We start from the raw sequence: 121,896 nt of genomic DNA, 5'->3' as shown, positions 1-121,896 counted from the left end.
AAAAATAATAACAGTTTCTAACAAAGAGACATGCACAACGTTTCAAAATACTTGCTTCTTAAAAAGAAATTTGATGCGGGTTGAATAATGTTTTGAGAGAAATGTATATATTTTATATTCACAAGCAATAAGTAATTTCATTACATTGTATAAAAAAACTAACTCCGACAAATGAAAAGTCGCAAAAACTGCATTGGATGAGGGATACGCGACGTAATAGCATGCAGTTGTGCGCATATAGAGTAAAATAACGTTTGATTTGCGTATTAAAACGTATAAAAACTGACAATAAAAATGTTTTTGTATTTTCGAAAACAATTTTTTTATTTTGCAAAAACCTGCAAAACCTCTTCCTATCTTTTGATTGACAATAAGGTGCATTTAGTGTCAGGTGACAGAAATTACACAAGCAGTAAGTGCCTACTAACACACACCCACACCCACACCCACCCACACACACACACACACACAAAATAAATATATGGGAGCGTTGTGATTCAGTTGCGTCGCGTCGCGCTCTGACCAGACACGTTGCATGAGCTGAAAGGGACTGCCTCTGGAAAACGATTTAACTTACAAGCTACATATTGCTCATTTGCTGGAATATCTAACCAAAATAATGGTTTAAAATGATTCTTCTGTTGAATATGAAGTTTACGACGCTAATTCTGTTCCGTGAATTGGGAATCGCCTGTCTAGTGCTGATAAGCGCTGTGTGGTGCTCCACTTCTGAGAGGAAAGGTGAGTGAAGTTACCTTACTGTCAAAAATCGCATATACGTCTTGAACAGTGGTATTTTTGTCTATCCACGTAAAATGTATTTTAAAACAGTGCCAAATAAGAAGTTTGGGAATAGGAGAAGGAAATAAATGAGGTAAATTACCTTATGTGTCCACACCTTTGACAGTGTAAACAAACAAACAAACAAACAAACAGATAAAGCCTATAGATTGAAAAACATGGTGTAGAATTCACTTTGAATCAATTTTCACAAGGAAAATGCTAGTAAATTTAACAGATAATTACAAATAAATGGCAAGCAACATGGAATTAAACATTAAATTTCTAAGTACAAATACTGAAATAGAATCTTCTAGTAAAATATACCACAATAATCCATTTTATTTACATTTTACAGTATGCATATGATTAAAATATTAATGATATTCCTTATTAAATGTATAATAACTAATGATCTAAAAGCATTAGGTAGAAGAGATTATAGAACTGACGTGATATTATTAATCATATCATCAGCTGCAGGTTTGTCTTTAACCCCAGCAAGTGACCCCAAGACCAGGAGTCTCTCATGTTACTAAAAATGTAAAGAACATAATTCAATCTGAAACATAAAAATACTTGATGAAGTTTTGAGACTGGTGACCACCACAGGATGAGGGCCAAGAGTTCAACAGGAGCAGATGGTACCGCTAGACAGCTGCCCCACTGAGTGGGGTCTGGGCCCTCTGCGTCAGTCTGCGGTCCAGTCTCTGGTCTACCTGGACAGACTGTGTTTAACATGCTGTTTGAGGTTTCTTGCCAGTTTAGAAATTAACAGCAGATGGTGGCTCCTAACACTGTCCCAGAACAAACCAGGCAGAAATGGGTTAAATACATTTTGATTCTGTAGTGACGACTGGAATCAAAATCAAAAGAACAAAACAAAATGGTTTGTAAATCTTAAATGATCTGTAGGCTAATTGTAACATTAAAATAATGCAGCATCATTAATATAACAAGTAAATGCATATTATCAAATATAAAGCAGTCTAAAATGAAGAGATCCACCTCTAAATGGCTTATCGCTTTATAAAAAATAAAATTTTATGTACACCTATAGTATGACTGCTGGCTAAGAGTGTCAGATTTTGATCTGATAAACAGCACACTTTTTAAACAGAAAAGTAACAATGCGTGCTGTCCTGACATTCTGATCATACTTTCAGCACAGAAACCAATGACGCAGACGGCACAACTCGATTAGTAGATTTCATCTGCATTTTTTTTAACAGTTTACTGACAGTTGGTTAATTATTTATATTATATGACGTAAAATGATGAGTAAAAACAATACATTTTGAATTATATTGTGCCTGAAAATGGTAATGCAGACTTGCACTGTTAGGTGAGGAAAAGCAGTGTTTGTGGATTTATATTTTTTTTTTCTTCTTCCTGTTATTTCTTGCATTTCAGTATTGCAGATAAATATTAATAATTAACTTAATCTATTTAAGTTAAAAGATCTATTTAACCTTCATCCCTTTGATTTTTTCCAGGAGTTTCAATCAGTAAAAATTTTAAATTAATTACAAGATTTTATGAATAATTGATCCACTGAGAAAGCAGTTTAATTAATATACTTCAGTGCCAATACATTATTGTTGCTTCATCACTTTTGCAACCAAAATGCATTCATGCACATTATATAATTAATCATACCAAATGAATGCCACAGCCCAATACTTTCAAGAAAAAGCAGACAGTGAATGATTATTCACAACTGTAGGTTTTAAATGTGAAGTGTTTAACTTAAAAAAAAATACTCTCTCCTGTCCACGCACAAGACTTCTCCTGAGAAGTGCAAACATTGCCATGCTATCAAAACATTGTTCAGTTTGTTTAATCATCCCAGTCAGCCCAGCACAGCAACACTGGCTCCACCAATGGTGCGAGTGTGAGATGGGAGTATCGGTTTTGTGACCAATGGAAGAGTTGTTATTTCTTGCAAGTCTTTTTTGGTTAAATTACACACCTTTAATGACCTGTCAGTTTAAGTGTGGAAAGCCTTGCAGTGATGGGCCAGTGGTATGAGTGTGTCAGCATAACCTGTCAGTCAGTATTGTCTCCGGGGCATCTCATACTTGGTTTCATTCCCATAGCCTGTGGCAGAAAAAAAAAGAGAGAGAAGGTTGGAATAAAGGTTATTAGAAAGCAGATACTTTAGTTTAAACTACTTTGTCTTGATGACATCAAGTGTCAATAAAGTAATATTTCACCCAAGAATGAAAATTTGCTGAAAATCTACTCACCCTCAGGTCATCCAAGATGAGTTTAAATAGCTAATAAAAGCATCATAATAATCCACAAATAATCCAAACGACTCCAGTCCATCAATTAACATCTTGCGAAGTGAAAAGCTGCATGTTTGTAATAAACAAATCGAAATAAACAAGTCACTTTTGGCCAGAATACTATAATCCATAATATTGTTGCTCCAGTGAAAAAGTCTTCAGTCTCCTGGTATTGTCTCACATCAAAATCCACCAACATATTTGTTAAGAACTGCTTTGGACTGTTTTGACTTGTAAACGGTGCTTAATCTGTGCATACTTCTCTCCTGATTTGGACGAGACATCTTTTTTTACTGGAGAATGTAAAATTATCAATAGAGGATTTATAGTTTAGCTGGAAAAAATGGATTAATACAAGAAAACTAAAAAAATTTATGCTAAATTTATTTATTACAAACATGCAGCTTTTTACTTCAATGATGGACTGGAGGTATGTGAACTATTTTCAAGTGAACTATACCTTTAACTGGAAAGGAAATGACACCCATTCATGTGAATCCTGAATGTGGGTAGACAAGCGGTTGACGTAGATGAAGATTAATGTCATATGATAAATCGAAAGACAAGCTGCATATCGTGGTAAGGTAACACGGCGCCACTATCAGATCTTGCATTTGTACATACATTTCATCATTCACAATCGGCGACGTGCAGAGTCAGGCCCAGAGTTTGACAAATTATGTCACAACATGTATTTGGCATTGTTTTTTACAGACCATTAGGTCAGAAACATACTCCGCACAAGATATCAGATATCTGTGGTCAAACACAAAGATACATATTTCATACTGAACGTGTTGTGTTGAATAACATTGGTTGAATTGAGAAACAAAAAGCAAATCTATGCATCAACACTTATAATAATCAAGATTATAAGAATTTTAAAAGAATGACAACAAAACAACAACTCAGCTACATTCAGAAATATCCAGTCATTATGCATCAGTCACATTTAATATGAGCTGGTATAAATACATTGTATCTGAAAAACATCCTTTCTCTTAGTCCACATTCCAGCACTAATCACTAAAGATATTATTGTCCTTGTTCTACCCAGTGTTCTGTTGTAATTTGGTCAAGACATCACCATTTGATCTAAATCGAATAGTCTTTAAAACTCTTTGCAGGCTTATAAATATGCAGAGTCTCTATGGCTGCTGTTGCTATACTAAAGACTAGAAAAGCTCTCCTGTTTACATGCATCACACTCTCTGACCACCAGCTACAAGGGTAAATTGATGGAAAGTAATGCAGTCAATGCAAATGAATACATAACCGCAATCTATTATTGTTAAAAATGTCAAAATAGTTCTTGTCACCCATCTAAGCCTCAAATTAAATTGATCTGCTAAGTGGTATGAAACGTTTTATAGATTTGAATTTAAAACATGTGAGCAAAATCTATTTTAGTCTGTGAGATGTCAGTATATTTTGTCAATAAGTCTTACATATAGGTAACTTGGAGGTTATCGCTGGCCATTAATAATGGACTTGTTTCAGAGGTGAGAGTTCATAAAAAACATTTCCAACATGGGCAATAATAAGAAATGTTTCTTGAACAGCAAACCAGCATATTAGAAAGATTTCTGAAGGATCATGTGACACTGAAGATTGGTGTAATGCTGACAATTCAGCCTTGCATCAAATAAATTAAAATAAAAAATATTAAAACAAGAAGTTGCTGTTATAAATTGTAATATATTTTCACAATATTACCATTTTATTTCAGCCTTGGTGAGCAGAAGAGGCTTCTTTCAAAAACATAAAAAAATCTTACCAACCCCAAACTTTTGAATGGTAGTGTATGCCTTTTTATTCTTATTTTAAGGATTTGTTACAGATTTTCGGATTAACAGACCATAATAATCCAAGGCCATAGCCTTGAGGTTTTACATTAGTGTGTTTATTTTGAAAACAGCAGCCACAGAAGACACCTCAAATTATGAGGATTCTTCAAAGGTGTGCTGTTATTTTCTAATCATTCAAATAAGTATATTTGCATGGTGGAAAAGAAAACTGTAGAATAAACTCTCCGGTAACCAACCAAAACACCCTGGCAAAGGCATAGCAACTCCCTACCATTTAAAACCGATTTTTGTCTTCTTCAACAAAATATATGAATTTACTAAAATGCATGTCTTATGTTGTTTACCAAATGCAGGGATCATGCCACCCTTTTACTTCTGCAGTCAGCAAATCATCCCATAGACAAAGAGCTGAATTCATACAATGGTTGAATTTTGATGGAGAGGTCACAAATAGACAATATGTTGCTTATTTGATTAGACAGACCCTGTTGAAAAAGCACATAGTCATGGAGCGAGATGTCTCTGTCTCACGCTGTAAATTGTATTTACTACAATTCAGTTAGACGGTATTTTATCCACATGTCTCTCATTTAGGGTGACAACAGTGAACTTATAGATACTCTATTGCAGGCTAAAGAGAAACAGAAGATGTAAGAAGCACAATCATGTGGAACTTCTGCTCGCAAATTGATAACCATTTATTTTGCTATTGAAGAATATTTAAACAGACACTTTTAAAAATAAAGGTGCTTCATGGTGCCATAGAAGAACATTTTTGTGTAAATGTTTCCATAAAGAACCTTCCGACAAACCTTTCTGTTTCACAAGAGGTTCTTTGTGGCGATAGAAGGTTCTTCAGAATATAAGAAAAATGGAAGAAAGAGATGGTTCTTTAAAGAACTTTTGACTGAATGGTTCTTTGTGGAACCAAAAATGGTTCTTCTATGGCATTGATGTGAAGAACCTTTTGAAGCATCTTTATTTTTAAGTGTGTATACCATTTAAATCTTTTTTTGTGCTTTTTTGGACATTAAATACAACAAGAGTGTCATTGCATTATATCCTGTACAATAAAATCAGTATATCACATGTGTGAAACATATAGTAGCCTCAACCTTGGAAAATAGGTTTTTCTAATAAGTTCAAAATCAACGTTAATGGACAAATCAGACATTTAAGATGAAAATTTGGTTTCTCAGGCAAAACACATTTACATATTTCCAGTAAAGGCATAGCACATGCACCAACCCATTTGGCTTCCCTTTAGGTGTATTCCAGGAAAGTCGTTCAGATGGAAAACAGGATGCGTTATGACAAATGCTGTTGACTTTTTCTGCTCATGTGGATCAATACTTTTTGCAATAGTGCAAACTTACTCTACAAACAGAGTCAACCCTGTTGTCTGTCCACAGTCAAACTTAGTCACCAACATCCATATATAGTCATCTCCTGGAAAACAAGGTTATAGTGCATTTGGGTTATAGCCCAAAATGTAAACTATAGATATACTGTAACACTGTGCAATTATGTCATTATATCATGAAATTACAGTAGACTCCTAAATGCAAAGATGTTTTCTAAAAAATTAATATTACTTATAGCCATATAATAAGCAAAAGCATCACTGAACAGATTTCAAAAGCCACATTCATTTATGTTGCTTCATTAAAAAAAAGGTAATAAAGTTACAGGAAGATATACTCTTAATATTTTACCTTTATTGTTATAGTCATCCAAAAAATATCTAAAAAATGATGCATTAGAAAAAAAAGAGCCAAGGAAACTGTGAAAAAACAAGCATGGGAACAAATGCATGGCCTGTTAAAAAAAGGTTATATTCATAGACAGCCTTGAAAAGATGATCCCAGAATATCTCCTAATTAATCGATCATTTTTATTTTTCACATCCTTGTGCATCCTTGTACTTAAGAAGAAAAGCCATACCTGAAAGATGTTTCTTAGAAAGCATACACCTCTTTTTTTATTTATCTTTTTTAAAAGCATCTTATGCTCACCAAGGATGCATTTATTTGATCAAAAATACAGTTAAAACAGTAGAATTTTGAAATATTATTTTCTGTTTGACTAAAATTGTTATTTATTCCTGTAATGCAAAGTTGAATTTCAGCATGATTACTCCAGTCTTCAGTGTCACAGATCCTTCAGGAAACATTTTGCATTATTGTTTAAGAAACATTTCAAGAAACAGATTGAAAACAATTGAGTTACTTTTTTTTTTTTTGATAACTTTAATTAGATAAATAAGTTAGTTTATTTGAAATTGATATCTTTTGTAACCTTGTAAATATCTTTACTGTCACTTTTGAAATAAATGCATCCTTGCTGAATAAAAGTATTAATTTCTTCCTGACCCCAAACTATTTTGGGGCTACAAATGAGGAAGGTGGTTTTGTTTTCGTCACATGCTGCTGGTACTGTCACTAAGGCAGTGACAGGTTGATTTATTTCATTGCATTGTCCTTCTCAAGTCTTGTGTTTCTTTGCATTGATAAGATCCTGATAACCCTTGTGCATGGTTTGCATCAGTTGCAAAAGATAAAACACTCAAGTTTTACATAGTCAGAATGCTGTTCCACAGTTCCTCATAGTAAGACTGATGTGAGTTAAGATATTCCTCCATAAATATTTTTTCAAGGAGCAACCTGTTCAGTCACATCCCATGGTTCAGGCTCATGCCTCAGGCAGTGCTGCTGAACATCCGCCTGTAAAAAACAGCTCACATTTTAAGGACTTGCGAAGTGAACGTTAAGGGTTAAAACTTAAATCTACTTCATGTTCCTAATCTATATTTGAAATCTGCCCTAGAGCAGAGATCTGAAAAAGCCAGTAACGCTTGATTATTTCTTCCGTTTTTGACATCTATTAATATTTTTCTTGTCATAACCCTGATGACTTTAGACATGCTGGATTTTCAGAAGGTAATTTATGCAAGAGCTGCATGTCTTGACAGTGTTTGTTCTTCCTGACCCTCTCACGTCACAGGATCAGAGGTAGAACTATAATGCCAAAGATTTAAAAATGCAACTCTAGCAAAAATGGAAGAACCTTTCATGTGCGCTGCCCAGGGGTGCTGCGCTTCAAAACAAAGCAGTTTGTGATATCCGGTTCACGAACGAATCATTCGATGTAACCGGATCTTTTTGAACCAGTTCACCAAATCGAACTGAATTATTTTAAACGCATTAGAAAAAAGAGAAGATGCTGAATAAAGTCGTAGTTTTTGCTATTTTTGGGGCCAAAATTTATTTTCGAGGCTTCAAAATATTCTAACTGACCCTCTGATGTCACATGGGCTACTTTGATGATGTTTTTCTTACCTTTCTGGACATGGACAGTATACCGTACACACAGCTTCAATGGAGGGACTGAGAGCTCTCGGACTAAATCTAAAATATCTTAAACTGTGTTCCAAAGATAAACGGAGGTCTCACGGGTTTGGAACGACATGAGGGTGAGTCATTAATGACATAATTTTGATTATTGGGTGAACTAACCCTTTAAGACAGAATAAACATGCAGCCAAATATTCAACCCCATATCAATGTTGTGGAATATTTGAGTTTTTACAACAAAACATGGTTCCAAAGACTAGTGAGCTGACTGTCTGTTTGCTGTCTACATAGGCAGCTGTCTTCTAATGCATTGCTGAAATAGGGACTCTAGGAGACTAAATTGGAACACACTATTGGCAACAACTCACAAATAGCACCCCTTATTAAATAAAGTCAAGTCAGTTATTAAGTGAATAACAAGTTATTACAGCAGAATACAGGAAATATCTTGGGGGCCTTTAAATATTGTCTTTGAAAATGGTGGGTCTTTGAGTAAAAAAAAAAAAAAAGTTGTGAATCTCTGCACTAGTAATCATAAAATACTGTACCTGACACAAAAATATATGGCAAAATAATCTTTTGTAATTATATTGAAGTATAATTTACAAACAAAGTTCAGTTTGTTAACATTAGCTAAATGCATTGGGTATCATTTTACAACATTTCTTGGTTGATATTAATTACTGCATGTGCTAAAACATTTCTTATGTTAAACAATTTGTACATAATAATTTTGAAAATAATTAAATTCCATCTTGTAATTAGACAAGCAGTAAAGACGTGAGTGGAAACACATAATTGTGTCACGATGTAAGTGCATTACAGAACACAATCATGTGGCTACTTTTTGCCTTAAATGATTTTAAGTGCTGTATAGGCAGAAAGCATAACAGGAACACAGTCACAAAAAAAATACAAGTTCCCTGGCCTCACACTTTATTGATCCATGCGGGGGAATAGATGAATTGTTACCAGCACTATTTGGAAACACAAACTGCATGTCTTGCACGTGGCAGGCAAGAATTCTAGATTTCTCAAGTTGAGCAACAATTGTGTGCAATACTTGTATCTCACCCTCAGTTCACCACATTCTTGATCGCGGTGTTCCCGCCCCTAGAATTCGCTCTTCTGCAGGAGACGATACACATAACGATGACTGCAGGAATTCAACACCTGCATGACAGCAGAGAGACTGCAGAGATGAAACAAGTGCTTGTTTTCCACTGTAGCTTTCACATTCACAATGAGTTCTGGAAAGTACCCGGTTTTCATGAATAGAAGAGCAAACTATGTAAAATATGCAGGCACGTGCACACATAGACATGAAAGGGGGCTTGGGCCCCTGCCCTTTTTATTCCTGGAGAGAAAGTGCCCTTTTTTCTGGGATGCTTTTTTTTTTATTTTTGAAAAATAATATATATTTCTGTTTGCACACAGCTTCCCTGTCAAACAAATATATTTATTGTAATATAGTATCTAAATATCAGGTCAGGAGTTCTGAAGCGCTCCCTCTCCCCCGATTGTATTGCTTCCGCTAAAGAAAATAGTCCGCTCCGTCTCTACCGTAGACATCATATAGGTAGACGCCCCATCGAACGCTACTGCCTATTGGCACGAACGAGCCGTGGAGCCGCCATCTTTATGGAGGTAAATCAGTAGCTAAACTTGAGAGGTTGAAGATCTGAATGTGAGAACTTGTCATATTAATATTTGTATTTGTAAGTTAAAATTTACACTCACAGCTCTGATGTGAAGAGTTGAATCTTTCAATTTGCACACACAGACAATGATCAAAACACCCGTGTTTTGAATTGGAAGTTGTAGATTAATAGATACAAATGTGTAGAATGACATTCACACAAAGAAAATGACATATACACACGTTTACGACATATTTACTTTTGCACTTTACTTCAGTTTCGCTGCACAACGTCAAGTCGGCACTTACAACCTCTCAGATCTGGAAGTACAAGTTCAAATCCTAGCGCTCTGACTTTTGCTACTCTTTTTGCGGTATTCTGTTGCAAAACTCACTTGTGCACTTGTATATGCAGATGTGAGAGAGCAGAGCTGGGGGCGGGGCTTTGGTGCGAATGAGAACATTTTATTGGTCGATGCCCGACCAATGAACAACGCCAATTGTTTTCACTGACTATCCTTAGCTTTGACAGGATTTTAAGACATTGCATTCATTTTGCCATTCAGGTATTATCTGGTAGACAAATAATGCAACATATTTTATATGTATATCCCACTGCATATTGCAGAGTAAACTCGCTGTACCAAAGCATGCTTTGATCTCACCGCCACGCGGTCACGTGGTTCATGGAGCTATCAATAGTACTAAACAAAACGTTTTGTCAATACGCTTGAAATGTATTAATTGGGACAGACAGCAGTTTTATTATATTTGCAGCGATTTCTAGTAATTTGTAACACAAAAAGTGCATTGATTATGCATGGATAACTGCGTTGACTGATGACTATGCGTTATAATAGCAATTTATACTGGAAAATGGAACAGCATTATGTTCTCATACTCCTCCTTGGCAGTTAAATGTGACTAAACAATTAAGTGTAACTTTTAACCAATAAAATAACTGTACTGAATGTTAACTCAGTCATGTTTAGTTAATTTGAAGAGATCATGGTACTAAATAATATGCGCAATAATTATGATTCATGAATGACCATTTGAAATATAACATTTTCTAATATGGTTATTATTTAAACTACAATAACTGTAGTATTTAGGTTTAAATTCCAGTGCAAAGAGGCACGCTTTAAATTAGAGGCATTTGGTGGCCAGAAAGATAATATTCATATGCAATTCCATTGCTTAAACACTAGATGGCCTTGTTGATGTTTAATAAATACATGTATTTAGCTCTACTAGTTGCTCAAAACAGTATTTCTGGTCATAAGTGCTTATTTTTTTAGGTTTTACTGTTTAATGTACATTTAGACACTCGATTTTATAAAAAAAAAAAAAATAATAATAATAATGTTGCATTTAAAAAGGTTCACTACTGACAAGCAAATTAGGAATTTAACCCAATGAAGATGTTAAAATTATTTTTACAAAACATAAAAATAATAAAAACAGCATTATATTGCAACTCTGGTAGAGTGATATGCAGTGGGATATACATATAAAATATGTTGCATTATTTGTCTACTAGATAATACCTGAATGGCAAAATGAATGCAGTGTCTTAAAATCCTGTCAAAGCTAAGGATATTCAGTGAAAACAATTGGCGTTGTTCATTGGTCGGGCATCGACCAATAAAATGTTCTCATTCGCACCAAAGCCCCGCCCCCAGCTCTGCTCTCTCACATCTGCATATACAAGTGCACAAGTGAGTTTTGCAACAGAATACCGCAAAAAGAGTAGCAAAAGTCAGAGCGCTAGGATTTGAACTTGTACTTCCAGATCTGAGAGGTTGTAAGTGCCGACTTGACGTTGTGCAGCGAAACTGAAGTAAAGTGCAAAAGTAAATATGTCGTAAACATGTGTATATGTCATTTTCTTTGTGTGAATGTAATTCTACACATTTGTAACTATTAATCTACAACTTCCAATTCAAAACACGGGTGTTTTGATCATTGTCTGTGTGTGCAAATTGAAAGATTCAACTCTTCACATCAGAGCCATGAATGTAAATTTTAACTTACAAATACAAATATTAATATGACAAGTTCTCACATTCAGATCTTCAACCTCTCGAGTTTTGCTACTGATTTACCTTTATAAAGCCGCCATCTTGGACCGGTCGCCAGCTCCACTCAGTGTAACTTGTTTGCCAGGTGCAATGAGCTGTCAGCGTATTAAATTAATCATATCTCAATATCATATCTGAATACCTTACTGATTTTGACGCGGGTTCTTTTGCTGTAAAGTTCATTCATGCAGCTATGATACAGGACACATTCAGTGTATTTTAATATTCATAATAGGCTTTACAGTTACATATTATATTCTGATATCTGACCAGACGCCCAAAATCTAAATATGTGAGGTAGAATATTTATAAATCACACACTATAAATATGATAAAGAAGCAGAAACAGATAGTTGCAGTAAAATAAGATATTTTAATAAGTTGAAGAAACAATTAATTATAATTTGTGACACTCTCTCTGGTTCTCTCTCTCTCTCTCACACACACACACACACACACACACACACACACTCTTCTCCCTCCCTCCATCTCACACACACACACACACACACACACACACACACTCTCTCTTCAGTGACTGTTGACACCTTAGGAGCTTGTATTGCTGAAGCCTGGCGGATCAACCTCTCTGCAGTTCTCAGCACCTTATAATAAGAATACAAATAATACATATTTATATAGCGCTTTACACAGTACTCAAATACACTTTACAGAACAGAGAAAATATGAACAAAGCAACCTTAATATACATTACTTTCTGATATCACGTGCCCAAACACAAATAACAGTTATTATGTTCTGTCGAACAATGTATGTATTAACTTCAGATTGGATTGTGTTGGTAATAGGCACTTAACGTTACCTAACGCTAAAAGTGAGTTTCGTGCGTCTAACAAGTGCTTTTTCGAACGTCTTTCTGATCTGAATAGTAATAGTAAGTTATGTGGGAAACACTTGAGTTGAGGGAGGTAACGTTACATAGTCTAACTAACGTTAGCTAGCTACGATTTCAGTACAGTACTATCAAAGATCCTTGCTCCTTCTCAATTATCTGGATTTAAGGACAAACTACAACCAATAGTACAATAGTAATGTTAAATCTTACTTGTGAAAAGTAATCCCGAGCCGTACTTGCGATGGTCCGCCGATTAGAACAGGAAAATGCTGCACAGTGCTCTGGTATCTTAACTGCTGCTACGCAACGAAACTAGGAGTACGACCGGTTCAAGATGACGGCCGCAAATCTCATCGCCCAGCGGCCAATAGGGCGTCTACCTATATGATGTCTATGGTCTCTACGGTTAGAATCCTGTGAGTCCATAGCAATGCTCTGTTTTTCATGGCAACGGTCTGTTATACTCCGCACAGTCTACATTGGAATTCAACCAAGCCATGTAATAAAATAAGTTAATAAAATAAGCATATATCAACACCAGGTGATATGCTTTAGTTATTTTGTTTATCCTATTTACCTGCATTTCCCTGTCAATTAGATGCAAATGTGCGCATTTTAACTAGTTGACGCCTAATTTGCATACAGAACGTCCCCAGTTATTGACTTACATCAAGAGTCTTTCCCCCTGAAATTTAGAAATCTAAATTGGTGAATTTAGAAGAAATCTACAGATGCAAACAGATGGATACACTCTAAAAATGTAGTAAATCTGAGTAACTGCATCTGGTACATTAATAAATAAAACTGAGTAGAAATAAGTTAACATTAAACTTTAAAAATAACAATATTTATAAATTAACTATTTAAGTAATTTAACTTTTTTTATTTCCTCGAAACCTTTATAAAATAGTATTCCATACCACCACAAATACATACATGACATTGGCTTTTATTGAATTTTTACTCAATTATTTTGGTAAGTTTAATTTTAAAGTGTTATGTATTCTGATAACACCAAAATAATTAAAACCATGTAGTGCCTTGTGCAAAAATAAACAAATTATTAGTAAAACACGCCCCTCTGTTTGATGCAGTTATTTAGGTTATTCTAAATATGAAGAGTTCAGATGAAAAATCCTCTAAGTGCCATCTGAAATTTCCTTCAATAATGAAAAAAAAAGCTCATAAGAAAATTTCAGATGGCACTTCGAGGCTTTTGCATCTGAACTCTTCATATATACTTGAAACTAGTAGCATAGAAAATGTTTTCAAAACATGCACATTGTGGAATGTTTCCTTTGCTGCTCTATAAACCTAGTGAATACTAAGGAGACCATGGTTTCTGTGAACTGATTATTTTTTAGACATCTTTTGAAAATGAAACAATTGCGTGAGTTTGAGGAAGATAAAATTAATTTACTTTTTAATTTTTTTTTTAAAGGAAGTCAGAGTTGCGTTAATATATATATATATACTTTTTATATATATATAAAAAGTCGTGGCCTAATGGTTAGAGAGTCGGACTCTCAATCGAAAGGTTGTGAGTTCGAGTCCCGGGCCGGCAGGAATTGTGGGTGGGGGGAGTGCATGTACAGTTCTGTCTCCACCTTCAATACCATGACTTAGGTGCCCTTGAGCAAGGCATTGAACCCCCAACTGCTCCCCGGGCGCCGCAGCATAAATGGCTGCCCACTGCTCCGGGTGTGTGCTCACAGTGTGTGTGTGTGTGTTCACTGCTCTGTGTGTGTGCATTTTGGATGGGTTAAATGCAGAGCACAAATTCTGAGTATGGGTCACCATACTTGGCTGAATGTCACTTCACTTTCACTTTTTTTTTTTGTTTAAAAAAAAAAAAAAAAACTAATTAGGAGAAGTGCCCTTTATTTCACTTGAACCCCTGCCCCTCAAAATGTCTGTGCACGTCCCTGAAAATATGTAATAATAAGTATAATGAAGACTTACTGAATCTCAGTGTTTAGAAAGTAGAACTCTGTTGAAATAGTTATGTAGTTAATAGAATTGATGGCTATAAGTAGAATATTATCTGTTCAGTGCATGAGATGAGCTCATGTTACTGTGAGCAATGAAATGTATGAGCAAAGAATGGAGAATGCTGGAGTTTGCTTGCATGAGGAATTGCTGTAAGCCATGTCTTAAGGGGATAATCCACCCAAAAATGGAAAATCTCTCATCATTTACTCACCCTCATATAATTTCAAACTTGAGTGACTTTTCTTTCTTGTGGAACACAAAATAAGATATTTTGACCTGTGGAATAGCCAGATATTACTGTTAGTTTAGTTCAGAGGTCCATGGTGTTGTTTGGTAGTTATTTGGGTAAGTGCATGCTAATGTGACTAAAAACACTTCTACTCATTTTTCCAAATTAACTGATACTCCCTATTCATTTTAATTTTTACAGTCATATCATATTGCCGAATGATGGATCAGTTGACAAGCTGATAATAATGTTCGTGTTATGGCAGATAACCAAATAAATGGAAGATATTAAAACATTTTTATTTTGTGTAAACAAATAAAAAATAAATACTAAAAAGTAGTTAATTTAAGCATGATAACATTAAAATGTACAGTATGAAAAAGGGATTTTTATTCTGAAACAAAATATTACATTAACAGAGAAAATACATAATTCATTTTTGAAAAATAAAGCGAGGATTAAAGTGAGTGTTAGATGACTGCAAATGTATACTAAATGTGAAATAAACATACAATCAGGCTAATTAAAGACTAATAAAAGTAAATACAGTTAAATAAAATGTTGATTACAGAGAAATTTAAAAATCTAATAATAATAGGATTGACTGATAACCAATGTGATCCCTTCCAAAGAGACTGATATACTGTACGCTATACCTGTCCAAAGTTTGGACACACTTGAATGAGGTTTATTCAAGTTTTTCAATTTCAGCTAATTCAAAACATTATTTTTATAAATTATCTAGATTTCCTATGAAATATAGCACCTTATTAGAAATGATTTAGTCACAAAACTGATACATGCCTAAACGGACAAAAGCATTTAATTTCCAAGACTATAATTAACAGCTTGAGATGAAAATGAATATCTGGAGTATTACAAAAATCCGTCCCTAGTCCCAAGTTTTGTAATAATGTTTTTATTTATTTATTTATTTTTTTATGTTTTTGAAAGAAGCATCTGCTCACCAAGGCTGCATTTACTGTATTTGATGAAAAATACAGTAAAAACAGTAATATAATAAGTTTGTAATTAAATACAGCATTAGGGTGCAGAATAGACTTCTTACTGACTTCTCCTTGATTATTCCAGACTTTTGGGCATGCTTATTTTGTGCATGTTCTATCATATAAATATATATATAAAGTGATAAACCTTAACTACCGAATATTGATTTCACCTCTGCTTTATTCTCCAGTATGTCAGGGAACCAATAATAAGCTGACTTTGCTGGCACAGCCAGACGATCACTATAGATCCATGGTGCGGATGTACAGTAACTGCACGGTCGTGCTGGAGAACCTGGAGATAACCAACGTTCAGGAGTACCACAACCTCTCCTTTCTCAGAGTAAGTGACACAACACACCAGTATAATAAATATAGCAATTATGACACTAGATCATTAGTTATATACAACTGATTGGTTAAACCTTTAACCAACTGATAATTATTGTTTGAAGTCTGAAGACCTGACTAAAATATTCTTTCTTTCATAGAGCATTGAAGAAGTTGGTGGCTACGTGCTAATAGGAATAAACTATGTGGATGTAATACCCCTGGAAAACCTGCGCCTCATTCGAGGACATTCTCTCTTCGATGGCAAGTACGGCCTTGCTGTGGTGGCAAACTTCCACAGGAATGAGTCTGTCGAGAACTACAGCATCATCAGCGGCCTCCGGCAGCTGCATCTGAGAAGCCTCACAGGTAAAGCATTTATATTTATTCATTTAGCAGATGCTATTATTCAACGCGACTTACAGTACAAATGAAGAATTATGCATCCACAGGCACTAAAGTGTGTTGAATACAGCATGCAATATGTATATAAAGTCACATTTTCTATTAATTATAGTGGCAGATAATATTTTTTCCCTCTTCATCTGGCAGAAATTCTTAAAGGTGGAGTTAAAATAGCCCACAATCCTTTGCTTTGCAATGTGGAGACCATACAGTGGTTGGACATTGTGCAGAATAACAGTGACGTGAATGTGTCAGGAGGAACTGACCCTCAGTGTAAGTATACAGTAAATCATGCAATATACACAACCATTCAAAAGTTTGAGGTTAGTATGATTTTTTTTTTTAAGGATGCATGAAATTTATAAAAAGTGATACTCAAGACATTTATAAATTCATATATAATATATATAATAATATAATTTCAATTTTAAATGTACAAAAATGTACTGTATATTCATGACCAAATTCTGAAAAAAGTAGCATGGTTTCCACAAAAATATGGAGCAGCTCAACTGGTTTCTAAACTGATAATAATAATAAATGTTTCTCGAGCAACAAACCAGCATATCATAATGATTTCTGAAGGATCATGTGACACGGAAAACTGGAGTAATGATGCTAAAAATCACAGGAATTAATTATATTTTAAAATGTATTAAGATAGATAACAGTTTTTTACTGTAATAATTTCTCACAATAATTCTGTTGTTTAAATGTTTTGAATGGTAGTGTATTTTAGGTGGTAGTGTAACTATATATGTCTATAAATTCTTAAATTATGTATTAATTAATTTCTTTTATAATAAAACAAACAATTTCTTTCATACCTCAGGCAGACGATGTGACTCAGGGTGCTTTAATGGATCGTGTTGGGCTCCAGGACCAGAGAACTGCCAGACCTGTAAATTCAGTTGTATATATAATCCTCCAAAGCAATATATATGTGTGAACTACAGTACGTCCTAACAAATGTTCTTTCACCTTCACTGTCAGTTACTCGGCTGAACTGTGCAGAGCAGTGCTCACGGAGGTGCAAGGGTCCCAAACCCATCGACTGCTGCAGTGACCATTGCGCTGCAGGCTGCACCGGACCCCGACCAACAGACTGTCTGGTGAGTGGAGCGCTTTCCAAAACTTTTTTAGGAAAATACCTAAAACACATGCTAAGTCGTGCTGACATAAAGATCTAACGTTTTAAATGAAGTATTGATGCTTATCTACTGATCGTGTTCAACCTACAAAGAAAATGTGTTTTAGGATTTATACTCTTAACATTTAAAATGTCAGAATTTATTTGAATTAATATTAATATATATTTTATTAGATATTTTAATTTACAATATTTTCATAAAGCCAAATTCAAATTTTGATCATTTTTTATGATTTTTTTTTTTTAATTTACATTTTAATCATCAGTAGGGAGCAAATGTTTTGTAAGCTGACAGTGTAGGGCCTCTTTTTCTGCAGTCCTGCAGAGACTTCCAGGATAATGGGACGTGCAAGGATGCGTGTCCACGTCTTATGCTGTACGACCCCAACACTCACCAACTCGTTCCCAACCCTGAAGGGAAGTATAACTTTGGAGCCACCTGTGTGAAGAAATGCCCATGTAAGTTTGGTTTTCATGCATCTGAAAATACTAAAATAAACTAAGTTATTAGTTCACTAATTATTTTCATTATAAACTTTTAGTATGTACAATATAAGAGCCCCAAAAGTCATGGAGACATACTGGCTCGTTGCTATTGTGCATAACAACCACCAAAATTTTCTAGAGACAAAGATAACATTGGTCTTTAGCCAATTATGAAAACAAATACACACCCAAAGGTTATGCACTGTGTAAACAAAGAGCTACTGTACGTTCTCTGAGGTTTATTTTAGGTAAACTCAAAAAAATACTGCTTTAGACCTAAAATAAATTGTGTAACTATTCATAAATATAATATATGAACATCAGTTATCTCACACGTGTCTCCTCTAGAGTCACAGAAGAGATGTCAACAAGGTCTCAAACAGATGTTAAGAAACAAGTCTGCAGTCAAAATTCAGAGATCTCTTTTTTTTCTCAAATTCTCTCAAGACCAGATCATCTGAGCTATATATAATGTTAATTTCACAGATCTATACTATATGTCAATAACTCGTTTGTGCTTTTTTGATTTAAGGAGAAACATGTAGGAGATAAAGCATCTATACTTATCTGAAAGATAACTGCAAACGCCTCTATCTGCTGCAGATAACTTTGTGGTAACCGATCATGGTGCCTGTGTTCGAACCTGCAGCAGTAACATGCATGAAGTGGAGGAGAACGGAATAAGGAAGTGCAAACAATGTGATGGCTTGTGCCCGAAAGGTCTGCAATGTCATTAATTAATTAAGAGTGTTGTTTCTGACACATGTACAGACACAGATATCTAATAAATGTTAAATCATTTGAATGTGTTTTATTTCAGTCTGTAATGGTCTTGGAACGGGAACCCTTGTTAACACCATCGCAGTCAACGCAACCAACATTGATTCATTTATCAACTGCACCAAAATAAATGGCCACATTACAATAATGCAGATGACTTTTCAAGGGTGAGATTCTATGGTCTACTTTCAGACTAAATCATTCAACCTTGTTTTTTTTAAGCTATACGTTTAATCTAATGTTATAAATATTTACTTTTTAACACTTTTCAAGGGATATTTTTACAAATACTCCAAGCATGGACCCTGCAAAACTTGACTATTTCAAAACAGTGAAGGAAATTTCAGGTAAACTATATGTCTGTCTGTCTGTCCGTCTGTCTGTGTGAGCCTGGACCACAAAACCTTTTTTTTTTAAAGTGTCAATTTCTCAATATAATGATTTAATAAGCTTTCCACTGATGTATGTTTTGTTAGGATCGGACAATACTTGGCGGAGATACAACTATTTGAAAATCTTGAATCTGAGGGTACAAATACTGAGAAAATTGCCTTTAAAGTTCTGCAAATTAAGTTCTTAGCAATGCATATTACTAATAAACAATTTAATTTTAATATTTTTACAGTAGAAAATGTACAAAATTGTCATGGAACATAATCTTTACTTAATATCGTAATGATTTTTGCATAAGAAAAATAAATTATTTTCACCTATACAATGTATTTTTGGCTATTGCTATGAATATACCCCAGCAACTTAAGACTGGTTTTGTGCTCCAGGGAGACACACACACACACACACACACACACGTTTGTTTTTGTGAAAAGTGTGTTCATTCCATAGGCGTAACGGTTTTTATACTGTACAAACTGTATATTCTATTGCCCTACACCAACCCTACACCTAACCCTAACCCTCACAGGAAACTTTGTGCATTTTTACTTTCTCAAAAAAACTCTTTCTGTATGATTTATAAGCGTTTTGAAAAATGGGGACATGGGTTATGTCCTCATAAGTCACCCTCTCCTTGTAATACCTGTGTCATACCCATGTCATTATACAGAGTTGTGTCCTGATATGTCACAAAAACAAGAGCACACACACTTATTAGGTATATATAAATACACACACACTATATATTTCGAAAATGTTTACATGTGCTTTTATGTTTACATATGTTTACATATGCATTTATATATTTATATTCTTATATTTCATACATAAATATATGAATGTGTTTGTCTATGTGTTTGTATTTATATATACATAATAAATACACACAGTATACTTATATTATGTAAACAAAAACTATTATTTTTCATGCGATTAATCACTTGACGGTATATATATATATATATATATATATATATATTGTTTTAGTTGTATAAATATACATTATTTACATATACTTAAATATACATTATCTTGGCATATGAATGGCATTTGTCTTTGTCTAAAGCCTTATTTAGCATACTGAGCAATTTTTTTCTCAGGGTTTCTGTTAATCCAAGACTGGCCTGAACACCTCAGTTCCCTCAGTCCCTTTGAAAACCTGGAGATCATCAGAGGAAGAACTAAACAACAGTGAGTTTCATCATGTCAACTAACAAATAACTAGTTTTCTTTGCATATTATGTTTTTATCATGGAAAAAAGATACTTTTCACCTTTAAACAGTGTTTCTGTCTTTACCTCTCTTATAAATGGAGGGGAAGTCGTGGCCTAATGGTTAGAGAGTCGGACTCCCAATCGAAAGGTTGTGAGTTCGAGTCCCGGGCCGGCAGGAATTGAACACTTCACTTTTTTCACTTTTAAATGCAGTGGCACCGTCAGTTTTGCAGCTTTGAACATACCACACCTGGATCATCTCGGCCTCCGTTCACTGAAGGAGATCAGTGATGGTGACGTGGTGATCAAGAACAATCCCAGCCTCTGTTACGTTGAAGGCAGCTATTGGCTGAAGCTGTTCAGATCAGTGAACCAGCACATACGAACTGGAAACAATGCAGCAATGCACAGATGTGGTATGGGACTGGATTCAAATATTTTTTGTCTTTATCTTTACGCAATTTATAAGTTGGCCAGCAGTTTAGATCATGTGAGGTCACAGAGTTCGTATAATCAAAAAAAAGCTCTTGTGTGCTCTTCAGAGCAGCAGAACAGTACCTGTGATAGTATGTGTGGAGAGGAAGGCTGCTGGGGTCCAGGGCCGTCCATGTGCGTCTCCTGCCAGCATGTCAGCCGTAGGGGGCGCTGTGTCAGCCACTGCAACTTGTTGGATGGGTGAGTGTCCAACAGAGAGTCAACGGAACAAGGTTATTTGCTGCTCATTTTCTAGTGCAACATTGACAGATGATACTGAATCAAAAATAACAGAAAGTCTATTAATGGTTAAAGTAATGCATTTAATGTGAATCTTTTAGATATTATCAGATGCATGGGTTTACATATGGCTACTTCTCTTAATAGAGTGCATTAGTGCAGCCCATTTTCCCATAGGGATTAAAAGAAAAAAAAAGACATTATTCAAGGGATAGTTCATCCAAAAATTAAAATTCTGTCATTAATTACTAACCCTCATGTCGTTCCAACCCCATAAGACCTTAATTCATCTTCGGAACACAAATTGAGATATTTCTGTTGAAATCCAACAGCTTTCTTGCCCTGCATAGACAGCAGGGGAACCTTGTTCACAAAACGTATTCTCGTAGCTTCATAAAATTACGCTTGAACCACTGATGTCAAACAAGACTACTTTTCAGGGCCTTGAACATTTCAATTGCATTCTGTCTATACAGTGTCAGAAAACTCTTGCATTAATGACAGTTTTTTTTTTAAAGCCTTATAAGCCACGAACCAAAAAAAACAGCTACAAGGTGTATAATACTTAATGATATTTAAGTATTTTGACAAGATAGTCTTGATGACATCATTAAAACCATTTACCATTAATTAACAAAGTCATAGCTCACAGTAGAGCCGCCTTCAAAGTTATTTTTAAAAATCAATTTTCTTTTCAGGAATTTTTGCCATTTTTACCATAGGAAAGATCAGAACTGGCAGGAAGGAAAGTGTGAGAGAGATAGGGGGAGCAGGATGAGGAAAGGTCCTTGAGTTGGGATTCAAACTCGGGACACAACAGTGTTATGTGTCGGTGCACTGCCCACAAGACTATTTTCCTTTTACTCCAGGAATGTTTTTCACCTCTGTTTGCTGTTGTATTCTCTATGTTTCTACAGAGACCCACGTGAGTACATGTCAGAGAATGTGTGTTTGGAATGTGACCCTGAATGCCAGATCCTGAATGGGATGCCAAGCTGCCATGGGCCGGTATGTCAAACCATGTCAATGTTTCCTATATAAACTGCATTATTAGTGATGCCTTCTCACACTCGAGTATTATACTCAATGGTGAAAATCATTAATGACACCTAAAATTACACAGCTTGTTGAAAAGAGCTGTGCTTTTACTTTTCTAATACATTAGACTTGCGATTTTAGTCTGGCAGTTTATTTTGAGCAATGCTCAGACAATCATTTTCATCAGAAAATGTCCAAACTTGCATGTAAATTACAGTTATAGTGGTAAGATGTGTAAGTAGTTCCAGTGTGAATGTTGTTTTCTCTGCATCTCTTTCTAGGGAGCTGATCAGTGTACCGAGTGTGCTCACTTTAAAGATGGGACACACTGTGTGGCACAGTGTGCCCAAGGTGTGCAAGGCCTTAATAACAGGCTTGTCTGGACATACCCAGACAAAAAAGGACAGTGTCAGCCATGCCATGCTAACTGCACAAATGGGTAAGAAACTTTCTAAGGTGATAATCATTAAAGTAAAATTATAATAATAAAAATATATTTAATATAATAATATATTATTATTTAAATAGAATAAAATATCTTTATTGATATTTATTTATAGGTTTATGGTTAACCAAATCAAGTTAAACGAACAGAAATGCAAAATGATGGGGTCACAAAATAAAGTTTTACAGAGCTTTGTCAACATCAACTCTAACTTTAAAATGTTTCTGTTATTATAGATGCAGTGGACCAGGACTGGAAGATTGTGAACCAAAAGGGTACAGTAGTTTATGGGATATTATTTCTAGACTTCATTAACAACTAAAGACATATAAAAGTCATTAGCATTTATGAAATACAAGAATTCATGAAAAATGTGACCCTGAAACACAAAACCAGTCTTAAATAGCATGGGTGTATTCCCAATAGCCAAAATACTATTATTTTAGCATACTTTATACAGCATATAACTGCATTCATACAATATTATATATATTAGTGTAAGAATTACAGATCCTTAGACACTTTGATCTTCTGAGACATACAATAGTCACACAGTGCATTAACATACAGACATCTGTTCCCACATCTCACTGAGAAAAAAACACCTCTCACATATGCACTGGTTCCCCCTCATCCCCTTCCTTCCCTTCACCCAGCTCACTCAGAATGGTCAACAGCAGAATATGTTGAATGCAAGTGATTTACAGTCATATTTGGTGTCATTTGAAATCCAATAATAGTTAATAGAAATAGTTATTCATAACCTCTGACTAATGATCAGACTGGAGAGTTTGTGATCGTGGGGTACACGTACAACAGCCACAATGATACACCCTGAGCGACATAGTTTTTACTAATGAACAAGTAAATATAAAGTAAAGAGTTAACTAGAATAATCAAATGTCAGAAGAATAATAATAGTAATTAGAGACAGATAATCGACCAAATTGTCTTTCAACCTAAATTCGAGGTCATAATAAAATAGAGTCAGATTAGAATCGAACTTAAATTGAATAACTTTGCGCGCTGAGAAGACCGTACACACAAGAAACCTTCAGCCAGCACTGGACACCTTCCTTGGACCGAGTTTGCGGACCTTACATTAGCTATAGCCAAAAATACATTATATGCCAAAAATCATAAGGAAATTAAGTAAAGATCATGCTCCATGAAGATTTTCTACCATAAATATATCAAAACATAATTTCTGATTAGTAATATGCATTGCTAAGAACTTAATTTGGACAGCTTTAAAGGTGATTTTCTCAATATTTTGAATTTTTGCACCCTCAGATTCCAGATATCTTCAGATAGTTGTATCTCGGGCAAATAGTGTCCTGTCATAACAAACCACACATCAATGGGATGGCAATTTATTCAGCTTCCAGATGATGAAATTTCGAAAAATCAACCCTTCTGATTGATTTTGTGATCCAACTTCATAAATATAATCTCAGATGTGTTTTTTTCTGAATTAAAGTTTACTTGTTCAATGTCCTGTTTCACTCATAAATACATTAAAAATGGAAGTAAATGCTGTTTGATTTGCTGATTTGAAGCTCAGGGGATTCATATTAAAGTTTTTTTTTTTTTTATGAAAGTAAATAACTATATACACTAAGTAGACATTCAAAAGGCCCTTTTTACCGCCGCGGCGGCGGTATAAAGTGCATTTGCAGCCTTTGACTGCTGAGTGGCGCTCACAAGTTATCAAACAAGCGCATCAAAGCACATTTTTTGATAATAGACGTCAGTTTTGCCTCACTGATGTGTTAGATTTGATGGCTTCAGTCAGGGAAAATGAAAGAAAAACAATGTAGTTAAAATATTTAATATATTTAATATCCACAGACGAAAGTTTGGCACTTATGAAGTTATGTGCATTTCTTAGAACGAATTCAAGCAGGATAAATGTCAAGCCTGTGCCTGAGCCTGTGCTTATATTTTCTCTAAGCTACATGGTATTAAACCATATTTTAGATTTGACACATTTAAAAGGTGTGCAGTATTATTTATATTATATTAATTATGGGTTATATTATTCAAAAGAAATTGTGGTTTACTTTGCATCGGAGCATTAAAAGTGGTAGCCTATTTTAGGGGGGTAGGCTACATGGATTAATATGAAAAATGTCAATATTTTCATATATTATGCCTATATTTTAATTTAAATTTTCAATATAAATATATTTTTTTCCTTTAATAAAACAACATGCATTTTTGTTATTCGTTACCTCTCCTTTAACTTATTGGGGAAAAAACATTTGTCTGTAAACTGATTAAGAAATTGTTGTATGTTTAAACATGAAGCACTGTATAATTTCGTTCCCATTATTTATGCCTAATTAGTCTAAAACAAGAAATGAATAAAATTAAACCTGCACGATTAAATCTTTGAAACTCTAATAAATGGACGGATTAATAAACTGTCCTCACGATTAAACTCAAGTTCTTTCATTATAAATCAACAAAATACACAAGACGTAAAAAGTAGCTTTAGTAATTGACAACTAAAGTTATTTTTAAGGGAGCCTCCTTTACTTGCTTTTAAAGTTGGGCAATAGCATATGGCCTAAAAAAAACTGATTTATGATTTAAACCGATTTTTAAATCAATATTCAAATGACGAGGAAATTTTACAAAACAAGTTTTAACATTGTTCTTTATCATTCATTTAGCAGTCAAATTTATAACTGCAACAATATGATAAAAAAACAGTAAAGTTATTACCTTAATGCTGGAAAGACCTTTATTTTTATTTATTTATTTATTTAATACTAGCCCATCATGCATCTAACCATCCACTCGGCGTTAAGAGCTGTTAAGATTAAAACTGGCAGCTCCAGCAGTGAGTCAGTGTCATGGACGGAGGACCTGTTAATACATTTTCTAGTCTATATCTCCATCTCGTTATGCCGCTGGTTTAGTTTTTTTTTTATAGAACTTATTTGTAAATAGAGCAGACACTTTCTGTGTGTCTACACCAGACACGAGAGTTGTCACACAGCGAAAAGTGTGTCTAAACTTGATGACATCACACTATAGTGTCAAATCATCTGAACACAATGTCAGAACTTTTTTTTTATAAACAGAACGAGCATCAGTTCACTGATGGGGATCGTGTCCAGTGTATCCATCACTGTGTTCTGTTGTCTTTTGTTGGATCGCTCCACTTGTGTCCATTGTAGACCTGGCGTGCGTTTTTTATTGTTTTATTTTACTGCTTGTTTTAATGTTTTTATTAAATATCTGTATTGACTGCATGGTCATATTATCGAATTATTTACTGCCATAAGATAATAGCTTAAGCTATTTTGTGTTAACTTTTTTCCCTATATCACATGCCAAACTAATAACGTTGTAAGCATTCAATCTTTAATTGCTGCTTTCTGCTATGAACATTTTGTTTGTGATGTTTGTGATGAAATTAACAGTACATTTTTGTCAGTTATTTTATCTAAACAGATCGATTAATTTCTTCAAGATTTCAAAATCAGCATGCTGATAATGTAGTAGCACTGTAAGATTACATTTGTTTGAATGCATTATTGCAAAAGCGATTGCGTGTGAATGTTTAAATCATGCTTTAACCCGAAAATAGTCAGTAAAAGAAACAGACAAACTCTTAACATCCCGCTCGACTCTTGCAGTCATTGTAACCTTCTGATCAAGCTATAGCTAAATATGTTTAACATGAATTCTTGCTGAATATGCAGTTATATTATGGGCTGTTGGCATGAATTGTACTCGTGATGGAGCGCTCTTGAAGCGAGTTAAAACCAGACGCTCATATTCAAGTGTGTGTGCAAAAATTATTAATGTGCATTAATGACGGGGAGTCGCCGTCTCATCACTTTAATTTTTTTCCTGATAATGAATTTATAATTATTTTAATTAACATAATATCGTGGTGTATCACACATTAAAACATCTACAGAAAGCTTGAAATGTTTTTTAAACGAAAACGAATTGTGCAATTTGTGAATGTTGCATTTCTCTCATCGGAGAGAGCCAGCACAGTGAATTTCATCTTGCAGCAGACAAGAAAACATTTGTTTATTAATAAATAATTAAAAGTCCCATTTTTCACAATTATTAGGCTACTTCTTTTGTTGCAAACTTAATGCATGTGCTTGAGCGCGGAATATATTAAGATTTGATTATATAAATTGAATATAAACCTCTGATTAGTTGAATATAACAAACGAACGACTAGAACTAGAAAAATCTTACGTGGGGGCAGACCATTTTTAGTCTATAAACAAAACAACAGTCCTATATAAACCAGTTCAGCAAGTGAAAGCCTCATAAGACACTGTCCATATGAAAGAGCAATTCACACCTTTATCTCGACCCCCACAAGCCACACATAACTAACCCGCCTCACAGCTCGCGGGACTCGTGCTCAGTGAGACAGCTTCACTGTCTGCGGTTTGACTTTACTGAATCAGATTGAGGCGAATACAACTTATTGATCACAAGCCCAACATTTAGCAAGGCTGGAAAAAAATTCCTTCTAACAGAAGGAAGACGTATTTCATTGAGCTAATGCTGTTAGAGAGACAGAGAGAGAGAGAGAGAGAGAGAGAGAGAGAAACTAGTCTAGGGCTATTCTTAAACTTGGAGCTCATTATATTGAAGTACAAATCCAAACACCAGAAACGTTATGCATTTTACGAATAATGAAATGTTATGAAAAGTATGCATTTTATTTATTCACATGCTGTATGGTTGAAATAATATTTTTGTTCACAACTTTAAGTTCCGTTGTTTAAAAAAATTCTTTATTGGCTAATGTTTCATAAACCGTCAGTTGTTATGCTCTAAAATCCATGCCATTAGTGATTTCACAGTATTTTCACCTCCTAAATCACTAATCTTTAAAGTCACAATTCTATAATGGTCAAAATTACTCAGGCCAATGGTATTTTTAATGACATTATTTTATTATTATTATTATTTTAATAATTGTAGCCTACATAAATAGGTGAAGCAAAACAAATATTCGGATCGTCCCTTATTTTTTACCTTATTTTCTTAAAGAATAAACACGTATTTTCTACAAGAATAAACATGATAGCATATTATTACTTAATAAAAATAATTTAAGCAATTAAAAACTTTTTTTAAAACTTGAATTTAAATACTATTAAACTAACTTTAAATTCTCAAGGAGTTTATAAGTAAAAAAGGATAAAATGTCACAGGGCATGTTAAATAGTCTAAATGAACTTGTGTTAATAATATAATTAGAAATAACAATATAATTAGATTTTTTAAATGAACAATTCCTGTATAAAATGGGACAGCAACCTTTATATCAAACACTTTTACGTCATCCACAATTGAGCAACGCGAGAGGAAGGTATTGCGCAAGAACGCACAAGTGATTGTGAAGAGAATTTTTAGGGGGTAGGAGGATTTTTTTATTCTTAAATTTTCATATGCAATGAAAAAAATGGGATAAATACGGAATAAATAAGTAAATACAATAAATTGATATACAGTATATCCACTTAGCTTACCTGTTGGGTTTACCTCTCTCATTCTGGACACATCCAAATGTTTCCATATTCGTGATGTTGCGTATTTGCAGCTAAACTATTATTTATTAGGTAAAATAGGCTTTGTGGTTCACGTGTGTTTCAGTATTGACGGAAAAATATTATAATTAGCAAAAATATGCCACAGTAGACCGCTGCTCATGCTGAACTGCGCTGTTTACAATGAATATGTGCGCGTGAGGCACCAGCGCATAAAACAGCTGAAATATACCATACTCAATTTTTGCTCACACAGTTTGAAAAATCAAGAACAACAGCAGTTAATAAGAATTATTGCTGTTAGTGCGGTCTTAATGCTGGACCGTTCTCATTTCATTCCTCATATGGAACTTGAAGGATTTTATTTATTTATGCTAAGAGCAAACCAGAATGAAAATATATATTTTTTAATCCGTGTGTTTGTGTTCCTATATATATATATATATATATATATATAGGAACACACACACAGATTAGAACATTTAATATTTTTATTCTGGTATGTTTATATATATATATATATAGTATATATATATATATATATATATATATATATATATATATATATATATATATATATATATATATATATGAACACACACACAGATTAGAACATTTAATATTTTTATTCTGGTTTGTTTATATATATATATATATATAGTATATATATATATATATATATATATACATATATATATAGTAGTTAAGCGAATTATTTTAACACACGACTGAATTCAGTTAATGCCGCGGCGGTATGCGCGGCGGTAAAGCCCATTTAGCTTGTCCTCCTACTGTACTCTCTCTAGCTCTCACATGCCTGTAGTGGCGGCTGGGATTGTTGCAGGCATGCTGCTGATTATGGTGCTCGTCCTTTTCATCTTCATCATCTTCCGCCGAAGACACATCCGACGAAAGAGGACCTTACGCCGCCTGCTTCAGGAAAGAGAGGCAAGCCACAAAAATTTATTACAGGTGAAACATCACATTTGAACCCCCCTACAACTATGTTTCCATCATTCTGCAGCTGGTTGAACCGCTGACTCCCAGTGGTGAAGCCCCCAACCAGGCTCTCCTTCGCATTCTAAAGGAAACAGAGCTGAAGAAAATAAAAGTCCTTGGGTCTGGAGCATTTGGTACTGTCTTTAAGGTACATTTCTAAAAACAAAGCACACTACAGTAACTTAGCAGGCCTAATAAAGCTTTGTAGATTTGTAGCCAAGACATTAAGTGTCAGGGTTAGGGTTAGGGTCATCAAAATGGACCATACTTCGCTAACACACATTTCTGGTATTAAAATGATTGGTCCATCAGTACGGAAAAACTGTACTGTTACTGCAATTGAGAAATAAAGGTTAACTTAAGCAAGTTATACAATCAGTATATATATAAAAAAATAACAAAAAAATAACTAAAATAAATATACAATAAAGCTAAATAGAAATATATATATATAAAAAAACTAATGAAAATGACTAAGCACGTTAAACAATTACTCAAATTAAAATATAAATATAAAGTGAAAAAAATATTAATAAATACTATAATAGTATATACATAATAAACACAATTAATAATTAATAATAAATACAATTGCAGTGTAGGAATGTAACAATTTCCTATTATCGTTTTTTATACTCCAAAATGAAAACAGACTCCATGTTTCAAAGATAAAAAGTAATGTTTAATTTAAAAATAAAAGATCCACCTCTGAAATGACTTTACTGTTTTACCTGGAAATATTTCACAGAAGTTGCGAACTTCACATTTCTTAGTCAACGTGAAAGTTCTAAGAAAAATGCCTAACATATTACTTTTCCTTTCTTTTCTTCTAGGGTTTGTGGATCCCAGAGGGAGAGGATGTGAAAATTCCTGTTGCTATCAAAGTTTTGAGAGAGGTCGCATCTCCCAAAGCCAACAAAGAGATCTTAGATGTGGGTACCATGTCATTTGTACTAATTATTAACAGTTGTCCTGCATTTAAAACTTGTATTTTGGGGTCTCAGGAGGCCTATGTGATGGCCGGTGTGGATCACCCTCACGTGTGTCGTCTGTTGGGAATATGCCTCACGTCCAACGTCCAACTCATAACTCAGATCATGGCTTTCGGCTGCCTGCTGGATTATGTTCGAGAGAATAAAGACAGTATCGGCTCACAGACTCTGTTAAACTGGTGTGTGCAGATCGCCAAAGTGAGTTCAATGTCATCCGTTTATTGATCTTAGTGACCTCAAAAATCATAGTGACCTCAAAAAATGTTAAGGTAGTGTATAAATCTTGCATAAACCTTGTACATATAAATAAGCACATAAATAAATATTTATGTGTAAAATATTATGTATAAATAAATAAACTCCTGCTCCTGCTCCCACAACATTCTCATAAATAAATTCACTGCATTTCTTCTACAAAACAACAAAATAGCAATTCTGAAAGCGCTGAGTCTGAAATTACTGACTGGATGCAGGTCGATGCATGTTCTTGGAATTTAAAAACATTCTGACCCTTCTCAACAGGGAATGAACTACTTGGAAGAGCATCACCTGGTTCATCGTGATTTAGCGGCCAGGAATGTGCTGGTGAAGACTCCTAACCATGTGAAGATCACTGACTTTGGCCTGGCCAGACTCCTGGGTGCAGATGAGAAGGAATACCACGCTGAAGGAGGGAAAGTAGGTCACATATCAGTAGTGTAAAAGAAATAAATGGAAATGCATTAGCATATGAACATATTTGTTAATATTTACAGGAAAACTGACTTATTTGCCTTTGCTACACTCTTAGGTGCCTATAAAGTGGATGGCACTAGAGTCAATTCGTCACTGGACTTACACTCATCAAAGTGATGTTTGGAGTTATGGTCAGTGCTCATCACTAGATATTATATCATGAAAACTGCATTTATTATTACGTCACAGTCATATTAGCATAAAAAAGTGAAAATTTAAAGGAATAGTTCACTGAAAAATGTTAATTTGCTTCAGACATGCTCAACTATGGATCCTCTGCAGTGAATGGGTGCCGTCAGAATGAGAGTCCAAACAGCTGATAAAAAAACCACAATAATCCACACCAATAAAGTCCATCATTTAAAGCTGCATGTTTGAAAGAAATAAGTCCATCATGAATTATTTTTTTTTAACCTTGCTTCTGCCTAAAATATCAGTGCATACCCCTTCTATCCTCTGTTGTCCTCTCAATATATACAGTTTTGGACTGTTTTCATTTGTTAATTGATGGACTGGAATGGTGTGGATTATTGTGATGTTTTTATCAACTGTTAGGACTCTCATTCTGACGGCACCCATTCACTGCAGAGGATCCTTTGGTGAGCAAGTGATGCAATGCTTATTTTCTCCAAATCTCTACTGATAAAGAAACAAACTCATGTACATCTTGAATGGACTTAGTAATTCAGTATTAACAGACAAATAAATGCTGTAAAATTGAATGATAGTTCACAAATTAAACCTTATTGTAAAGTGTGATTTAATGTATTACCTCTTCAGGGGTCACTGTGTGGGAGCTGATGACATTTGGATCCAAACCGTACGATGGAATCCCAGCCAGAGAGATTGCAGATATCCTGGAGAAGGGAGAGCGTTTGCCACAGCCGCCCATCTGCACTATAGATGTCTATATGATCATGGTCAAATGTGAGTGCTAAAGTTGCATTCGAGAGCAGGATATAGCAGAAAATCATCATTCAAAGGGTAGCAATAATTTGGCTATGAATAAAAGTATTCAAGTTACAGAAAATACAACATTGCATGAAAATTTCAGATGAACATGAGAAAAACAAAGACATTGTAAACTAACAAGATTTGAATGCAACATAATAACCATAATACATAATCGCAGAAATGACTGGACATTAATGTATATCAATATCTAGGCTGGATGATTGATGCTGACAGCAGACCTAACTTCCGTGAACTTGTGTCAGAGTTTTCAAAAATGGCCCGAGATCCATCTCGCTACCTTGTCATTCAGGTAGTTCACAAAAAATATCAATGCTTTCCTTTTAGGAATTTTCACCATTTAGAAATTTAATGCATTCATGCCATTTGTACAGTAGGTCTTATATTGTGTTGATTTAGTATACTGATATTGATTTTATTTTCATTGTTCATATATACATCAATATAAGTTTATATACATAAAAAATGAATTACTCCAATGAGAGTTTTATACACAGGGAGATGATGACATGTTCCAGTCCAGCCCGACGGATTCGAAGTTCTGCATGTCGTGGATCAGTACTGAAGATATGGATGGTGTGGTAGATGCAGAGGAATACCTGCTGCCCAACAAACGATTGTTCGACCAACCAAAACCACCACCAACGCCTCAGTATCACAATGCAGCAGTCAGTATCTCCTATCGTTCATAATGATATTAGCCAAGTGCACTTCATCAGACATGATTCATTGGTCTTTTGTGTATTGTTTTAAGGACAACTACACGAATGGTGTGATGTTACGCTACATTACAGACCCCACACTTAAAGACCTCATGCTGCCAGGTATTACCATGAATTTATTTATTTATATTCTGTATTTAATATATATATATATATAATTTTTTTTTTGTCCGTCTTTTTTATGTCTACGTAGTTTTAATATATTTTTCAGTTTTAGTAATTTTAATACTGTAACCTATTTAAGTTAGTTCTACATTTCAAAGTTTTTCGAACTTTTTCCATCTTATATTTATATTTAATTTAGTTTTATTTGTATATGTATTATATTGTGCATAATAGTATAATATTCAGTTTTTGTACATGTAATTGCACATGCAATTAATATTACTGTTTCATAAGCACATTTGATCTTCTCTTTCCCACAGAGTACATTAACCAGGATGTGACCACAACAAGCAACATGATAAACCCAGACTATGAGGGTCTGGCTCGTGGACAGACAGAAAACAGATTTATAGATACATACAGCTGTAAACCTGACGGGCCGGAGTACCTAAACACCTCCTGCTCTACACTACCACGCTCCCCCGGCGCCAGCCTCGATAACCCTGACTACCAGCAGAGCTTCCTGCCCTCGTCCAACACTGACGTTCTTTTCCTCCCAGCGACGGAGAACTTGCACTACCTGGGCCTCGGCAAAGCCAAGCAGTCTCACGTACGTTAGCTCAATGGGATGGATGTATGAATCACACTGCTTGAACTTCTGTTAGTGTTAGTACTGCAGCTAGTTTAAGAACAGTGAGGACGTCAGGTCTGGATATGCTTGAAGGCGACTGCCACAATGAACTCGTTCGTAAAGGGGTGTGTTTGTGAGACATTGAAGCTGTGAGTAATGTGTTGAATGTCAAGCTAGAGCACATTTCAGTATTTCTGTGTAATACAGGTACAGTACATGTAATAGTTGATGCTTTTGATGAATGTTGTTGTCTGATGTAGCTTAATTTATTGAACCAAAACTAATTGAGCTGTTAATACTTCATATAGTTAGACTGTCATCATTTTACTCTGATTAAGTAATTAACCTTGGGCAGTACAGTGAGTTTACAAGCCAGATAAGATTTTTTTTCTTTCTTCTTGTTTGTGAAATATGAAATACCACTCGAGTCTCAACCCTAATTTTCCTTCCGCGATATACAGCGTTCAAATAGTTTGGGGTTAGTACGTATCAATTATTATTATTTATTATAAATAATTATTTATTAAATCTCACACCTTGGACTTTTTTCCTCATAATTTAGAATCCGTATCTCATGATTCAGATTTTTTCTAGCGGTTCCTTTTCTGACTTTTCTCTAAATTCTGTGTTTACATCTCACAAATCTTTTTTTTTTTTTTTTTTTTGATAATAATCAGAAATGTTTCTTGAGCAGTAACTCAGCATATTAGAATAATATATGAAGGATTATGACAGTAATGATGCTGTTCAGTTTTGCATCACAGTACATTTTAAAACATTCAAATCGTAAACCATTATTTTAAATTGCAATAATATTTTGTAATATTACTGTTTTATTGCATTGTTGATCAAGTGAATGCATCCTTGGTGAGCATAATTTGAAAACATTAAAATAATCTTACCGACCCTAAACTTTTGAACGGTTGTGTAATTCCGAATGAAATAGGATATTCAAGAAATTAATTTTATTGTTACATACCAGAATGGAGAAGGCTGGAAGGGAGGAGCTCTTGATGACTGAAAAGGAAAAGGTTGTGGACTACCATATCGGATGAGGCAAAGCAAGTTACCTCATTTTGATAAAAGATTACCAGAGTTAGAATCATTTGCACCAATGATTTGTGCAAAACATTGCAAAGAATGTGCATTAGGAATGTAAAAAAAAAACTCTATTTAAAATATTCAAGCACATTGTGAAAACCTCTCATCTGTACCGCAATAACTGCCTGAGTAACAACAGAACTGTTTGTAAATATAACAACATGCACTGTGAACATAGATGTCCACGACACAATGTAAATGTACATAAAAGCTACCTGCAGTCATACAAACACTGACCTTTAACCCCGGACTGCACTTAATGGACCCACTAAGTGAGCGTCCACATTTGGTTTTAATATTTTAACAACTGTTACATTAATTGAAAGAAACACTGTTGGGCTAAAAGGCTTTCTGATGTTAAAAGGCCTAATACTTTCTGATTCTGCTGATTTAATAAATCAGACTGCTTGTTTCTGTCCCCTGTGACACATTCACCCAAGTGTGCACTTATCACACAATCTACTTCTAAACTTTAAGGGGAAAAAGCAGGCCATTATGAGATTTTAACTCTACAGGATCCCATTAATATTGATTAAGTGACCACGTCCACTTCATCGCCCAAAAAATGCTGAATATATTCAGAAAGAAGTTTTAAAATGTAAGTTTGACTGTGAAACCTGTTCTACTTCACTGTGAGAGACTGCAAAGACCACATTTAGTATGTAAATATACTTCATGTAGCACAATCCTCCGGAGATCTACTGCATTACACACCTGTGAATGTTAGTTTTAGGATTCTTTTTAGGTTTAAATCTGTATGGACACTTTGTTACATTGCAGTGTTATTAAATTGTGTTGAAATGTGAAAATTAAATCTTGTGATGTGCCAATTCCATAAAGGTCTTTTATGTGGTTTTAAAAAATAAAACAATGATGCACAATGGATCCTTTTCACAGACTATTTCAAGGCATTCCCAGAGTTATTAACATATTGCAAAAAAATATGTAAAAAAAAATATTTGTGTACATTTATTACACTATACTTGGTGCTTTCTTACCTTGGCATTCAATTACTAAAACTAGTTAAGTGTTTCTAATACACCGGCTGTGGATATTAATGATATTGTGGATTTTTTTTCTTTTGCAAACAGCACGATAACAATATATTACAAATTAACAAACTATGATGACTTCTGAAAGAGTGTAAAAATGATATGCTTTCTCAATATATTAACTGTTAGTGTCAGTTGATATATTTCATAAGTCTAATTTATCTGCTAGTTGCTAAGCTTGAGAATATTGATATTATAAAGAAAAAGATTTTTTGTTGAGCTTGTCAACAATGTTACTGACAAACTGAATGGGTTGACGGGTAACATAGTTGACAATTTCACCATTTGGACACAAAATGATCAATTAGGTTGACCACGATTTTAATATTTATTTGGATGCAAATCATTCAAATATTTACCATAACAGTCATTGGAGATCAAATACAGAAAAAAGAGGGGCGTTTGGTTAGTAACATAGTTGACAGATCTTTAGTGGACATGAGAGAAATGAAATGTTCTAATTTGAAAGAAAATGAAATTTAAACTCGGTCTGCTTAAGGTAATCTTGACCTCAATGCTTTATTCATTAAACTGAACTCAAAAAGGCGTCACTGAAGGGCCAGAAAGGCAATTTCAAGCAAACCGAAAAACAGGGTGCACAAAATAAGAATGTATTCTTATAATGGATAAATTCGAAAATTGTTAGAAAAAACATAATTATCAATGGACATGAAATGTACCCTAAATTTTGAAATGAGCCATGACTTACAGCTGATTGGTTACCAGTCCCAGACATCTGTGGGTGGAAGGATTGAATCATTTCAGTAGATTATCATCATGCCAAAAATGATAAACCGAAAACAATCACCGCCTATTCATTCATTTCTTTTCTGTAAAGAATCTCACAAAGCACGTTACATATATGTACATATTCTATTTATTATATATACACTGTAAAATCTAGAGATTTCTTTTTAATATATAAATACATTTTCAGCATACAGTACAGAGCAGTTAGTTGAGCACTCTTTTGAATTGTGGTGATATTAGTAATCCTCCATTCAAACACCGCTCTGTTACTGTTTTATCCTGCTAAAACCAGCTGTACTTTATAGCAAACATGCATATATAAGATGATAAAGTGTCTCTTTTAACTCTCTCTGGTATTCATGTGAGCTTCATAAGGTTTTCATTCTGCTCAAAGCAATACCGTTTCCTCCTTGATAAACCATTGTTCCTGCTCTCACTGTAGTCTTTCATGCCGTGGCTTGTTTCATCAAAGCGTTCTCTCCAAACACTTGCTTAAAGTAGGCCACATGCTCCTCACAGTGCTCTCCTGAAACAGGAAGATGATGTCAGAGGAAGTCCACTCATGTGTTGATGTTTTCAGCTCCAATCAATGAAAGGAAGTATATCTTTACACCCTGGTTTGTTTGATTTTGACGTTCAGCCCATTTGGAGAACACGAACTCCATTGGTCAAAATCACTTACCTTGGTTGAAACCAGGATTACCACGCAACCGCATGTTCCTCTGCTCGAAGAAGCGGAAGATGGTGTAGAACAACATAGTGTCGTTTGTTTGCCGCGCTGCATCTAGAAACTTCCGAGCGGAGATGTTATCGTGGGCGCCGACACTTCGAATAAAACGCAGCGCGGCCAAAACCTGCTGCTTGGACAGAAGAACCTCCACGATCTCATCATTAGCGGTCGAGAGCCTCTGAAAAACACAAACACACACACATGGATCACTTTAGAACCACAACAACACGCAAAAACGAAGCTTCAGCCATCTGCACTGAACATGCTGGGGTTTTTTATTACCTTCAGCATGTCTAGAGAGAGCTGGTGAGCAGCGGGATATGTGCTCTCCAGAGACAGCAGCAGACAGGCCTAGAAACATCAAGAAGTTCTCATTGAAGCAAAGCTCCATGGAGTTTTCCAGTGTACATAAATCAAAGTTCTATTAAGAAACTTTGACTGAACTGCAAACTCACCAGTGGTTTGGAGTCGCTCAGGACGTGGTACTGAAGAAACTGGTGCAGCATGTAGAAGAGGTTGTGCTGGACAAGAGTTTTGATGACTAGCTCATACAAATAATGCTGGAAAGGTCAAATAAAGATGAGAAGAGTCACTGTATGCTGTACTACAACTATTATGATTCTTTACTAAATAATGCAAATGTACTCTCTCGCTCCACTTTTTCTCTCCACTGTCCTACAAATAAAGCCTAAAAAGCTCATAAATTAAGTTTGCTGCTTTTAAGTTACTGTATGTTCAGTTATAGCTGCACAGAAGCCCACGTTGTTCCAAGAGGGCTGAACCTGCAGTTGGTGTAAATAACTCTAAATGTCAGATAGCAATTTAGTTGTTCACATGTTCTTCATAATATTTTGTTCAAAGGCATAGTTTAAGGAACGCCCTCAATAAAAAAAGATGTTGAAGGATGAAGTGTAATGCTAGAGGCCACTGCAAAGATTATCATCTGTTACTGAAGACGCTCGAAGCAGAATGTGTCTAAGCAACTGAAACGCCGAGCAAAACATCCAACAAGTCCTAACACCTGGGTCAGGTAAAGGTGAACCTGGGAGATCATTTACAGTTTCACTAGAGCTTACTAATGGAATGAATGTTTCAGAAAAACCAACCTGTGAAACTACTACCTATGTTTATGTTTATTAAGATTACATGCAAAAGAATTTCAGCTCTGATTGTAGGTAAGATATCCTGATTTTTTTAAATGGACAAAGTTCAAAGAAAAAAAATAAATAAATAAATAAATTAAAGGAATAGTTCACCCAAAAATTACATCACTTGCTCACCAATGGATCCTCTGCAGTGAATGGGTGCCGACAGAATGAGAGTCCTAACAGCTGTTAAAAACATCACAATAATCCACACCACCCCAGTCCATCAATTAACAAATGAAAACAGTCCAAAACTGTATATATTGAGAGGACAACAGAGGATAGACTTTTTCAATGCAGAAAGTGTTATGGAGTACCAACAAACCATACGATGCCACATCTTGTGAAGTGAAAAGCTGTGCATTTGAAAAAAAAAAAAAACACTTCAAGCACCAAAACAGCTGTAAGCAAATTCTCATTCTGACGGCACCCATTCAGTGCAGAAGATCCATTGGTGAGCAAGTGACGGAATGCTAAATTTCTCAAATCTGTTCTGATACTGACATCTTGGATGGCCTGAGGATGAGTTCATTTTTCTGGAAATATTCATTTTTGGGTGAAGTATTCCTTTAAAGACCTCACGGTGTTCCCACCTGAACGTGGATCTGAAACTGGTTAAGAGAGCGAATGTACTCCATGAGAACTGCAATGATGAACTTATGTTTCACTTCCTGTTCCAAAAAAGACAATTTATAGCATTAGAATAAAAAATAGCAATCCATTCATTACAATCCTTTAAACAGAGATATCAGAGAAAAATGCACATAGTTAAACCAATTGCATCCTTAAAAGAAATACAATGCTTGTTTACCTTCTTCTCAGTGAAGTCAGACAGCACGTGTGTGTACATGTCTGACTGGTCTATCACCGCTTGAGTCCGGACCGGCCTTTTATAAGAAGTGCTGGAGCGACTGGGCCCTGATTCCATAGCCTGAGGAGAGAAGAGAAGAAAACAAGCCAAAAATATCATTAAAAACTATTTCTTTAAATACAACATTCATATATAGAAAGCACAGTATAATAAAACAAACGGTACTGACTGCAGTATACGCTTGCTCTGCATCCAAGTACTCTTTGTACACTTGGTTGAGTTTATCAAACACTGTGGCCACCACAGACAGGTTCCCTTTATCTCCTTCTGTTAGCACTGAAGAACAAGACATTCGTTCATTAAATATTATCTTTATATCTAATATACTTCAAACCTCTAACAGGCATTTTCCTTTGTGGATCAATTTTGTATTGTTTGGAAATGTTATTTTATAGAGCAATCTCATTATAAAGCAATCTGTTGTTTACTTTGCGAGCATACAGACAAGATGACCATTTTGCAGTCTCGTCTCCGCAACAGGAAGTCCATGAGTTTGCCTTTATCCTGCAGGAGATTCAGCGTAGGCTGCAGCTTCACCTGGAGGTACCACAGATATCCTGACAAACAGAGAACATATAATCACTCTCTGTCATGCCAGATTGGATTTCATTTGTGCACTGTTTAGTAAAGTACCTTCACTGGCACTGATGATGATATCTGGTTGAAAAACACTCCAGGAAGATGAGTCTTGATTGTTAAGGAAAAGTCTGAGAAGGGCAAGTAAACATGGTTTTCATATTTGAAAATATGGTACATTTCACAGTTCAACTGTAAGGATACAGAGTTCACAGGGCACCGGGGCCTGACTTGGAGCGGCTGCAGGTCCTGGAAGTGTGTCGAAAGAAAGATTAGGTTCCTTACACTCTCAGAGAAGCATTACACACAGAAGAAGCCATTCAGGTACATAAAGCTTGGAATTCTGGCATTATCATCAAAAGTGTGCTGTTGCTTTTACATGAATAACAAGTCACCTGAACGAGGAATCTTGTAGGGGTTGATGGATCGAGCAGGAAGCACAGGCTGATGCACATTTAATGCACCGTCTAATTCCCTCAGTTTTATATCATAAATGAGTGAAGTCTGAAATACAAAAACATAAGTATTTCAAACAAGGTTCAAATCAGGTCAGACCATCATTTTAAGCAGATAAAGTAATATCCTACTACTTTTACATATTTATAAGGGATGCATATATATATGTATATATGTGTGTATATGTATATATGTATGCATATCTATCTGTCTATCTATATATATATCTATCTATCTATCTATCTATCTATCTATATATATATATATATATATATATATATATTAACACACACACATATATACATATATATATATATATGCATCCCTTATAAATCCCTTCTTGTATTGTTTTATTGTGTTAGTTAGCTGTATTTTTTTGTTATTTTTAACCTGATCAAAATAACCCAACTGCAGTTTGATTGAGATTAATTGGAATGCACAATGAAAAAACTTCTGAACGGAGTTCTGTTTTTGCAAATGAACTCTTCATATACAGGCAGAAATTTACTCCTGCATTTTCATTTCCCCTAATTTTTTATGTCATTTAACATCTACTTTCAGTTCATCTTTAAAATCACTAATCATTTAATAACATTGCTAACTGTAATCGTCATCAAATCTCACAATTAATATCGGTTTATATACAATACTTTATAATGCTGTGATGCCTAAATGCACTTTTTTATTTTTATTTATTCAGACAACATCAACCTGAATTTTAATATCGGTGCATTCCACATATTTAAAATAAAATAAGAAAACCAAATAATGTGAATGCCAGAGGACTAGCAAAGCACATTGTTAGTGGCTAATTTATAATGCACATCATTGCAATGCATTGATATCATCCGATTGGCATTTTAAACACTTGTCAAACTCACCTGTGAGCTCTGATGGTGCACCACAACTAGATTATCCACCACGTTCAGCGCAAACTTGCCCGTGGTGTTTAGTTTGAGCACATGAGTCTTCTTACATGTGCCTTCTCTACAGTTAAAAGAAAGAAGAAACCCGAAAACGCTCAAAAATTGATCTGAATATTGTAAAAGAATAATGACTTCTCTATTATACCTGGGCAGATGATAGAGGACCACCTCGGCTCCAGGACTGCTGGTGGTTCTAGAGTGATGCTTCAGATACATCACATAGAGCTGATCATAACTACAGTCGAGAGAAAGAGTGTGAGTGCTGGACTACTACGAACCACATCAACTATCACAGAAAGATATTTGTTCAGATTTAGATGTCTAGTGTTGTCTCAGGTGTTCACACACACACGTCTTACATTGTAGCCACAGCGATGTCACGCTCAGAGAGGCTGAGTTTGGCTGGTTTGGGCACCGCTGGCAGTTCAATCTCAAACTTGGACATCTTTGACATGGTCGCACTCTAGAGAAAGTAATGTTAGGATCAGATCAGTATCAAATATCCGAGTTACTGTTGCCCTCTTGTGGTTAAAGTCTGCAGATGCAAAACTCTTGCATGCTTTCCATCAACATTAAATAATTAGACATCAAACTCACCTTGAAAGCGAATGGCTGCAGCACATTACCCTGTACAGTGGTGGAAAGGAGAAGAACGGCCGTCTCTGGGCAGTACATGTACCAGTTCACATTGATGCTCTGGCTCTTTAAGAGCTTCAGGGTTCGTTTATCGGGCAGCACCTGAAACAGAGGAAAAACAAGGACTCTGTTTACCTTCGGTAGAAAGAACGACTTGAAAAAATACTTCAATCAGTTTACTGAACTGATGGAAGGTGCCACCCCACCTGATAAAATTCTATTCCTTGATCAGTAACAAATACAATCTCGTTCCAGTTGGTCCAACAAAATCCGAGAATGTTGGCATTCTTTGTCTGCAAAATAAATAAATAAATAAAAACAGTACATTTGCAAAGTTTTAACAAGTTTTGAGTCAGTAAGATTTTTCAGTAAGTCTTTCATGATATAAGGCTTAATTTATTTGATCAAACAAACAGTATAAACAGTTATATTGTGAAATATTTTAAATAACTTTTTTCTATTTGGATATATTTTCAAATGTAATTTATTCCTGTGATGCAAAGCTGAATTTCCAGCATCATTACTCCAGTCCTCAGAGTCACATGATCCTTCAGAAATCAGTCTCAGGAAAACTTTTATTAGTATTAGCATTATGTTGAAAACAGTTGTTTAATAGTTTTGTGGAACTAGAAATTCCAAGTTTAAAAGATCAGCATTCATTTGAAAAATAGAATCATAGAAATCTTTTGTAACATTATAATTTTATGCTATTTAATGCATCCTTTCTGAATAAAACACATTTTATTCTTACTGAATACAATCTTACTGACCCCAAACTTAAGACTAGTAGTTTATACATACATACATGCATACATAAATTAACTATTTAATTAATTCTAGTCAATCTCTGTTCATTAAGGGATGTACCTTGCATTCATGGGAAAATTCCAAGTGTGGATAGTCAGGAATGAAGTTCATGAAATCCTAAAAAAAGAGAAAGAAAGAAATTCACTGTGCACAACAGCTGCATTTATTGCGACAGCAGACATCAATTATACTTACAACTGATTTTGTAGTGCGCTGCACAGCTAAGATTTTGTTCCCCAGTGAGAACTTGATACACTTCACCTCTCCTTTGTCATCCATTCTGTCAAACAGAACAGTTTATGCTTACCAATGCTGTTATTACTAAAACAAACAAAAACAATAATTCAGCATTTTAAATAAAGGTAACATAAAATGAAAATACAAATATTAGATGAAAGCCCTAAACTTAAAAATAAACCTACTGTGTGTATTACAATGACTTAAACTAAAATTGAAATCAAAATAAATTGATGAATTAAATATAAAGATTTAAAAAATAATAAAAAAGTACATGGAATTCCTTCAAAACTTAATATAAAAATAGAAGATCGCTCAAAATATTAACAATTACTATATAATATAATTAATTCTAAAATAACACTGATCTTTGCATGATGCATAAAGAAAGTCTAGGGAACTTACCTGAAAGCCACTGAGCTCTTGTCATCTGGCCCTTTAACCACAACACCTGTGGCCCCACCAGATCGTACAGCAAACACCTGAAATCACACAAAACTACTCAGAAAGCAGAAGTTATCATTGAGCAATCATTCAATACCACAGTATACAGAAAAGTAAAATTTGATACCACTGTATAGCCACAGCACTTTTTGATATATGAACAGATCACTACATTTGATCCCAAGCAACTGTAAATACACTAAACTACACAACAGAGAGTTACTGCACATAACAGGGTTACAGTCATTAACATGCAACTAAATATCAATATATTCATAAACAAAGGCTAATTCAGTGATGTATTTAATGCATTAAAAGGTCATCTACATGCACTGACCCCGAAGACCACTGCATAGTACATTCACGTGCCAATCTAATCATTTGTTATTAAGTTTTATGGAAGCATTTATCTACAGCTAAGCTACATTATGACTGTGCCCATCGAGGCAGCATACAAAATGCGCCTATGTTGCCCAAAAATGCTGTCTAGGAAGATTAGATTTTGAGACACAGCCATGATATCGCTTTATAATGTCATATCATTATTACACCTCAAATTATTAAACGCGTCCTCACCTGTTTATTCGCCTCGTCGAAAAAGACATTGTTGACGCTAGACGCGTTCTCAAACTGCACGGGGTTTTCACTGAGCTCTAGATAATATTCTTCACTCATATCGTTTTATGTAACTTAAAGTCGTTTATTCTGCAGCTTTGTGTTTGTACTTTAGCTAGTGTTTCCACTTCCGCGTCCGTCAAAGTGAGGCAGTCATGTGATGCTCAAATGGTCACGTGACGTTTCCTCAGACGCTCTGCACTTACTGCACTATAACAATAAACATGGTTATGGTATGATATGATACGCCTGTGTATATCTTTAACATTTCATATAGGTTGTTCTAACTCATCAGGGATATACATGGGAATTCAATTTCGGACATTTTAAAACAAAAATAATTTAAAACTAAGATTACGACTGTTGTGTGACCATAAAACATCAAAATCTGTTTTAATTCATTTGATTTAAAATTTTTTTTTTTAATCAAATTCAACAGGACTGTACAGTTTTCTTACTTTCAGCTATTAGTCCTTCTTAAAATCCTTTGTTACATCTAACCCTAATTCATTAAAATAGCCGCATAATTATTTTTACATTTCCAATAACAGTAGGCCAATATATTTAGCCTATAATATATAATATTTATATTAAATAAATAAAATAACAATCACAAATAATAATGAAAACAAAAATATGAAAAATATAGTCAGAAGACTCTAATAGTTTATTGATACTAAAATAGTACTGCTACGGTTCAACATGCCAATATATTTTTATTATTAATTCAATTATGCCCATTTTAAATGCAAATTAAATCCTTCAATTGAAAAAAAAAACACTAAATTTGTATTAACACGTAGATCTCCTATACAGTAAAATTAATCACATTTTACATTAGTTTTATTATTAAAATAATAATGAAAAATAATTAAACAAAAAACGATATAAAAATAAATGTAATTATATGGTGATACAATTTACAAATATTTCAATATATTCAATTTGTGTAAAGTACATAAATAGTACATAAAATGTACATATACATATAAGACTAGGATTTATATTTATTGGTGATTTATTTATTAGTTTTTTTAAATTATGCATTTCAGTACTGCAAAATTTACCATACATCTTTTTCTTACATTTGCAAAGAGGAAAGATAATTTCATCTGTTTCTTCTTTCGATGAGTATGGGAGACATCTTTGTGTATCAGGCCATCCACAGTGCTATTGCTAATATTGTACAGAAACAAATATAATTGCAACCCACAGAAGAAAGAAAACGATACAGGTTTAGAATGACATGAGTAAATAATGTGGATGATGACAGACTGTCTATTTTTGGATGAACCGTTCCTTTAAGAAACATAATTATAAAGATAAAAAAGCAATGAAAAGACAAAAGTAACCATTGCAAAATGTAGCTTTTATTAACGTTGTAAACCTAAAGTATAAAATAGTTTTAGACCATCCTAGTTACCGGCAAAATAAACTGTACATATGTGGAGCAGACTGAATTAATTTACCTGTACAACATGCATCTAATACAAGCTGTGCCATACATTCACACTCAATTTTTGTTAGTAGACTTCCTTAATGAATTGTTGTGTATATTTTCAGTATACTTGCACTAATGTCAAACAACTAACGGTTTCTACCACATCAAACAGCCTTCAGTGGGTCAACAGTGAAATGCCTATTTTGGGGTTTGTAGGAACACACACATTGAAAATTCATGGCATTTTAAATAAACGTGAAAAGATGCTACCGTGTGCATGATGCACCACTGACTAGCTCCTGAGTTCTGAATGTGCATCTCATTTTCATTCAGACCAGACAACTGGATGCATTTGACAGTTTCAACAAACCTTTGCGTCAGATCAAGACAGAACAGCATCGTGCATTCAAGGTATGTATAAAATTTAGAACTTGACTTTTTCTTTTTTTAATACATAGACCTTTTTTTTCCAGATATGATTGAGATGTTTTTGTATTTTAAATGTTATTGCATTCAAACGCTTTAAGGTACAACACTAATGCATACAGAAACAGTCAAACGCCAATGTGCTGAATGATGCTGTTCATTTTTTGGGAATTTCACGATTCATAACTTTTCTGTATCTTATGAAAAACTGTGTACGTTTAATTGACAGATGCATGTGCCATTAAACAAATAAATCCTCAAATTAAAAGATATACTAACAAACTTGCATCCAAAGTGAATACACATGTAGGAGTAAAACATCTGCTAGAATCAGTAAAACAACACTGACTTTGGCATGTAATTAAACGAAACGCCAACTTCCAGTCCAAAATGACTTTCCACTTCAATCAATCAATCATTCAGATGCATATATCCAAAATATATCCACGTGTCATTCATTAACACCTATTCCTCATTCATTTTAAAAATAAAAAATATCATGTTCGTGCACAAATCCTCAATACGCAATGTAAATGCTTCAAATACTTCTACATCTGTCACGCAAATTGTTGATTAGCATTATTTGGGCATCATTATTAATAAATTACGACTCCTTTTGTTTTTGCTGTATGCTATATTAGATGTTTAACCACATTCAAAAATGTATTTCAACTTGATTGTCGAACCCAAGTGAGATTGTAGCACTAATTATGGAAAAAGGAAGCTCTGAATAATCAGCCCTCTGAGAAACAGATGAAGGGTTCCATGGCCGTGTTTGAAGAATACAAAGAAACATCTAGGAGCGTGTGGCTTTGTTGCCGTTATCATCGTCGTCGTCATCAGACTGTTGGTCTGGAGGAATGGTGCGAGTATGGCTGGCCCGTACGCTGGTCAGATGATGGCAGGCGGAGATCAGGTTAGCAATGCCAACAAGAGTTACGCCTGTGCCATCCAGGTTCACTTGACTCAGCTGCATACGACACAGGAACTTCAGACCTGAGGAGTAGAATTCAGTCTGTTAGAGAAGTTTCTTTACTAGAAAATGACTGTGGAGGGAAGAAGACTGCACAACATACCCTGATCTGTGATTCTGGTTCTGCTGAGGTTGAGTTTCAGCAGCTGAGGACAGTGAACTAGACCTCGTCTGATCACCGTATCACCCACCTGTGTACTGGCCAAACCCATCACCTACAGAACACACATGTACTTCAGGCCAGAAATATTCATTGCCATATATAGAGAGAGTTCATATATTATTCATTTCAATTATATAGAATATTACATAGTAGGTTAATAAATATTATATATGATAAAATGTAACTTATTGCTGTGATGGTCAAGCTGAATTTTCAGCATCATTACTCCAGTCTTCAGTGTCACATGATCCTTCAGAAATCATTCTAATATGCTGATTTGCTGCTCTGCATTTCAAGCATTTCTGATTATTATTAATGCTGTTTTTTTTTTAACTTTTGTAATAATTCAAAGTAATTTTGTAAAGTTCAAAGTAAAAGCACTTATTTGAAATAAAATCTTGTTACATCATAAATGTCTTTATGAATATAATTTGTAAAAAGATTTAAATGCATTTAGTACAACAAAAAAAGTACAACATTTTTAAGATTTAAATTTTAACTACACATAAAAAATAAATATATAATAATTATTATAATATTTATACTATATATAAATCCTGTCAAACAATTAATTGCGATTAATTGCATCTAAAATAAATGTTTGTGTTTACATAATATATTTGTGTATTGTGTATATTATGTATATAGAAATACACACACATGCAGCATATATTTTGAAAATATCTACATGAAAATAATAATGTTCATATAATTTATATCATATATAAATATATTTCATATATTAAACATTTTTCTTAAATGACTACATTCATGTACGAGTATTTATATACACATAATAAATATTCACAGTACAAACAAATATATTATGTAAACAAAAAACGTGTATTTTGTATGTGATTAATCGCATTGATTAATTGTTTGACAGCACTTATAATAATCACATAATCTCTACTGTACCTGCAGATGTGGTAAGTGTGTGATCAAGGCTGCGACCCCTCTGCTGGTGACGGCTGTCCGGTCGAGACACAGTTCCTGGAGCTCTTTTAGACTGATCAGTCCCTGCAGCCCGCTGTCACTCACCTGAGTGTTGCTAAGAGACAGCTTCTTCAACCTATCAGGTGCAAAGGGGCGGGTCATCATTACCATCTTTGGTAAAAGATAAAGACTTTTGAATACTGTTCTAATGAAACAGAAATAAATCGCAAACGAATGCATATTTTCATTTCTGCAACTGCATGATATATTGCAATATAACGCCTTTTTTACTCAGAAAGCTGGAACATTTACTAAAGGAAGTTATCAGTCTGTAGGTTTTCTAAAACTAGTTAATCAAAAACTAAAAAACACTATGTTGACAAAAAAAGAACAGTGTGAAGAAGTCTTGTTTGTGGCACACATCCGCTCTTGGTGTGAAGAGATCGTTACACATAAATCAGGCTTCCCACAATTTCTGACCAAAGAATTTCCATTATTTCCAAGCCTTTTCCAGCTGTTCCTAATGACTGGACAAGAAATGGTAAAACTCATTTTATGAAGAAAGAGCTGAGGGTAACTACATTAAATTAATTTCCGTGAATTTTGAATTCTGTAATAGTTCCAGGTTTTTCTTGACTTAATGAAACCTGAAAAAAGGACAACAACAATTTGGGATCTAGCCAGTGATTTCGTAATTAACTCTACGTAAGCCTATTCCAGCATTACAAGGTTACACCACATTAAACCAGAACAGCAGCTCCTTTGCTCATGTGATTTACTGCATGGACACTTTGGACCTAAAGCTCTACCTGCTCATGCTGCCAAGCTGTGTAATGCCGTGGTCAGTGAGCTGAGTGTAATCCGTCAGGTCGAGCTCTGAGAGCAAAGTCTGTCTGGAGAGAAATGTAAGTCCAGTGTCCGTCACAGAGTGTCTGCTGGGCAGCGTGAGCTGGGTGAGCCTTAGGCCTGCGTGGAGACAAAGCTCTAACTTCAGACCCTAAACAGGATTGAATAACTTGCAAAACACATTTATGCAAGCATAAAATACTTCATAAACAATGCATAAATAGTTGTATTTGGCTGCACCTGAAATGATCTCCAGCGTGTGGTTTCCGTCTGCGACTGGTATGCCGGCCAGGCTGAGAGCTGATAGGCTGGGGTGGGTTGCTAGGCACTGGAGAGTGTTTTCTCGTACACCTGTGCCGTCCAGGTGAAGCGTCTGCAGGTTTCGGAGTTCTGCGAGTGCAGACACATCACTCACCTCAAGGAAAAATGAGACAAATGTTAAAAAATATATAGGCTAAACATCTGGTGAATTCCATTACGCCGTTCTTTCATGGTGCAAAATAAATAGACCTTACAAACAAGCCGTGTAACAGCTTCATGACTGGAGTTTGTTTGAAGGGACAAATGCAGTCTACCGTTTAGAAGGATACATTAAATTGATCAAAAGTAAAGACATTTATAATTTTGCAAAAGATTTATATTTTAAATCACCTGTTATTTCTATTCTTAATACAATTAAAAACAAAATTATATCTCAGTTAACACATACACACACAAAAATAATTCAGCATATTAGAATGATTTCTGAAGGATCATGTGACACTGAAGACTGGAGTAATGATGTTGAAAATTCAGCTTTGGATCACAGGAATAAATTACATTTTAAAATGTATAAAACTAGAAAACTGTAATTATTAATATTTCACAATATTGCGGTTTTTACCATATTTATTTATAAATAAATGCTGCCTCGTGAGCAAAAGAGGCTCTCAAAAACATAAAAAATCTTGCCAAGCTCAAACTTTTTGATTAAAAAAAATAAAAATTAATGTGGATTTAGGAAATCATTCTTTTCTTAGTCTAAAATTGTGATATAATCTGTTTTAGATAACCCCATCAACAAATGATTCTAAAATAATTGTAAAATCTATGTATCCTAGTGAAAAAAAAATACTGAAATGAATTTGAATTACCTTTTATTTTGTGCTAAGTATACATATTTTTCGGACTATAAGTCGCACCTGAGTATAAGTCGCATTAGTCCAAAAATACGTCATGATGAGGAAAAAACATATAAGTCGCACTGGACTATTAGTCGCATTTATTTAGAACCAAGAGAAAACATTACCGTCTACAGCCGCGAGAGGGCACTTTATGTTTTCAGTATAGGCTACAGGAGCAGTGAGCAGCATAGAGTGCCCTCTCGCGGCTGGAGACGGTAATGTTTTCTCTTGGTTCATTTCTCTTGGTTCATATCAAATTAAATTTGATAAATAAGTTGCACCTGACCATAAGTCGCAGGACCAGCGAAACTATGAAAAAAAGTGCGACTTATAGTCCGGAAAATACGGTACTACAAATGCATTTAGATATTTATGTGCTTAATAAAAATACCATGTATGTATGTACCTTGGTGTGTTTAATACTGAGCATTCGTAGCTGTGGTGCACATGTGGGCAGCACTCTCAGTGTGCTCTCTGTGATGGCCGTCTGATTGAGGCTGAGCTGACACAGCGCAGAAGAACCCGACTGCAGATACATCAGTAGACCTGCATCGCTTACTTTGGTCTGGTCCAGAGCCAGGAAGCTCAGACTGTGCAGTCCTGAGATCAGACACAAACAGATGATGCATTTGTACATGATGATAATCGTTCATGGATGCTCCCGCCGTCTCACCTGTGATATGCTGCAAACAGCTGTCTGTTAGTTTACTACAAGACGACAGGTTGAGATGCTGCAGTTTTGAGAGGTTGGACAAAACTGAAAGGCCAGCGTCTGCAAAAAGGAAACAGGAAATGATGAAGAGCTTTATAAATCATCTTACAAGCAAATCAAGCCAGTAATCAATAGAAATACATCCTATAGAAATTTACTTTTTCTCTCGGACATCTAGACATTTCACCCCAAAATCAACAGAATAAATACATATTTGATTTTTTCAGAAATCCATTTTTATGACAATGAAGCGCATTTACACCATTACCATAATGCAAAACAATTCATAAATTATATGTTTATTTTTTTACATCACATGTTAATGTAATAATCTTGATGTATTAAGAGTAAATATTTTTTGTAACATATTTCTGTTAAACATTATATATTTAAAAACAATAATACATTAACATATATTATTAAGTAATAATGATATAGTATTATTATTAATAACAAAAAAGTACTAACATTAATAATTAATTTTATTTTTGACTTTATTTTATATATATATATATATATATATATATATATAAAGCTTAATGTGTGCTACGATTTAATATTACTTGTGATATATTTATATTAAATATTTTTAATATATTTATCAATAATATATTAACAACTATTTTATTATTATTATTATTATTATTATTATCATTATTATTCATAAAAATGAATTAAAAATAAATACTATTTTATTATTTATTATATTTGAGCATATTTTTATATGTTTATTATATTTTTATCATTACAGTCATAAAACAAAAGATTTTTTGCATTTCAGTAATGAGAATTGTGGGCTAAAATGCAAAAGACTAACTAGTCTTAAAAAATGATTTACTGATCTATTTATTCGTTTATTTACTGTAATAGCATCTTAATATCGCACACCTGTGATGAGTGGAGAGTTGACGAAGCAGAGATGTTTGAGGCAGGAAAAAGCCCTCAGTTGCCGCAGCAGCTCGTTGGTGGTGTATGGGTAGCAGTTTAGGACAAACTTCTGCAGGGGGCAGCCAAAGAACAGCTCCAGGGTTCGCGGGCGGAGGAGACGTTCACGTGCCATATGAGCCAACAAGAGTTCGGCCAGCTCCGGGGTCAAACACGCCAGGCTACTGCTGTACTGCATGCTGGGAGCTGAGAGAGCAAGACTACGTTAAATGGCTTCTCCTAAGCACTTGTGTGACTGGTAAATAACACTTGGTGATCTGTTTCTGACCTGTCATGAGGGAAACGGTGGCCCTGGTGGCCATCGAGCAGAGAGAGGGCACGCGGGGGGTCTTGAAGGCTTTTTTGGGGGGAGAGGGATGCCCGTGTGGTGACTGCTGCTCGTCGTGATGAGCGGCTCGCTGTAAGCGCTCGACCGCAGCTTGACCCGCAGCTCCACGCAATACACTGATCTCCTCAGGGTCTGCTGGCTCATCAGGCTCCGCCTCCCTTCAACACACAACCAATCATAGTCACTTAAAGGGACAGTCTACTCAAAAATGTCAATTCTGTCATCCTTTACGATCATCAAATGCTTTTGGAAAAATATCTAACATTTAGTTTAGGTAACAAATCAATCAAAATTCTGAAAGCTGAGAGCAGTGATGTCACTTTAATGATGTCATGCTGAATTGCAAAAGGTTTTTCCTGCTTTTTTTTTTTTATTGCTTAATTTACATAAGACAGGGAACCAACAATGTAAAGACACTTTTGTATAGACCAGCACAAAGTTTACATTAAAGAGAGAAAAAAAATAAAATAAAAAATAAACATAAATAAATAAAACAAAACAACAACACAATAACAAGGAGCAAGGATGAAACCAAAATTGTAGTCGAAGTCTAAAAAAAAATTTAAATAGGTTTTTCCTGCTTACATTTACTGACATACTGAACTGTGATCTTTTTATAAAGCTCTTACTAATCACCCCATACATTTCTCACCCTTCAGCCCCTTTAGAAATCATCCTACCTGAGTCTGTTGCCCTGCTCTGGCCAGTGATGTCCCGCTCTTGCCCTGTTCTCCAGGAAGAAGGGCAACTGTGGCAGTCCTGTCAGATATATTAATTAGAATTCCATTAATTCTAATTCCATATAGAAAAGTGAAGTGACATTCAGCCAAGTATGGTGACCCATACTCAGAATTTGTGCTCTGCATTTAACCCATCCGAAATGCACACACACAGAGCAGTGAACACACACACACACTGTGAACACACACCCAGAGCAGTGGGCAGCCATTTATGCTGCGGCGCCCGGGGAGCAGTTGGGGGTCCGATGCCTTGCTCAAGGGCACCTAAGTCGTGGTATTGAAGGTGGAGAGAGAACTGTACATGCACTCCCCCCACCCACAATTCCTGCCGGCCCGGGACTCGAACTCACAACCTTTCGATTGGGAGTCCGACTCTCTAACCATTAGGCCACGACTTCCATTATATATCAGATATAATGCCTTTAGAAAAAAACTATTCATCAAAGAATCCTGAAAAAATATATCCACAAAATTATTAAGCAATTTTCAACATTGATAATACGTAATGTTTCCTGCACATGAAATCGGCATATAATATTGATTTCTGAAGGATCATGTGACACTGAAGACTGGAGTTAAATAGAGCTTTGCATCACAGGAATAAATTACATTTTGAAATATTTTAAAGATGTATCATTTGTATATCACTTTTTAAGACTACAAAAAAAGATAATAATAATAATAATTCACTGATCTTTTCAGGTTTTTCATGATTGAAGGTAGGCATCTTAAAAAAAAAAACATTTTAAAGAGCAATTTACAACGATTTACTTGTACGACCCCCATAAGCACATCAAGCAAACAAATTAAACTTAAAATGCACCTCGCTACTACCAAATTAGCTAAGCATTCAATTACACAGCCACAATATCAAAACAGTTGCACTGGAACTAACTGTGTGCTAGTCTAATTACCATATATGAACATGCTCAACCAATCCAGCTGCAGTTATTTCCTGTGTGTCTCATAGTATCTTAAAATGTTGTCCAAAGCTGTCCCCCGCATTAAACTTCCAGTGTAAAGAGCCTATATGTAAAGCATATGAAGTTCGAGCACACGACTTGCTTGCTAGTTGTGAGTTTTCTCATTTGAAAGAAGTGAATGGGTTTTAACTTATAACTGGATCTAAACTAGGACAAATAAGGTCATTAACCTCTTACCCAATATGGACTTCGCTGAGTTTCTCACACATTGGGTTACTGGGTTACTGAACAAAGATCTTCGATTCAGACCGACCTGAGCACAGCAGTCCAAAGGCAGCAATGCTCTGATAGTTTAAGATCAATAATCTACGTTATAAGATCGGTTACAAAACATTTCTCTAATTTTAGCTTTCCAGTTCCGGGAAAGTTTTATTTCTAAACAACCGTGAACATTCACAGAACATTCTGGGAAGCAAAGCTGGAATGAGACTGTGTCTATATGATTAAAACGACAACTAACCTATTTCTTTTAGTCAAGTATGTAGTTCCATTTATTTCAGAAACAAAGCTTTTGCAGAATCATGAATGGTGACCAGTTCACAGGACTCTCTGTGATTAGATCCCTTGAAGAAATGCTGGCACACTGTCTATTCATTACCATTCCGGTCCTCTTTTATGAGATTATGGCTTTTTCGGATTCAGTGGAGTCCAAAAGCATGGCATTTTAGTCCGTTCCAGACTGGCAGATATCAACAACTTTTGTTTACAGTCTCATCAGGAATTCCCTTTGATCGTAACGAGAAGTGCTCATTTTATCTTTGATTGTAATCAAGTCAATTCTAATTATTATGCTAATTGTGATGGTTTAATTATTGACAAATTACTTTTTACACTTTTTTTTTTTTAAAGCTTTATTTATGAGTTTTAGGACAATATTACAAAGAGGAAAACAAAATAAATGTGGCTTGGCAAAACAATTAAAGTGCACAATCTGTGAAATAAAATAAGTTTCATTGAAGGGGGGAAAAATGCAAGAACAATGAATCAGTCTACGTCCGACAATAAAACATGTTCCATGACATTATGCTTAAAAGGGTCCCAAGCTTTATTAAACTGGTAAGATGAACCTCTTATAGAATGTTTGATTTTTTCCAACTTTAGGAAAAAGAGGACATCACAAATCCATTGTGTTGGGGTTGGAGGCCTCTGATCCTTCCACTTCAGCAATATTAATCGTTTGGCTAAGAGCATGATAAAAGCTATACAATCAGATTGTATTTTTGTAAGATTATATGTTACAGGAGTAATTCCAAAAATAGCTATCAGCGGGCAAGGTGAGATCGTTCTACCCAAGAATCCAGAGATAATGTCAAAAACAGTAGCCCAAAAGCCCCTAAGCTTTATACAGGACCAAAACATGTGAGCATGTGATGCTGGGGTAAATCTACAGCGATCACAAGCAGGATCAATATGCTGAAAGTGCTTAGAGAGTTTTAGCTTTGTCCAATGTACACAGTGAACAATTTTGCACTGCAGCAGTCCGTGTCTTGCACAGACTGAAGATTTGTGTATTCTGTATAGGACTGATTCCCATTCCTCATCCGATATAACCATTTCTAAGTCGTCTTCCCACCAAGATTTTATTTGTGAGGGGGATGTATAGACTGGGGTCAAGATTTTACAGTACAGTGCTGATATAATGCCCTTTCATCTTAGAGGACTCTCCAATAAATGATCAAATGGAGAACAGGAAGGTGGAGCAGGAAACTGGGGGAACATTTTACGAACAAAGTCCCGGATTTGGAGATAACGGAAAAAATTATTCTTTGAAATATTATACTTCTCACATATCTGCTGAAATGAGCAGAAAGCCCCCTCATAGTATAAGTCATTAATAGCCCTAATGCCCTTAGCATGCCAAGATGTAAAAGACTTATCAATTATTGAGGGGTTAAAGACATGATTAGAATGAACAGGGGATTTAGGGGACATAGTTTGCCAGCCAAAATGGCGTCTCACTTGTTTCCAGATTTTAAGCGTAGATCTGACAAGTAAGTTTTTAGTGAATTTGTCACCAGGAAAGGATAGAGAAGCGTAAACTAAAGCTGCTAGGGAAGAAGGTAAGCATGAGGCAGACTCGATTGCTACCCATGACAAGGCATCAGCAGAGTATTCCTGGGCAGCATTGTTGATGGGAAATATTTCACTTTTCTGTAAATTCAATTTATAACCGGAGAGCCTTCCGAACATATAAAAAATTTTGAGTACATGAGGAAAGGATTCAGACGGGTCGGAAATATATAAGAGCAAGTCGTCCGCGTACAGAGAGACTTTATGCTCTCGTCCTCCTCTGATTATACCAGCTATTTTTGAATTTTGACACAAAGCGATAGCCAAAGGCTCTATTGCCACTGCAAACAAAAGAGAAGACTAGAAGATACGCTGAAGAAGTTTGTGTTGTTTTTAATCGGTAAAAGAAGGAAATATTGTTTTGCGATTGCCAGAAAGAAGAAGTTGTTGTTTTCTGTATTTGCCAGTTGCCCAGAAGAGTAAGAAGTTATCTGCCATGGCTGTAAGTAATGAAAAATTCGTTTCTTAGCCCGGTGTAATTCCAAAAGTGTTTGTCACACTGTATGTCTCTGCTTAACGTTAATAGTTAAAATGGTAAAATGTATACATTAAATTATCAAGGAATATTTTGTTAGACATGAAGTGAAACTAACAGCAAAACGATAACACGAGGCTGACTTCACACAGGCACGTTATAAGGCTCCTGATATGTGCATTGATTCATCCTTCATGTTTTTTTTTTATATCCCTGACACATAATACTGATCTCTCTCTCATTCACACACACACACACACACACACACACACACACACACACACACACACACACACACACACACACACACACACACACACACACACACACACACACACACACACACACACACACACACACACACACACACACACACACACACACACACGTACTCCACTGGCCCCACGCAAAACACATAGAATATATTTAATGATATACACGGACAACTCTTGCACAATAACTTGTTTGAGCAACCACATCATTTCTTTCTTACTTGTTAACTCTCTGTTTGTGGCAAATCTTTGTATCCTTCTATAATAATACACATAATATTTATCATGTTTTACAGTATCCTACACATCTGCAGTCCAAACGTGATCCAGAACAGTTCTGCCATGATGGGGGGGTTTGAACGTCCCTGCTGCAGTTTCACCACTGAAGAGAAGTTCTCTATTACACGTCACCTTCTAGAGAACCACATAAGTCATGCAGTGGAGCATGGAGGTATGGTGAGAGCATGTCTTTAGATATTGATTGGTTTTTGTGTTTTTAAATCATATATGCATGTATATGTATGTTGTATAATCTAAATATGTATGTGAATCTCAAAGAACAACAAGATGAACTGTAGTTTCTTGGGAACCACTAAAGTGATGAGAATATTGTTGTTATTTATCTATATGTGTTTTGTAACTTGCTGTGTACACTCTACAGTTTTGTTAACTTTTTTTCTAAAATCCTACAGGTTACTTCATCTTAAAATGAATGGCCCATGGAAGATCATTAAAACCAAGGTACAAGAATGCAATCATCAGTTTTTTTTCAGTCCTTGTTCTGTAGTTTTATGTATAAAAAAATAATTATATATTTAAATATTTGATAGAATATTTCAACCCAGAGAGAGGGACTGGATTGTGGTCTGTTCATGCTGATGGTAAGCTGTGAATTACAGATTCTGAGCAGTTATGGTGATGGCAAAAGTTTAGTTTAGTTTACATGCAGTATTTAGATGAATATGGTCTAGTGTTATCTGTACGGTACAGTACAGTAAATTGGTGTCAGTACATTTTAATATTTGAATTTTCTCAATGGTATTTGTTATCTGTTTCAGTATGCACTCTATATAGCCCTGGACTGGACATTTGACTTTAGCCAGATGATGACCTCAAATTTTCTTTTGGAAGGTTTTCCTTTTTTTATATATTTATTTTTTCCAGAAGTTTTTCGAATGCATTCTCAGTTTTTTTATTTTGTGTTTTATCTGTTAGGATGACATCCCTCAGCTCCGAAGGTGGTGGTGTCGTTTGCTCTTGCAAAACCTGTCACATCCAAGGTAAACACAACTGGTTAATGAAATGAAATGGATTCTTCTGCATTCAAACTACCCAGAAACACTAAATGTTTCCTCCTAGAATGTTTTGTTCCTAGAAAAAGATTCTCTACAAATGGTCCATTTACCTAACCTTTGAGTCTGTCCTTAGGTTGTCAGAGTCCACCATCACCAAACAGCCAGCTAGTACGGAAACTTTGATGGGTCAAGATGACAGTGATGAGGTAAAAACGTTTTTTTTTTTTTTTTTTGTGAAAATAATTATAGTAATTTTAGATTTAACCCACAAACACAGTTTATTTTGTACTTTCAACAGAAGATCAAAGAGGAACTGAAGAGGAAGTTCATAAGGGACATTGGTGTAGCATGGTGCTGGGTTCAGAGGCACTGTGAGCTGTTCCATGGAGAGGTGACAGAGCCTGGATTTCTCCAGATGGATGAAGAAAAACAGTCTAATATAATCAAAGACTACATGAAAGGAGAGACTGAGAAAGCAAGGAATACCTGTGTGTTTGTCTTTGACAATCGCGAGGATATGGAAACATTCTTGTTAAAATGTGTTTATGAACAGGGGCTGAAAGTCAATGCCATGTTTCTGGGAGAAATTTAATTTATAATAATTTATTTACTCTACATTGTTGAATATTATTGTTTTGTGAAATAAATATAACAATACCCAGTGAAACAAGGGATGTCTTTTTATTGATCTTTATGCATCCGTAGGACTTGGACACATTTTTATATATATTTGTGTTGATGGAAAAAGGCCCAAAAGTCAATGCCATGTTACTTACATAATCTATCAAAGCAACCAATGACTTAATCCTATGTATGTGTAGCTAAGTCTATATAGAGAACCATCAATCCTATCATGCAAATGTTGCTCTTTTTTGCGAGGTGATAAACTTTTTTTTTCCATGCACATATTAAAAATATTAGTGTGTAGATCATAATTGTTCTTGTATATAATTAAAAGGAAAATAAAAATACTTAAAACCAAATGAAGTATATAAATTTGCCAAAGTCAGGAACATTTTTTTATTTAAAATGAAAGAAATATGAAAAATAAACACATTTAAAAAAAATAAAAAAGAGGGGAGGATTCCAGTTATTGCATAACACCCATATTTATCCTTAAAATAGTGATATGATCACTAACGTTCCCACCTTATAAGTGAAACATATTTTTTGAGAATTAGATAATTAAAAATGCCTTAAACCAAATTGTCTACTTAACTTTGATATTGTCTAAGGTATGTTACAATCGATCATAAAATATGTGAATTTGTCATTACATAAGCGAACAGCGAAAGGTATAAATATTTTATTATATTTTGCACGCGTTTTACCGACTGTTTGGATGAATTTACTTCCATACATTAGAGATGTGGCCTAGGTTTAATTTGTACTATTTAAATTTATTTAATACAAGTTATTTAACCTGTATTAGTAAAACGAAAGACTACATTATTTAATTTGATCCCCGAAACAACATACTTCCGCCATTTTTGCACATGCGCACAACACATGGGTGTTCACCTGGCATCACCCGATGACGTATTTTTACGTATGGCATAGGCGTGGCGTCTGACGTCACACTTGGATGTAGGCGGGGTTGGATGTCCACCGCAAGCTGCAGCGAGACGCTCCTCAAATTTCAGGTACAGATAAAGGCATGGTATGATAGAGAATGTTGAATAACCATCTGACATTAACGAATGAGAGTCTGTTTTTAATAAAACCAGTTTGGTCGGTAGAAATTATACTAGGAAAAATTGTTTCCAATCGCAATGCAAGAATTTTGGCTAAAATTTTCACATCAACATTTAAAAGAGATATGGGGCGGTATGAACTACACATAAGGGGATCTTTGTCCTTTTTCAGAATTAAGGAAATTGAGGCTTCTCGTACAGTTTGGGGAAGACAGGCTAATTCAAATGACTCATTGTACATATTTAACAAAAGGGGAGCTAATTGACTAGAAAATTTCTTTAAAAAATCAGTTGGAAAGCCATCTGGCCCAGGGCTCTTGCCACTTTGCATGGCTGAGATGGCATCATGAACCTCATTTAAAGAAATAGGGCTGTCCAGAAACTGCACAAAATCAGTACAAATGCGAGGTAATGAGAAATCTTTGAAAAAATTATTAAAGTCCACATAATCAGAGGTTTGTTCAGAAGAATACAATAACCGATAAAATTCCAAAAATGAATTATTGATTTCATAATGATCTGACAGTAGGGTATTGTGTATTTTAATAGCTGAAATGATATGGGAAGCAGAGGATTGTCTAAGCTGGTGGGCAAGAAGCTTGTTTGCCTTTTCTCCATATTCATAATAGGTATGCCTTGATTTAATTAGCATCTCCTCAGTTGTGACAGTAGAGAGGGTATCGAAATCAGTTTTTAAGAGAAGACGTTCTTTAAGTAAATTGGGTGAAGGGTTATTTACATATTGTCTTTCTAATTGGGAGATACGATCTGTCAGATCAGTCAAAGATCTTCTCTGTTTTTTCTTTACAAATAATATATAAGATATAATTTGACCTCTAATATAAGCTTTGAATGTTTCCCAAAGGTTGCTATGTGTTGTATCTGGGGTAACATTCATGCTGATAAAAAAAAAGTCTATTTGGGAAGAAATTGTGTCGACAAAATCTTCAATAGTTAGTAGGCGTACATTCAGCCTCCAGAGTGGTCTTTGCGTATATCTACACTCAAACCTCAGGCCTAAAGTAAGAGGAGAATGATCTGAAATAACAGTTGCGTTGTAAGTACAATGCTGAACCCAGGACAAGAGCTTGTTGTCAATTAAAAAATAAACAATGCGAGAAAAAGACTGATGGACGTGGGGAAAAAAGGAATAGCCGTGCATAGATGGGTTCAGAAATCGCCAAACATCTGTGACAGCATAATCATTTATTATTTTTGCTGACTTTGAGATGGTTGCTCCTCTTTGAAACACTCTGTCAAGTGTAGGATTTAGACAAAGATTGAAATCTCCTCCAATTATCAAAAAATTTGAGTGCAAATTTGGTAAAACTGAGAAGAACTTAATGAAAAAATTATCATCATCAAAGTTAGGTGCATAGACATTTGGCAATACCACAGGAGTACTAAACAGTAGCCCAGATACTATGATGTATCTACCATTACGGTCAGCCTGGACATCTGAGGGATTAAAAGAAATATCTTTATGAATAAGGATAGCAACTCCCCTTGCTCTACTAGAAAATAAGGGATGAAAAGATTTCGAGACCCATCTTCTGCGTAATTTAGTGTGATCAGAGACATTGAGATGTGTTTCCTGCAAAAATACTATTTTAGCTTGTAAGCTTTCCAGGTGAGTTATAACTTTGTTAAGCTTGGAAGGACGACCAAGACCCTTTACATTCCAGTTAACAAAATTAATTACCCTGCTTATAGATACACAGGGGAGAGAAAACTATTGAAGATATATACAGAGATGTTGAAAATTGACAAAAATAATAACAACAAACCTGTAACCCCCACCCACTTCAACACCTCCCCGAAACAGGTGTATACAAAACCCCATAAGGAACGAAAACACAGATGACCTAATTCGCATCTAGGATATGCTAGCAAGAACTAAACTAAGCACATCATCAGGTAAACAAACATAAATTAAGTACACAGACCACAGCGTAAGTATCTATCCAGTCAACAGTAAATAATAAACTTAATAATAATAATAAAGCCATGAGTGGCTAAATCAAATCAGTTTCAAAACAAACTGTAGACTGCAGTCCAATGCATGTTAATTTTTAAGAGTAAAAAATAAAATAATAATAATTAAAACAATATAATAATAACAGTCTGGTCAAGACAAAGTGTAATCTTGTCGGATCATCACAAAGATAATGTATCTTGCGAGATGAACAATGTCCTCAAAAGACGGCAGTAAAAACAAAGTGTTCCCAGTTACGATGAAATTGCTGTTTCGTTCGCCTCAATTGTCTGAGTGTTTTTTACGTAGTCCATTGCTTTCTGTGAATCCGTGAAAAGCTGCTCAGTTTTACCTGGCAGAGTGATTCGAAATCGGGCGGGATGACAAAAGCCGAATCGAGCACCTTGAACATTGCACAGACATTTGCGTACTTCGCCGAACGCCACTCTTTTCTTTGCCTCGTTTGCTGTAAGATCTGGGAAGAGAAAGACGGGTTTACCATTATAGGCCAGTTTTCCATTTTGTCGTGCCCTTTGGAGAATCTGTTCACGAATGTGGTAGAAGTGAACCCTGATAATGAAGGGCCTGGGAGGTTGACCAGGTTTTGGCCTTGGCTGGAGTGACCTATGAGCTCGATCGAGCAGCGGCTTCTCTTCCAAGTTCATCAGGTCACGTAGAAGGTTCGAGACAAATTCCGTCGGACGGTTACCCTCTTCTCCGTCTTCGATTCCGATCAGTCTGATGTTATTTCTCGATGATCTGCTTTCGAGATCCTCGCACTTGAGAGACAAAGCGTTAACTTCGGTCTGAAGTTTGGCCATGGTAGTTTCGAGATGTGCGAGAGTGTCGCTCGTGGCCGTCGCAGAGTCCTCGACAGCTCGCAGCCGCTCCTCATGTGAGCTTAGAGATTGCTGTATTGTGGCAACAGCCGAGGTCAGCTTTTCTTTAACACCGTTGAAGTCTGATTGTAGACCACTGATCGCACTTTCGATCTTAAGACAAATGTCATTGTTCATGGATTCGAGCGATTGTTTGACTATTTCAGCTGAAAGTGTCTCCCCCTCATTAGTACCTCTCGAGTCAGGCGAGCTAGCCGTGTTAGCCCGCGTCTCTTTGCCACCTCGTTTGTTGCCCGGAGCTGCCATGAAAACACCCAGTATCTACTAACTTTTTGCCAGTGTGTTCATAAATCATATCCCAGTGAAAGAATAAACTAAATAAACTTCTAGGTCTGATTGTTATTTAATTGAAATTTCACCTATGGGGAGCTCACTAAAAACGCGTCCACATCGTGTTCACGCAACAGCGCCCCCCCCCCCCCCCCTTTTACACATATTTTATTCATTATTAATGGTGCTGACTATTGCAAACATCACTATTATTATTGCTCATACTAAAACAAAGCCAGCAATTCAAGTATCAAGCTTAAGCACTTAATTCACCACACAATGTTTGTGTTGAAAGCATGAATAGTACCTCAAAAAGCAATCAGTCTTATTTTTGCCTGACAAAAAATAAAAAAAGTTTGGAAAAATCTCATATATTTATATGGAAAGGAGCCCCATAACTAGAGTCTAGAACACCATACAGACTTCAGACTCTTTTTACCTGGGCAATCATCTGGGAAGCACCCAGAACATCCTAGCAAATGCCGAGAAAATGTAGTGTGAAAGTAAAATGTAACAAACCGTTGAGATGAAATGGAGGTACAACTTCTTCTTCTGGTTGCTCCTCGTTTTCCAAATGTTCTTCATTTCCTGCATCTCCTTGCACCAGTTTATGGCCTCGTCCTGTCAGAAGTAAATGTGTAATAACACAAGACCACTTCCACTGAACTGACGTTTGTGTTATTGTTAACTAAAACTATTGAAAACATTATTGTTCATTCAGGTACAGCTGAAAATAAAATAAATATTAGATGAAATAATCTAATAATGGAAATAAATCTGATATAAAAATAAACTAAATAAACAAACCTACATATTAAAGGTCCTATGACATGAAAATTTCACTGTGAGGAGTGGGGCGGGGCCGGTGGAGTGATTGGAGATGAACGACACCTGTTCGACCCACCGGTCTCGAGTCACACGGAGGAGATGGAAGGATATAAAACAGTTTGTGCAACAGTCGTCCGCGAGGGGCTGTTGCGCTGTTTTGTGTTTATTTTGATTATTAAAGTTTCATTTGATTGTCCGCCGGTTACCGCCTCCTTCTTCCCGATGATTAGGAAGGTTTTATCATTACATTCACTTCCTGAGGTTTTTTTAACATTATAACGAGTTTCCTTAGCCTGTATATGGTCCCCAAGTTTCTAGAAATTCTAATCGGTGTAAATCGAGATTTTGCTCTCTTTCTCTGCCTTTGAGAAAATGGAAGCTCAAACGGGCTGATCTTGAATCTCCAACTTGTGACGTTATAAGGAGAAATGTTACCTCCCCTTTCTCTGCTTTGCCCGCCCAAATATTTACATATAATTCAGTCGCAATGTCAGCACAGGCGTTACAAACAGACTTTTATGATATGGATTCGACAGCACCGCCACAAACAGTGAGTAACAGTGTTCATTAATGTCTGATCTGTGATCAGTGATTTCTGATGTGTAGCTAATCATTCAAGTTCACACAGACTTTCTTTCTAAATCGTTTAATACTGTTTATGCATCAGTGAATCAAGCCAGTGACTAAACGATCAACTTCACGTTGTTTCTCTTAGTAGCATGAAAGAAATCTGTTATTTAAATTGTGATTTAACTACAGAGAGCGATCAAAGAACGCTCCCTTTTTTTTCGGAGCTGTCAATCACACATCGCGAGTATATCTGCACACTTGCCTAAACTGCCGTTACAATGAATGACGCTGTTATGCTGCACAACGAAGCTCTTACTGCATTCATGTGGTGTATTCATGTGTTTGCTGTTAGTTGTGGTGAAAGCATTTTGTGAGAGAAAACGTGTTGCAATAATGACGAGATCACTGCATTCACGCGATAAACAGACTCTGTCTACTCAATGCTCATCACTGCAGCCTTTCATGTGATGGGAAAAGATCGAAAAAATAATTATATAATCAACACTTTCACGATTCGTTAATCTCGACAGCTGTAATAGTAAAAAAAAAAAAAATAATATATATATATATATATATATATATATATATATATTTGAGAGGGGTTCCACATGTAATACACATTTAGAATGCAAAGATATCAGCCAATCACAACAGTTGTCGTTTTACTCGGAGTCTCACAGCAGACACGCCCCTTCAAACAGAGCATTCAAGCCAGAGGGCTAATATCTGGATACAAAAATGCAAGGGCTGCTCCGATCACGATCGGCCGATCGTTATGCGCATCTCGTCAGTAAAGCCGGTTTTCTAATCAGTGGTAAATTCAATCAGGTGCGTGATTTCACATAGAGCAGCTGTTACTACACAGAGCCATTGTTAACTGAGAAGATGCGCAAATCCACGTTCATTTTAGGCGTTTATTTGCGCATCTTCTCAGTTAACAACGGCTCTGTGTAGTAACAGCTGCTCTATGTGAAATCACGCACCTGATGGAATTTACTGCTGATTAGAAAACCGGCTTTACTAACAAGATGGGCATTAATGATCGGCCGATCATGATCGGAGCAGCCCTAAAAAATGCTTTTTATTTCTAAATTTTAAATGTAAAAATCATACTAACAATATAAGTACACCTAAGGAAATGTCATGGGACCTTTAAGCAACAATAAGTAATATATCATTATTATTATTATTTAAAACTATTGAAAAACTATGTGTTCAGTGTAGACTACAGGAGCACTGAGCAGCATTAGAGCGCCCTCTCGCGGCTGTAGACGGTAATGTTTTCTCTTAGTTCATTTCTCTTGGTTCATGTCAAATTAATTTTGATAAATAAGCCGCACCTGACTATAAGTCGCAGGACCAGCCAAACTATGAAAAAAAGTGCGACTTATAGTCCGGGAAATACGGCAATCGTTAATCAAATAAAAAAATTAATACAAATGAAATAACTAAATCTAAAATAAAATAAAATTAAATTATAACAAACTTAAATAGTATGAAATAAGTAATATGTCACTAATTTAACTTTTTTTTTTTAAATAATCAATATTTAGAAAAATAAACTAATAAAAATTACAAAAGCACATAAAATCACTAAACATTAAACTTAAACTGAAAATATAAAAAGCCAAGAGTGCTGCAGGGTTTATAATGGGATTTTTCATTTTATGAGTATGATAAACATAAATTGACAATAATTGGAATTTTTGCAATCACGGCTGCAGCAATCAAAATATTATATTTATACAAAATATTAGAAACCGGAAAGTAGTCTAAAAATAATACTAAAATAACTGTGTGGTGCACTCACAAATGAGTCAAAGTGAATCATACCCCAGTAATGAGAGGGTCCTGACAGCGGAGGTCCGACCCCAGGAATCCCAGCATACCCCACTGCTTCCTCCCACAGCTGAGGGGGCAGAGGTGGAGGCACCGCAAGTTCCTCTAAAGCCCCGGCCTCCACCTGGGATTGCTCATTTGGAGGTGCCACTGGCTCTTCCCGTGGCTCCGCCTCCGCCTGCTCTACAACGGCCAATCGGGATGCTGGACTGGGCGGGTCCTGAGGCGTCTCGGGGGGCGTGGTCTGTATGCAAAGCGCAGCATTGGGAGACAGTCCTAGAGACCGGAGGGAGCAGGTTAGCTCCGCTTCTCCAAAGCGCTTTCGAGGAAACCCTTGCAGGAGGGAGAAAGCGGGTAGTGAAGGATGGCGGCCGGCAATGTATTGGACGACGTGACTTAAGGGAGTGTCTGCAGGAAAACGCTTGCGCATTGATTCTCCAGAGGGAAGGCGAATCTATGACACAAACAAAACAAAGATGTGAAATAATGCCAACAGGGATTGTTAAAAAGAAGAGAAGAAACAGATGTGATCTCGCACCATGAGGATGCAGTGGTTGTCCATGCTGGGCTCCACATGTCCTCCCAGTCTCTGGCCCTGTCCGCTGGATGCAGAGGTCTCGGCCGTGGCTTCACTTTGGGCCTTCTCCTGCTGACTGCGCCGGTCCTCTGCGATCCTCTTCAGTACCAACTCACGCTCCTGACCAAAGCACAAACCGTTAATCTACTGAAAAAACAAAAATGATCTTGAAGACCATGAAACTGACAGTTGATGTAGGAAACGTTTTTCAGTAAAAAGAGAACTAAATAAAATGTTTTTGATAGGTTGAGGTTGTTTTCACATGGTGACTTCTTTATGGCATAATATAATAAATGTATATTTATTATAATTATATTTTAAAATATTAAAATATTTAATAAATAATATGTATTTTTTTTTTAGCTATTTAAAATATATGTTATTATATAAATATTCATTATATTTACTGTATGACAGAATATAAGATATTTGCCAATTATATATATATATGAAGATGACAAATGTATAAGAAATACTAAAAAAGAAACCACTAAATAAATAAATAATAATAAACACTCTAAATAAACAAACATAAATAAACTAAAATGGAACTAAATCTGATAAAAAACAAAATAACATTAAGCAACAATAAGTAATAATTTATTATTATACAAATAAAACTATCAAAATAATTTTTTTTAATTCAGGTAAAGCTGAGAATAAAATATAAATAATAGATTAAAAAACTTATACTAATCAGAAATGAATAAACACAAATAGATAAATAAAAATATAAAAACTAAATAAGCCAAAATAAATTCAAACTAAATGAAACTAATCCTGAAATAAAAATCAATGATAAAACAAATGGACTTAAATTTTAAGAAATAATAAGCAATATAGCATTTTTAACTTAATTTTTGAATATTTAATTTAGCAAAAAATCAACTAATAACAATTATATAGAGAGAAAGAGCGTGATATCACATTCATAATTTATGTTATAAAGTATTCTTTCTTCTCTCTATACAGTATATGGTCTTTTAATAGCACACAAAAAATAATAATAAAAAATAATAATAATTAAAAAGATAAAAAATTAAAAACCTTTTAAACAGCTATTGGTCATCATTGAATCATTGAATTTAAAAGGACAGATTTTGTGCTCCACAGAAGAAATCATGAAATGACATGGGCGTGAGTGGATTCATTTTTGAGTAAAGCAACCCTTGCTTCTGGAGCTTTACTGTAAGAACATGACACCTTTCTCTGATTCACCTGCTTCTTCTGTCTCCTTTCTGCCCGCGCCTCTTGAGCCACTCGCTGCCTCTGCTGCTCGTTGAAATGACTCTTATCGAGCTTGATCCGTGTTTCCAGGGGTGGATGCTCTTTTGCCGTGGGAGCATTCACAGAAGGAGGTGCCAAGACCAATGAAGGACCTAAAAGCAGAACATACTTCTGTATTGCATAACACTTCAGATTCCAGTATAAACATCCTGCTAATGATCTGCAGCACACTAAGCTAACAATCACATGAGTCACATGCTAGTTTATTTGTACAGTAAATCACATTTTCCTTTCCAGAAGAATGTTAACACTCTTGTGAAAGAAGTCTGTTTGTGTCACACGAATGAGTAAATGAACAAACAGTGCTGTTTGTACCTGTTGCTTCAGACTGTGAGTTATTGTTAGTGCAGAAAGCATCTTTGGGAGGGTTGAACGCAGAAAACGCAGTCTCTAATGGACCTGAAGGCTGCTTGACTAGTTTATGCCGTGGACTCCCACCCTGCAAAAGCCTTCAGAGCAAACGTGAAAATAACGAGAGGGCAGGTGCTTAATATTCAAACACAATGCTGTCTAATAACACTTTCAATATTCCCTAAAGCTATTGAATATAACCAGACAGGTTTATGACTAGCCTGTGCTTTTACATAACTGGTCACACTTTTTTTTCTATTGGGAAAAAGTCAAAAATAAATTATAAAGCTTATTTTTATATTTTCATCCATAAAACATTTACCATTCAGCCGCTTCTGGTACAGAGAAGAACCCGGCCTGTATCGCCGCCTGTATCTGATCTTGACTGAAGCCCATCTCAGTGAGGGTGCTGATGAACCCCCCTATGGTCTAGAAAACACCATAAACTTAATATTTAATATAAAAATTACTTTTCATACTTTCATCAAATTTACTTTAATTTTTAACTTAAAATGCATGAAATAAATGTGTTTTTTATTTAGACCACAACTCTAAGTAAAAGATGCACATGGAATCGGCGCAAATTAAAGGCTGTAAAATAAGGTCCCTTTAACATGTAAAGGCAACAACAGATGCTCAGAACAAACAAAAACACATCACATCATCATACTGTAGCATGCACACTGTACTAATGTGGTCACCAAAGATTTCACATGATATCACAGTGGACTTTACTTTGATACAGTTTGTTTTTTTTCCCCGTTTATGAATTCTTGTGGGATAGCAATAGTGCCATATTTGATTCAAGTGCAATATTTGTATAAAAGCAGTATTTCCATTTGATCAGGATTGAGGTTACAAAAGCTGCTATCCCTTGCACAATAAGAGCATGCATAAGATCGCATTTACTTATGATTATTTCCTTATTATTTTTATTTGAATCTAACCATGTTGTCCAGTGCAAGTAGGCCAAGTCAATTCAGTTTTAACTGTCTGAAGAACACTGAAAACATTTAAAAGGTGAATCATTTATATTATTTGATTGCATCTTATAACATTCTATATATATTTGAGACCGCAATAAACATGGCATGTTTTTTTTTTACAAACCATGTAAAATCACTCATATTGTTTGCAACGAAGGTATCGGGGGACTTTCCTTCTGATTTAGGCCTACTGTGCATTTCCTTGTTATCTTAAAGAGTTACTATAACAATGTCTGTATAACTAAAAGCTTCACGAGACAATAATAAAAGGTTGTGCATTGTGCTGGACTGTAGAAACTAAATGCATTGACAGTTTATCATGTTTTATCCGTGTCGGCAAGCTAATATAGCAATGCAATAAGCTTTATAAAAACATTAAGGCCGATTCTGATTAACCATAATCGCTTACCGTTGTGGAGTCCATAACTGTATTTAATATTCTCAAAAATCCTGGAAATATGGGTTTGTTGTTACTTTGCAGAAAGAGTTTATTGATTGTCCGCACAGTAGAACGCTGACCGTATACGTCACGGGTTCTGTTCAGTCCGGAGTGTTTGCTCGAAGCTGATTGGATGACTAACAGCTGGAAACGCCCCTTGAAGACTGTCAATCACAGCTCGCCCGGATGTATTTAAAGGAGCAGGCGCGTCTCTACTCAGTGGAGTTCATAAACATTTGCTAAAGCGTTCACATTTCAGACGGTCACCTTACAAAACGTTTGTCTGCAAAATCAGCAAATTTCTTTTGCTGTAGTTTTTGTTTCACTTTTGGGATGCAATACGTGTCATTGGCCGGCAGATGTCACATTTGGACATATTTGGAAGAACAACATAACAATAAAATACGATTTTTTTCTCTCTCTCTTTTTCAACAAATGGTTAGTGAAAGAGGTGCTTAATATTTAGAAATATCAACCTAGTAAGTGAAACTTAATTTTACACTGGCCAATTTTAATTTGTATTCATTTCTATCGGGGTTTGCAAACCATTACAATTTTACACTACGGGTTGTGTGAAAAATAAAGGGTTCTCATAAATTAAAGTTAGATGTTTATAGTTAATACTTGTTTGTATATGACGTTAACCGAATTCGTGATATGTGCTATTTACCATAGGTTACCATAAACTAATTTTTGTAGTTCTGTCCTGTTAGTTTGTTTACCTAACATGCGTTTTAGTAGTAATATAATCAGTAATATAAAAGGTTGCATAATTAAATAAAAGGTTAGCTTTCGGAATTGGGTTAGATTAATGCATTTGATACGTGCATCTCTTCTGACGTGTGCACCCATGCATACAGGGGGGAAAAAATCCAGTTGAACCTTTTTTTTCCTGAAAAGGGAAGGAGTTTCCCAGTCGAAATATGTATGACACGCACGCGCGCGCGTCAGATGAGGTTCATCATCATCATCATCAGTGAGGAGGGGAGAACGGCCGAGGTAGGACACATTTCACACATGTTTAGTGTTTTAAACACTCAGATGCGAGCAGACTGTGAGCAACATCAGCGCTTCTGCTCATATCCACCACATATAAAGTGTCCTGGTGCCTAAAAAGTGATTTTTGACTGGATTGCAAGCACGCAAGCGCGTCGGCGTGGGTGATCGGTTAGCTCGCGCTAAGCTTTCAGTAAAGATTACTTCAAACTTGGAAAACCTAAATGAACATGGGCTGAGAAAACGGCGTTCTGTAGTGATGAAGCCGTCTGCTCGCGTCTCGTCTGCTCGTTTGTGTGAGTCGTGGTCCCCGGACTGCTGTCAGACTCGAGTGTACAGACATAATCTTAAAACCCACTGCCACGTGACATCCACGGGGACAATAACGTTACTCAGCGCGCAGAGAAGGAACTAAAGCAACAAGTCTTCCAGTGACATGGTTTATATATAGTCGTTGAATACAGACACCATATATCATATACCATATACATCCATCTATCTATCTATCTATCTATCTATCTATCTATCTATCTATCTATCTATCTATCTTAAAATTATCCATATATTTTTAAATTTTATATTCTGTCTATGCAAACAAACATATGATAGCGTAATAGTTACAATTTGTACAGAGTTTTTTTTGTGTGTGTAATTATTAGTATTAAACTATATTTTAGGAGATTTCATACTGGAATCTCAGTGCTGTGGTGTTTTGAAGTGAAAGGACAAAGTCCTTGCAGATTTTTATTTTTTTAATCAAATGTAAATTTCATTCCCCAGTCACATTTTCTTGTTTAAATAAACATTACTTCCACTATCACAGAGAAAAAAAAATCTAATCTATTTTATATTTTTACATTACAAGTGTAGGCTTATCAATATTCTGTTTATTACAGCCAAGTATGAATCTTCATCAAATGAGTGTTTTTAAGCATTTTACATTTATTTCAAAATGATAACTCAAGAATCAGAATGAGCTTTATTGCCAGGTATGTTTACACATACGAGGCAGTAACAATTCAAACTATGTATTTTATTTGTGAACTTATGTTCTGTTCTTTTTAATAGTTAAGTTTTAAATCTTTTCAGATCATCAGTCATCAAAGCTCGCTAAATAGTGGACACAGACAGAGATTAACTTAACAACTCTATAAAACTCCCACAAATCATGTTTTCAAGCCATTTTAATTTTACGTGATAGAGTGGCCATTTTTAAGTGTGCGAGTTGTTTACTTTCTATTTTTAAATTAGTCTCCCAATTAACGCCATTTATATTGTTCATTCAGACTGTTTTGCGAACGTTGAACACGCACAGACAAGAGGTGGGATCTGTCTTATCTCTCTAGCTATTTTATTTATATCTAAAACATTAAACAAATTATAAAAGTTACATTATTTATAAAAAACTATATTAAAGGAAATTTCATACTGGAAATAATAGGTATAATTTTTTTTCCTGTGGTGACTTAAATTATCATAAAAAATGAGTAGGAAAATTCCTCACAATTTTGAAATGGCACCTAACTTTCTCAAAAATAAATTGTCAATTTGTTTTCAGACAAATGGCACAATCATTTGTTTAGAAACCTTGAGTCTTTAAGCTGTTGTGGTTTGTGTGTGCTTGTTTCCAGAGGTCAGCTGGATTTAGGTCAGATCAGTGTTGTAAAGCCATCTAGGAGTCAGATTTCTTAGAGGAACAAAGCACTGACTTGGTGCAACCTGTGCTTGCAAGCTTTGAATTGGCAACTTTGCCTTTGTTTTTATAGTGTGATTAAGACATAATGCCAGAGGCCAGCAAATCAGTGCAGTTTACGGCAAAGAAAGACTTCTCTTTGTAGTTCTTTCTCTATCTGTGCTTACCAGAGCATGACTGATGTTTCAGCATCCTCTAGTAATACAGTGACAATAGAATGCCATTAGTACATTAGTATTTTGAGCTGCTTATATATGCAATAGGTTGAGATTATCAAAATATGCATTTATTCAATATCGGTTTGATTTATCTTATAACTGATTTACCTCCCATCGCCTGGTTTTACAAACTTTAGACTTTAATAAAAAAAAAGCTAGCAATGATATTATAAAATAAGCTTTATTCCTGCTTGCATTCCAATGCAGATCAACTGTAAGCTAGTTTCTTTTGCCCTCTTGGGAAAAAAAAAGAGGCAGGCTCATAGTATTTTCCTACGGGTTAAGGTCATTTTCAAAAGTCCTGCATTGCGCTTTCATAATTGTCTGCCCGGCTGGTGACGCTAATCAGCTGAAATTTTTAAGGCTGTTGTTCTCACGTAGGCCACGATATTACAAATCTGACACGACTGTTTTGCGAATCAGTCCGCCTTGGGTAGCGTGACCCAACACTTGATCAGGGGCTCCTGTGTGGTTTATACAGTACTGTATTTCCCAGGATATGTGTTACTGTATTCACGTTGTCGTGAGCCGGTTCGATATTTCATTGCGATTGTTTGTTTTGGTGTGACTCAAGGTATGAATGACAGCGTTCCTCTGGTCAGGGCTTGCTTTGTTGAGTTTGTTCGCTGCTGTCATATTACAAAGAGGTGATTGTCCGCTCCAAGTTAAACAGAAAAAGTGTGAGAACTCAGACGGAGCTTTTGTGTGTCCGTAACCCGAGTCTGCGAAACCCCTGCTGACCGGTGAGCAGGGAAAAACACTTTTGAACAGCTGTCCCAGGGCTGTTTAGTCTTGAAGTGATAATTAAATAAGCTTAGTTTGAGTTTCACCTGTCGTTTCTCTCTTGCACAACTTCAGAATCATTCATAAACACACTTTTTTTTGGTAGCGCAACACTTGCATCTTGCATTTTGCATTTGTTATATGAACCTGTAAAATGAAATCATGTAGAATAAAAAGAATAGTTTGCCTAAAATGTAAATCTAGTCATCAATTAGTCACCCTCATGTTGTTGTTGTTGTTTTTTTCCATGGAACACAAAAGAAAACATGTGATGTCTGGTTTTCATTGCTCTTTTCCATTTAAGTTACAATGATCCAGACTGAAGCATTCAAGCTTCAAAAATGACATGAAAGCATCATTAAAATAGTTCACATGACTCAGTATTTCAGGTCTTTTGAAGCCTATACATTTTTGAACAGGTGGAAATATTAGTCATAGTTCACTGAATGTTTTCTTTCCAACTGCTTTGAGTTCAACCAGATCCATGATTCGGATTCATAAAGCAATCATTCAGTTGGATTCTGTGATCTGGATCAACCAATTCACAGGTTAGATTATCAAAAAAATAATAATTTTATTAATTTTCTCACCCAGCCAGCTGACATTGCTACTTCTATTGAGATCACATTTTTTAGTGAATTGCAGTCTATCACACAACGCAATGCATGGCTTCATAAGAACTAGTTTTATAGTTTTTTTTGGCCCCACTGATTTTCATGTTTTTTTTTTAATTTTATTTTCTGTATAATTTAAGATTTCTTTTCAAGTTATTAAATAGAAAAGGAGAAATGTTGCCTCGGTAACTAGTGGCTGAAATAAAATGCTTTTTTAATGTTTTATTTTATTTCCACTAATGCTCTGTTCATTGACCAAGTAACCACAATTATTAGCTTTAGAATCACTTAATATCAGTCACTATTTTTCCAGAGTATCCTGGGAACGATTTGAGGGTGTATCAGGTGTCTTTTAAACTTATGATAAGGCTAATTTTGAGGCGTTACACCTGTGCTTTGTTTAATTTAGATCTCATGTTCCACTCAATTGAAAACTGAGTCCTCAGGAAACAACTTAGGAACAACTTACAGAAGTTCGTAACTCTCATAAGTTCACCCAGATGGTGTGTTCGCGAGGCTTGCGACGGCATTGTTTTGATTAAAGCTGGGTCACGATTCACTGCGCTGTAAAGTCTGTTGAAAGTTTACAAAGCGTTTGTGCCAGAACTGTTGCATCGAGCCATTGTTTGTTGTTACTACACTGAGCGTAGATCTGTTTCTAGCCTTTCTCAAGTAGCGAAACCCAAATGAATTCATGTGTTTTCCATAATCTCTTTGGTTCTGGAAGCAATAAATTCTATTTCTCAAATCAGGTGTATTTAAAGCCACGTTCCCAGTGTTCGTGGTTTATCAGTTTGTGGCTATGGAGATGTTACTCAAACATTCCCATTGTAGAACCTTACACTGTTGTGCCAAAGGCAAGTCTAGCCAAGTACCAAGCTGCTGTGAAATCTGGTTACGGAGAACTGCGAACCATGACTGTGGCATTGGACAGTCAACTGTAAGAGTGAATTCACTGGATTTGTTTGCAGTTTTTAACAGCCACTGAGAAATACGGTGATATTCTTCCATTGTCTGTGGATTTGGATGTTGTCACCGCTGTCTGTGCAATTAAGAGGCATCTGTATTTTGATGTAATCATGTTTTGCCACTGCTATCTTGCATTATGCATGCCAGTGCGCGTTTATGCAATAGCTCTTCTTAATTTTCCAATGTTTTGACACTCTCTTGCATTTGCTTAAACTGACTTCCTTGTTTATCGTGACCAGAGCAGTTTGCTGACAATGAAAAGTTAATGTGACAGGAAGATCATGAAGGATATGCTGTTTTCAGCAGGTTTTTACTCATCTTGTTGCTGAATTGTGGGTTTGTTTTTACTACAAGATCTTTAAATTTGTCAAGTGTAAGATAGATTTGTCAAATCTTTTGTTTTGTCAGGAAATTGCATAACCTGTACGATGCAGACATGCAAGTCTAGACAAAACTGAAAAGCTCAAGAAATCATCTAATGACTGGTCAGAATCTAATCGAAACTAAGGTGTGCAAAATTATTTCGTGTTCACTTCATCTCGAGCATCTGATGCATCATGCATTGTTTTTATGTTATCCCATTCATCAGCATCTTTTACAGATTTCATACCACAAACCTCACAACCTTTGGCACCTCATGTTACTAGTAATTCCTCTGAGGTGCTAATTGTAGCAGTCTGGGAGCTTGTAAACAAGACTCCCTGCAGCCTAATAAATTCCCATGCACCATGAGTATGTAGCAGCCAGCCAATCAGATTGCCATTTTTCCAGTCATTTTTGTTTGTAATGTCCCTCTGAGAATAGGCTTCCCTGCCATTTATGTCTTTACACAATTATCAGTTATGTTATTTGATGCACAGCAAAGCTTTACTCTATTGCTGTCTGATTCTTTCTTTCTTTTACTCTTTATGTATGTGTTTGTCAACATGGCAACACGGGAGCTGTCAATCAAGACATGGGAAACAAAGTAACTTGCACTACTAGAAAAAGTAACTCTGATATTTAACTCTAAATTTAAAAAAGTAATGCGTTACTTTACTAGTAACTAAAGTCATCTGATTACGTAACTCGCATTGCTTGTAATGCATCAACACTGTATGTATAGATGTGTGTGTGTGTGCGTGTGTGTGTGTGTGTGTTATATACATATATATACATATATATATATATATATATATATATATATAAGAGGTGGGCATAGATTAATTTTTTAAATCTAGATTAATCTCACTGTGATCTTGAAATTAATCTAGATTAAAATGGCTCATTCGAATTCTGCCGACGGCATTCAGAATATGTGCGTTACCCAAATAAAATTGACAAACAGTAAGTCTTTGAGAAGGGGTTTATCAAGCTAGATGGTGCATTAGAAAAGGGGCTCATCTCCTGTTTCCAAAATGCATCACAAAGTGCTTGAAAAAGCTGTAAACTAATTCCACATTGCACAAGGTGCAAACAACCTTACGCCTGTTTCACACATACTGAACACAGCGCGCGAGTAACCAGCTCTGTTCAGCTTTTCCGCGTCTTGTGTTTGGATGCTTTAATGTTTAAATCGACAAGCGGTAAGGCTTAAAAGCACGTAAAAAAGATAAGCTTTCGTGACGATGCGCAGCAGTGGCCCGTCAACTGTCCTGAGCATCTTTTTAGGCTGGCCTCAGCCACTCGGTTATATAAAATATCAAGATGAAAGTCATCATAGCTTGCTTAGTATAGACCCAGCTCCAAACCCAATTTTGAGAATAGATTAACGGTGATATTTTTTTTTATCGCCCGATAAGAGTCTCACGTTAACGGTGATATTTTTTTTTATCGCCTGATAAGAGTCTCACGTTAACGCAGCACGTTAACGCCGATAACGGCCCACCACTAATATATATATATATATATATATATATATATATATATATATATATATATATATATATATATATATATTAGTACAGACCAAAAGTTTGGACACACCTTCTCATTCAAAGAGTTTTCTTTATTTTCATGACTAAGAAAATTGAAGATTCACACTGAAGGCATCAAAACTATGAATTAACACATGTGGAATTATATATGGAATTATATACATAACAAAAAAGTGTGAAACAACTGAAAATATGTCATATTGTAGGTTCTTCAAAGTAGCCACCTTTTGCTTTGATTACTGCTTTGCACACTCTTGGCATTCTCTTGATGAGCTTCAAGATGTAGTCACCTGAAATGGTCTTCCAACAGTCTTGAAGGAGTTCCCCGAGAGATGCTTAGCACTTGTTGGCCCTTTTGCCTTCTGTCTGCGGTCCAGCTCACCCCTAAACCATCTCGATTGGGTTCAGGTCCGGTGACTGTGGAGGACAGGTCATCTGGCGCAGCACCCCATCACTCTCCTTCTTGGTCAAATAGCCCTTGATGCCTTCAGTGTGACTCTACAATTTTCATAGTCATGAAAATAAAGAAAACCGTTGAATGAGAAGGTGTGTCCAAACTTTGGTCTGTACTGTGTATATATATATATTTCATTTTTATGTTTCAGTCTTTTTTTTTTTTCATTTGTATTACCTTAAAAGATGTTTTGCCTATATACATAGTGTAAGACTATGGGAAACACTGTAGTATTTAATATATTTTAATATACTTAAACTAAACAAAAGTGCAAAATGTTTATATATTCTTTTCCAGTTAACAATTATTCTATTTTTTTCCATGTTTAGTTTTTTTTTTTTTTTTATATAAATGGAAATAGCAATGCTTGTAGCATTTTAGTTTTATTTTCTAGACCCATTAATAAAAAACAGTGCAGCGTTCTAATATCAGCCATTTTCTTTGTTAATGGCCACAATGTGAACATAATTATTGGCTAAACTTTATCGGTCAGAATTGTGATTTCTGTGCGTCTCTATTTTTATATTTTGTATTATTAAGTCACTATAGCATGATGGATTATTGGGGGTATTCTAGTAGAAATAAGTCAGATTGTTGCTCAAGACATTTCAGCACATTTCGCTCACCCTAGCTGTGAACTGATAGTTGAGATTCCTGGACATCTGACCTCACCCATTGCAGTGGGAGTTACAGCACTAATGTTGTGAATGGAGACCGCTCTGTTTGTCATGCTAATTGTATGACAAACAAATTAATGACATTAACAAACCTTTATAATGACGCAGTCTTGATACTTTAGGAGTGGTATTCACCGGAATCATTGAGGAATTATCGTTTAGTCTGGTTTTGTGCAGTCTTGTGCATAAAACCCTGTGGTACCACTTATAACTTTGTGCTGACAGGCATTGACATCTTGGTCTTAAACCATACACTCAAAGAGGTCACTGACCAGTCCAAGTTCCTCTGTTCCTGAAGGGTTTTAGGGATTGAGGAAAACCCCAAGCTTCGAAGCGGACTAAAGTTTTAATTCTCTGTGGCTGGTCCTTTGGGCTGATCCAAGACCATGTGACTCCCACTGACACATACTCATGCTGCTACACACACACACACATACACATACACATACACACACGTGTGTGCATTTTACACACACTTGGCTGTTGGGTCAAACAAATACTTGCAACTTGAAACAGTGCTTGAGTTTCAGGTTTTAGATGTTTTTTGCACATGTGCCCATGCAGCCACCGATATTAAGCTCTAAAGTTACTTATTTTTCTTATATAACCTTAAATATAAGTTTTGGGGTTTATTGTTAGGGTGTACTGCATTATTAAAATCAAAAAGCAATTATAATGATGATGATGATAATTATTTTATCGCATTTTATTAAAAGCAGAAATAAAACCATAAATAAAAAATACTTTTTACTGGTTTTCAGACATCTAATAAATCAAAAACAAGTTTGCAGCAATAACAGTTGTATTTTCGCTTTTATAATTTTTTATATTAATAACAACAACATTGAAAATATATCAGAATAATAATGATAATCACATTGCTAGTCATAATTATATAAGTAACAATAATCATTATTCTAATACTGTAATTATTTTGTCTTTCTATATTATTAATCATCATCATGTATAATGCTGATGTAAAAAAGTAAAGATTAATGAATATTATGTAATCATTTGTAATAATAATTCATTATTGTGTCAAAAAGCTGAAAAGAAAAATAAATACAAATTTGTGCTACATATATTAGTTCTTAGACATAAAAATCCTTTCTCTGTTTTATGGTTGTAAACAAACAGTTTAACATCTTTAGCAAATATTACACATGAATATTAAAAAGCCTGTTAAGCCACTGGTAAATAAATGAAACTCCTGTAATTGTTTTTTAAGAGTCGTTTTGTGGTTATTATGCTGTCAGTGATGTTTACTTCATCCATCATGGCGTGATGCAAGGATAGAATGATGTCTAACAAGTGTCCTTGTCATGGTTAACCTTTCCTCACATGACACATTTACTGTTAAAATGTCTTTATTTGTCATTTAAAGTACAGATGGGTATGAGGTGTGTGAGTGAGTACTGTATATGTGAGGGTATGAGTGTGTGTGTGTCATAGCTGACTCACTGCTGTGCAGCGGTCACATGGCCGGCCATCAGAGGTCTAGGGGAGGAAACTTAATCTGGTGGAGGAAGCGATTTACCCATCAGTGCTGGTGTTTGAGTGTGTGAGGGAAAAACTGCAGATATACAGTGCTTTATAAGCTCTCTGACTGTCTGTCTCTCTCTCTCTCTCTCTCTCTCTCTCTCTCTCTCGCTGGCGTTCTGTACACAGTGGCTGTTGGCTTTACACTAAGATGTCAGCAGCAGCTTCTCTGCAGTAAGCACATTGAGGTGAGTTAGTTTGTTTCATTGGATTTTACATTGTTTGTTTAACTGTTCATTTTTTTAATTTAAACATGCAAATCAAATGCTATTATTTGAACTCCATTTGCTATTTTAATAACTGGTGGCTATTCAATCACCAATTCAGTTGATCTAGCAGAATTTTGTTTTGTGTAAGACATTTTTGATCAAATTACATTTTGTTGTATATAAAAGTTTTTTTTTCTATTCATTAATCTAACTTTCTTTCCCAAGTTCTAAGTGATGTGTTTGTATCAACATAACAGAATGTACTATTAATTTATAACTTGTTGGCATCTAGAATTGAAATTCAAATAGTCAGCATATCATGATGGATCACTAGACATTGCTAAGTCAACAGTGAAAAGTCCACTGGTTTACTGATATCACCCAGTCATCATTTAGTCTGTGCTTTTATTTTCCCCTTAAACTCAAGTTTACTTAATGAGCGTTAATGATCTAATGAATCAAATGATCCACAGACATGGTCTGTGTGTTTGTATGTAAAGCTCAGAGCCTGCGTGGCATGTCTTGTGAGTTTGATGAAGTCATTAAACATCACTAATCTCACAGCAATAAGCATCTCCAATGTCCAGCCTGTGCTGTATTTAAACAATTCAAAAGTTGAAATGAAAAAGTGATTTTTGTCCAAACCAAAGTATGGTTTTGTAGATGCTATAGTGCTTAACTGATATTTAGTGCAGTCACACCGTTTGTATTGTTTAGTTACTTCTGTATAAGTTTTTGCTAATTAAATAATTGTAAATAATAGGGATGGTTCATCCAACAGCTGAATAGTTGTTAGTGAGGTTGACTAGTTAGGCATACACTCAGATGAACATCTTTGGCCAAAAACTTAAGCATCATGCCACAGTCTGCTGCATCATGTAAAAAACACGTCTGCATTTTTCCATTTCGTTGCACAATGTTTTTTTTTTTTAATGCAACAAAGCATCTTTTAAAAGAACACTCAAGTGCTTTTTTGGACATTCGTTGTAGATTAATAAATGAAAAATATTAAGTAGGTGCACAATTAGTAACATCTGATTGGCTTTTGATATGAACTTGTGCCTATTTGAGTTAATGATTTATACTTTGAAAAAACAACATAAAAATGCATTAAACAGTCCCATAGGCTTTGGTTCTAAGTGAATTTTTCTTTTTTTCAGGTAAGTTTTGTTAATATTATTTTTTACAAACTTAAAAATGAGAGTTCTAGACTTGATTATCCAAAATGTAATTACAGATATTTCTTTGCAGTAACCCGATATTAAGTCTTGATTATGAACATTGTTTATTGCTCACGTGTCGATGCTTTGAACCTGCAACCATTAGGTTTTCAGCCCAGATTTTTAAACACTAGGCCTCACCATATATTGCTTGATCCAAACCAATTCTTTGACATTTTCTGCATGAGGTTTAAATTCAGCTCACAAACATGTCTTTCATGTGGACGAGCCGTTGGTCACTATAAACTAGGAACTCTATATTTGCTGTGCTACTCAGTCATTGAGCATTTTATATTTTTACAGTGAGGTTTCCGCATTGTGATTGAATGTCTATTTGCAGAATGGCATCTTTATTGGCTGCCTTTGCTTTGTCTGAAATTATATTTTATAGACATACTTGAATATAATCCAATAAGCCTGTTTGCCTTTCACGAAAGCAAAAGGATTTTCCCAACTGAGAGTGCTTGATCCTGAGCTCTGTTTGGGACGAGGGATTCCAGTTGAAGTTGGATAACTTTAACTTAAATTACAAAATCTACAAGTTACATGTACAGTGGCTTGAATTGAAATCCTGTCTGACAAGAAATTAGTTGCATTTGATCCCACTTTCTTTATTCTTGCCAAGACTATGTCCACCAAGTGCTTATGCTTTGAATTTCAGAGGATAAAGTACTTTGTGTTCACATTCAAGGTGTACAAAACCAAAGGTGATTTGGCAAGTACATGGTTAAATGTGGTAGACAAAAACAGTTGCTAGAAGTGGTTACCAAGTTGACGTCTGGAGGAAATGGAGAGGGAAATTGAATCAACAAACAATAAGATTCCTTTATTAATGAAAAAGGAAATACGCAGCTATGTTCTTGGTAAAAAGTAAAGGTGAAGTTTGCACACTATAAACAGAGGTTTATATTGTGCAGATGCACACCTGGTTAAGCTAACTTGAGCACTGGAGGTTGTTTGAAAGCAGCAAACATCACAGCAGCAAGCCGACGATCATAGAATGGATTGTCTTATCTTTCATTGTGCAATTGTAGATACTTCTTGTTTTAAAAGCACTTCCTTTTTAAACAAAGAAACTTAAGTTAAATTTTTCCAATGTTAAAATACTTTGAGGAAACCCATTTGGAAACAGTCATTTTTTGTTCCAGGTGATGCCTATAATATGTGTGTTTTCTGATCACAAAAGTGTAATTTCCATCTTCTGCTTGAAAAGCTTCCATTTGTTCTGAAACTAATAACCTTGTACGTGAAATGAAGGACAAATCCATTTGTGACCCTGGACCACAAAACCAGTCACTGGGGTATATTTGTAGCAATAGCTAAAAAACATTGTATTTGTCAAAATGCTCAATTTAACTTTTATGCCAAAAATCAATAGGATATTAAGTAAAGAACTTCATGTTCCATGAAGATATGTTACACATTTCCTACCGTAAATGTATATATAGAAAAATTTACTTAAGACTGGTTTTGTGGTCCAGGGTCACATTTTTGAATGAATTCATTTTCTCTGTCAAATAGCCAAAATATCCATAAATGTCCTTGATTTGAGAATGTGGACATTTAGTGAATAAATGCCCAGATTGTGTTCCAAATTTCGATTGTGTCTCTCACAGAATTATTAATCATGCGGTTGATGAACTCAATTGGTCCGAAAAAAAACCGTCAATGAAATTGTTGACCTTCCAAGAAAGTCTATACCTAAAATGAGCATTTATAGAAGACATTTCAACATTACAATATAGCATGCTCTATATTTAGAAAACTCTTAAAGATAGTACGACCAAGTTCTTAGAACACCGTTTCGAGATGAAATGTTGCAATAAGGATTCTATTTTATTTTTAATAAGGGGCGGTTTGAACTTGGTTTTGCACTGATGCTGTCCAAGATGAATAACTGGGCAGGTCCACAAATGAACACACATGTGACTCCTGTAATATAAGAGTCACCTGCTTAACTTTACCATAGTTCTGGTCTCCCTGAAGGTCATGTTCCTCTTTTGGTAAGGTCAAGTTATTTTTAGATTACTTTATTACAATCACTTATTTGGGTAACTTTCTTATTCAAAACGCTTTTTATAATAATGCTCATTAGTCAAAATATCCAGCATAATATTGATTGTATTTACTTTTATGAAACGTTACAGATGTTTCTGACAATAAAAAGTGTCAATTTGATTGGAACGAGTGTTCAATCTTTTAAAAACATGCGGGAAATTCATATTAAGATTTAATAAGACCATGGTAGAACTTTTACACGTTTAATGCAAGACCTTTACTTTGAGCATCATGTTGTTAGGATGTTTCTTTTCAACAGAAACTGGATCAAGATAGCTAAAGGTTAAATGGCTCCACATATTTGCCACGAAACCTCCCATTGCAAGAGCGCTTCGATCCACAATTCAGCTATGAGAAACGCTTAGATGAATCAACAAAAGAAAGACTTGAAAAAAGGAGTGTTGACGTCCTTGAATGTTCTAGTTAGAGGTCAAACCTCAACTCAACAATCAAACAATTGTGTTTTTGCACAGACTACTGCACCAAACCAAAGGTTACTTCCACAAAGGACTAGTTATTAGCAGTTAAAAGGTTGGTTTTCTGTTAGAAATTGGTTACTTGTGATTTATTAAAGGTATTATATTTGCTTGGTAACACTTTACAATAAGGTCTCAATAGTAAATGCATTCCCTAACATGACATTTTTTAATTTGCATATTAGCTATTAGTGTATATTAACTAACGTTTGATTTAAAAAATGCATTAGTTAAAAAAATTTAAGTATTGTTTATTGTATATTCATGATAACTAATGCTAGCTAATGTTGACCTGAACCTTACTATAAAATGTTATCTTGTCTTGAATTCAATATGAAGTGGTACTTATTCAGTCAACTAATGAACTGTTGTGATCTTTGTATGGTGTTCAGTTGAACGGTGAGCATATCTTAATCTACTGTTACATCACATCCAATATTTTATGGTTATTTTCAAGCATTAGTCTCTTATCAGTGTGTTCTTACAGTAGCAACTTTATCTGGTTTTTATCAGTCTTTGGATACGAGGTGGGGCTGTTATGTTGTAGTTTAAGTTCATTTACACCAGCAAATTGTTTAATCACACTGTGAACTTTTTTGACTGGTATAATCTTAAGGCTGTAATTGGCATTGAACAAATTATTTAATGTTTCAAACTGTTTGCAGGTTATGCTGCCTATAAACTCCTGCTTGAGTCTCAGTGAGAAAGAGAAAGGCTAAAGCCTGTGCTGATCCGATTGTTCTTGAGCGTCTCCTGTGCGTCTTCACCGCAGTGTCCCGACGTCAACCATGAGCGACCCTGTGACTTCAGATGAACTCACCAATGCTGTGGCTTCAGTCCTTCACAACGTAAGTCAACTGCTTTATTGATTAAAAGAGTTAAAGTGCAAATGTTCAAAGCTATTTAGATCGAACTGTGGGGTTTTATTTGTGTATTTCTCATTTTTCTGTAGTAAAAAACTAAGTGTCACCCCTTTCAATCAAATAATGTGGTAACAAACTTACAATAATTTTTATAATTTATACAAGCTTCCCGTCAATTAAGGAATTTATTTTTAAAGAAGTATTGGTCTGTAAGGCTGCATTTATTTGGTCCAAAATGCAGAAGTAAAACAAAACAGAGAAAAAAACCAAAAATAGGAAAAAAATATATAATAAATGATCTATTATAAATATTTGTGTGTGTGTGTGTGTGTGTGTGTGCACATTTTCAACACCATTACTTTTGTCTTCAGTGTAACATGATCATTCAGAAATCATTCTAATATGCTGATTTACTCTTCAAGAAACAAGAAAACAGTTGTTGCTGCCTAATATTTTTGCGGAAACAATGACTGTTTATTATACTATATTATAATGTATTTTAATATTGTAATAGAAAAGTTATTTTAAATTGTAATAATATTTCACAATTATTGTCAGCAAATGTCTGTTACAATAAGCAATTTAATCCATATATTTGGTTGTAGTGTGTATAAGGCTATATATTAATCATTTATGTTAATATATTTTCCTTGCAGTGTATTGAATGATTCCTGTGGGATTTACGTGATTCTCCAGTAGGAAATGACTAAGAATTAAAAAAAAAAGGTTAATAGATGATTAAGAGGTATATAAATATTGGCTAATATAGTTAATTATTAACAACTGATATGTATGCATATACACAAAAATGTAACATTTTAAACAGTAAATTAATTTATTTGCACAATAATTCACTAAAAAACTGAAATTGTTAATAATATTGGTGATATTAGGACTGCATGAAGAGCTAACAGCTTATAAGCAGATATTTATTTGTATTAAATAATATTTCCATTGTACCATGACCTGAAAACCTTGGTTAAACCAAAGAACTGCATGTAAGTCATGTATGCACTGTAATTTTTTTTATTTTTATAAATCATTTGTCGTTGATTTCCATCAGTAGTAGCCTTATTCATTACTTTTGTTCTTTTATTTTTATTTTTTACATCTTTCATATATTTTATACTTTGAAAGGGTATAGCATTTAAGATCCAGGCAGACTTCCCAAACAAACCTCTGCGTTGTAATTATCCGTGCGGTCTCTAATGGTCCGGTATCACTGACACATACTATAAAACTCACTCGGGCAACTCAAGGGGAGCTCAAAGACCTTTTCACCCACAAAATTGACTTTTTTTTTCTTTTTCTCCTGCAGCTGTTTGCTGTGATATGCAGCAACTTTCTGTGACTTGAGTTGCATCCTCTCCAAACCCACACTCCGCTGAATCAGCATTCCCAGGGTTTTGCCTTTAAAGAGCCAGCTCTCTTTTGACACAAATGTAGTCTCTCTTCAGTCGAGTTCTTCTTCTTATTATTATTATTCGAGTTCGAATAGTTGTCAGTGTGTCTTTTTGCTTCTTTAAATAACCATTTTTATGGACAAATAACATTTTATTAGCGTCTTTATGCTGGTTCCAAATTGCAAACATATTAATAAACAACTACAGATTTTTAAAAGTAAAGCTAAGTTTTAGTCTAGAAATGTGAACTGGCCTAATGGGTATGGATTTCTCATTGCGAGTTAGTATAATTCAGAGCTTAACTGGTTAACTGACATTGGCTGTCCTCTTAATGGCACGCAACTGTTGATCCATAGGTTAATGATCAACCCGATGACACGACTGCTGGTTTAGGGTGTGTGTATGTGGGGAGTGTTTGGGGGAAGACTAGACAATCAGTGATTGGAGTTCGAACGAGGCCTGGCGTGGTGAAATTGGGCCATTCCATATCCTCTTCCTGCTCTGGTCATGTGACGACAGGTTGCGGAGGAGTGTACGGGTTGTGTTTGCTCATTTTTTAGATTTGCTAGGAAATCTAGATTTTTTTTAACTTTCTCTCGTGTTTAGACGTGATAGATGACCAATGGACTTCCTGTACAAGTTAAAGGTCAGTCATTTATGCTGTTTGCTTAGGTTTAAATTAGCTGTAGTATTAAATCTGTTACCTTGACCATCTTTATGGTTCACAATGAGGTGGGTTGCATTATAGTTTCTGGCACCGTTGAGGTATTTTTGCAAAATTTCGAGATCAGATCTTGTAAATCAATGATTTGGCAAACAGTTGAAAGGGTTAATTTGGGAATGCTGAGGACTGGTGGATCTTGCTCTGAGTAAATATTGAAAGGGGTGTTTCTACAGGTTATCTAGGCTCACAAATATGATTCATATCATGCCAGTGTAATATTGCTATCTTTAGTTTGTTGCATTGCATTGTTTTGTTAGAAGTCAATGTCACAACTGTTTAAATTATTAAAGTAGAGTTATTTGTTTGCATTTTTGTAAATAATTTTATTACAAAAATAAATAAAATTAAATAGTTTTTAGTTGTTTTTATATTATTTTATATAATAAAATATTTAAATATTTTATTTTTAATAATACTTGTATGTATATAAGATGTATATGTATATAATATTAGTATAGTTGTGAAACTGACTACAAACAAACATACAATATGCTGGAATAACATTAACCACATGAAACAAAGAAAGATGAAATATTACATCAATATTACCTACAAAATAATGTTGCCAAATTCAAAGTAACTGCAAAGTTTGTGTACAGCCTAAAGTAATACATTTTTAAATTAATACAATTAATAAAATAAAATACATTAAAAAAAAGTAAAAAATTAGGTTTTAAATATTTAAATATGTATTCATTTAGTAATATATTCACTGGCATTTCTTTTTTTTTTCATGCCATTAATGTCGCCCCAGTGTAATATTGCTACTTTAAGTGGTTAATTTCTTTTACACAGAATTGCAATTTCTTGTGTGTAGTCTGTTTCATAAATATAAAAATATTTATTCATCTGTATTTATATTTTAGTATTTAATATTTGTAAATATATTTTATTGTTTAATTATTGGAATTCTATTGTTATTCTCTACAATATTCTGCAATTAATTCGAATTCAGTTTGAACACCATGTGCAGACTCCATTCCGACTTCATTTGGTCAGTAATTACATCATTTCATTCTTGGCTTTCATTAAAAAGTAATCAAATATGAACATTTGAATATCTCCCACTACCTTATTTAATGATTCAGTATTTGCATACTGATATTAATTGGTCACTCTTGCATATAGATACAGAATTTTAATTGGTCTTTTTTTCAAACATCTTTAAATCTAAAGTTGTCAACTGTCAGACAACTGCCTATATTTTTTCTTTTGAAGTATATGGGTCTTCATAATGATGGTTTATTCTCTGCTTGTAAAAGCAAGGGTTGCGGGGGCTCTGTTAGGCTCTCTCTACCCTCAGCTCTCCATATAACGCTTCCTCGTGTTGCACGCGTGCGTCTCTTGCTGAGTCAGTGGGATTTCAGACACCTCACAGATCTGTGCGGCTAATCGCTCGCTGGCTCAACGCTCACATCAAGAGACTTTGCTTTGGCCAGTGGCTCCTCATGTGAACTGACACTAATGCCGCTAGGGAGCTGCTGATGTAAGCCACTGCTTGTCCTCAAAGAGTTTGGCTGGACTGGAGTGGTCTTATGGGACGTCTAATGGTTTATTTTGGGTTCAGTTTGCGGTCTGGTTGGCCTGAGCGCTGTGGGTCATTGAATCATGTCTTATGTGCATCTATTACTAGGCGAAGAGCCAAACTTCAGTGTTATTTCATTGTAGACAAAAGTACTTCATGTGGGTTGATCCTGACCACAAGTCTTTTGGGAAAAACTTTGATTTGTTACTTTTTGGTAACAAGATTATGTAGAGGACAGGAGCAATGGCATAATTTCTTGACTTTCTCCCTTCATATTTTAGTATCATTTGAGATACTAGTATTGCTTTAATTCATATTTAGAACTAATTTCTTTTTATATTTTCCATTTTATCTTGAATGTTAAAATGAAAAAAAAAAAAATTTGGTGTCATTTTAATTCATTTTTTAAAATGTCTTTATAGATTTAATTAAAATAATTTTTTATTTTATTTTATTTGCAATGTATTTAATGGTCTTAGTTGTAGTTAACTATAGTGACCCTGCTTCGTTTATGGGACTTTCAAGCTTTAATCTTTGTCCTGTGAGGTTTCAAACCATGAAAATCGCCTTTGTGCATTTGGAAAAAGTAGGTATAACCATTTAAAACCAAATTTAACTGGTTTTCCTTTGAAACCTTGGTTGAGACTGGTCAGTCTGTTGTTCCCACATGCCAATAAAAGTATTAAAGGCGCCCACGTAATGTCGCAGAACAAATTAAAGCAGATTTGAAGTCTCAGCAGCGCTAAGTAACAACATGACGGATGTTTTCTGGAGAGTGTCAACATTTGCCTGTGGAAAATGTTGAGGTTTTACAGTATATTGTTCTGAACAATCGAAACCATGCACTTTCTTCCAAATCGTGTTTGTTTTTAATCACTCTGTGGAGAAAGATGAACAGCCATGCGATGCCAGAGGAACACAGTGAGTTTGCTTTCACTTTGATTTGTTCTTGAGGACATACAGGAGGAACAGCGTTCTCACAAGCTCCTCTACACAGCTTTGTGAGCACTAAATTGTCATCAGCTCTAGCATCATCTACGCAAGCATGGTAAGCTTTGGTTTAGACCTTAATTAGCATGTGCTGACTCTTATATTCTTGGTAGTTGGTTGGAACATGTCTAAGATGGACAAAAGTGTGAGTATTTGGGAAACTTTTTGGTTCATTGCTGTTATCAAGTATCATTTGAACACCAGTCATCGGCCACCTTTCAGACTAGGGCTACCCTATTAATCGAAAACAAAACCGAAATTGCGATTTTATTTTCATGTGATTATGGGCTTAAAGGAGTTGATCCAAAAATGAAAATTTCTCACTCTCATGACGTTACAAACCCATAACACCTACACTAAATTGACAGTGGGAAAATAATTTAGTCCAGTGCAACTGTCTCTAGTCACTAAAGCATGAATGTCATACAAAAAAAAAAATAATACTATGGTGCTTATTGTGCACCATATGAATGCATTATCGGAATTCTGCAGAAATTCTGCTTGTGTAATGTATCATGTGAGGTGGTGTTGTACTCTCTGACGGCAGGAAAGATCTCCAGTGGTTGACTTGTAAGAACAGGTTTAGATGAAGGTATTTGAAAGGAAAAGCTTTGTTGTATCCGATAGTTTGGGTAATATCTTTTTATATTATGGCTATATTGCTTGTGGGAAACAAATTTAGTGAATTAGCAAAAAAAATAAATTTAGTTGCATGGAATGAAATACAGTAGATGTTTTATTCTGGTTGGTTGGTTTGTGCAGTTATTGAGCCAATGCGAGCGCTCCATTGAGGTGTAGCTAATGAGATTGTTTTTGACTTGTGATTATTTGTGCAATAAGCACAGCAATGAGCTGTAAAGCCTCCAGTGTTTGCATTTGTTTGACATTATATCATGATTTCCATTTCATTTAGAAGGAGATTAACTACAGTAAAAGCTATGTCGGGAACATTGGGAGCTCTGACAGGGATCATTAAAATCAGTCACTGTCTCGTTTCGAAGGCTGCGCCCTCCGAAAGTCACAATTGTCAGCTGCGTGTGTCATCAAGGATGTCTCGTTTCAGAAAAAGTAGCCATTATAAAATTGAATGTTATTGTTTATGAGATGTAAATTATTGTCATTTCTTTCTTATTTTGGAATATAATAGCTACTAATCTTAAGACGACCTCAGTGATGTGTGCGGCTGACGAATGCGAGCGACCTTTAAAGGGTGCAGCCTTTAAAATGAAACCCCGCAAGTGTTGTTCTGTGACTGTTACTAATGCTTTTGACCATAACTCCCTCTAGTGATCGTTTTAGGATGCTGTTAGCAATGGACAGATTTGTCACTTTATAAGAGCTGGTGACGTGTACACTCTCAGTAACAGTTGGCCACCAGAAATGTATTTTTGAAATGTATTTTTTTCTTTTTGGGATGTTATGAACTCCGTGTCCTAATCTTGAGTGTTCCCACTCCAGCCCGAGTCATCATCCACACCTGTCCGAGTGCCACAGAGGGAGGAAGAGGAGGAAGGGGACCTGAATAAAGCGTTAGGTGTTCAGCGCTTCCAGCAGATCCTGAGCCCCACTCCCAGAGTTCCCAGCGAGCAGCACCGCACCTACAATGAGAAGGATTTTGAATGCAAGTTTGCATCTGTTTTGTTTTATTATGTTTTTTTCTGATTTGTTATTTTCTTTTGCATTGTGATTTGTACATCATCTGTAAGCTGAATAAATAAGCGTTCCATTGATGTATGGTTTAATAGGATCGGACAATATTTGTCTGAGGTACAACTATTTGAAAATCTGGAATCTGAGAGTGTACAAAAATCTACATATTGAGAAAATCACCTTTGAATTTGTCCAAATGAATTCTTAGCAAAGCAGATTACTAATGGAAAATTAGGTTTTGATATATTTATGATATTTATGGTAGGAAATTAAAAAAATATATATTCTTGGAGCATGATATTTACTTAATATAATAATGATTTTGGCATAAAAGGAAAATTGATCATTTTGACTCTTACAATGTTTTTTTGGATATTGCTACAAATATACCCCAGCGACTTATAATTTTATATATGCATATATTAGAAGTAGAGCCACTGTTATTGTAGTATCATTATTACACTTTATTATAGTTTTTGTTCATTTTAAATTGTTTTAATAATTTAGTTTTGTGTTTGTCATTTTTAGTATTTAGTTTATTAATTTGTATTATTTTTATTGTTGTTAAATGTTTAGTTATTATAGGTACTACAAGTTAAACAAAATGAAAATAAAAAAAATGCCTTTGGCAGATAGCTGAAGTAAGTTTAAAAAAAAATTATAATCATTTTTGTGTATTTTATAGCAGTCAACATTTACAGTAGATCAAAAAAAGTAAATCAAACTTGTTCTAAGACAAGAACGCATTTTGGTTTTAGGACAACTCTGATGAAAGGTTTTGATCCACTTCAAATGTTGATTAGTGTATTTTTTTTTTTTGATTAATAATTATTTCATATCAAGTACTGTAATTTTGTAATTTTTATAAAGGATTTAGTTTTTTTAATATAATAACCCTGGGTGTGACGCCGGCAATAGTGCAAAAGTAATATGCAATAGTATTAGCTATTGTACAAATAACATAATCTTATAGGAGCACATTTCATAAGATGTCAATTTACACCTTATTTACGCCATTTAAAAACAGATTTTCCAATTTTACAACCCTAGATACCTGATAAATGTTGAAAGCCATAAATATGAAAATGCAGAACTGAAACTCTGCTGTAATCGTCTCCAGATCACCGTCACTCGTCCCGTCACATCCACCACCCTCTGTCCAAACTCCCGGGAGACGGCAGGAGGAAGAAGAGTGGGAGGAAGAGGAAACGGAGCAGCAGTAAGGACCACAGAGTCTGTTCCAGCCCCAGCGGAGCTTTGACCATCGAGGAGGGTGAAGATGAGGAGGAGGAGGAGGAAGATGAAGAAGCTGCAGAGAGCCAGAGTGCCACCCCAGCGCCCACAACAGAGAGAAAAGACAGTGTTCAGGTAACCTCATGTACATCCAGAGTTCAAGTTTTAATTCAATGATTAATTCTTTGAAATCTTGGAATATCAAAATAAATACAACAACCTTTTTTGAGTGGTGCAAACTCAAGTTCTAAGTGCGTGTTTACGGTTACCGAATTACTACCTGTGATAGATTTTTCATTGTTTCTCTCTTTTTATCTCTTGTCCAGTTCTTTGTGTCAGATGATGAGCCTCATGTATCCACACCTGAGCCTTCAGAACCTCTTCCTGCGCGAGAAATCCTGATCGTCCCGTCGTCTGCTGTGTGTTCAGATCCTCAGGACAGCACATCCACTGAGTGAGTCCATCTGCTGTGCTGCTTTAGCTTTTGCATGTATAAAAATATCCTTATGGATTATGTCATTGTATAATTAGGATACTTGGCTCTTCGGCTGACCAATTAGCAGAAAGGGGCATTTAATTCCCGCCCACATGTAAAAAAAAAAAAAAAAAAAAAAAATGGAAAAGGAACCGTTTTCAATTATTCTTTTTTTTTTTTTTTACTTTCAATATTAAATGAAAAAAATGAATGAATCTATTTGTTAAAACGGCCGATTCATTCAGGAAATTCAGTAAGCATCTCTCTCTGTAAATGGGCTACTGAATTATTGATTCACACGATTCATTCAAAACAAGGATTCATTCAGAATCTAAACACTGCTGTGCTGCTCGGAGACACGCAACAAATCTGCTGTGGCTTTTTAGGTAATATTTTTGTTGGCAAAATTTAACAAAAACTAAATATTTTTTATCTAGCATTTTTTTTTTTTGCCCCAATATCATGAATTTTAGGGCATAACTGCATTTATTGAGATGTTACCTTGCATCAGATTTGTCAGCAATCAACTATGAAATGTAAGATGAAGTACAGATCTGGGGGCGGGGTCAGTGCATTAACTGCGTTAAAATATTTTTTTATTTTTTTAAACTAAAACTAGGCCTGTTAGTTTAACGCATTAACTTAATTAGTGTTAACATTTAATAATTTTGTTCTGTGTTTTTGTCATTTTTTTTTCTTTATTTAGTTTTTTAAAATCTGTCTGTATAATTTTTATTAATTTATATTTCGGTTTTATATTTGTTTTAGTTTTTATTGTAACCCTGTTATATGCTTTGTGCTTCAGAAATATTAGATATGTTTTAATATTAAGTGTAAAATATTTTTGTCATATTTGGGACCACCAAGAAAAATATTTTCATGACAGTTAAGGATATTTTCTTCTAAATTCTCATAAATCTACATCTTGTTCTCATTACTATAAAAAATAATCTTCAGGTTTCTCATCGGTCTAAACCTGGAACTATTCTATTCTAATGATTTCCAGAATGAAAATGATTATAATGAAAATTGGTCATGAATATTTGGTTGGTCGTGGGTTAAATAATGCTCAGATTGGCTAGAAATTGCTCCTTGAGCATGCAATATTTATAAAATTTTATTTATACATTCTGCTAGTGTAATTTATTTATTTAATTTATGCAGATAAAAAAAATAATTTTAAAGCTAAATCACGCCATGCACAAGAACATGGCGGTAACTCAGTTGTTTTCAATTGTCATGAAAAATGCATATTACTAATAAAAAAAAACTATTGGCTATTAGACTGGCTTAATTTTCTTCATCCAGCTTTGTTGTGAAATGTGACCTGGACATGTTTTTGTGTAACTTTGTTATTTTGGTGGAAACTATGTCACAATGGTTAAAAACATTTTAAGTGATTTCTCAGTATTGCACAGTTTCTTAGTCTTAATTTTGCAGTATTTACTCATTTGAAGTGGTAGACATTGCAGGTTTCGTAGCTCGACCCGTAAAGCATCCACCTTCAGCTCTCTGTTCTAGGTTTACTGTAAATTGTATCATTAATGCTGTTCGTTACCTAGTGCCAGTTATTTCAGAGAGCAGCAGGGTATCAGCCGCTCTCCAGACCTTCATCACCACTGTCTACATCCCTCACCCGTTACTACTAGCAACCACACTTTGCTTTTATAAAGCGCTCTCCACCTTTCCTTTCTGCGTTCTCATCTTTTTAAATGCAGGGGTATTTTTACAAGCATCAGGATTCATTACCAGATCATTTCAGCTGGTTGTTTTCTTCTGTTCTTTTGTAAAGTAAAGGGCATTAACAATGTTTTTGGTCTAAGAAGCTTTCAGAAACATGACTCATTTTAAACCAAAGGTAAGTGCTTATGAAGATGTTGTTTTTGTTGCTAAATTAACTGCTAAATCAGAAGAAAAAAACTTTCCATCAAGTTTTTTGAATTTCTTTTTTTTTTTTTTTGTGCTTTAATGAGAACTACTTGACAAGGTGTTGTTTTGTCTGTTGTAGGCCGTCTGAACCTGCTCCTTCGACCCCTAGCACCTCTGAACCCAGCCCTCTGCCCCGTGTGTCGAGTCGCAGCTACGACCTTCAGGAGAGACGTCGCACAGGCAACATGACGGGGACCGAGCAGGCCAAATACCAGCGGATCCCCACCGATGAGTTTGAGGCACAGACCCTGGCCTCGGCTGACCTCGATGGCATTAAAAGTGAGTCTTTATTGCACGCTCCCAGTATGATCCATCTCTACATTATTTGTCTTAGGTTTGGAGGGAAATCTTTAGCTACAGACTACTTTGATTCATTTATTCATGAAACTAGCATGTCTTGGAATAAATTAGTGTGAAAAATGTTAAAGGTTGTATTTTCGTTCTTGCCCACCAACTGATGGTATTTATTGAAAGCTTCTAGTTTGGAAATCTCTATAATTCAATACATTTTAAAATGAAGCTGCCATCTTTAGTTCTATGGTTAATGTAAACAATTATTTTATATTTGCATTTATGCAAGTTGTAGATGCTTTTATTTAGAGTCACTTACAAGGCATCATTTAATCATTTCTTTTTTGTAAAATGCTAATGCAATGTTCAAAAGTTAAGGGTCAGCAGGATTTTGTTTATTAATGCTTTTATTAAACGGTGATCATTAAATTATTTAAAAGTGATAGACGATTGTTACGAAATAGTTCTATTTTAAATCAGTGCTTTTGTTTTTGAACTTTATATTCATCAAAGAAGCTTAGAAACAAAATATCTATATGAAGCAGCTAGAGTTAATAGAAAATGTTTCTTGAGCAGCAAATCAGCACATTAGAATGATTTCTGGAGGATCATGTGACTGGATTAATGATGTAAAAAATCCAGCTTTGATCACGGGAATAAATTACATTTTAAAATATATAAAAATAGAAAATGGTTAATTTAATTTATAATAATATTTCACAATTTTACTGTTTGTACTTTTTATATAAAATAAATGCAGCCTCGGTAATAATATATATATATATATATATATATTTTTTAAATTTATAAATAGTGATTTATTTGGGTAGTTCTTGTTTTGATACGTTTCTAATTGTTGTTATATTAGTAATTAAAGCAGAAACCCATGACCTGGTCTGGGATCCCAACATCTAGGCCCAGTAGTCAGAGTTTCCACTAGTTTCATAGTCTCTCAGGTGATTTGTACCAAGCATCCTGCTACACTTCACAGCAAGAGTCTTTTGTGGCCCAGCGGGACAAACCTTAATCAGACTCCAGCTGTAAATCAGTGGTTCCTGTAATGTACCTCATCAGCTTTCTCTGTCTTGCCATATACAGACCACTAATAAGTCTGGGAAAATCTGCTGATATATGCTCGGCAACAGGACTTACACAGTTTATATCTACAGTTTAGTTTGGCCTGTAGATGTTAGAACATCAGATCATAGACAAAAAAAGGGTTAAACAACAAGTTAAACTCTGCCTGACTAGCATGTTTCAGTCGCTTTGAGCTCTCATCTGTCTTTGCAAATCAGTGTCAGGGTTTAGAAGTTTATAGAAGTATGCAAAGGTGAATTTCAACACACTCCATCTAGCAGTGTGAGAAAAGGCTTGGCCTCTCTTCTTGATTGGAGTTTATTCCTACGCTCAGCATAGTTAGTCAAAAACCCTCTAAATTCCCTCCCTGACCTTTTTATCCTGAATGTCTTCGGCAAATTGCACATGCTGTAATTTCACCCTGATGAGCATTGTGTTATGAACAAAGGCGGTGACCCGCCTCTCATCCCTGCCAATGAGATTTTATCATTTGACTGATTTGAATTAAGTACATTCTACATCAGTCTAGAATGAAAATCTGTATTATTTTATAGGACAGCGCAATGTTTTGTAATTTTGAATGTGGTACATAGTTAATTTATGGTTATATTAGGTTATATTGCATCAGAAGTTAGGGGTTTTATATATATATATATATATATATATATATATATATATATATATATATATATATACACGTGTGTATATATATATATATATGTATATGTGTGTGTGTGTTTATATATATATATATGTGTATATATATATATACGTGTATATATGAGTAGGGATGTATTAAACTGCTTAAAAATGACAGTAAAGGTATTTATAATGTTACAGAAAATTTCTGTTTTAAATAAATGCTGTTCTTTTCCTTGAACAGCATGGGAGACGTCTTTTAAAAATGCACAAATTGTACACAACAAACTCCTACAGCCTGCTTTTTAAATAATAGGCATGTTTTTATTGTTTTATTCTTCCAGGTCATCGTTTTGAAGATGTTCCTGGAGTACGTCGGCACCTGGTCAGGAAAAGCACGAAAGGACAAGTGGTGCATATCAGCAAAGATCACAAAGAGCCCAGCACACGCAGTCGCAAACTAGACCGGACACCACATGAGGTCAGACTTTTAATAAATATTTATTTAATAATTATTATCAACAAAAAAATAACATCTTATATAAAAAAAGCAATTTTAAAAATGAATCCTTATCTAGTAATTATAAAAAACCGGATCACTGAAAAATCATGGATATTAATTTATCCAAAAACTGCAGTAATCTTTGTGTAATTTGTTCGCTAATAAGTGGACATTAATGCTTGTTTAAGGTTAACTGAATGTTCTGTGGGAATGTTTTAGTGCCATTTCCTCTAGCCAGGATATTAGGATAAAATTGTTTTCGTAGACAACACTAGCTAGGTTTCAGATGTCCTTATAGATGGCTTTACAAAGTCTTAATGGGATTTTTCAGCAGGTTTAGTCCTTTTCCCAGATTGAGATTCATTCACTGCATTCCCTCTTCATTTCAGACAGCCCAGCTGTCTTTCAAAACAAATGAAAGGAGGGTTTTAGGGGGCAGGACCTGATTAAAAATGAATGTACTTCTCTTTCACACACCTAGAAATAAAGAAAAGATCAGCTCAGGTAACTGGACACTGCGAGCCATCAGAGTCAGCCATGTTTTATTAACGCCCTCAGATCCCCCTCTAGACAGGTAAACCAGTACGTACTTATGGACCGCTTCACTTCTCATCGGTCAGTCCTGCTCTAGCGGCATGGTCCTTATAGACTTTTCCTCACGGCTTGCTCAACACCAGAAGGTCAGGAAATTGTGTTGGTGTACATGCACATGCTGGATGCATCGATTGGTGTGTGATATTATGTTTTAGACAAACCAATGTTAGCTTAAGTTACCTGAAGTGACTAGCAGGTGTCTGTTGCTCTTAGGGAGTTGTAATAGCGTTTTTGTTTTGTCGTTTGGCGTCAGGTGTTCGTGGAGCTGAATGAGCTGATCATGGATAAAAACCAGGAGATGCAGTGGAGAGAAACGGCTCGCTGGATCAAGTTTGAAGAGGATGTGGAGGAGGAGACGGACCGCTGGGGGAAACCTCACGTCGCCTCGCTGTCGTTCCGCAGTCTGCTAGAGCTGAGAAAAACCATCTCTCATGGTGAGAAACTGTCAGGTTACAGCCCTAAGCAGTAACACTTTATATATTGAAATACCAATGTTTGATATTATTTGCAATGTTTGCATAAATAATTGCAAAAGCACAATAGTTTCATGCTACATGATGTGCAATGTTTCTAAAATGGTTTTAAACATCTGTTTATATATATTTATATATATAATATCTATATCGATTGCGAGACTTCAAGCAGTATTGTAATACAAAAAATTACAATTTAAACTTCAAAAAATTATGCACTATTAAAAACTATGGACAAAACAATCAGAAAACGTATAATATAAACATACTTAAATACACCTGAAAAGGTGCCTCATACATGCGAGTTTAATCTAAAATCTTATTGTTGAAAAATTAAAACATGCATATTATTTATCAACACCAAGATTTTGGTGAACAAACTTTTATCAGTAACATTTACTGTATGCAGATTAAAAAAATGCGGATTTAATATTTCTATATTTTATATTTTGATTTGAAGCTTTAATTTTTTGCTCTCAAATTAGTTTTAATTTTAGTTTTAGTTATTTTAATATATCAGTTAAACTAAATGAAAATGAGAAAAGTTGCTTTATATTTTGTTTACGCTTATTTCAAGTATAGAAATGTACTTGTTTTCGATTAAGTTAACTTGAATAGTTAACTACAACAACCCATATTGTTATTATATTGATTGTATCAGTGAAGAATAAAGATTAAATGAAGATTAAATGGCCTCATGTTTGGTTTCTCTCATTAGGAGCTGTGCTTCTGGATTTGGACCAGAAGACTCTTCCTGGTGTTGCCCATCAGGTGGTGGAGCAGATGATCATCTCAGACCAGATCAAAGCTGAGGACAGAGCCAATGTGCTGCGTGCTCTTCTCCTCAAGCACAGGTAGAACTCCGATTTTTATGCAATGAGCAATATCTAAGAAATCAGTTTGCATCTGTTTATTCTCATATAATCTATTGGTTTTTATTCTGCACTATTCGCCATACCGTCATCTGTTCGTATGTAGATCCATACATGAACCATTGCAGTCTCTCTTAGTGTCTCTCACCCGCTGGCTCCCTTGCTCTCCCTCCCTTAGTCACCCGAGCGATATGAGAGAGCACAGCTCCCCCTTCCCCAGAAACATCTCGGCAGCCAGCTTGGGCTCCATGATCAACAATCACCAGAGCAGTAGTAACCACCTGTCCCCTGTCCCCGAGCCCTCCGTCACAGAGCCACTCATGGGGTCCACAAGGAACAGTCAAGACAGCTCATTTCACATTGACATAGAGAAGAACGAGGTAATTGGTTGGAAGTGTATAAACTGTCTTTTGTTTTAAATGAGAAAGGCAAAGGCATATAATATATATTATATTATATTTGTTAACTTTGTCTTTTACAAAAATATGTATAATATAAACTACCAGATATTTGGAATAATTATTTTAAATGTTTTTAAATCCTCTTATGCTCGCCAAGGCTGAATTTACATAATGATAAAAAAAAAAACAGTAATATTGTGAAACCTTATTATCTTTAGTATTATAAAAAGAGAAAAGTTATTTTGAAATTGTTTATAATGTTTCACAATATTACTTTTTATTGTTCAAATAGATGTAGGCTTGGTGAGAAGAGGCATTAATTATTTCAAACTTGTGACTGGTGGGGTTTCATGTAAATGTTATTTTTTGTTTATTTTTTTTATTAAATTATTTGTAAAAAAAAAAAAAAAAAGTAATAATAATAATCAACATCAAAAGAAACCAATGTATTTTATAATTTGTAAAGTACAGTAATAAGTATACGACATGGTGTTTTGCTGGTTTTAAATATACTATATTGTTTGTTGTTGTTCGTTTTTTGTTTATTATTATTAATTTTATTATTTTAAATCATTTTTTGTGTATTTTGGAGTAAAATGTTTTTCTTATTTATTTATCAACAATATTTTTTGCTGCTTGTATATTGGTTGAATGTGTTTTTGTGACATTAAATCTTCAAAATCTTTTTATCCTAGGTTTTTATCCTGATTGTTGTTGTTTTTTCATTATTTGCAGAAAGATTCTGCTCCATCCATAGGAATGCACAAATCCAAATCCAAACATGAACTTAAGCTTCTGGAGAAAATTCCAGAAAATGCTGAAGCCACTGTGGTACTCGTTGGTAAGCATTTATAGTCTGGTTCTAAATGCTATAGGAATCTTGTTGGATTCATATCAATCTGGAACAGCCCTAAAAGTCTCAAATAAAACCCCTTTAAGACTCCTAAATAATTAATAATAATAAATAATTTATTAATTACTACTGACTTGATTCTTTATCAACCAGATGCATCAGGAACTAAAATGACTATTGCAGAGCTAAGAAATTATGTAAAAGAACAACAGGAAATGAAATGTATTGCTGTCTTTTCAGGCAGTGTTGACTTCCTGGAGCAGCCCACCATGGCATTTGTTCGACTTCAGGAAGCTGTTGAACTGGACTCAGTGTTGGAGGTATCGGTTCCTGTTCGGTTTCTCTTTGTGCTGCTTGGTCCTCCCAGCACCAGCATGGACTACCACCAGATCGGACGCTCCATTTCTACACTCATGTCCGACAAGGTGAGAAAGACGGTCATCACTGCACAAAGTCAAAAAGGATGAATTGTTTCAAAAATTCCAGTGTTAACTCGATCCCAAATCTCCCCAGCAATTTCATGAAGCTGCGTACCTGGCAGACGATCGGCAGGACCTGCTCAATGCCATCAATGGCTTCCTGGACTGCAGTATTGTTCTCCCTCCATCAGAACTAGGAGGTGAAGATCTTCTGCGGTCCGTGGCTCACTTCCAAAGAGAGATGCTTCGCAAGAGAGAGGAGCAGGAGGGGGCCTTATTGTCCAAAGAACCCAAGAGCCTTGAAGAAAAAGGTATGCATTAACCTATGTAGCTTTAGATCCAGTTTTGCTTTTATTTTGGTTTTGTTTTATTGCTTTGTGGTTTTTGTTATTTTGTGTTTATGTTTGTGTGTGTGGTGTTTTTTGTTTGTTTTCTTTATTGCTTTTTGTGCTATTATTGTTTGTATTTTTTTGTTGTTTGTGGTTTTCAGTTGTTTTTCTTTAATTTTATATTTTGTTTTGAGCATTTATGTTTATATTTTCCTTGTTTTTTTTCTTCGTCTTTTGTGTTTTTTTTATTTATTAGTGTTTTTTTTACCTTTTAAGTTTTTTTGTGCTTTGGTGTAATTTTTGTCATTTTATGTAGACATTTTTTTGTGTGGGTTTATTATTTTCTTTATTTTGCTTTTCCTTAGCTTTTTCCTTCCATGTTTCCTTCCAACTTCCATGTTTATTTCCCCAGCAACCTGTTATATTCATAATACCCCATATTATCTCCCTTTGTGTAAATCAGAGGCCTTGCTCACACCCTTGAAACAAGAAGACGACCCTTTACAACGCACAGGCCGTCTGTTTGGTGGGCTGATTCGTGACGCCCAGCGCCGTTACCCAAAGTACATCAGTGACTTCAAGGATGCACTGAACCCCCAGTGCATGGCAGCTGTCATCTTTATTTATTTCGCTGCTCTTTCTCCCACCATCACATTTGGAGGCCTTCTAGGTCAGTTACACTACCGCTTCGTCTGTACTTTTATCGACAGTACCAAATTAATAAGATTTTAAATGCAATAAAATAATAATTTTAAATGCATGTGATCAATCACAGCGTTGTTGAATTGAAATTATTGTAAAGGAAAATTTATGTGACCTGGACCACTAAACCAGTCAAAAGGGTCAATTTTTCGAAATTGAGATTTATAATATATTTTTATAAGATATTAATTTATTTGAAAGCTGAAGAAATAAGCGTTCCATTGACGCATGGTTTGTTAGGATTGGACAATATTTTGCTGAGATGCAACCATTTGAAATCTGGAATCTGAGGGTGCAAAAAAAATCGAAATACTGAGAAAATCACCTTTAAAGTTGTCCAAATGAAGTTCTTAGCAATTTGTATTACTAGTCAAAAATAAGGTTTTGATATATTTATGGTAGGGAATTTACAAAATATCTTACTTAATATCCTAATAATTTTTGGCATAAAAGAAAAATCAATAATTTTGACCCATGCAATGTATTTCTGCCTTTTGCTACAAAGATACCCCGGCGACTAAAGACTCTGTGCTCCAGGGTCACATATTTGATATATAATACACAAATACAGAATAATCTAGGATTAGATCATTATTGAAGTGATAAATTTGCTTCTGGCAGGCATGTTACATGTTTGGCAACAATTTATTTTTATCTCTAACTTATACAGTCTCTCCCATTCTCTCCCAGATCCAATTCACAACTCTTGATGGCAATAAATGTTGTGATGTTGCATAGAGTTTTCAAAACAAGGCCAAGATGAGTGCACAAAGATGGTCTAATGAAACTTTTTTTTTTTTTGGGCTAGGCAGTGGATATCTCTTCAGATCTTCTCAATTTAATAAGTAAATTGCTTCCAGAACTGACTTAAATTACTTTAAACGTCTGTTTTTATATAACAAAAGATTATCATGATACACACAATCAATGACTCTGATCCTGATAAGTATTATAGATTATTTTTGCTTGAATTCCAGATAGCGTATGTGTCCGGCCTCTCTGTTCAATGATTGAGTGTTGTGTGTGCAGGTGAGAAGACCGAAGGGCTCATTGGCGTGTCGGAGCTGATTGTGGCCACTTGTGTTCAGGGTGTGTTGTTCTGTCTGCTCGGGGCTCAGCCGCTTCTGGTGGTGGGCTTCTCTGGACCAATCCTGGTGTTTGAAGAAGCCTTCTTCTCTGTGAGTTTAAAGTACTCATCCTTAAACCAGATTCCTTACCATAAATATGCTGTCAAAAGTCAAGATCACCCAAAAAAAGTTTTTCCTATGCCATAAAAAAAAAATACACCGTGGCATTTACTTAATGGTGAAGAAGCACCAAAATGTCAATATTGTTTGTACCACTAACTTGTCAATGAGGCATATGTTTTGGGGCTGCCCAATTTTTAATGTCAAGAGATGACGATTTTTATCAGGGCAAATTTTGAAGGACCTGTTTCGTAAGTTGGACCCAGAAAAACTTTTGTATCACAAGTACATTTAAAGAATCTTTTATATAAACAGAATGTATATGTTTTTCTTAGTTTTGGATTTTATAAAAATGCTTTAATATAATACAATGTAACATTATATATAAAATATCTCCTCTGTCCTTATCTTCTCCAGTTCTGTAAGGAAAATAATATGGAGTACCTGACAGGTCGGGTTTGGATCGGTTTTTGGCTCATCATCATCGTGGTGATGATGGTGGCCTTTGAGGGCAGCTTCCTGGTCCGATTTGTCTCGCGTTTCACCCAGGAGATCTTCTCCATCCTCATCTCTCTCATTTTCATCTATGAGACCTTCTCAAAGCTGATCAAGGTAGTTTGGATCATCTTTTGATTGTGTTTGTCATCATATAGGTGTCCCTGGAGCACAAAACCAAGTCTTTAGTTGCTGGGGTATATTTTCAGCAATAGCCAAAAAAAAACATTGTATGGGTCAGAATTATCGATTTTCCTTTAATGCCAAAAATCATTAGGATATTAAATAAAGATCATGTTCCATGAAGATATTTTGTAAATTTCCTATCGTAAATATTTAAACACCTAATTTTTGATTAGTAATATGCATTACTAAGAACTTCATTTGGACAACTTTAAAAGTCTTTTTTTTTTTCAGTATTTAGATGTTTTTGCACTCTCAAATTCCAGATTTTTAAATAGCTGTATCTCGGCCGAATATTCTACTATCCTAGTAAACCATACATCAGAGGGAAATCATATTAATTCAGCTTTCAGAATATGTATAAATCTCAATTTCGAGAAATGGACTCTTATAACTGGTTTTGTGGTCCAGGGTCACACATGATTGTGAAGTCCTCTTGACTGCTGATTGTGACGAGTGGGGCGGGGCCAAGGGACATGGGAGCGAGGCCGGTGGAGGGATTGGAGATGAGCTACACCTGTTCGACCCACCGGTCTCGAGGCCCACGGAGGAGATGGAAGGATATAAAACTGGAGCGACGACAGTGAAGGACGAGAGAGGACCAAGCCTGGGATTTTAGTTGTGTTTTGGTTTTATTTTGCGCGCATCAGTCATCCGTGAGGGGCACTGTAATGAATTAACACTTCCTAGTCATCGGGAAGAAGGAGGCGGGAACCGGCGGACAATCAAAATGAACATTTTAATAATTTCAAAATAAAGACAAAACAGCGCACCAGCCCCTCACGGACGACTGGTGCGCGCAAATAAAACCAAAACACAACTAAAATCCCAGGCTTGGTCCTCTCTCGTCCTTCACTGTCGTCGCTCCAGTTTTATATCCTTCCATCTCCTCCGTGGGCCTCGAGACCGGCGGGTCGAACAGGTGTAGCTCATCTCCAATCACTCCACCGGCCTCGCTCCCATGTCCCTCGGCCCCGCCCCACTCGTCACATACCCCCATCGCCCCTCGCAGGCCGGGGGGTACTCCCGAGACTGCGCTCTACTCCCCCCCCCCCCCCCCCTCCCTCCGGGGGGGCCGCTCACGGGGACCTGCGGGAACCTGGGGGTAGGACAGACGAGGCGAGAGAAAAGGAGATGGAAGGAGGAGCGACAGAGACGAGAGAGGGAAAAAAAAAAAAATTCCGGTTCCCAGACGCACCGCTGCTCGGCCCTCCACCAGCTGGGCGATCTCCTCCGCGGTGCCTGGCGATGGCACTGGACGGCCCTCGGCGGACGGCACGACACTCCTCCGCCGCCCGGTGGACGGCGACGGCTCCTCCGGTTTTGGGCAGCCAGCAGGAGTCCCCCGTTCCCTGCTCCTCCCCGTTCCAGCGGATGGCAGCAGGCTCCGGCCACCTGGCGAACGGCGCCGACTCCTCCGCTCCCTCACGGACGGCAGCCGTCTCTCCACATCGTGGGCGGCCGGTAGCGAGCTCGCCCGTCCCCGGCAACTCGCTCCAGCCCACCGCCTCGAGCGTCCATGGCGGCACACTCCTCGCCTGCTGGTTGGCACCGCGGATTCACCACAGCGGCGAGGGATCTTCAGCAGCGCGTCCCTCCTTCTCCCGGGCTTCGGCACCACTGTAATGAATAAACCTTTGTATTCATCCGGAAGAAGGAGTCGGGAACCGGCGCACAATCAACAGAAAACTTTAATGATCAAAATAAACACAAAGCAGCGCATCAGCCCCTCACGGACGACTGATGCGCGCAAAATAAAACCAAAACACAACTAAAATCCCAGGCCTGGTCCTCTCTCGTCCTTCACTGTCGTTGCTCCAGTTTTATATCCTTCCATCTCCTCCATGGGCCTCGAGACCGGCGGGTCGAACAGGTGTAGTTCATCTCCAATCACTCCACCGGCCTCGCTCCCATGTCCCTCGGCCCCGCCCCACTCATCACACTGATGTTTCCCACAGATATTCCAGGAACATCCTCTGAGACGCTGCTCTGCTGCGGTTACTGATGTAAACAACTCCACACACAACTCGAGCTTGGAAGATGTTACCTTAAGTCTATTAACATCAAACAGCAGTACACCGGAGACGGTGAAGGTGGTTGGTGAACCTAATACTGCTCTGCTTTCCTTGGTGCTCATGTCTGGGACCTTCTTCATCGCCTTCTACCTGCGCAAGTTCAAAAACAGTGCCTTCTTTCCTGGCAGGGTAAGACGCTTTCTGGTCAAGACACCCAATGTTGAGTGATTAGGACAACATAAAGGAAAATGTAGTTTTATTTAATCCTCTTCTGTTTTATTTATTTATTTATTTTACAGCTAAGAAGAATTATTGGAGATTTCGGAGTTCCTATAGCCATTCTCATCATGGTTTTGGTAGACTACAGCATTCGAGACACATACTCACAGGTGAGATTGGATAGTTTTCAATTTGCAGATGATTTGATTGTTAAAATCAAGTAAAGCAAATTATAGTGTTAATATAATTTATATTTCATGTTGGGTACCCTAAATATTCAAATTTAATGCATGAACCTGCTCTATTTGTGCTATGGATATCTAAAATTGGCTAGTTTGTTGAAAAGATTCATTAGTATTATTTTATTTTTTAATTTTACACTCAAATTTTCATCGTTTTTATTTTTGATTGACTTTGTTTTTAATTAATTTTATTTTATTATTGTTTGTTGTTGTCCATATTTATTTTTAGTGCTTCACCTTTATAATTGATTAATTTTGTGTATATATTTTTGGTTTACTTCATTATTACTTCGTTCTCATTTTATTCGCATGTGTATTGTCTTTTATTTTATTGCCAAACCATACAGAAACTGAGTGTCCCCCGAGGTTTTTCAGTGACTAGTCCTGATAAGCGAGGTTGGATAGTCAATCCTCTGGGCTCTGATGGTCAGTTTCCCATCTGGATGATGTTTGCCAGCATCCTTCCGGCTCTGCTTGTCTTCATCCTCATCTTTATGGAGACACAAATCACAACGTGAGTCCATTGCCATGTTTCGTCTTTTTGTTTTTCATGATATGTGATATTTTGGGGAAAATAGGTTTTATGTGTTTATTACTACACACTGAATAAAAAATAAAACCAGGTAACTGGGACTTTTTATCTACAGCAATAGCTATGACTCTTTTTTTTTTTTTTTTTTTTTTTTTTTTTTTTTCTTAAAATTGCGAGTTAATATCTTGCAATTCTGACTTTATAACATGCAATTCCGAGTTTTAGAGTCAAAATTGCGAATTATTTTTTACTCACAATTGCGAGCTTATATCTCACAATTCTGGCTTTCTTTTTTAAGCATAAATGCGAGTTCATATCTTGCAATTCAGAGAAAAAAAGTCAGAATTGCGAGTTTACAACACGCAATTCTGACTTTATAACTCGGAGAGTCAAGTTATAACCTCGCAATTCTGAAAAAAAAAAGTCCAAATTGTGAGATAAAAAAGTTGTAATTACATTTGTATATATTTTTTTTATGTAGTGGCGAAAACGGGCTTCCGTAGTAATGTAACTCGTATACATATACAACATTTTTCTGGAACACATAAAATCATGGCTTGTATTAGAAATGCTCTCTCTCCTTCAAGGTTGATAGTCAGTAAGAAAGAGCGAATGCTGGTCAAGGGTTCTGGTTTCCATCTGGATCTGTTGATCATCGTGACTCTCGGTGGCACTAGCGCACTCTTCGGTTTGCCGTGGATGGCCGCGGCCACTGTTCGCTCTGTAACCCATGCTAACGCCCTCACTGTAATGAGCAAAGCCGTCGCTCCAGGAGACAAACCTCGAATCCAGGAGGTCAAGGAGCAGAGGGTGACCGGGTTACTGGTGGCAATACTTGTAGGTGGGTTTCCAACAATTACTGTTTATTCTTTTAAATGCATCCTGATCAATACAAACCGCTTATAATAATAAAAAAAATATTTCATTATTATTAAGTACTGATACAAGTTTGGAATCAGATAATATTTTTGGAATTGGCAACGCAAAAATACAAAGAAAAAAATAAAATTAAGAAAATGTTCATCCAGCAAATAAGATGTATGATAGTTTTATTATTTATTGGACGTTTATGAATTTTATCATATTGCTGTTGCAAATGTTTTCAAAAGACAAGCAGTCAAAGGCCAACCATTACAGTCATCTTTAACAGTTTAGGTGGATAAAAACACCCTTTACTCTTGGTAAAATCACTATAATGCATAAAATCTTTTGGTTTATTTCATAGTGTTTTAATACATGCACATTAAATCAGTGCAACATGACTATTGTATGCATTGCAATATGTATTAAATGAAGAAAAAGTCTAAGAAATTGCTAATTTTGTTGTCTGTAGGTCTCTCAATAGTAATCGGTGATCTGCTCCGTCAAATCCCTATCGCGGTGCTGTTTGGCATCTTCCTGTACATGGGTGTGATGTCACTGAATGGAATCCAGATGACAGAACGGATCCTGCTGCTGCTGATGCCCCCTAAATACCACCCCGATCACACCTACGTGCGCAAGGTCTGTTTTCTGTTCATTAACAAAGAGATTTTGGATCTGTGTCAGTAACATGCTCCAGTAATGGTATCAGATACTTCACAGAAATCAACAATATGGAAGGTAGAACTGGTTGTGTCTTGACTGAATTTCTGTGACTGGATCCTCAGGTGCGGACCCTGCGGATGCATCTGTACACTGCGATACAGGTGGTCTGTCTTGCTGTCCTCTGGGCGGTCATGTCTACTGTGGCATCGCTGGCTTTCCCATTTGTTCTCATCATGACCGTCCCTGTCAAAATGTTTCTTCTGCCACGCATCTTCAGCAATCGTGAGATGCAGTGTGTAAGGATCTTTGCATGCTCCCATTTTTTTCTTTTTTGAAGAAGAATTATTAATAATTTTTTTTAAAGACAGTAAAACATATATAATGTTACAAAATATTACATTTATAGCTCAAATAACTGCTGTTCTTTTGAACTTTATATTCATTAAAGTATCCTGAAAAATGTATCACGGTTTCCACAAAACTTGTACATGTAACATTGATAATAATAAGAAATGTTTCTTGTAGCATATCAGCATATAAGTATAATTTCTGAAGGATGGTGTGACACTGAAGACTGGAGTAATAAATAACATTTTAAAATAGTAGAAAACAGCTATTTTAAAGTAGTGTTTCACAAAATTCCAGTTTTTACTGTCAAAAAAAAATCAGTCTTGGTGAGGATAAGATGCATCTTTCAAAAACATTTTTAAATATCTGACCGACCCCAACAGTAAAAAATGTGATAACTTCCAAAATTAAATTAGATATATTTAGTAAACATATAATGTCTTTCTTTTAAAATATATATGAAACTTTAATTTTAAAACTTAATAGCCCATTTTATTTCCAAAATTTATATTTTTTTAATTTATTTTATTTTCATTCATTTTTTAATATAAATTTTATTTAAAAATGAATTGACGCTCCCTCAAAAGAGACAGCGCAATTCTTCACCCACTTCCACCACTGAAAAAAAGGTAAATTCTTGCAATTGTGAGTTTATATCACGCAATTCTGAGAAAAAACTGTAATATGTAAACGGCAATTCTATGAAATAAAGTATTAAAATAATACATTTATAGAACGCAATTATGAAAAAAAGACAGAATTCTGAGTTTCAATTTAATTCTGAGAGAGAAAAAAAGTGTTGCAATTACTCTTGTATTTTTATTCTGTGGTGGAAATGGGCTTCCATAGTGCATTAAGAAAGTAAAGTAGGTCATTTTCAAAATCACAATGACTTATGCTGTTTGTGTGGCTTTTCTATCCCTTTTGTGTCTCAGTTGGACGCTGATAATGCAGAGCCCACTTTTGACGAGAAAGAGGGACAAGACGAATACACAGAGATGCACATGCCAGTCTGAGCCATGACCGCAGCTGTCGCAGTCTTCCTGTCAGTCACGCTATTGGCCAATAGGACAGTTGCTTTAAAACTTTGATAAACCAAATCGCACAAGTCTCAACATGCTGGAGAGGTGAGAATAGTGTTCACCCGGCATTTCCAGAGACTCATTTCATTTGTATTAGAGAGCTGCTATCACACCGTTTAGCCTTAAACAAGCATATTTGTCGCCTATGAGGAAAACGAATGTACCTTATGGGGTTAACTGGACGTTCCTAGCACCATTCAGGGCCCATGCAATATTATATGAAGTTTTTAGTGAATATTCACGATCAAGAAAAATTGCCAAGGTCCATTTCATCTTAAATTGTATGTACGTATGTGCTTTTAATAGTTTTACTGGATTATTTTCTGATTTATGGCCCAACATAGATTAATATACACAATCAACAGTATTTTTATATCTTTGTTGCCATCCGATCATGACTTTTTCTAAATTCTGTCATAAACAGGTGTTTTCTCTTTTATAATGCATGAGTCACATGAAAGCCTAAACTCTCATAATAACTCTAGATGTGCAGTTGCTGTATATTTTATATTGACTGTTACAAGCAAATGACACACGAACTCTGTTTTTGAGGATGTATTTGGTAGTAAATGGTCTTGAGGGATTTTAAGATGTTTTAGCTCGGATAGATGCACTAGTGAACTAGTTTGGAGTCTTAAAACCCATTTTAAGAAAAGGAAAAAGTGTGCTTCCCCACAGATGATCCCAAAATTGTAGTTCATCATAGTTGAACTAAATATATTGACCTTAAAAACTGGTATTTTCTAACATTTCTAAAGTCTTTCCACATTTAATGTTGAATTAACACTAAAAGCCTGTTCTTTTTTTTTTCAGCACCAGTTCTTAGCAACTTACTAATTATTTATTTGTTTCATGGGAACTGTATTTATATAAGTTCATAATATCCCACTTTATATTTTTAGATCCCTACAGTCAGTTAGACGGGTAATCTGCACTAATAAAATTAAATTCAATACACTTTCACTTGGACTATTTTGTGCACACAAACCATTAGGAATAAAAATAGCAACTTTATTTGGTTAAGATCATTTAGCTAAGCATTTGTTATGTTTGTTATTTTAGTAGCATTTCACTTTTGTTTGGAAATGTTTTTTTATTATAATTTTTAATCTCTGGAGGTTTTCACACCATTGTGCTTTAAACTACACAACAAGCGCTTTACTTCTTACTTACATTCCAGATTATGATTCCAGAATCAGATGTGTTAGGATCTTTTAAATATAGGAGGATATGATGATAGTTTTATATTGCTTTAGATCATGTACGTGCTAACTAATGACACATGAAGAGTGAACTCCAAAAGAAATCATGTAGATGTTATTTTTCAACTAGAAACATGTTAGAAATTTAATGTCATTATTTGAGTGTAAAATGCGACTGGATCAAGAATATTTTTATCAAATGTGTCTGTGTTGTCGTTTAGTACATCAGGACCAGCAGCACATTGTACTTTGTCACTGTTGTTTATCTTTGACATTCCCTCAGCACGTTTTCAGTGACTGGTTCCAAGTTTGCACGTTTAGAACCAGAGAACTCTGGGAAACCTGATCTTTTGAGGTTGTGTGTGAATGCAGGCAGGAATATGCTTGCTTTCTGTGTTGCTACAGTGTGGATGCTCCGTAGCACTTGTTTGTAGATGGTATTTATGGATGCTTTACGGGGTTTAAGACTGAAGGTTAATGCTGGAACATTGTGGTCATTTTAACGTTTGCTGATATTAGTTAACAAAAGTAAGACCTAGTGTTTGGCAAAGGGAAGTAAGGGTCATTTTCCATCTGTGTGCATTTTTATGCATATTGTTCTTGCTTGGTTATTAAATATTTGATTATTAAATGTTCCTCTGTACATAATGCAACATTTACAGCAAATTCCAAATATTACAAATAAAGTTGATTTTTCTATTTAAATTGAATATTCATATCTTTTTTAAATTTTCTTTAACTTCAATTTAATATATTTTTTTCTACTGATACGGTGTAGCAAAGTTAACTTTAATAAGAATCATTAAATTGTTAAAAAGTGACCACAAAGGCATTTAGATATGTTACAAAAGATTTCTATTTCAAATAAATCCTGATCTTTGGAACTTTAACATTCTGTTCAAAATCTATTGCTGTTTCTACACAAATATTCATCCGTTTTCAACATTGCTTCTTAAGCGATAAATCAGCATATTAAAATGTTTTTTTTTTTTAGTCGTGACACTGAAGACTGGAGTAATGATGCTGAACATTCAGCTTTGCACCACAGGAATAAATTACATTTGAAAATATTTTTAAATAGAAAATAGATATTTTAAATTGTATTTATTTTTGATCAAAAAAAAAAAAGCTAAAACGAAATCAAACGTTATAACTACAGCTGAATTTCAAGACAATAAATGACTTTATTTCTGCTTGCGGCAGTGTTCTCATTTAGTCCCTGATTTGTACACATCATGCCAGGGATCCACATGAACAAAGACTGTTTTAGAGAATGTTTAACCTGGTTTTCGGGTAAGCAGACATTTGCAGTTGTTGTTTAGTTCAGACGGGTTAAAGATGGCTGTGCTGCTGTGGATCGTGCTGCTCTCGGCTGGAGTCTCATTCAGTCGAGCACAAGAGTCCTTCAACAAACTCCCAGATATCTACAAGAGAGGAGTGGAGCTGTCTTCACACGAGTTAAATAACCATCACAGCATCAAGAACCATTATCTCTTCTTTAAATCTATTCATCAGGCAGAAATTGAGGTAAACCCATCCTTCTAATTCTAATTTCATTCTCTTTTCTGAAATCTATCCGTTTTCAGTATCTCTACCTAAAGTAAAATTTAAATAATCAAAATCATAAAATGACATATTACATAAACGCGGTGCATAATGATATTTTAAGTTATCTGCAAGACGTTTTTATTTTTGTGGTACTAAACCACATTCCATGGCAGAAGATATAGTTGTTTTTCTAACTCAATCACATGTAGGTTTTTGTTGGGTAGAGCAGGTCAGAAATTCCAAAGACTCCTGCTGACAAGTCAGTTTTAGGTCAGAAATCAAACATGGAAATCTCCTGGGACCCAACAATAAAGAGGACAGAAATGAGTTGCAATGTTGTATGGACCAGTTCTATACATTTAGATGAATTTCTATCATCTCTATAGGCAGGATTGGATGTCAAATACATCTACCATAACTTTTATCTGAAAGCCACCGAGTGCAAAAGAGGAACTGAGAACGCAGATGCAACCACATGTGCGTTCAGGAATGATCGGGTAAGTGTGATTCATATGTGGTTTTAAAGCAAATATGCATTTTAAAGAACCAAAGAAAGTTGGAATATGAATATCAGCTGTTTTCATTCGTTCAAATAAGTCATTTTCCAAACACGTATTAAGTGGGTGGACAGCATTTATTTGTTACATGTTGAATTTGCAAATTATAGTACAGTTAAATACACTACTATTCAAAAGTTTGGGGTCAATACGATTTTTTAAGCCTCTTATGTCCACCAAGGCTGTATTTGTTTGGTCCAAAATACAGTAAAAAGGGTAATACTGTGAACAATATTATCATTTAAAATAATAGTTATGTATTTAATAAAGTAATGTATTCCTGTGATGCAAAGCTGAATTTTCAGCATCATTCCTCCAGTTTTCAGTGTCACATGATCCTTCAGAAATCATTCTAATTTGCTGCTCAAGAAAAAATTTCTTATTGTAATAAATGCTTAAAACAGTTGTGCTGCCTAATATTTTTGTGGAAGCCATGAAACCTTTTTGTTTTTCAGGAATCTTTGAGTAGCAAGTTTAAAAGAACAGCATTTATTTGAAATCTGTTGTCTTTACAGTCAGTTTAATGCGTCTTTGATGAATAAAATATATATTACTGACCCCAAACTTTTCAACTGTGTCTGTACACTAAGTAAATAGCTGGAATTCAGAGATTACTGGCCAAAAAATAAAATATTTTTGCTATTGATCAGGCAAAGTATTAATACAGACAATATACTTACATTATATTGTTGGAAAAATTAAGATCTACAGTATAAAGTGGCAACACCGCAATGCTAAAAAAATGTAATGTGGATTAATTTCCTTATACTTACTGTCTCAGTTTTTTCTGTATTCCTCCAGCCTCTTGTTGACTGTGTGATCTGCTACAAAATCTCTGCAGGAGAAATTAATGAGAAGCCTAAACCTTATTTAAACTGTATGCATCGACGATTGCTTTCAAAGGTATTCTCTCTTTATATTCTTCATTTTAATGATGGATTCTCACTGCCTTACCTGGAAAAACACTTGATCTTATCATAATTGCCATTATGATGTCCAATTTTGCTCAATATATTAAAAAGAATAGCTCATCCAAAACTAAAAAAAATGCTGAAAATGTGCTCGCCTCAGGCCATTCAATATTTAGATTGAGTTTCTTTCATCATCAGAACTGATTTGGAGAAATGTAGCATTACTTCATTTATTCACCAATGGATCCTCTAGAGTGAATGGGTGCCGTCAGAATGAGAGTCCAAACAGCTGATAAAAACATCACAATAATCCACAAGTAGTCCGTATGACTCCTATTAGAAGTTAAAAACACATTTAATAACCAGCTTTTCACTTCAAAAGATGTTAGTTGATGGAGTAGTATGAATTACTTGTCAATTATTGTGATGTTTTTATCAGCTGTTTAGGCTCTCATTCTGACGGCACCCATTCACTGCAAAGCATCCATTGGTGAGCAAGTGATTTAATGCTAAATTTCTCCAAATCTGTTCTGATTAATAAACAAACACTGAACTCATCCACATATTGGAGTGCCTAAGCGAGAGTACATTTTCAACTAAATTAATTTCTGGGTGAAAGATTTCAAGATGTACAAAACTTGAGGTGTTTGTAGAAGTGACTCTTGCTGTTAACATAATCTTTGTGTTATTGTCTGAACACAAGGAAAGAAGGAGAGAGCGAGAGATTGGCTGTTTCCGTGTGGGTTTCGGCCATCTGACCCCGACTCCTGTGGCATACACCGGATCCTAGAGAACAGCTGGACGAGAAACGTCATTTGAAATCTGATGTTCTGGAATCTACTGGCTTCACCGTCTCAAACCCAGCATGTTTTAGCATGTCTTTCCTTCGCCAAATCAATTCTTGCATCACATTTATCTGATTGTCAAGAACTAAAGAGAGCATTGCACAGTTGGGGTCACATTTTACATATTAAATCAACAGGGGATGTGTTGCATAAGAGTTCAGTGTTTGCCCTGGGAAAGAACAGCTATTTTCCACACAACAAAGCAGAGTTCTATAGAAGTCCCTATACTCCTTTTAAATATGAATGAATGAATGAATAAATAAATGCATATTACAATATACAATACAATGCTTTAGTTTATTAGTGCAATAAAATATTTTACAAATAAAAAATTTTCAATAGTTTTGTTATTATGTACTGTTAGAAAGTGAAGGTAGACTTTTACTTCACTAACAGCCTTATTCTGTCTATATTTGTTTTTGTTTTAACCGCGTTTCATTGTCGGGTTTGTATGTTGTCTAGAGGTGTTCAGACCTGCAGAATTTAATTGAAGTAAATGCATTAAAGTTTCACTATAAAGGCAACTATAACAGTCGTTATAAATATAGTTCCCGCCAATGTAAGCTAGCGCTATGCCATTTTGTTATCTGCCGCTTTAAACGCGCGAGCTCTTTAAAATCAGGTTGATTGTTGGTCAATATTTTGTTTTGTTTATCAGGTGGGGAAAAACAATTCTGAAGTTGATTCCAAAAATATCGTCATAGAGTTATCAATATATTTGTGGTATGAACTTCGCTATTCTCGAAGAATTAGAACAATTATACTAAAGATAGTTGTGAACGGGCCTAAATCTGATCCTAGAGCAGCAACTTTTGAGGTTCAGACGTTTTTATTTCGTTTTTGAACATGTGAAAATCTGATAATATTAATTACAATTATTTAAAATGGTGAGCATTTGTCAAAGAGAACGAATGCCTATTAGTTCAAATTATGTGTTGTGGTTTAATTGTAATTTTTTATTTTTTTAATGTGCACAACATGCAGTGCAACTGGTTGCAGTAGGCCTATTTTCAATAAAGCAGATTATTATTTTTTTTAATATAATTTCATACCTAAAAACTGAGTTAATAAATAAAATCAAACTAGTCTTTTAACCTCACTACAGCCGTATTCACTATTACCCAACAACGACACAGGAACAGTCCAGACTTCCTGGAATGAGGCTGTTTTTAGCGCCTGCAGCTGGAGCTCGTGCTCAGACTGGTTTAAGATGCCTCTGCTGCTGTTTGCTCTGTTGCTCGCTGCCGGAGTCTCACTGAGCTCCGCCGAGGCTCAAATCTCCTTCAGCAAACTCCCAGACTCCTTAAAGAAAGGAGTTGAGCTCGCGGAGCAAAACATAAACGCTCACGAAGGCGTCCAGCATCATTTTCTCTTCTTTAAAACCATTAAGCAGTCACAAATTGAGGTAAGCCTTTCTCTGTTTCTGGTTTCTCCTTTCTCTGCTTTCTCCGAGACTGGACTTTGTCTGCCATCACACCAAGTTTTTTTTCTTTTTCTTTTTCTTTTTCTTTTTCTTTTTCTTTTCTTTTCTTTTCTTTTCTTTTCTTTTCTTTTCTTTTCTTAATTTTAGGTTAAAAAAATCTTAAAGGTAAAATTACATTTGTAGCATGCAAAGTAGAAGATAATAGGCCTATAATTTTTTCTTCCAAAAAAATAAAAATAAAATAAAAATCATAATCATGGAAATGCTGAGAAATACACGTGAAGTGTTAAATGCCAGAAGGTATCTGTCTGCTCTACCTAAATAACCAACTATTTATATATTATATGGATCGATTATAAATATATTTATTAATTTTCCTTTTTTAATATTTAAATATTTGTAATATTTATACATATGTTTATATACAATATGAATACTGTCTAAAATTTGTGAATTGTAATGAGTAATATTTATTTAAAGATAATGATTTTATTTAGGATTTCTAAAATATTTATTAATCAACATATATACATAATTATTTATAGAAAAAAGTTTTCTTGCTATAGCTGATCAAACGGTCCTTTTTTGTATCAATATTTCCCATTCAGACCAATGTATTATTTTAGTATCACTTGTGTACTATTATAATTGTTAACATAAGAATGTATATTTTTCTATTTTTATTTTATTTGAATAAATGTCTATAGCTTTTATTCAATTTTATATTTAGCTTAGCTTTAGAACTTCAGCTTTAAATAAAAACGAGAAATGTTCCCTTGACAACTAGCCAAAATAAAATATTTTTTATACTTTTTCTTTTATTTGAAATAATGAAAATATATTTGTTATGGTTTGGTTGCAGTTCATGTTAATAACCGTGGTGTTTATTGGATGAATATCTATCATCTCTTCATAGGCAGGGTTTGATGTTATCTACATCTATCAGAACTTTTATCTGAAAGCAACCAAGTGCAAAAGAGGAACTGAGAACGCAGATACAACCACATGTGCGTTCAGGAATGATCGGGTAAGTGAAGTTTACATCGCCCGCAGTAACTATAAATATATTGCTCCACCTCTGCACATACCTGTATAATAAGTGAATTTAGCTTGAGCCTGAGCATTGCACAAACAAGTGAGCTTTCATTTAACATGCATGCAATGCCATAAGAACAAGTTGTTGTACCATATGTTTGAAACCATGGCAAAAAAATGGAATCTAATTAAACCACTGCTTATTTATTTCTCCAGCCTCTGATAGACTGTGCCGTCTGCTATAAGACCTACACTGGAGTGATTGAGGCGGATCCCAAACCTTATGTGAGCTGCATGCATAAACCTGCTCTCACCGAGGTGTGTCCTTCTCATATGCTTCACATTCAGCTCAACTCATACAGACCTGCTTTGAACAAAATTTGAGCTCTAATATTAACTAAAATGAACAAACTTTCTAATTGATTTTTAACCCAAGGCCGTGACGAAAGAGAGAATGGATCACTGTAGTAAGATGGGCTACAGCAGCGGATCCCCCACATTGCTTGCTGTCGGATCATGAGCTGTTGGAGATGACATCTGCTGGTGTTTTGCTCTGAAGAGCGCAGCGTCAGTGAATTTAAATGTCATATACTGTTTCCTTCTTGTGCCAAATCAACTTTTCTTCATGCTTATTTGAGCCACAAGAACAAAAGTGACAACTACATGTAATATTCAAACACTTTAATAATCACAAACGAGCATCTCTGTGAGCCTGTAACCTTACCTTTTTTTCCTAACCTATTATTTTACATGTTTATACATAGAAACATTTTATAATGCATACTTATAAACAGTGATCTGATCTTGTATGTAAAGGTATAAACCATTTATAAGTAAATATTCAAATTATATTCATAGGAACAAGTATGACTATAAAGTATGACAACAAATGACTATAAAGCATTGCATTGCTTAAAAAAAAAACTTTACATTTTTTGTATGTTTTAATAATGTTGAAAGATAATATTTTACAATACGGTTTCATTTGTTTCGACTACATTAGTTAACATGAACCAACAATAAGTAATACAGCATTTATTAATTTTAGTTCTACATTTGCGAACCTGCTAACATGCACAGTGAATTAACATGAATAAACAATAGTTTTTAATATTAACAAAAGTTCATAAATTGTGTAAAAATGTATTTCTCTTAGTTCATGTTAATTGTATTGCAGTAAAAGAGAACTTGCAGAATGAGGTGTTTTAATAAAAAATATTGTACTTTCTGAACATCTTTCTTAAAAATAAAATCTTTGATTTTTTTTTTTCTTTTCTTGGTGCAACAAATATTTCAAAATAATAAAAATATACAAAGATCAATGATCTTACGTTAAAGAAAGGTCATTGAATTTCTTTGATATTTGTCAATGCAAGATTAATTGAAGTGAACAGACTTGGAGAAATTTAGTAGAAATTTGTGGATCCTCTGCAGTGAATGGGTGGCGTGATAGACACATCACAATAATCCACATGACTACAGTCCATTAATTAACGTCTAGTGAAGTGAAAACTTACATGTAACAAATCCATTATTCCGATGGCACCCATTCACTGGATCCAATAGTGAGCAAGCAATGTACTGTAATGCTAAATTTATCCAAATCTATTGTGATGAAAAAACAAACCCATCTACATCTTGGATGCCCTGAGGGTGAGTTACTCTTGTGAGTGAACTATTCCTTTAATACAATAAAATATTATCAATTCAAAGTTCTAATGAAATCTCTTCTGGTAAGGCAATTATCCCCGTTTTTGTTCATTGCTTCATGCCCCAACTAGTCAGCATGTGGAGCTGGATCACATCCGGTCCTGCCTACAGAGGTCACTGACTTGTATTTAGGTTATGTTTGTCATGAAACTCGAGATGGCATATTGTTTCAATATTCTGACCTGCATAATTGAGTATTTTTCCCATTAATTACGCCCAAATCCTTGGTTTTTAGTGTCTGTTCTCCACAGGATGGCAGTCCGATCACATGATTTCACATTCCCTCTTTATGTGAAAGCAAAAACACAAAGACCAAAGGGAAGAGGACTCACCCAACAAAAACATCCCATGATTGCACAATCTCTCCCGCTATTATCTCGCTCCCATGTATGGTGATATAGACTCAACATATCCATCGCTGTTTACATTCCTCTGAAGTTTTGCAGTTCGTAACCATTTAACTTAAAGATAAGTCCGTCTGAGGGATTTTCTGGATTCTACAAAGATGGCTGTGTTTCTGTTCCTCGTCCTGGTCAGTGCTGGAGTCTTTTTGGACACAACGGAGGCACAGGAGGATCTAAGCCAGCTTCCTGATACCTACAGGAAAGGTGTTGAACTGGCTGTGAAAGAAATTAACTCACATCAGACAATCAAAAGTGTTTTTCTCTTTTTCAAGACTGTGGACAAATCTGAGATTGATGTAAGTATCTTTTTTTTTTTTAGCATACCTTTGGTTTTATTACCTAAAAAAAGTAGTTTTGTGATTCAAACTGCAATTTTTTTTACATTGTTAACCCTTATAATGTGCTGGAAAAAACAAAACAAATTAACCTAATTTGGGTTCCCAGTCAAAAATGACCAGCCTTTTAAAAATAAAACAAGCTTTTCTTTCACTTTTATTGTTATTATTATTAATATTATTATTATTATCGGAACTGATTGATCATAGCCCTTATTGATTTCCACCTCAGTTTTTGAGCGAAAAAAAGCATTATTTGTGGAATAACAAAAAAAACTGTTTTACATGAACACTGCAAAGTCTGTTTAAGTTCAAAGTTTTCAGCAAAACTATATTCTTTCCATGGTCAAAAAGCCTGGATCACAATTTTACTTGGGTGATTTTCATATTTGAGATTTTTTTATATACAGTATATACAAATAATGATGTTCTCTGAAGTTATCTCATAACCTGATTTATTGTAGGGTGGGTTTGGTGTTAGTTATCTCTACCATCGCTTCTACCTTAAAGCCACCAAATGCGGTAAAGGAACCGTGAATGCAAGTCCAAGTAAATGTGCTTTCAGAAACGACAGAGTAAGTTGATACAGAATTTAATTTTTAAAATGCACTTCACATGATCGTATTGCTTTATATTGCTTCTTTTGTATTATATGAAAATGCATGATGCAAAGTAAAAATGCACTGCTGTGTATGTTATATTATTCTGTTATTTCATCTTTACAGTTTCAGATTGAGCTTCAAATGTGTTGATATGAATGTGATTGATTAATGTTTCTCATTTGTCTGTTCATAGCCTCTGATTGACTGTGGGATCTGCTATAAGATGCACGGTGGAGAGATCCAGAGTGACCCGAAGCCTTACATTCACTGTATTCACAAACCACAGCTCACACAGGTCATTCATCCCACATGCACATAAACATCACGTAGAATGATTTGTTACGAAATAAACATTGCTGTGAACTTTTGAACTTGATTTGCAGTTATGTTGTTGATGGGTTTAAAGTGAGCTTTTCAACAAGATCTCATACAAAATTCATATACTTCACCGTAGCTTTGAAACTAGCTAAATGTGAACTTTTCATTTCTTATAATGTTATGAAAGCAAAGAAGAGAAAATGAAATCAGGCACATTTTATTAAATGGTTTCATTTTCAAAGAAACTGCATTGTGCAATATTGCAATGTCATTTCCAGGAAATCAGAACTCTATTCAATAAAAGAAAATCTCTCCATCATTTAGAAAAAAAAAGAAAAACTTTGTATTTTATTGTATTTTATTTGCTGATTATTTTATTTTATTTTATTTGCTGATTTTATTATTTATTTTGTGCTCTCTTAACAAAACTGGGCTGAAATGATAAAAATGCTTATTTTCACAATACAGTTAGAGGATGATGTGTATTTAATATTTTTTTCTCAACCTCTTGGAATTATTGAATATTAACGGTTATTCTCATTTTAGGACTTGTTGAAAACAAGAGCTGAACACTGCAAGGAAATGAGCTACGCTAATGGATCTCCAACTCTCCTGGCATCAAAGAGGCAATAGTGAAAAAGATTGCAAATCCTTAATATTACTGTTAATAATTTTATGAATTCATTAATAAGTCTTGGTCCCACAGCAGAATATCTTTGCACTGTTCTTTTACCTTTTTTTCTCTGTGCATCTAAAATTAGTGTCAGATATTATGAGTATTGCTATTTGTTTAACATCATTTATTGTCTAAAATTTTAATAATTTTCAATCCCTTTAATCTTTCATTTCATAATCAGAGTGATTGTGATAACATTAAAAACTGGTGGTATTTTCCTAACAAATAAATATTTGGAGCTACTTTACTGTATTCATGGCTAATGATCATTGGTTTGTTTTCAAAGAAGGTGATTTTAAAGTAAAAAGAGCAGAAAAATTTAGCTTTTGAGCACTGACACTAATAGCTGGCTAGTTGAAGCCAAATTATGGCCTCATTCAGACAGAAACCCTGTCTTCCAGCACTCCATTAATGCTAATGAGAGGAGACTGCTTTGACCAGAATTATTTTGACAGCTCAGATCCTCATTTATGAAATGTAACAAGAACAAGAGCAATTTTGTTTAACCCTTGGCTGAACCGTTGCTCTTTTGTAACTTGTGCTGGCATCATGCAGGGTTTGTCTCTCTTTAGGGTTATACTGTGTTCTAGATGCCGGTTTAGAAACTGGGTTTGTGTGTGCTGTTGCATTAGTGGCCTCAACTCTAATTAGAAAAGAACAGCACAGGGGAAGTATAAATAAATATAGTTACCTGGCTAGAAGTAATATTAATAAGGCTAAAATATTAGATAAAAAATATATTCATATTTAACCGATATGTATGTATCTTTATTGTGCACATCAAGGAAATTTTGTTCTTCCATAGAATAACATGCATTTTATTAGGTAATGTAACATAACAATGCATCTTTCTCTGTCAGCGGTTGATCAGAACCATGGACAGCACCTGTCTGCAAACCTGGGTGACATTATAAATATTAGATGATTATGCTGAGATACTGATTTATTTTGCTTTTTCACGTTGTTTTTTACTGACATCAAAGATATGCTTGAAAATCTCTCGGTAGACAAGAAAACCTTGACATCAGATGATGATGAGTGCGCAAAAAAGAAAAAAAAAGAAAAAAAAAAGACACAATCCCTATGGACCTGCTAAAGATATACCTGCGTGTAAAATGATAACAAATTTAAAAAGTCTAAAATCTATCTATCTATCATTTTAAGCTTTTATATTGTTTTGAAGTTTTAGTTAATGTTTTAGTAAATGTGTTT

At 35.2% G+C, this 121,896-nt stretch overlaps 4 protein-coding genes across 4 annotated transcripts; 2 read left to right on the top strand and 2 right to left on the bottom strand.

The window, feature by feature from the left end:
• The first annotated feature begins 492 nt into the window (after positions 1 to 492).
• Positions 493 to 35,633, top strand: LOC132116273 (melanoma receptor tyrosine-protein kinase-like). The gene is made up of 27 exons (XM_059525035.1): positions 493 to 741; positions 16,231 to 16,382; positions 16,531 to 16,738; positions 16,922 to 17,047; positions 17,607 to 17,675; positions 17,768 to 17,886; positions 18,242 to 18,383; positions 19,014 to 19,130; positions 19,231 to 19,357; positions 19,464 to 19,537; positions 20,684 to 20,774; positions 21,011 to 21,213; positions 21,340 to 21,472; positions 22,429 to 22,519; positions 22,831 to 22,988; positions 23,231 to 23,269; positions 29,344 to 29,485; positions 29,562 to 29,684; positions 30,370 to 30,468; positions 30,541 to 30,726; positions 31,051 to 31,206; positions 31,319 to 31,394; positions 32,044 to 32,190; positions 32,430 to 32,527; positions 32,733 to 32,903; positions 32,990 to 33,059; positions 33,383 to 35,633. Exons 1-27 carry the CDS (start codon positions 630 to 632, stop codon positions 33,679 to 33,681), a joined length of 3,528 nt encoding a protein of 1,175 aa, XP_059381018.1. The 5' UTR covers positions 493 to 629; the 3' UTR covers positions 33,682 to 35,633.
• A 1,231-nt stretch (positions 35,634 to 36,864) lies between these two features.
• On the bottom strand, positions 36,865 to 44,214 carry LOC132116272 (regulator of MON1-CCZ1 complex-like). Its single transcript, XM_059525033.1, has 20 exons — positions 44,001 to 44,214; positions 43,386 to 43,462; positions 42,939 to 43,023; positions 42,804 to 42,860; positions 42,143 to 42,229; positions 41,898 to 42,038; positions 41,660 to 41,763; positions 41,446 to 41,535; positions 41,256 to 41,361; positions 40,314 to 40,422; positions 40,123 to 40,167; positions 39,976 to 40,029; positions 39,771 to 39,899; positions 39,512 to 39,618; positions 39,283 to 39,402; positions 39,065 to 39,142; positions 37,782 to 37,886; positions 37,609 to 37,677; positions 37,279 to 37,504; positions 36,865 to 37,122 (listed from the first exon to the last, which is right to left on the bottom strand). Exons 1-20 carry the CDS (start codon positions 44,097 to 44,099, stop codon positions 37,043 to 37,045), a joined length of 1,968 nt encoding a protein of 655 aa, XP_059381016.1. The 5' UTR covers positions 44,100 to 44,214; the 3' UTR covers positions 36,865 to 37,042.
• A 2,306-nt stretch (positions 44,215 to 46,520) lies between these two features.
• si:ch73-173p19.1 (uncharacterized) lies at positions 46,521 to 69,646 on the bottom strand. The gene is made up of 17 exons (XM_059525032.1): positions 69,493 to 69,646; positions 68,420 to 68,526; positions 68,062 to 68,195; positions 67,678 to 67,838; positions 66,421 to 66,579; positions 65,877 to 66,336; positions 63,165 to 63,266; positions 52,653 to 52,731; positions 51,913 to 52,130; positions 51,588 to 51,830; positions 50,661 to 50,759; positions 50,394 to 50,587; positions 49,065 to 49,239; positions 48,788 to 48,944; positions 47,961 to 48,114; positions 46,983 to 47,094; positions 46,521 to 46,902 (listed from the first exon to the last, which is right to left on the bottom strand). The coding sequence occupies exons 1-17, from the start codon at positions 69,505 to 69,507 to the stop codon at positions 46,703 to 46,705; spliced, it is 2,769 nt and encodes a 922-aa protein (XP_059381015.1). The 5' UTR covers positions 69,508 to 69,646; the 3' UTR covers positions 46,521 to 46,702.
• Positions 69,647 to 70,424: 778 nt separating this feature from the next.
• Positions 70,425 to 111,025, top strand: LOC132116270 (anion exchange protein 2-like). The gene is made up of 24 exons (XM_059525031.1): positions 70,425 to 70,521; positions 79,511 to 79,569; positions 84,010 to 84,192; positions 90,308 to 90,470; positions 91,620 to 91,867; positions 92,059 to 92,186; positions 94,216 to 94,415; positions 96,488 to 96,624; positions 97,493 to 97,673; positions 98,431 to 98,566; positions 98,763 to 98,964; positions 99,721 to 99,826; positions 100,079 to 100,263; positions 100,352 to 100,568; positions 101,050 to 101,256; positions 102,318 to 102,466; positions 102,893 to 103,087; positions 105,112 to 105,357; positions 105,468 to 105,557; positions 105,977 to 106,143; positions 106,749 to 107,002; positions 107,495 to 107,664; positions 107,811 to 107,984; positions 108,972 to 111,025. Exons 3-24 carry the CDS (start codon positions 84,133 to 84,135, stop codon positions 109,050 to 109,052), a joined length of 3,696 nt encoding a protein of 1,231 aa, XP_059381014.1. The 5' UTR covers positions 70,425 to 70,521; positions 79,511 to 79,569; positions 84,010 to 84,132; the 3' UTR covers positions 109,053 to 111,025.
• The last annotated feature ends 10,871 nt before the right edge of the window (positions 111,026 to 121,896 follow it).

Source organism: Carassius carassius, chromosome 35 (assembly GCF_963082965.1).
Source record: "Carassius carassius chromosome 35, fCarCar2.1, whole genome shotgun sequence".
Lineage (NCBI taxonomy): Eukaryota > Metazoa > Chordata > Actinopteri > Cypriniformes > Cyprinidae > Carassius > Carassius carassius.
This window is presented reverse-complemented; position numbering and strand designations above follow the sequence as displayed.

Excerpts from the sequence above, each read along its gene's own strand:
- LOC132116273 (XM_059525035.1), top strand. The coding sequence starts at position 630 with ATGATTCTTCTGTTGAATATGAAGTTTACGACGCTAATTCTGTTCCGT. Across the intron at positions 23,270-29,343 it reads GAAGATTGTGAACCAAAAGG|CTCTCACATGCCTGTAGTGG; the intron begins GTACAGTAGTTT and ends TACTCTCTCTAG. Across the intron at positions 32,528-32,732 it reads CTCGCTACCTTGTCATTCAG|GGAGATGATGACATGTTCCA; the intron begins GTAGTTCACAAA and ends TTTTATACACAG.
- LOC132116272 (XM_059525033.1), bottom strand. The coding sequence starts at position 44,099 with ATGAGTGAAGAATATTATCTAGAGCTCAGTGAAAACCCCGTGCAGTTT. Across the intron at positions 39,900-39,975 it reads CATCATCAGTGCCAGTGAAG|GATATCTGTGGTACCTCCAG; the intron begins GTACTTTACTAA and ends TCTGTTTGTCAG. Across the intron at positions 37,678-37,781 it reads TGAGCGACTCCAAACCACTG|GCCTGTCTGCTGCTGTCTCT; the intron begins GTGAGTTTGCAG and ends TGATGTTTCTAG.
- si:ch73-173p19.1 (XM_059525032.1), bottom strand. Across the intron at positions 51,831-51,912 it reads CACCGTTTCCCTCATGACAG|CTCCCAGCATGCAGTACAGC; the intron begins GTCAGAAACAGA and ends TTGCTCTCTCAG. Across the intron at positions 49,240-50,393 it reads TCAGTATTAAACACACCAAG|GTGAGTGATGTGTCTGCACT; the intron begins GTACATACATAC and ends TTTTTCCTTGAG.
- LOC132116270 (XM_059525031.1), top strand. The coding sequence starts at position 84,133 with ATGAGCGACCCTGTGACTTCAGATGAACTCACCAATGCTGTGGCTTCA. Across the intron at positions 92,187-94,215 it reads CAGGACAGCACATCCACTGA|GCCGTCTGAACCTGCTCCTT; the intron begins GTGAGTCCATCT and ends TGTCTGTTGTAG. Across the intron at positions 99,827-100,078 it reads AGCCACTGTGGTACTCGTTG|GCAGTGTTGACTTCCTGGAG; the intron begins GTAAGCATTTAT and ends CTGTCTTTTCAG.